The following is a 110,643-nucleotide window of genomic DNA, read 5'->3' on the forward strand; positions in this document are numbered from 1 at the left end:
AAATGTTATTTGGTTTTTATACAACAATTATTTAATCAAGTAATTCATCGAGTAACTTACGTTTAGTAAAAAACAGGTCAGTATTTGTTCGTATTTCTTCGTAGTTCGTTTCTTAGTCAGGCGAAGCCAAAATATCAAGCTTTGCTTGTTAACTAGCAATACACAGACTGAAATCCGGTCTGGATCAGCGTGGATGAGTGGAGCGGATCGACAGAGATTTAAGCGTTCTAATCACTCGATCCGCTCCAGCTCGACTCCGGGTTTTACATTTCCCCGTGTGAGAAATATCCATTCTTGTTTGAAAACAACTAACGGTTAGATTCTAACGGTTAAAGAAACTGCTCATCGCCTCAGGCAAAATCACACAACTATTCAACTTCATTTGACAGGTGAAAACACCAACCAGCTACTGTAGAATAGAAATATTGAATTCTATATTATGTCGCCTGGCGTTCGTAATGCCTACTACTTAAAAGTAGTAAAAATAATTTATTCTGATTGCTGCTATAGCATTTATATATTTCTTTAATTTTTCTTTCAAAACAGTAGGATAACAGATTGGCTTGTGGTGTTCTTGGTAATCTGCCAAATTAGCATTATTACTTTTTAAGTCGGAAAACATTCATCATCTCCTTGCATTATCTATTCTAGAAACGAAAAACATCGCAGATCCCCAGAGATATTAGAGACAGGTGCGTCACTGGAAACCGGTTTGGTGAGCTCGTCCACAGCGCCATTCGCCCCCAGACCGCGAGGAGGCGCTATTATGCGCCAAAGTGACATAAGGAAGCTAATAACTCCACTCCACAATAATATTACCAAAGTACAGGGAAACTGTATAGGAGGTCTCCCTGTTCAGATGGGATGGCAGCTCTAACCAGCGAAAGGAGGGCTTTTGCGCACAAGATTAACAGGTATGTGAACTTCACCGTCTGCTGAACAGTGGAGGTGTTGTGCGTTAGTCGTCCCGCGCATCGGGATTCACGAGAATGGGAGAGATAAAGAGATCCGCCACGAGTTACACAGGGATGAACCTTTTGTTTAGTTCAACTCGCCGCACTTCGCAACAGTGTGACACAGCAACCAACTTCTGTCTTACTCTCAAGTGCTTTGCGATGAATACATGGTGTTTTAAAATCTTAAATGATTAACGTTAGACTCCGTGTGGGAGAAAAGATGATGCATTGAGCACCATGAACTGTAATGTGATGACACAGTGAAATCGGAACTACACTTTTATCTATTCAAATTGATATATCACTTGGCGTTTCGGGAAAGCGCTTAAGGCTGTCTCTTTTACAACATTAAAGTCAGCGCGTGTAATTTACACCTCGGACAGCGCAATGAAACTTGAATGAAAGTTTTTTTTATTATTATTTAAAGTTATTGAAACCAGTGGGAAACTGAGCTGTTGCTCAATAAGACACAATACAAAGTTGCTAATGCTAACAATTTTTGTTTGTTTTTGTTTTTTTGTAATAAGGAGGGGACGATAATCCAGAAATATTTGTTTTTGTTATTTAATTTAGGATTAATGTAAAACTTAAAAATCTACTGAAAAGTATATGTAATATTATAAATTGTATAATTAATATATAACAGTTTATAATGTAAATCAATCAAAAAAGGGCGTTGTGTTGGTACTACTGACATTTATTATCATAATTTATATGAGACTAGGGCAATGTAATATATTAATATTAAACCTTTCTAACATTATATGTTAAATATGGTAGTTGTATATTATGATAGGTTTTATTGAGCTTTGACAAGACTTCATCTGTCAGAGGGGCAAACCTAAATTAAACAGCTCTGATCATGTGACTGTTCACACCAGCCATGTGAAATGTTCACATTATTGATTGTCAGTTTTAGAAGAACAGGAGCAAAATTGTTTTTCACGTTTATATCACGTTTCACGTTAGTCTTTATTCCTGCTTATTATGATTTGATGGGAATCAACTTTGTGCTGAGGAAGCATCTCTGGAACTTGCTGGATGGGTTCATAAAAACAGTGAACCTGAGCAGTATATTTGTGATGGATTCATGCACTTGTTTATTGTTGGTTTATTTGTTGAGAGTCATTGATATGGTGGTTTTCATTCATTCTCGTAGACTAGAGCAACACTGATAATTTCATAAGGAAATAAAAAATCACTCCCAATCAATAAACATGTTCAAAAAGCATATGGGAATTAAGTGAAATCTTGCAGTGCGGATGGAAGTAGACAAGCCTGCAGAGAAAGTGTCCTTACAAAAAGCACTGTACTGAGATGGTAATACCATGGTACTTTCATGTAAACCGCAGTTCTTATTATATTCATATTGTGAATATCATATGGCACAATCTCAGCCTTAAAGGATTAGTCCACTTTTAAATAAAATTTTTCCTGATAATTTACTCACCCCCATGTCATCCAAACATTCCAGGGTTATTCTCCTTATAATGGACTTCAATGGCCTCCAAATGGTTGAAGGTCAAATTGACAGTTTCAGTGCAGCTTCAAAGGGCTTTAAACGATACCAGACGAGGAATAAGGGTCTTATCTAGAGAAACGATCTGCCATTTTCTACAAAAATACAACTGTATATGCTTTATAAACACAAATGATCGCCTTGCACGTGCTTCCGCTTTCCGTATTCTCCAAAATGCTTACGCCTTCCGTATTCCACTTATGGAACCAACGCAGCACCAGTTAAATTTTTTCCGTAAGTTGAAGAGGGAAGGCGTAAGACATACAGCGTAAACTTTTTAGAGAATACGGAAATGCGGTTTTGGCGGAAGCATGTGCAAGGCGATCATTTTTTTTTACATAAAGCATTTACATTTAAATTTTTTTTTTTCAAAAATAACCAATCGTTTCTCTAGATAAGACCCTTATTCCTCGTCTGGTATCGTTTAAAGCCCTTTGAAGCTGCACTGAAACTGTCATTTTGACCTTCAACTGTTTGGTGTCCATTGAAGTCCACTATAAGGAGAAAAATCCTGGAATGTTTTCATCAAAAACTTTAATTTCTTTTCGACTGAAGAAAGAAAGACATGAACATCTTGGATGACATGGGGGTGAGTAAATTATCAGGAAAATTTTATTTGAAAGTGGACTAATCCTTTAATAGGTCTTAATATGTCTTTTCTACCCAAAGGCATGAAACCTGTGCTTATGTTTCATGTCGTTATCATCTTTCTCTGTCTTCACCTCTGTGAGAGTGGACCCATTGTTTCCCTGCAGGATGTAGGAAAGGGTGGTGCACTCCATTCCACTCATTGCTTTTAGAGCAGACTAGTTTTCCTCTTTCCTTTAGAAGCAGGAAATAGGAAGCCACGGTGCGAGGCTCTGATTTTTGTCGTAAAGAAGTGTGCAACACCTAAAGGTCACACATTAGAAATAGCATGCATTTGTGAACGCTCTTAATTCTCATCGCAGTACACTGTAAAACAAACGGCATGTTATTATTACTTCAGCTGGCTTGTCAGGCGTAGAGTTTGCCTTTTCCTTCACAGTCACAGCTGTATAATCTCAGGAAATGGATAGTCAGTGCAGTGGCTTGACCCCTGGGAGGAGGCCATATCCGCTCTTTGCACCACATTGGGTTGGTTGAATGACAGGGCCTGATGCTGTAGTCGGCTGGGTTTTGTTAGCAGTGCAAAGTCTGGGTTCCTGCTTAGAGAATGAAAGCGGTGGTTAAGGTTAGAAAATGTGAAATTGTTTGCCCATGCAGTTCTCGCCACCACATTGTGGTTTTTAAACCACAGTTATTACACAGTTCCTATTACAGTCACTGAACCGAAATGAATCAACACTGAACTGATTTCAAATGAATAATGACTGTTTACTATTGTCTTTTCAGCTGCTTTACAGTAGAACTGAATTCTGTTTGCATCATTGAATCATTATTTTCCTTTTTAGCTTATAAATGAACGTGTAAATGGGTCATTGACGAATAAGCTTTTTAAACGTTTAAAAAAACATAATGGAGAAATAATTAATGTTGAAGTTTTATTAAGAGTTAACAATGAGATTATGTGGTTTTTATAATCAATTAACACTGTCTGCTTTTGTCATTTTTTTTTTACAAGATGGACAAAATTTGTCACCAAAAAAGTCATTCAGTTTAACCAAAATTTCGGTTTTACCGAATGACGATATTGGTTATACTGAATGACGATATTTTTAAACAGTGTTAACAGGCTGATATCTAGCTAGCTAGCAAAAGGACAATCAAACATTTAATATTTAGTACAAGTTTATAAAATATTACAACATTTTCCATGTTTTATAGGGGTTGTACTGAATGACCTGATGTTTTAAGGACATGCGCATGAGCAAGTGAAAACATGAATTTTTGATTCATTTTTGATTCACTTTGCTTCATGACCATGTGATCCTGTGCAGGTGTCTTAATGATGTCACATGATATTGACCGCATGACTTGATCCAAAATAGTCCCTTTATATTGGTTACTCTGAATGACATCAATGAAATTCATTTTTCCGGACATTCTTTCTAATAACAAAACAATGCTTCTACACATAATTTTAATACCATTTTGCACTATGTTGATATATGATGTTATAAAATCATGCCAGAATAAAAAAAAAATATATACATTTATTATATTTTAACATATTTTAATCACAAATGAAATGGCTGTATTGGTCTTTGGACGGTTAAACCGAATGACCTTTTGACACTTCAAAACCTTTTAAAATACCTTTTTATATGTAGCAAAATATAGTTAAAACCTTTTGGATTAAATAAAAGAGATTAAATTATACATACTTTGGATGTCATATCTTTGTTTTTTATTATTATTAAGGGCTTTGGACCAAAAAATGTCCCGTCACATCATTGACCCAAATGCTGACTTTATGACGTTGTGCTGTGTGCCATCTTTGTTATCATTCTTTTGTGCATGCGGACCAGTTCAGGACCTTAACCGACCTGATCTGAAATTGGCCACATTTAAAGTCCCAGTGAACCGGAAGTAGCAGCTGATTTTTCTTCAGTGTTGTGACGTGTTTTCAAGTGAAACAGAATATTGAATAGAGGGCAGGGTTTTATTTTAGCGCACCTCCTCTCCATATCTCGCTCATAGCAGACTAACAGTTGGAGGAGAGTAGTAACGTTAAGTTTTCAACCCAAGCTATCAAACTGACGTCATCTGCAAATGAACGTTGTTCTGGACTGGAAGTCACTTTTCAGATTTTGATTAAAGATTACCACGACAAACATTTTTTTTTCTGTGTATTAATGGATTGATTGTTCTCCCTAAGACCAGTAATGTGTGCTAACAAAGTAAATAGGGTCAATTTTGATTTCATGAGGACTTTAAAAGAAAATGTGAAGAGCCAAACAAAACAATCAAAAAAATCTGATCTGAGCGTTAATGGGATAGTTCACCCAAAATTTCTGTCATTTACTCACTCTTATGTTGTTCCAAACCTGTATAGTTTCTTTCTTCTGTTTAAAGGAAATAGTCTGTTTTTGAAAATAGTCTCATTTTCCAACTCCCCTAGAGTTAAACAGTTGAGTTTTACCATTTTCGAATCCATTCATCCGATCTCTGGGTCTGGCAGTACCACTTTTAACATAGCTTAGCATAGTTCATTGAATCTGATTAGACCATTAGCATCTCGCTTAAGCAGCAGGCGCAATGATATTACACACCGCCTGTGACCCCCTGTTTGCACAGGGAGCGTGCCTTGCAACCATGGAGACGTTTGTGAGAGACGGTGCGTCATTGCGCCTGTTGCACTCATGGTACGGCAGCAAAGTTCCTTGATTATTATGCCGGAATGAGAGTATAGTTCCAAGCCATATCGCCCTAGAAAATCGCAACTTTTCATTTTCCGCAGGTTTTAGTACACGATGTAACTACAGAAGAGTCAAGTTTTAAATAGGAAAAATATCGAAACTCTTTGGTCATTTTTGAGTGAGATGCTAACGGTCTAATCAGATTCAATGAACTATGCTAAGCTATGCTAAAAGTGGTACTGCCAGACCCGGAGATCGGCTGAATGGATTCGAAACCGGTAAAACTCAATTGTTTAACTCTAGGGGAGTTGGAAAATTAGCCTATTTTCAAAAAAAGTGGAGTGTTGATGGGAGCCATTGACTACCATAGTAGGAAAACATTCTTCAAAATATCTTCTTTTGTGTTCAACAGAAGAAACTCATACAGGTTTTGGACAACTTGAGGGTGAGCAAATTATGACATAATTTTAATTTTGGGGTGAACTATCCCTTTAATTCTCAATTCTGATTTATTGCTCAGATCAGATTTTTTGTTTGTTTGTTTGTTTTGTTTGTTTGTTTGCTTAAACAAAAAGTAGGCAAAAAGCTTCCAGATGACCTACCTCCTGCGGCTGGATTCTGAAGTGTGCATCCAATTGACATTTTACTATCCCATGAGGCCATGAGAGAAGATTTATAAATGGCAGTGAAGCGAAACAACTGACGCTGTAGGTCTCATGAAAATGACAACAGATTTACTACATCCAGATAACATTCATAGTACTATATAGAACACATATTTTTAACGATCGCAAAGCAATTACTCAGAAGCATCTACTCAGAGAGTACAAGATTTCAGATGCAGCCACTGCATTATCATGATCATTTGCAGATTATATACAGTATCTGGATTATATACAGTATTATCATATGTGTAGTAGTCTTAATGTAATATCAATATTTCATTTTCATCAATACTGGTATATTGCAACACTCACATTCATGCTAGGGATACTTGCCTTAGCAAGCTTCACTAATGATGGGGCGTGTGTGTTTTGAAGGGAACTGGAGCATCTGCAGCTGTGTGTGTGTATATTTGTCTGTGAGAGCGGTGCAGTTTGAGTTTGTTAGGGAGCAGCTGCAGGCTATCTCTGAGTGGATGAGGGGTTACTGGGTTATTGGGCTTTGTTGGGCACTAAAGCCTCTCATTTGCTTTTAGTTCTCAAATTGGCAGAGCTGTGGCGTCCTGCCTGCTCTCTGCCAGCGGCTCAGCATCTCTTCAGACATTCTGTGTTTGACCGTCGCCATCTAAGCAGCTGCTGGCTCTGGCCGTTATATCATCTGATATGAGCTTGTCTCGCTGTCTGTGTCTGATTTGTTGTGATCTTCTTGATGATCTATGTGGTATTTTGTCATTGCATATGAGCTCCTGATGTGATTATAAAATCTTGCAAATATAATAAATGTCCTTCTGTCTTGTTTTGTGTATCTCATAGGACTGTAGCGTCTGAGGTCAGGAAGCAAGTTTCCCGGGAATATGGCTCTCCACAGCTGTCCAAAAAACGCGCTGGAGCTCATCAACCGGTTAGTGTGTATTTGTGTTTATGTATATTTCTGCTTGTCTGCACATAGTACTGCAGGCTCCAGGTAGTCTTGAGTAAGACTGAGGGCATCATTTTGCAGAATATTTGCTTTGAAAACAAAGCCAGTGTGAAAGACTTTAATCACGTGATATTGGGTACACTTGTTCTTCTGGAATTCAGCCTGACTAAGTATAATATATAAATATTTGAATGTGTAAATATTTACAATGTCATACATCCACTAAAAATCACCTTGACACCAGTTGATCAAAAGTCATTGGCTGCATCCAAAAGCTTAAAAATGCTGCCTTCAGAGATAGGAATCAATCCAATGTTAGCTTCACTTCCTTTCTCCTGAGATGCCTTCATCTGATCGATTATTGAAAGCAGCATAGATGTATCCTTTGATACTTTTATTTTCCTACAATCCTGTGGGTTCCTGTTCCATTCTGTGACAATTAAAGGGATAGTTCACTCAAACATGAAATTTATCCCATCATTTGCTCACCACCAAGCCATCATAGGTGTTAATATAGGTGTGACTTTCTTCTTTCAGATGAACACAATTGGAGATATATTTAAAAATATCCTGGCTCTTCCAAGCTTTATAATGGTAGTTAACGGGGGACTTGTTTTGAAGCCCCAAAAAATGCATCCATCCATCATAAAAGTAATCCATATGGCTCCAGGGGGTTAATAAAGACCTTCTGAAACCAAGCGATGGGTTTTTCATATCCATAACTAAAACTTTATGAACTAAAATAAATGCCCAGAAATGGGCATTCACAAGTGAAGTCTTCATGAGTAAGTCATTGAATTAGTAGACTCAAGGATGATCCAAGGCACTCGAAATAGGCAAAAGGTAATGTTAAAAAGCTTGTGTGTATCACCTGTTTTTAAATAATAGCCAAGATGAAATAAAGGCTTTTTAACATTACCTTTTGCCTATTTCGAGTGCCTTGGATCATCCTTGAGTCTACAAGTTCAATATTTTTTCCCTTGTATCCAAAGAGCACCGAGACGGACTTTACACCCCGTGCAGCACTTCTTATGCATTGATTTTCTTTTTTAAGTCATTGAATTATTCACTCAGATTTCAAGCAGATTTTAAATGAATTCTAATTAAATATTTTACAATCTACTCCAGCAACATTTTGTCAGAACCTCTAGTAAATTATGTATTATTCAGTACTGTGGGAGAATTGTGATTTTTTTCTTTCTTTTTTTTTTTCCATTCCATTATGCACAAAAGTCTGTGAAGTCATTGCCTGGTAGGGAAGCGAGGCAACGTCATCTGCCTAAGCTTTTGGGCGGTGCCTTTGAGTCAAAAATGGCTCTGAAACAATAGTTCTGAGAAAATGGTTTGCATAATTTGTTGAAACGCAGATGAAACGCGGTTCAGTATTTTGTATCTAATGCAATGCCATTCAGGCATTCTAAGTGCAATTTTTTTTGGGACCTCTGTATAGATGTGATTGTATATGTAGGGGATATAAAAGGGAAGTGGATTTTACCACAAACCACAATTACTTCCCCCTGTTTTCCCCCAACACAAGGTTATTTTGGAGTTTTCTCTGTACTTTTTTTATTGCAGTGTTGGTAACACTGAAACTGTACCTTGGTAAGCTATAAGCATCTCATTATGTATAGTAGTTACAATCAAGCCTCCATTTTATAAAATCAATAACTAGCTGCTACACTACATTTTACAACAGTAAGTAGATATCTGCGCTGAATCTATTTGAATGGGTCATTTTAAACTTACAACTTCTGCCCTATTAAAAAGAAGTTGAAAATAAGCTGCAAAAACTTTTTTTTTTACCTTAGATTAATAGTTTAACACTTAAACAAGCTAAATAAATAAATAAACTGGCAAGGTTTTTTTTTTTTTTTTTTTTTTTTTTTTCAGTCAGTGAGATGAATGAAAACAAAAAAATATATATATTTATTTATATATTTGGGGCACCAAAACTTTAAGTGGACATAAGTGGTCACTGTAAGTGGACATAAAATAAAAAAATCTATAATATTTTTTAATCTGAAATAATTGAATACTTTTATTGTGCAAGGATGCATTAAAGTAGATTTGTATTTAAAAAATAAATAGTTTTTTGTTGTTGTTGTTGTTGTTGTTGTTTTACTTTCTAGTCATCAAATAATCCTGAAAAAAATGTGTCACGGTTTCCACAAACTTAAGCAGAAAATCCAGCTTTGACATCACAGAAATAAATTACAGTTTTATATTGTGTTTATTAATTTTATAATATAACATTTTTTATTATATTTTTGATTGAATAAATGCAGCCTTGATTAACATAAGAGACTTCATTTAAAAACGTTTATACATACATATGTATAGATATACATGCATAAAGAAAATACAGTGGCCCCATAAAGTATTTGGACAGTTAGGCAACACTTGTATGTGATTGAATTAGATCAAAATGTTATTCAGTCATTTTGCTGGAGTGTTCAGAGTGAGTCAGGTCCAGGGGTGACGCTTGTAACCTTCTAGGTGCCTCTGACGGAGGTGGTGGAGCCAGTGGACTATGAGGAGTATGTTAGCAGCCATCCACCAGGAGCAGAGGCCGGACCCCTCAGACAGCTGCTGGAGTTCCCCAGTGATGACCTGGAGCTGCTGCTACAGGAGAGAGAGTGTGCTACCATAGAGCCGCCAGTCCCTGAGGAGGAGTGAGTCGCCCATCACACACACAAACACACACACGCCACACTATAATGAACCTTGCCCTTCCTCACGCCCTCACTGCTAATCAGGTAATCTCATCATCTTGGATAAGCTTTGCTGTGCTGCCTGTGAGTGCACTAATATCCCTTTTCCAGGGGTACGGTTCCAATACTGGTCCAGGCCTGTGTCCGGTTGAGGGGGGATGGTGGAGAAATGCTGTTACTGTTTATGGCTCGTTGAGCAATATAATAATGTTACACTACATTGATCTTTATATCTAAATATATAAAATTGTGCACATGAGAGAGACTCGGCGTGCGAGAGAGCAAGTGAATCAACGGTTTCAGTTTCAATATATCTCCAAAAAGGACAGATGAGACTACCGGGAGTTGCTGGTATGCTTGAATTACTCCCAGTACTGTGAACAGCAAAACAGAAGTGACGTACTGCCTACACAAAGCACTTGAGTTTTAGACTGATTATAGTGAGATGAGCTTCACGTAGCATCATTGCATCACCATTTGTTCCTCAAGTCGGTGGAAACAGGCTCCAGTTCGCCTGGCCAAGAACAGGCTGTGGCTCCAGAACGTGAGCTATTCTGGTGGAAAAGGGGTATGAGGGTATCAGGAGGTTTGATGCTATCTCTTTTTGCACTCTCTCTTGATAGCTCGCTGGACCCCAGAGTGAGGGATGCTTTGGGGGTCTACACCGACGACTGGCTCATCATCCAGAGGAAGTGAGTATTCTTCCTCGTATATGAGCTTGGACTGTGAAATACACACACAGTACTGTGTCAAAAGTTTAGACATAACCACTTTTTCAAAAGTATAGCGACCAAAATACATTCAACAAATCAAAACTTTTTATCAATCAACTTCATGTGGTGCATGAAGCAGTATTAAAGGAGTTTCTATGTACTCTAATGTTCTAGACTGGGTAAACCCAGCCTGATCTGCCGGCGATTTGAACTCCGTCTGGAAACCCGTACATTCATTTCTGTTGCATGTGTTACACTTTTGCAGGAACCAATCACAGACTGGCTTATCCACCTTGCTCGCTATTGGCGGGTACAGAGCTCTTTCTATGGCTCTGGGCGGATATAACACGATGACGTCTCTCGCACGGCCGTCAATCCAATTCCTTTTAACCTCTCAACGATGCTAAATGACTTCTTTAGTTTAGCAAACAAATCACTCGAGTGGGTGTAAATACCACTCACTTTCATGTTTTTTTGCACAGCCTGCAAAAATCGCTCGATTCTATTGCTGCTTCTGCAAACCGCTGATCAATGCTACAAACCAATACAAACTAAACCTGTCTGGAGTTTTCGCATCGCTCTGCATAAGTACGTCACCCGGATCGTTGATCTGATTGGTTGAAGGACTATCCAATTGTGTGAATAATGCTTGTTGATCACGCCTCTTGTGCAGTAGAAAATACATACAGTCTCCCCAGACCAATGTTCAATTTTAAATTGAGCTTGGTCTGGTGATAGCCAGATAACTAATGTTCAAAAATTGAGGGTTTTTTGGCATTTATTTAGGCAAAAATTCAGTAAAAACAGTAACATTGTGAAATATTAGTGCAATTTCTTTAATAATACTTGTGAAATATTTATTACAGATTCTTTGATTAATAGAAAAACAGCATTTATTTTAAATATAAATCTTTTGTAACATTATAAATGTCTTTGCTGTTGCTTTTGATCATTTTAATGCATCCTTTCTGAAGAAAAGCATTAGTTTCTTTCAAAAAGTAAACCTTACTGACCCCAAACTTTTGAACGGTAGTGTATGCTGGGCAAGTCTTGTTGAATTTCTTTTCTTCATCAGTCCAGCTCAAAATTTAGTTTTTAAAGAAGTTCACGCATACAGTAGGTAGGTACAGTTTATGTTGTAAAGGCCTTTAAACCAAAAGGTTTCAAGATCATGAAAAACATCGAGTTTGTTTATATGACATGGCTGCTTACTGGAGGACAAGTTGTTTAGAAAGTAGAAACTTTGTGGTCTCTCAGGTATCAACGATACAGCACCACACAGACGCCTCATAACTCTGAGCGGCAGCGGGAAAAGCAGAAAGGACTCATCAAACAGACCTTTGAGCTGGATGAGGCAACCGTTGATCGTCAGGATGAGCAGGTAACTGTCTGACTAATTAATTTCATACACTACTTAGACTCACACCAGTGGTGAGAGCCGTGGCCTAATGTTGAGTGCACGTGCTCCGATACATGAGGTTGACAAAGACTTGTGAGATTTTCCAGTCCTGTTCCCCTTTCTTCTACAAATCTTTTACTGTCAAATCAAGTTTACATTTAGAAGGTACAAAAAGGCCAGAAATAATCATAATAATAAAAAATTTACAAGTTAAACAGAAATTGCCTAGATAAATGATTATCTTCGTAATTAATGGTTTTATATTGTTTTAAAATATTATATTATCTAAAATCATAGTTTGCAAAAAGTTATCAAAAATAATTAAAAAAATACTTGAGTGAGAGAACCAATTTTTTTATTTTTTTTATTTTATATTTTATTTTATTTGTTTTTATCATTGTATTTTTGTTAGATTTTATTTATTATTAAATTAAGGAATGTTATTAGTGAAACTGAAAAAGTCCCTGCATAATGATCATTATGGACTTTGTAATTAACAAGTGGTTTTAAATTGTTTTATTATTCTAAATTAAATTAACAAGTTAAACTAAGAAATTGCCTGGATAAACTGTTATTGATGATATAGTGATTATAAATGGTTAATGTTTTAACTTTAGACGGGTTTTTGTCTGTGTCAGGATGACTCCAAGAGGCACTCGGCATCGCTGGATGAGACGCCGCGTGGGAGCTGGGCTTCCAGTATATTTGACCTGAAAAACTCCACACCTGATGCGCTGCTGCCTTCTGTGCTGGAGCGCACGGCTGCGGAGGACATGGACCGCCGCAACGCTGAGAACCGCCAGCAGTGCCGCCACACTGATCTGCTGGGACTGTACCCTGCACCGGATGAGGTCTGAAATCATTAAAGTCAGTGTGAGACTATGTGTGAAAGAAAGTAGCAAAGGAAAGTAGAGTCTTCTGTGTCGGAGACGATGAGTAACACTCAATACTTTTATGTAGGAGAGCTGTCAAACACTGAAGTTCAAAAGCAGAGACGTCTCTCTGATGATCCATCTGTGATTTTGTTTGATCTTGTTGAACATATTCTTTGTCTTTCCTCCGTCTCTTGCTCCTCCGCACTGTCGCTGCTTTGTCTGTGTACACATTGTTTCTGATGACTGAGCAAACGTTACCATGGTGCTGACTGAGCCGTAGTCATGATGACGGCTCTCTGTGTTTGACAGGACGAGGCCGTCGAGAGGTGTGCTGTCCCAGAGGTGCCCAAAGAGCACACCGGCCAGAAGATTATGGTCAAGTGTTTGTCGCTCAAGTAAGGCTCTCAACCACCCCATCCAATCATCCAGTCATTTTATTGCTGAAGTCAACAAGTGCCTGTATTGTTGATCACTTTACAATAACAATGAAAATGAAAAATAGCAGATGAAAATAAAAATGAGTGTTTCCAGAACAACAAAAAACTATAATTGTACACAGAAAAATATTCATCTCCTCACCCTGACTAGATTACTCTGTCAAAATCGCATTGCCACTACAAATCGTGGTCATTGTAAACGGCCCTTTATTCTTCATTTGGTAACTGTTTTCATTGTGATTTAACACACCTCCTGATTACACATCCACCCTGAATAGTTAAGCCAACTGCAGTGTGATCTCGCTCTTGTTGTTCTTCCAGATTTGAGATTGAAATCGAGCCAATATTTGGATCCCTGGCTCTGTATGACGTCAGAGAAAAGAAAAAGGTATGACTATATATTCTCAACCATTTAAATGTTTGGGATAGTTACTGAAAAGGTTCAAATCCTGTGATAGGTGATCATTTATATGCTGCATCCCTTTCATCCATGCCCCTTTCCTCTCTCAGATTTCAGAGGATTTTCACTTTGACTTGAATGCGGATCAGATAAAGGGCTTGCTCCGACCCCACAACCCCCACGTAGCCATCTCCACCCTGGCCCGGTCTGCTATCTTCTCCATCACATACCCGTCTCCTGACATCTTCTTAGTCATTAAGGTATGACCAGCAGGGGGCACAGTGCCACATGTGCTATAGAGGGTACAGGAGGTCAGAGTACAGGAGGAACTCTAGGGCAGGGGTCGGCAACCCATGGCACGTGTAGCTAAAAAGGTGTATTTAATTTAAGTAAAGTCCCTCAAACTTGCATACAGATATATGTTATGTTTTATTTAATTAGAGGCTATAAATACTAAAAAAATTTCACTGGCGCTACTGCAAATAAATATGCATTTTATTTTAAATATCCATTTTCTATTATTTCTATATATTATTTCTATATACACCTACTTATGATTCAGTGTGTTAGTTGTTTAGTCAGATTGTGTTTACATAGAATCTTGAGTTAAAGATCAGACCATATTATATAGAAATAGTGTTAATTTTTGTTAATGAAAACTATGATGAACTATAATGTTCATTGAAAACATTTTTTTCATTACTAAGACGAGATGACACCAAGGTCATTAAATGATAACTGTGACCCTATCAACATGCAAAAAACAAGATTAAGATGTAGTAAAAAAAATATATAAACTTTACCAGTCTCTTTTTATTTTTGTCGAAAAGAGAGGAGACAAAATATTACAGATTCTGTTACAAGCTTTCATGCTTGCGGTTGCCAGATGTCAAGAGCTTAAATCCCCCAATCAGAACTTTTCTGTTCAAAGTATACATTTTCTGCCCGGTGTTTTACTTAATTTTTGTGATCTGGCTGGAGTTCAGCGATCTCCATTGAGAGTCACTTGTGCTGTTTGCTGTGACTAAATCTGCCATCTAACATTCTCAGTGATAAACTGTAATAAATCCAAACATGGATCTCGACTAGAGTTGTCAAAAGTACCGACTTCAGTACCAAGTCGTGGCGATACCAGCATTTCCCCCTAGCATTTTGAGCTCTGTTGAGCGGATTCTGACTAACTTAAACACCTCTGATTGGCCATTGTGTTCACACGCTCAACAGATATGTCTGTGATTGGCTACAATGATCAACGCTTCAAAAGCATGTTGTAAATAGACATTTTTGACGCTCTTCATCAAGTGCTTACACAGATAGACACCTGCTTTCACAAGGTCCCGTGTGTATCAGGGATCCCTTATATATACGCTGGTAGACGCCTGCTTTCAAACGCTCTCGTGTGCTCTCAAAATGCTAGAGGGAAATGCTGGTATCGTCACATTTTTTTAAATTTCAGTCAGTACTTTTGACAACCCTAATCTCGACTATATTGTTTGCAATTGTGGTTGCTGAATAAATGAACTTATACGCAACCTCTGTGTGACAGTCTTTTTTACTGTTTAATAGAAAAACATGTAATTTGGGATTATTGGAATTACTATTAGGAATTTCACTGTTTTCATTTTTGTGAGAAGCTTCTTGTTTTACCAGTTTTCTTAATGTAGAGAGTGTTAATTTATATGATAAATAGCCTATAATAAATCAGGCAACTAGATGAGGTCAGGTAAACCATGCATATGAGTCTACATTCTCTTGTCTTGTGCTTATAGGTGAAAGTGCAATAATTCTGATGAATTGTAAAAATAAATGTATCCAATGACAGCAGTCATTGCGATTATACTTTTGAGCAAAATAATTGTTTATCAATTTAACCATTATGCAGAATCAGGAAAATGTGACTTAAGTTTTCACTGACTAGCTGAAAAGTACATTTGACACAGGATTTAATACAAAGACTAAATCAAAAATAGCTGACAAAATTAACAAAATTATATATGCATGAAGGTTTCGTGATCGAGACATCCTTATTGTTGAGCACTGCTGTGTTTGTGTTTCAGCTGGAAAAAGTCCTTCAACAGGGAGATATCGGCGAATGCTGTGAGCCGTACATGGTCATGAAGGAATCTGACTCCACTAAGGTACGAGTGTACCATGGGTTTTTGCATGAGTATTTCATCAGACACATCTGGCATGATTTATGGTATCCTCTGAGCATTTCTCAACTTGATCTGGACTGCCGCAATATTTGCCATTCATCTTCAATATGAGCAAGGTTCAGTAGATGCTGGAGCCTGTGACTGTCACTGTATAATTCTGCTGCCAAGTTGCTTTTTTTGGTTGTTTGAAATGGCATGATAAATGCTGCTCACCCATTACCTTTACACAGGGGTTGTGTAACCCAGATGGTTGTTCTGAATTGATTCACTGGTTTTCACCTGTGTGTGTGTCTGTATTTGCAGCATAAGGAAAAGCTGGAGAAGTTGAGGGCTCAGGCCGAGCAGATGTGCTCTAGGCTGGGCCGTTTCCGGATGCCCTTTGCCTGGACTGCAATTCATCTGCTGAACATTGTCAGCAGCGTTGGAGGGATGGACCGCTCAGATTCAGACTCAGACACGGGTATAAACCAGAGTCACTTTTTGTTTTAGAGTTGACTTTTTATTGATTTTCTTAGAAACAGTCACCTTGAAGATGTCCCTGAAATGAGCACACACAAGGGGTGGGCATTATCCTTATAACCAGGGCCTAAAACTAACTTTTTGCCTCACCTGCCGATGGCCAGTGACTTAAGAAAATTTACCAGCCATAAATATTTTTTACCAGCCAGTCTTTATTAAAAACACTGACAGCAGCTGGAATATTAGGCTGCTGTCACTTTAAGAGCTAATGCATAGATCCAATATACTGTTACATTTTATTTCTCAACTGTTTACTTTCAGTTAAGACATAACTGACTATGTTATGTTTACAAGGATACTTGCCAAGACTGGCATTTTAACATAATTTTGTTTTAATATGTCTAAGCGCAAGAAGATGTGAAATAACTCAATTCAGTGTCAGATGTTTGTGCACAGAAAAGTTCCCACACAGCGCAAGAGTAACGAATTGAGTTCCCTTTCGTGTCTTTTTATGCTTGAATATTTAAATCGGCAAGGCTTAAACTTTTGTGATGATGCAGCACTGCCCCTTCAGCTGTCCTGAGCGTCATTCACGTTTGTGAATGTCATGTTCTCACAATTTTGCATTGTTAGAATTGATTAAAAAAATGTTACCAGCCAACTGCTGATAGACGTTGTACTCGCCAACACAGATTTTTACTCGAAATTTGGTGCTTGGTCAGTGTTAATTTCAGGCCCTTTTTATTTCTGTGTATTAGTGTAACTACAGACTACAGTTAAACGGTGTGAAAACATTTTTATAATTTGTAAATTAACAACAATTAGCATAATTTGAAAGCTGAGCCTGTTTTTTGTTGTTGTTGTTTCTTTTTACTAAACACTAATTGATAAATGATAGAGTTTGCCACATATCTTAATATTTATGCAATTGCTGGGACCAAACAGCAGTTGTTGCCAAGTAAATTCAACCTGTTTAATCTAAGAACTTAAAGGTGCAGTAAGTGATTTCTGGGAAACACTGTTCATATTTGAAATCAACCCAAACAAACACACCCCTCCCTTTATTGCTCCGTCCCCAAAATGCATGAACACACAATGCAAGAGTGGATGTCTCTTTACCATAGCTGAAGCAAAGCAAAACAATGCTTTGTGAAAAAAGATGAACAAATGTCAAGGAAGGACAAAAAATGAATGCACAGTACACAAGAGTAAACAAGCAAGAGTTCGTTGGTAGTCGCCAGCAGCACACCAGTTCAAGATAAACAATGACATTCAAAACTGTCCTGTTACTAAAGCTAACATTTCAACAACAGCATATCTTGGTTCTGTGAAACCGCAAAACCAGTGTTGCTCATGTTTGGAGCAGAAACAATGCAACCTGAGAGTCTGTTTTGAGGCTTTATTGCTCAGGTCTCTCCAGCAGTGGAAAGCTTTTCTAATATTAACGCGGGTCTTAAAGCTCTTGCCTGATCATAACTCTGCTTTTTCCAGTGATATTCCTCTGACCTTTTCTCTTTTGTAATGTCTCTCAGCCATCTCTCTTTCTACAGTCAATCTCCCTCTTGCTCACTCTCTCTCCTCCATTATGAGTGGACACACCCCCTACTGCTGATTGGCTACAAGTTTGTTGCAGAGCTCAATCTGATCCACTTTCAACAGCGTTTCTCAGAAATCATTTACTGCACCTTTAAATCTAGTTCAAAATAAAGCTTGTTTCAGGTTTAATTAGAGACTATAAAAATATTGTAGTGTTTTTAGCATTGATATTGTAGAAGTTGCAAAACTGATCTAATAAATCTTTAGGCATTTTAATATATTAATCAACATATTCACAATATTGGTTAATTTTGCTTGGCTGACAAAGTAATATTGGTCCAACTTTATATTAAGGTCATTAACTAAATGCACTAACATTTAAATTAATCATTTGATACAGTGCACTTATGATGTACATATATGTTTTTCATTGAGCTTATATTTAAAAACAGCTGCATTTATTACAGCTGTAATTAATTTCTGTAATTACGTCTATAATTACACTGTTGATGTTTCTCTTATTCCTTTAATCCACCCTTAAAGTCTGTGGTGAAAAATCAAGTTTTTAATGTTGTTTATATGACTATGTGGTGTTTTTAATATGCTTTTTTTTCTGACTCACGAACATGAACATGGTTTGTGTAACATTAGCAACACATTATTAGCTGTTTGATAACATAGTCAAGCAAAAGGCTAATCATATTAATTACGTTATGTGTCTGACGTTGTAAATAGCGATACCATTGTGCAGCGTTTACCTCAGCAAGTTGACCGAGTGGATCTCTGAACTCGTGCGAGTGAGTGGAGGCGGGGCTAATTAGCATATTCATATATCTGTGTATACTAAATGAAGCAAGACTCCTAATATAAAGTGTGACTGTAATATTGAATATAAATATTTAATAACATATATATGTCACCCAGCCCTAGTAGCATAACTCAGTTATATAGCAAAAAGCATGATGTCATTCCTTACAGAGCGTAAGGGGACGTGGAATGAGAGGAAGAAGAAAGGATTTGAGAGGATGAGTGTAGGAGAGGACATGTGCAACTTCACTAACTTCCGCCCAGCCACTCTCACGGTCACCAATTTCTTCAAACAGGTCAGTTATCAATTTTTGTGTCTGTGTTTTGCTGATGGTAGAACATGATGTATTGTTTCCCCTCACTAAATGAATGATGGGTGTTTCTGTGCCGCTCCAGGAGGGGGACAGACTGAGTGATGAAGACTTATATAAGTACTTGGCAGACATGAGGAGGCCGTCATCTGTCCTCCGTCGACTCAGACCTGTGACTGGTACCTGTCTGCTCTTATTTTTACCTCAGTTCTATTATTTAAGCATTTTATCACACCCTGTCGGTCTCTTTCTCAATCTAGCTCAGTTGAAGATAGACATCTCCCCGGCTCCAGAGGCCCCTCACTACTGTCTGTCTCCAGAGCTGCTTCATGTGAAGCCTTATCCTGACCCACGTGTGCGACCCACCAAAGAAGTGCTGGAGTTTCCCGCTCGCTACGTTTACACCCCTCACACTACCTACAGGTCAGTCCACATACATTGATGTCTAAGAACAGATAATAAAGTCCCATAAAAGTGTAATAATGTATCATAAAACTATATTCTGTGTAGGGCTGCTACTAACGATTTTTTTGATAATCGATTAGTTGGCTGATTATTTCTTCGATTACTTGGATAAAAAGACCAATTTTCTTTTTTCTTTTATTTTATTGACACGACACACTATTCCACATCCTTCCCAATGCTGTCCTTCAAACAAACATGCCAACTGAATGCTATGAAAACATATATAGTGAATATATCTGTATCTATGCTATATGCAAAAGAGCTATAAAGCAAAGAGACAGTTTAAATCCCTACATTAAAATAGAAGATGATAATAAAGAAAAAGAAAAACACAAACTCAGTGTCAACAGATAAGAGAAATGTTCTGCAGGAACACACACATTCACTCTGGACACAGTCGCCTGTTACTGTCATTTCTTTGTCCTGTATACGTAAGAACCTTCTTACATTTATATTCAATTACACGCTGTTATCCCTTTACAGTTACCACTCTAATAAAATACTTGAATTACCTGTTCCCCCAGTTTCACAGACAAGGCTAAAGCTAGTACTAAAATGCATGTTTGAGCTGTTTTAAATCAAAGCAACTTGCACTGAAATATCTTAAAATATGTCACTGCCATTGTTTTGTCTCAAGATGCACACCAGTAATGGGTTATTCTAGGGCACGTTTATAAAAGCTACTTAAATATCATAATTGAAATATAGCCTAATCCTGGCTTAGCCTAAGCCCTGTCTGTGAAACTGGGCCATTAATTTTTAAACATAAATTTATCGTCAGAAAACAGATATTTCAGCGAAATGAATATTTTTGCGCTGAATTTTAATTGTCTTCCTCTCTAATGCGTCCTGTCTGTCTAATGCGTCACCTGTGCTCGTTCGGTAAAAAGTTTGAAGTTTTGCGGAGACTGTCAGGATGAGCCTTCATGCAAAATTGAAATGGAGATAAGGATATAACCGTAAAATGAAAGTTGTCACACATATCGCACAATAAACCGCACAGGCATCTCTCAAAGAGCCCAACAGGGCAAGCCATGTTAAACATTAGGCTAATGCATTAGCTTGACGCTTATAATAAAACATTCTCATGTTTTGGGCATCTTGGTTCTCATCTATTGGATCTTGGTTCTCATCATCTTGGTTCTCATCTATCCATAGAAATTCGTTATTCAGTGCTGTAATTCGACGCAGCTAGCGGAAGTTTTCCATGCACGGTGCGCAGATGATGACATCGGTAATGTAATTCGTTTCGTTATCGATTTTATCGATTAATTGTTGCAGCCCTAATTCTGAGTCTGGACTTACATGATAGGTGAGAACCAAAGGCAAGTCAGTTTGCTCGGCAGCCATCTTTGAAATGCCTCTCGGGCAGATATTTCAATCATGCAAGTACAGCTCCTATCTCTTTGAATGGGGAAACATCAAATTCCCCAAAACTGTTCACCAAGCTTATGATTAAATTTCATATTTGAAATAACAACTGAAATCTGACAACTGTCTCATAAATTTTTGTTGCAAACGGAGCTTCTAACAGCACCTGCAGTGACACGATGAATTTGTCAACTGGTGATTGGCTCTTTTATTTAGAAGGCGGGACTTATTCCGCCATATTGCACTTTGCACTTTCTCCCATTCATAGTAATATGAGTGCACCGTCTTTGTATATCTAAAGTCTTTGGTGAGAACCCTATGTGTGAGGAACAGACAAACATTTAAGTTATTGTCCATTTATCATCCTCCCCTCTGCCAGAGTTCACAAATCTCATTCATGTTTGTGTTTAAAAAATGGTGTAATTTTTCATCTCACTGACACCAAATCACTCATCACACTTTTATTAAAAAAAGTTTTATTTTTACTTTTGAAAGAAATATATAAGTTAGAAACCACAAATAGATACATATATTATGATAATTATGTTTTGTGCTATTATAAACATATTATCCACTACAAAAAAATAAAAAATAAAGTAGCTAAATATTTGTGTCTGTGGTTAAGAATTGCATTCACACAGTTTTTACAAATATTTAACAGAGAAATTCGCTCTGCTCGTGTTTCACGAGGCCCAAAGTGCGTATAAAGTGATTGGCAAAGTGGACATCGGTGTCATATTAATGAACATGTAATAGGTGAGATCCATTAGCCGTGCCATGAATGGAGTGTTGATGAGGATTGCAGTTCCTTCTCGTAGGTAATATTAGTGGTTACACCATATTCTGAAATGAGAAGCAAGTACTGACATGAGCTGATGATCTACGGGTGATCACATGTTTACTAGTAAGTCTGCTCTCAGGCTTACTTGTTTCTGTAAATCAGCCAGCTGCTGGTTTTGATTCTCCAATTTCAGTTTCTGTTCTTGTGTCCACTTCATCAGATCCTTCAAGATAGAGGTGCTTTTAAGTGTTGTGCCCTGTCAGAAGGAGATAATTAGTTATTTAAAGATAAAACTGTAAGTGCGTTAATTAAAATGGCAGTTCTGCATCTTGGTTACCTTGATCGTGTCTGGGACGGAGTTTTTTAGGTTTTCCTCCAGGCTGGTTAGTTTCTTCTTTAGCTCTGCCTCCTCCAGCTCCACCCTGGTGACTGTTCCTCTGTTCTCTTGGACCTGAATCTGCAGTGCTTTCATCTGAGCCTGCAAACAGACCAGCTGTTGAGCACACCGACCCAAGTCCATTTGAATCTATCTATCTAATCGCTTATCCCTAATATGGGGAAAGTTGTCACTAGACTTTTTTTTTTTTTTTTATATATTTCCATAAGAGAAACTTAAAATATAATTAAATACTTATACTATTAGGTGTATATAATTGGGCAAATTAGTTTTACCCCTTCTCTTTGCCTAGATGATAACTTAAGTGAAAAGTGGCACAGCTTACCCCACTCTCCGCTGTGCTTATTATTCATAGACAACACTGTCGGTACATTTTGAAACTGAGACTAATGGGAACTAGCACTTCTGTTAATCGGGGCATGCCAGATTGACAAGCCTGGCTAGTATTTCAGTCTGTCGTGAATGCATGTCATTGACCAAGTGACTCATTTAGGCTTACCTGAATGAGTTGAAGTTTCTCTTTGATCTGTCGCTCGGTTTGTGCAGCCTCCTCTGTGTCGTGCCCCAGTCTCTTCACCTCGCTCTCGGTTCGGCTGATGGCGTTCATGACGCGGGCCAGCCTGGCCTCTGTGCTCTGGTATATGTGGTGTAGGGACTCGCTGAACTGCACCACGCCATACATCAGGATATTCACTTCATCCACAGAGACCGGTTTTCTCCCTGCTTGGACAGACTTCAGCGGAGATGTGGAGACTCCGTTCACACACAGAGTCACAAAGAGCACGCATAAAACTGCCTGCATCCTGTTCTCTCCTTAAAAAACAAACTGTGACGGCCACAGGTGCTAGGAAACGGGCTGTTTTAATGTACATGCTGTGCAACATGGTGCTGCTTTTATAAGCTGTGCCTGTGTATGTTGGACATTGGGAAATCAGCTGAGGCACGGTCCTATCAGAGCTGCGCTTACAGTTGTGTGTGTGTGTGTGAGAGAGAGAGACCTTGACTTGTGTTGGCCAGAGAGATGTTTAGTGGTATTGAACCAGAGACGTGCTTAGCAGCCTGTCTGCCAATGCACTCTTCTCCTTTAACCTCAGGGGTGCTCAGAGCATCCAGTGAACCTTCTGCCACACACTATAAAATGGACACTGTGCCATTTTAGAGCTATAAAAAAAAGAGACTGTAAACAATTGTTGCATTATTTATGTAAAGATCATATTTAGAATCACAGAAGGTCTGAGAGATTGAGGCCTATATGTTCATGCTGCTGCCACATGTTCAGTGTTTGATTTGGGGTAAAGTCAAGTGATTTGTAGTGCCTTTCATGTCTATTTCTGTCCCTGTTCCTCAAACATGCTGATGAAAGAGTAGATGTGTGTTACGGTGCTCCTTTTGTTTAGAATAGTGTTCATAGAATAAATTGCATGATATGCTGAAGAATTAATAAAATTAATCTCATATATAATATTTGCTGAGAAAAGCCTCCAAACGAAGATAATTCAAAGACATGATTGTGACAGATGGAAGCATTGATCTTTCTCTCTCTATATTTTTCTGTTTACATAAGTAGTTGTATACATGACCGTTTACAATAGGAATTGAAAAAACATTTATATTAGTAATTGTACACATGGCCGTTTACATTGGGAATTGAAGTTTAACCTTTTATATTAACATTTAAAACTTAACCGTTTATAAAAGTAGTTGTTAACTTGACTGTTTACAAACCCGATTCCAAAAAAGTTGGGACACTGTACAGATTGTGAATAAAAAAGGAATGCAATAATTTACAAATCTCATAAACTTATATTTTATTCACAATAGAATATAGATAACATATCAGATGTTGAAAGTGAGACATTTTGAAATGTCATGCCAAATATTGGCTCATTTTGGATTTCATGAGAGCTACACATTCCAAAAAAGTTGGGACAGGTAGCAATAAGAGGCTGGAAAAGTTAAATCTACATATAAGGAACAGCTGGAGGACCAATATGCAACTTATTAGGTCACTTGGCAACATGATTGGGTATAAAAAGAGCCTCTCAGAGTGGCAGTGTCTCTCAGAAGTCAAGATGGGCAGAGGATCACCAATTCCCCCAATGCTGCGGCGAAAAATAGTGGAGCAATATCAGAAAGGAGTTTCTCAGAGAAAAATTGCAAAGAGTTTGAAGTTATCATCATCTACAGTGCATAATATCATCCAAAGATTCAGAGAATCTGGAACAATCTCTGTGCGTAAGGGTCAAGGTTGGAAAACCATACTGGATGCCCGTGATCTTCGGGCCCTTAGACGGCACTGCATCACATACAGGAATGCTACTGTAATGGAAATCACAACATGGGCTCAGGAATACTTCCAGAAAACATTGTCGGTGAACACAATCCACCTATGGCTAAAACTCTATATGTCAAAAAAGAAGCCATATCTAAACATGATCCAGAAGCGCAGGCGTTTTCTCTGGGCCAAGGCTCATTTAAAATGGACTGTGGCAAAGTGGAAAACTGTTCTGTGGTCAGACGAATCAAAATTTGAAGTTCTTTTTGGAAAACTGGGACGCCATGTCATCTGGACTAAAGAGGACAAGGACAACCCAAGTTGTTATCAGCGCTCAGTTCAGAAGCCTGCATCTCTGATGGTATGGGGTTGCATGAGTGCGTGTGGCATGGCCAGCTTACACATCTGGAAAGGCACCATCAATGCTGAAAGGTATATCCAAGTTCTAGAACAACATATGCTTACATCTAGACGTCGTCTCTTTCTTTCAGGGAAGACCTTGCATTTTCCAACATGACAATGCCAGACCACATACTGCATCAATTACAACATCATGGCTGTGTAGAAGAAGGGTCCGGGTACTGAAATGGCCAGCCTGCAGTCCAGATCTTTCACCCATAGAAAACATTTGGCGCATCGTAAAGAGGAAGATGCGACAAAGAAGACCTAAGACAGTTGAGCAACTAGAAGCCTGTATTAGACAAGAATGGGACAACATTCCTATTCCTAAACTTGAGCAACTTGTCTCCTCAGTCCCCAGACGTTTGCAGACTGTTATAAAAAGAAGAGGGAATGCCGCACAGTGGTAAACTCCCAATTTTTTTGAGATGTGTTGATGCCATGAAATTTAAAATCAACTTATTTTTCCCTTAAAATGATACATTTTCTCAGTTTAAACATTTGATATGTCATCTATGTTGTATTCTGAATAAAATATTGAAATTTGAAACTTCCACATCATTGCATTCTGTTTTTATTCACAATTTGTACAGTGTCCCAACTTTTTTGGAATCGGGTTTGTACATTAGGAATTTAAGTTCAACAGTTTACGTAAGTGGTAAGCTTGACCGTTTAAATTAGGAATGGAAGTTTAACCCCTTACATTGACTTTAAACTTCAACTTGTTCTCCACCCGTAAGACCTTCGTTCATCTTCAGAACACAAATGAAGATATTTTTGACGCTCAGCGAGGCCTGCATAGACAGCAATGGTACTTCCTCTCTCAAGATCCATAAACGTACTAAAAACATATTTAAATCAGTTCATGTGAGTACAGTGATTCAACCTTAATATTATAAAGTGACAAGAATATTTTTTGTGCGCCAAAAAAACCCCAAAATAACGACTTTTTAACGATATCTAGTGATGGCCGATTTCATAACGTTCTTACGGGTGTGGAACGGCATGAGGGTGAGTAATAGATGACAGAATTTTCATTTTTGGGTGATCTAACCCTTTAAGATGAGTTGTAACCATCTATTTTAGTAGTTGTAAACTTAACAACTACAAGCTACAGTCAAAAGTAGCTGTAAACGTGACCATTTACGCTGCCATTCAAAAGTTTGAAATCACTAAGGCATGTTAATGATTTTGAAAGAAATTGATTAATTTCTTCACACAGGTAGAATTAAATTGATCAAAAATCTTCACGAACATTATTAATGTTGAAAATAGTCATTGCTGTTTGAATGACTGTTTTATAAATAAGATTTACATTGATTTGATTGTAAAGCCTCATTTTCAGTCTCTAAATCATTCTAATCTCCTTATGGTACTCAAGAAACCTTTCTCATTATCTCAGTATAGTTGGTTGTGCTGCTCAAGGAAGTGTGGCAGTCACAATGCAGTGTCTTTTTCAGTTGCTAAATTGAGGAGTCTTGCATTGCTGAAGTCCAAATTTGGCTTTCTCGAGAAACTTGTTTTAGTGACTCAGTAGACTCAATCTATTGTCCTTAAATGAAGGCCATGCTTGAGAGTGCACCGACTGTGTTGAAAGAAGGAAGCAAACTGTGTCTAACTATTAAAATGAGACAAGTGGACTGAAAATAAAAGTATGAGTTCCATAGTCTTTGCAAAGTTTAAATGGGAATATGCATAATAGTTCTGAACTTCGAAGTTTACATCATCTACAGGCCTCTCATACAGCATTGCTGGTCTGATTGAAAAGGGGTCATTATTTAATCTATTTCTTTCTCTCTCTCTCCCCCTCAGGAACCTGTTGTACATTTACCCTCAAACTGTCAACTTCAGTAGCCGTCAGGGTTCGGTGAGGAACATTGCAGTGAAGGTGCAGTTCATGGCAGGAGAGGATCCCAGCCAGGCCATGCCTGTGAGTCACCAATCACACCCGCGCCCTGTACTCGCTCACGGCTCTAGTCAATCTGTCAAAGCATATTCTCATGAAAAGACAAAAGACAAAAAACAAAACAAAAATACATTTGGGATTATGTAAGTACATCTGATACGATGATCTCATCGCTTAGATAAACCTAATTGCGCACAATAAAGCACTCTGTGATCTGTGCCAAGAATATGACAGCGCCTCCCTAAAACACATCGATCCACATCACACATCAGTGTTTTAGCACTAACTAAACACACAGGTTACATTAGTCACTTGAACCAATCTCAGTCTCCAGATATATTAAGGAGCGCTCTGGGAAATTTTGGAAATTTCAGTGAACTCACAGAACCTTTTACATTTTGTTAATCTAATCACAGATTTTAGAAACTCCCTAATAGAGTTAGTGTTGCATTCGCACACCAGTTGCTTACTCTGAAACATCCATAATTTATTTAAGGCTCGTGTGAGGCCATATGCAGTGCAGGTACATTAGAGGCTAAATTCATTTTGTGATGATTAGAAAATCCATCCACGGCCTTATGATTCATGAGGGCAACATCATGGCTGAAACATAACTCCCCAGCGACATCTAGTGGAGCCGTTGAGCTGTTATTCACCACTGCAATGTGATTTCCACCCCCAGGTCATCTTTGGAAAGTCAAGCTGTGCGGAGTTTTACAAGGAGGCGTACACCCCAGTGATCTACCATAACAAGTACAAACCCTTGTCTCATTCACTATTCATTACAGAAACAACACTTTCCAGAATTGCATTACATTTTCTTTTTACCTACAACAGTGATTCATTTTGATTCAAAGCCTCCAACAACATAATATATATATATATATATATATATATATATATATATATATATATATATATATATATATATATTGTGTTTGGAATAATCACAATTTTCACCAAGCTCACCAAGGCTGCATTTATTTGATCAAAAATATATAAAAAAAAAAAAGTGAAGTATTATAATTTAAAATAACTGTTTTCTATTTGAATATATTTTAAAATGTAATTTATTCCTGTGATCAAAGCATCATTACTCCAGTCTTTAGTGTCACATGATCCTTCAGAAATCATTCTAATATGATGATTTGCTGCTCAAAAATATTCTTGTTATTATCAATGTTGAAAACAGTTGTGTTGCTTCATATTTTTGTGGAAACCATGACTCATTTTTCCTCAGGATTCTCTGATGAATATAAAATAACAGCATTTCTTTGAAATAGAAGTGTTGTAAAATTATAAATGTCTTTACTGTCACTTTTGATCATTTTAATGCATTCATTTTGTGAGTCTAGAATTTTCAAAAAATGTATGTTCTTCAATAAAAAAGAGTTTTAATATATTAATAATGTCAACATAAATTATACTAAATATATGAATATTAATAATATATTATTTTAAATCATTTTAAGTTATTATTTTGAAGTTTGCTGAGACCCCTAGCACTACTACTACAGTTTCCTCTCTTTATTTCTGCAGGTCCCCAGAGTTCTACGAGGAGGTAAAGATGAAGATTCCCGCCAACCTCACCGACAACCACCACCTGCTCTTCACCTTCTATCACATCAGCTGCCAGCCCAAGCAGAATACCCCCTTGGAGACGCCCGTGGGCTACACGGTGAGAAAAGGACCCCCCTCTCTTCTCCTCTTCCTCTCTTTCCTCTCCTGACTGTCATGCTCCCGCAGCGCTGAAGAAGCACTCCAGGCTACCTGATGAAACGCTCACCTCTTTGTGACCCTGTCCCCCTCAGAGACACCTGAAGCGTCCTTAAACGTCACCACAGATTCTCCTTATGACACTTGAAGTTGAAACGTCATGTGATTATAGGCCACCTATATCATGCTAATGCTTTAGAGCTGCACGTAGGCTGTGTAAATAAATTGGGGTTAATCAGAGTTTATGTTGCTCTCCACAGTGGATCCCCCTCATGCAGCATGGCCGCCTGCGTACCGGCTCCTTCAGTCTGCCCGTCTCTGTGGAAAAACCTCCACCCAGCTACTCGGTCCTCACTCCTGATGTAAGACATTTATCCTGCACTGGACGTTTGTGTTTGTTTGTGCATGAGGAAGTGAAGAATGCAACTTTTTTTTTTTCCTTCATAATTCACAGACTACTACTACCGGCCTTCTTTTTGTATAATAGACCCTTAGTCATATTTGGCACAGTTAAATATTTATATCACTTAAAATAATAATTGAAATTATCGTGATTATTGGGCTATTATTTTACATAATATCAAATTTAATACAAGAAGTCATTGTTACAATCACCCCTGTAATCATATGTCCAACAACCAAGATAAAATATGTATTTATTTATTTCAAAGGCATCAATAATTTAGACAGCTGAAGAAAAATATTGGCCATCAAAATAATCATATTTCTCAAAATAAGTAAAATGTGCCATTAAAGGGATAGTTCACCCAAAAAAATTAAAATTCTGTCATAATTTACTTACCCTCAAGTTGTTCCAAACCCCCTGTATGAATTTCTTTGTTCTGCTGAACCCAAAGGAATATATTTGGAAGAATGTCAGTAACCAAACAGATCTTGCACCCCATTGACTGCCATAGTATTTACTTTTCCCTACTATGGTAGTAAATGGGGGGCGAGATCTGTTTGGTTACAAACATTCTTTCAAATATCTTCCTTTATGTTCAGAAGAACAAAAAAGTTCATACAGGTTTGGAACAAGTTGAGGGTGAGTAAATGATAACAGAATTTTGATTTTTGTGTGTACTATTCTTTTAAATTGGCTTATTTGTTACTGAAGAAATTTAGCCCATGGCCTGTCCTACACCAAGTCCATCTTAATAATAATAATAATAATAATAATAATAATAATGCCTTTTTTTCCTTTTTCTTTTTTTGTAATATTGCAAGTAACAACTCTTATTTTCTCATGTTGATTCTTCCAGTCACATGTCCTAATTAATATTCATGAGTCTGCCTTTTAGCAATTTAGTTAAGCCTTCTGGGCAAGCTTCACATTATGTAATTAATAATATTCATGAGCCAAGTATAAGCCTTGGTAGATTCCAAAGTAGCCTTTGTAGATTCATGCTGTGGCACAATCTGACTGAGCTTGGGAACACCCATGGGCACAACAGAAAAATGCTGAGCAGTAGATCCGCTTCTTGTTAGTCTTAAGCTATTGTTTTGATACAACATGAAAGGAAACCCAGGTTCAAATCCCAACCTAATATATATATATATATATATATAATATAATAAATTGAGCAAAAACTTAGTTAACTTGATAGTAACTTAACTTGACAGTTGGTGATGACTGTTTTCATTGTATGGAAAAGAGTGGCTCTGACATTTTTAATAATCACTCCTTTTGTGTTCCACGAGACATAAGGCAACAGTTTGGAGCCACATAAAAAGTGAAAGATAATAACAGAATTTTTGGTTTAAAACAAATTATCTGCAGAAGGTGTGACCAAATTCATGGAAAACCTTAAAATGTGAGAGAATTTTATAATTATTTCCAGGCCTGAAAAAAATCATGTTATTCAAAAATTATGAAAGGCTAGAAAAGTCATGCTAACAAGATAGAGAAGTCATGGAAGTTTCTTGACCGAAAGGATTGAGCAATTGACCCTATGGATTGAGCAAATTTAAGTGTGAATGCATAATTCATGGTATAGTGTTTTAGACAAACAAAGTTTTACCAACAATAATAATCATGCAAAATGATTATGCAAGTTACAGATAATTATAGAGCAAGCTGCAACATCTGCTTGGCTGTAAAATCTGAGGAGGAATGTGTGCTGAGGATTTGTTGTGGCCTGTGTGTGTTTCAGGTGCAGCTACCTGGAATGAAATGGGTGGACAACCACAAAGGAGTCTTTAATGTAGAAGTGACAGCAGCCTCCTCAGTTCACACGCAGGTAATGATATAAAAAATTGGAAAAAATCAGGAAAAAAAAAACTGCACACATATCTATGTAAGTGCATTTACATGTTTTTTCACCTGCTGTATGTAGGATCCACACCTGGATAAGTTCTTCACACTTGTGTATGTTCTGGAGGAATACTCGTTCCCTTTTCGGCTGAAGGATGTTATAATCACAGAGTCAAACGTGGAGGCGGAGCTGAAGGCCAGCATGGCTGCTCTTAAGGGGGCGCTGCTGGACACTTGTGTGCGTTTCCTGCATCAACTGATGAGCAAGCTGATACTGCTAATTGTACATCCTCCTGTTATAGCAGGACAGATCGGTTAGTAACACTGGATCTGGTCACTAATATTACCTTTTTTTTATTTGCAAGTATTTTGGTGTTTCCTTGTGTAATCCATTTCCTCTCTTTCCTCCAAATGCAGTAAATCTTGGCCGAGCTGCCTTTGAAGCCATGGCCCTGCTGGTAAACCAGATCCATAAGAACTTGGAGGGAAACCAGGACCATCATGGTCGTAACAATCTGCTGTCCTCCTACATTCACTACTGCTTCCATCTGCCCACAACTGAGCCTGTATCTCCCCCTGCTGGTGAGTGAGAAATACAGCTCACAAACCACAAAAACAGTGCCACGTCTTGTTTACATATGAGATTTGAGAGATGTATTATGCAAAACATCTTTCATGGAAGGAAAAAAAAAGTGTGGATTTGAAACAACTGTTCATTTTGGGTGAACTTTTAAGTCTTAAATGCCCTGAGTTATTGAACCGTTGCTAAAACTGTAAACGTTATTTAACCTTTAAGCCATGCTGATGCATTTCTCTAGGGCTCAGTGTTTATGTATTGTAAATAACCGACCTGCCAGCATTTATACTCTCTCTCCTTTGACCTCAAGAGCAGGATGCTTATGTAAGTTCATTCATTGAGAGCGTCCCTCTTCTCTTTCAGTGGGAGCTGCGTCATATGAGCTCCCCATCCAGTATGCCACGCTCTCTAGGGCGATGGCAAGACCCAGTAGCTTGCTCCTGTCCCGCTCCAAGAGCATTAGTAACTCAAACCCTGACCTGGCCTCTACACCAGCCACCCCTGATGAGGAGGTGCAGAGAATCATCGGCAGCAAGGTGAGCGGCTCTTCCTTTGGTTTCTAATTGGTTGTTCAAGTTACTACAGTTTGACCTCTCTTTCCTGTGTTGTTTCTGCCTTGAATTTTAAGTGATTTTTGTTATCTTTTTCTAAAATGCTGAAATGAGCATTTTTTAATTTGATTGATTGAGAAAATAACTGATTATTTGATTCATCAAGATTAGTAAATATTTTCAGACCTACTCTCATTGTCGTGTGCTGGAGCTGGATGCTTAGAGATTGATTGTGAGATGATTACTGTGGCATCTGTTGATCGCTCTGCTAATAATTGTGCTATGTTTTTTGCTGTGGTACCTTCCTTCACTGTGCCCTTGGCTTTTTCCCACCCTCCTCTAAATTAATTCTGGTCCTGCACTTCGTCCCCTCCCTGTGACGCCTGTATTTGGCTGTTCTGCCCCTGTGTGGCACTGGTTTGTGATTGTGTCGTCGGTGGATAAGCAGGGAATAGACCGCTCACATTCCTGGGTAAACTCTGCTTACGCTCCAGGGGGCTCAAGGGCTGTGCTCCGTCGGAACCCCAACTCCAGCTGTGAGCTCAAGCAGGTGCCAATCAGACCCTATACCCTAATGTCCTTCCCTACTGCCTCTACCCATACACCCTATTATATAACCTGTTACAGCCTCAAACCCTTTGACCCCACATAAAACCATCACCATAACATTATTCATTACCATCTCAAACTCTACAACCTAATATGACCTTTTACACTCTGAAAACATACAACCTAACTTGATCTATTACCATCTCAGTCTCAGAACAGCTTTTTACTATCTCAAACCCTTAACCTAACATTAATTGTTACTGTCCAAAACTGTAAACCATATCATTACTTTCACACCCTACCATTACTTGTTATTTTATCAAACTCTTAACCCTAAAATTACTTGTTATTGTCTCAAACATTTAACCTTAACATTACTTACTGCTGTTTCAAACCCTTAAAGGGTTAGTTCACCCAAAAATGAATAATTCTGTCATTAATTACCCTCATGTCGTTCCACACCCGTAAGACATTAATTCATCTTTAGAACACAAATTAAGATATTTTTGATGAAATCCGACAGCTCAGTGAGGCCTCCATTGACAGCAAGGTAATTAACACTTTCAGATGCCCAGAAAGCTACTAAAGACATATTTAATACAGTTCATGTGACTACAGTGGTTCAACCTTAATGTTATGAATCAAGAAGAATAATGACTTTATTCAACAATATCTAGTGATGGGCGATTTCAAAACACTGCTTCATGAAGCTTTACGAATCTTTTGTTTCGATTCAGTGGTTCAGAGCGTGTCATGCCAAAGTCATGTGATTTCAGTAAAGGAGGCTTCCTTATGTCATAAGCGTTTCGAAATTTCAATGGTTCACCACTGGGGGGCGTGACTTTGCCAGTTTGATACACGCTCCAAACCACTGATTCGAAACAAAAGATTCGCAAAGCTTCAAAACTTCATGAAGCAGTGTTTTGAAATCGTCCATCACTAGATATTGTTAAATAAAGTCGTTATATTGTTTTTTTGGTGCACAAAAAGTATTCTTGTCACTTTATAACATTAAGATTGAACCACTGTAGTCACATGAACTGTTTTAAATATAACTTTAGTAGCTTTCTGGGCATTGAAAGTGTTAATTATCTTGCTGGCAATGGAGGCCTCACTGAGCCATCAGATTTCATCAAAAATATCTTATTTTGTGTTCTGAAGATGAACGAAGGTCTTATGGGTGTGGAATGACATGAGGTTGAGTAATAAATGACAGAATTTTCATTTTTGGGTGAACTAACCCTTTAACCCTTAAATTATTTGTTACGGTCTCAAACATTTAACCCTAATATTTAGGGGTGTAACGATACGCTCAGGTCATGATACGGTACATATCTCGATACGGAGTTCACGATACGATACGTATCACGATATTTTGAACAAAATGAAACTGAAATTCAAACAAAATTTATTCAAAAAACATGAACAAATTTCAATAATGTTCCTTGTTGTACATACAAGATCACATTTCAAGGTTTAATAAAAACCTTCTGTATTCAATTGAATAGGGTTGTCTGTCACTGAAAAAAAATGTTAAATTTAACATGAACTTAGAATTATGAATAGGGGCCGTTCACATATCCCATCTAAAAACGCGTGGAAGGCGCGGCCGCACCGCTTCTCCTTCTTTCCAAAGCGCTTGCGCTCCTGTGGCGTCGGTCGTTGCTATGCAACCATGAACTGAGCTCTCCAAGAGGATCAGGATGTTTCTGCAAAGGATAAATGATTTCTAGCCCTTGCATTAGTTTTACTACGAGATATATTGATGGAGATAAGATATAAAAACCACCATGTACAGCTATGATCAGCTGTTCGGCTGAGCTTTTGATGTTTTGTTACGGAAAGGCCATAGCTGATCGGTTGATTCTTGTCACACGACCTGCGGTGCGCTTGCGGCATTCTGAAAAGTTGAGAATTGCATGCGCGTCGCGACCGCGTTGATCCCATTATGAGCGCGCCTGCCGCGCAGGTTCATTTGAAAAAAATAACTGACTTGCACGCGGAAAAGACGCAATATGTGAACGGCCCCACAGAACTTCTTAAAGCAAAGCATCGCAAGCGTCTTTTGCTTTTCTGTGAGCACAGCTGTTGCTGTGGCACTGCGGTGAAAGAAAGCCACGACTTTTCTCACGCGACCATGCAAGAGACTGACATGAGAAACGTTTAAACCTGCTTGCAAGATTCAATGTGTGCCCGAAACACTTACTGAACTAGAGAGCTGATTGAGACACACCATTTATATGCGGTGACAACCGGCTTCTCTCACTGCCACCTTGCAGAGTAGGTCACGTCGACAGCTCAACCAATAAGATTAAACTCCCGTCATATCGTAAAAGTATTGCCATCACTCTACGATGCATATCGTAACATGTTTGCATCGCGATATATCGTACTACGATAAATTGTTACACCCCTACTAATATTACATGTTGCTGTCTCAAATCCTTAACCCTAACATTACTTCTTACTGTCTCAGTCTCTTAACATAATATTACTTGTTGTTACTATCAGTCTTTTAACCCAAATTTATTTTAGGGTCTCAAATCCTACACCGTAATTTCCCTCATTCTCAACTTTTACATGCAAACAAGCCCCAACCTTCCAGCCCTACACCAGATCATCCTGTACTCTCTCATTGCCTTCACTGTGGTATAACTTCTCTAATCGTACTCCATAATCTTGCGTCAGCTCCTCTGCTGCTGTCCATTTGGTTCTGTCTTTGTAAATGTGTGTCTATATCTGAGGGTGTGTGAGCATTTGTCATGAAGGTTGTGTGTTCATGCCTTCTCCTCTTCTTCAGTCATCTCATTTCTCTCTCTCTTGTCTGCTGTGCTTCTCCTGCCTTGGTAAAAGTCTAGTTACCAGCGATACCAAAATATATATTTAGTGTAACCCAATGCAGTTAACTACTACAGTGTCACATCTAGATGCTCATATCCACACTTACATTATTTATGCCTTTTTTTTTTTTTTAAGAGTTATTATTATAGTGCTTGACTCTGATTGTTCATTTGTTGCATTCTTTGGTTAAATTTTTTTTTTATAACCATGTAAAATTGACAACTAGCTTTCTACATAGATAATGATGGTTTCATGTCTCTTGTAGCACTCTGCCATCATTTTTTATCTTCTCGCGTATTATATCATTTCAAATTAGCAACCAATATTTACATTTTTATTTAATTAACTGGTGCATAGCTGTGTATTAAGCTGGAAAGTGTACAGTCTACTTGTCATTTTACCATAAAATAAAACCCTTCAGGATTATTCAAAACCTCAATCACCCTGTCATTGTTTATTTTGCATTAATGACCAGCTGACTGTACATTATCCCTAACATAGCATGGATTAAGTTTAATTATTTTGAGTTTGTAAAAGGATCTAGGTTGGTGTATCCAGCAGGCATTCTTATCCCTCTTCCCTCCTTGTCTCTTATCTTTCTGTCTTCCATCCTTCATCATCATCTTCATTGTTATCATCATCACCACCACCACCATTCTTCTTTGTTCACCCACTGGTCTGCAGGCCAGTGAGCGTGCCTGTAATCGCATGTCTGCCTTCATCGAGACTTCCTCCATTCTCTCTCCTCCCTCCAGGCAGATCGCCAAGAAGGTAGAGCATATATTCATTTACTCACCCGTGCACTTTCCTGTTTATTCATTCCTTCATTTGTTCATTTATGTACTCACCCATTCATTCAACTTCTTTATCTTGTACTATTGTATCTTGTACTACATATTACTACTAGGGATGCACTGATATGAACATTTTGTCCGATAACCGATAATTCATCATATTTGAAAGCCGATAACCGATAAATTGGCAGATCTAAATCCAATTTTTTGGTATAATTTTTGAGAGCCTGATTATAAAAAACAAAAGTCTCGCCATTAAAAGCCATGTCCCAAACACACAATTATAATGACATTATATTATATCATTATAATTTTATGTATTGTAATTTTATGTAGCCTATATGTCCTGCATATGTTGCACTTATGTGTATTTTCTGTATGACTCGAATCATATTTCATGCAATTCAAAACCATCGTGGCGAACAGTGCGCATCTGAAGTATCTCCACTGAAAGAAATCCATTATTTATCGTCTTTAATTTATTGGCCAAATTTTCTTATCGGGCCGATAACGATAACATTAAAAATGAACATATATCGTCCGATACCAATATGGTGGCCGATATATCGTGCACTCCTAATTTTTACTACTTTACTGCCTTTATTGTGTGTGGTTTAGAAAATCTTCATGGGGTTATGTTTTGTAATAATGCTCTCTGCGTTCAGTTACTTCATGAAGAGTTGGCTCTACAGTGGGTGGTGAGCACCAGTACCGTGAGAGAGGCGTCTCTGCAGCAGGCCTGGTTTTTCTTCCAGCTCATGGTCAGTTGACCTCCAACCTTGCACATTTTTTACATCAATAACTAAAGTCAAGTAAAGTTATGTTTATTTATATAGCTCTTTATACAATACAGATTGTTTTAAAGTAGCTTCACAGTAATAAACAGGAAAATTACAGTTAATGTTGCAAAATTCATCAATTATAAAACAAATGTCTACAGAAGTTAATAGTAGCTGTGTCTCATTTCGAAGGCTGCGTCCTTAGTAGGTCACATTTGTCAGCTGCATACATCATTGAAGCTGACTCATTTTAGGAAAGTAATGATTATATTCCAAGGTCATAAAGCAAATACAACAGTTTACGCTTCACAAGGAATAATGGTCAATTTTATAATGGTTACTTTTCTGAAATAGGACATCATCAATGACGTAGCCTTCAAAACATTGTTCAGCTAATTTAGTTCAATGTTTTTCCATTTCATGTCAGTGTTGTTCAATGTGGCTAAGTTCATCAGTTATGAAACTAATTCACGTAAGCTCTATATTTGAATTCAGTTTTCATTGTCTTGCTCAGTTCATTCATATTTTGTTCTCATCCGATATGTTCTCATCCGTGGGTAAATCGATAATGAATATTTACTTTTAATTGTCTTTTAACCCTTGTGCGGTCTTCGTTTGGGAAGTACACTCAGGGTCTTTGGGGTCTCCACAGAGGCAACAAAATGTAATTTTGTAACAAAAAAAATAAATAAATATATATATATATAATTTATTTATTTTTATTTTTTGTCTGTTTATTAATGTTTTTACTCATTTTTGCAGTTTTTGGAGGATTTAACATTTTTTAAATTTATATAAATAAATTAAACAATATTTTTTTAAATAGGTTTTTATACAAAAACAGCTTTTTATGTAAAATTCACTTTATAAAAGACCCACATTTCTAAATTTCATTCATGGGGAAAACATGGATAATTTGACAAGGTTCAGTGTGAGATTTTTGCCCATCTTTTGGAAAATGCAGTTTTAAAAGTAAAAAAACTATCACTTTTACCAGTAAATGGCTGCAGAGCTCCAGTAATTGCTATGTGCTATTTGAAGTTTTTTTTCAGTTGGATTCATATCTAAATATTATGAAATCAAAATTATAACAATAAAAGCTACTTTTTGTCAAAGTTTCGTATTTTTTGTAATAAAAAAAAAAAAATGGACAATTTCCCACTTAGAAAATGGACAAAATTCATCCTCAAAATTAACATTTTTGGAAAAACTTATTTTTTTTTGTAAAAAAAAAAAAAGCTAAACTTTTATTACTTAGCTTTAAAACTTAGCTTTTATTTTTATAATTGTGATTTCATAATATTTAGATATGAATCCAACTGAAAAAAACTTGTGAAAAGATGTCTTTCAGTTAGTCAAATAGCACATAGCAATTACTGGAGCTCTGCAGCCATTTACTGGTAAAACCAAAAGATGGTCAAAAATCTTACACTAAACCATGTCAAATTATCCATGTTATCCCCATGAATGAAAGTTAGAAATGTGGATCTTTTATATAAAAATTTTACATAAAAAGCTGTTTTTGTATAAAAACTTACTCAACAAAATATTAATTAATTAATTACTTTATTTATTTATATAAATTTAAAAGATCTGATTAATTTTCCAAAAACTGCACAAATATGAAGTAAAAAAATTAATAGAGTAAAATTACATTTGTTTTTTAAAAAACAATTATTTTGTTACAAAATTACATTTTGTTGCCTGGGGTTTCTGGAGACCCCAAAGATCCTGAGTGTGTCTTTTTTTCGACACTAACATAAAAGCAAGATATCACTCTAATTATTTTTTTTAATTTGTAGATCTAGAAAGTGTTAACAACTGTACAAAGTTTCATGTCATTTGGACAAAGAGAACATTTTTTTTTTTTATTTTAGCAAACATCGTTTGGGGTCTAAAAAGAGCCAAAGACCGTATAAGGGTTAAATGTAGTTCAACCAAAAATAAAAATGCAGTCATTTACTCACCATCATGTTATTAAAAAATTAATGAAACAAAATTTTTATTTTTGGGTGAACTATCCCTTTTATAGTTCGAGTGAATTATTTCAGTGGGTTTTGAAGAAACAAGGGTTTGGTTTATAAGGCAGAATCAAAGTTTAAGATGGCATCACTCATTCTTCTATGTGTGATAACAGGTGAAGAGCATGTCCCATCATCTGTTCCTGTCCTCACGCCTGGACATGCCCCGACGCCAGCGCTTCCCAGACCGTTTTGTGGATGACATTGCTGCCTTAGTATGTGCCATCAGCGCAGACATAGCCAGCAGATATCAGAAGGTAAAAGAGCAGCAGATCTCATTTTACTGCTGGAGGAACACAGACCTTATGTAGATAAGAGGAGGTTTGAGACTTGATGGTTTCTACTCTGTTTTATGACTGTTTACCTTTGTTATGAATCAACAGGAAGCATGCTTATCTCTCTCTGAGCCTTTATCTGTGTGTGTTTCAGGATGTCGAGCTTGTGGAGAGGTTAAACAGCAGCTTGGCCTTTTTCCTCAATGACCTGCTGTCTCTCATGGACAGAGGCTTTGTTTTTAACCTCATCCGCTCATATTATAAACAGGTACGTGCACGAACACACAAGCATGGGTTCACTGGGACAAATATCGCTGAATTTTATGAACAAGTGTCATCTATAAAAAAGCCTTATTTACATAAAAATGTGTATTTGCACTGAAAATAATGAATTTAAATACTTGTACTAGCACACATAATGCCTGGTTTAAATGTATTGCTGGCGGTTTAGTGAACAAGACATAAAACACTACATGCGAATGTGGCGCAGCTGTTCATGAATTTGCCCCAGAACTCTTTCAGATGACAGTTTGGTGCATTTGTCTCTGCAGATTAATAATAAGCTCCACACAGCTCAGAACCCTAGCTCTCTGACAGCGCTGAGGATGGACTTCATTCGGATCGTCTGCAGTCATGAACACTATGTCACCTTGAACCTACCCTGTGCCACCCTCAGTCCCCCCGCGTCCCCCTCACCCTCCACGTCCTCCACCACCTCTCAGGTACACGCACACTGTAACGCAGTTTTGAGGGCGCTCTTTCACACTAGCTCAGTGTTCACTTTCTGTTACTCTTAAATGAATGTTCTAGGTACAAGTCAAGCTGTCAGTTACCACAGAAAATAGCTTGACTCGTCACTTTGCTTTTTGGAGGAAAAAAAAAAAAAGAACAGAAATTGCTGTTATCGTAATTGTGCAGATTCTATGTAGATGTTTTTATATGCAGTCTTTCATGTCCTGACCACAGAACTCATTCGCACAATACACGGAAGTGTATCAGACAGGGAAATTATATAACTATCTATAAAGCAGTGGGGGGTTTTTTCCACTTTTTTTCCAGAGTTATACTCTACCATTCAAATATTATTACAATTTAAAATAACAGTTTTCTAATGTAATATATTTTAAAATGATGTGATCATAGCTGAATTTTCAGCATCATTACTCCAGTAATGATCACATGATCCTTCAGAAATCATTATAATAAGCTGATTTGATGCTGAAGCAACATTTCTTATTATTATCAATGTTGAAAACAGTTGTGATGCTTTATATTATTGTGAAACTGTGATAATTTTGTTCATGATTCAAGATTTTGTTACAAAGATTTTGTAACACTATAAATGTCTGTACTGTCACTTTTGTTCAATTTAATATGCCCTTGTTGGATAAAAGTATAAAAAAGTCTTGTTGACCCCAAACTTTTGAACGGTAGTGTACGTTTTAGTACTTTAACAAAAATATGGGCTACACATTTCTGTTTTTAACATTTGTGCCATGTTTACTTAAATCTTAAGTGCATTACTGTAATCACAATTTAGATTTTTTAATAAACAAAATTATGAAGATAGATGGGCTGCAATAATTTTCCAGTGGTAAATGAGATTATACCACAAATGCTGTTGATTTTTTTTTTTTTTTTTTTTTCCCAGAGCATTCATTTAATTCTTCATCTCTGACTGATTATAAGAGATGATGAAGTGTGATGGATGTTATTATACTCTGCAGGCAGATTTGCTTCATTCCTTAAGCTTGACAAGTTCAGTTTTGTGGGATCTGGCTGTAATTAAATTTTTGTTTAGTTCCTTTCTCGAGAGCTGGGTGTTTATATTATTTTGTGTGGATTAGGGAGAATACTTCTCTACAAATGTTTATATAAACTGACCACATTCACATAATCCTCAAAAATGTAGTGTCAGTGCTGTAGAGATTCCTGATTTGTTTGTAATTGTGTGGTTGAGTGTTTCTCACTGTGGAGTATAAATCTTGTCATGATGATGTAATGTTGCTGTCTGCCACATTATATCAAGCTGGACACAGTCAAATGAGTTCCCTTAGGAAATAAACTGCACTTCACTATAGTATGGCAGTACTGAAGCAGACATTTTCTGTCTTCTCTTGCAGAGCTCAGCGTTCTCCTGTCATGTTCAGGATCAGGGTGTGGTCAGCATGTTCGAACTGTCGGTGCCGTTCCGCCAGCAGCATTTTTTATCTGGCCTTCTGTTGGCTGAACTGTCACTCATCCTTGAGCCAGACGGAGAGGGGTGAGAAATGTTCCTTCACAAGTATTTTACTAGAGATACACATTTAGACATTTTCATGCCAATAACTGATTTCTTTCAACTTATGGTCAATAAAAATAGGCTAAAACTGTTTGATTTATAATATGCACAATTAAACTAAATTTTATTGCAACAATACCACAATTTAAAAAAAAAAAGATCTTTACAAGTACTGGTGAAATTGGCAGTTTCGATACCGTAGCTAAATGTTGGAATACACTACATGACTTTTACCCCATTTTACAGACCGGAGGAGTCAATGCTAGTATTCGAAAGTCATAGGCTGTATCTGAAATCACCCCCTATACCCTCATTCACTATCAGTTCACTTGAGGGAGTGAATGAAAATGAGTGAGTGAATTCAGACACTGAGGGTGCTTTCACATTAGCACTTTTGGTGCACACCCGGGTTCAATTGACGTCAGAGTTCGGTACGTTTGGATGATGTGAACACTGTCTTCTGAACTCATGTGTGCATCCACAAACCGTACCGGTGTGCGCTTAAAGGGATAGTTCACCCAAAAATGAAATTTTGATGTTTATCTGCTTACCCCCAGGGCATCCAAGATGTAGGTGATTTTGTTTCTTCAGTTGAACACAAATGATGGTTTTTAACTCCAACCGTTGCCGTCTGTCAGTCTAATAATGCGAGTGAATGGTAACACAATTTATAAGAGTCAAAAAACATGCACAGACAAATCCAAATTAAACCCTGCGGCTCATGGCGGCACATTGATGTCCTAAGACACGAAACGATCGGTTTGTACGAGAAACCGAACAGTATTTATATCATTTTTTACCTCTAATACACCACTATGTCCAACTGCGTTCAGCACTCGCTTAGTGAGGTCTGATCGCGCTCTAACAACTGAAGTAATGTCTAGCACTCATTGAAGTATACGCGCGATCATGAGCCGCAGGGTTTAATTTGGATTTGTCTGTGCATATTTTTTAACTCTTATAAATTGTTACCATTCACTCGCATTATAAGACTGTCAGACGGCAATGGTTGTAGTTAAAAATCATCATTTGTTGTTCTACTGAATAAACAAAGTCACTTACATCTTGGATGCCCTGGGGGTAAGCAGATAAACATCAAATTTTCATTTTTGGGTGAACTATCCCTTTAAACAGTACCCCATGTTCAAGTGAACTCCAGTACGGTTTGCTGCTGATATGAATGCAAATGTACCAAATTGCGGAAGTGAACCGCTATTAATGCCGTATTATTTGGAAAAAAATGTGTTTGTGTGTGTGTTTCACTCACTTTCCCGATGAGCGTGACTTACGTGCTGCAAGCAGAGAGCTGCAGAGATCTCATTTCTGCTCGCCTTCAGCGTTTTACATTTGCGGCAGATAGAGGCAAGTGTCGTTATGAGTAAAACCAACGGTTCAAAAACAAAAATATAAAAGTGAGGAGAGCAACGTTATGCATTTTGCCGCCTCCTTCTGCGCCGTCGTTACTAGGCAATGGAGTAAACGGCTGCTGGTTTGATGATGCAAATGACTCAAATTATATAATGTGAACACAGTCCAGTGGGGGCGGGGGAGGGGAAGCAATCGAACTCAGGTTTGGTCCAGGCAATTGAACCAAGTGTGAAAGCACCCTGAGTGCACTGGAAGGGCCACTGCTTTTGCATAGTTTGTGCTTGCTGATTAATAATCACTTGTAGCTTAGCAAACTGGCCTCTCCAGTAGTAATGAATAGATTTATCTTGAACTCTGTCATAAAAACTAGCATGCATACCCATAATTAAACAATTTAATAATCAAATAAAAAGAATTTACACCTGTATGACATTACACTGTAGCCACACTGGACCAGTGGTTTGAAAAATGGATGATGGATATGATGGTATTCTCTAGCTGTTGAGTGGACATCGGTTGTACACTCATTATTGTGTTGCATTGTGAGATTAAATGAGTGCACTTGATAACATGCACCACTACAAATGGCTGTCCCCTCAAATAGTGCTCTTTTTAAGGGTAATAGGGGGCGATTTTGGACACGGCCATAGTCAATCTGCAGTCCGAGTTGACCAATATCACAGAAAGTCACGTAGTGTATGATCACGTTTGTACTATGGTTCCATCTAGCCAGAGGAGATCAAACATGTTTGATAATTTGGGCCAATTTTAGAAAACATATTCGCTGCTTCTGTAATCGAATACTTCCCTACTATATAGTATATGAAAAACAGAGTAGTATGTCCGAATACATAGTATTCGAAAAACAGTAGGAGAGAAGTACCCGGATGATGTACTACTACTTCAGAGAATCTGAAGTGTGCATTCGACGGACACTTTACTATCCCAAGAGGCCACTGGAGAGGATTTATTAATGGCAGTGAAGCGACGCAACTGATGCTTGTAGGTCACATGACAGTAACAACATATTGGATGTAATATGTCTCTTCTTACTATGTAGGATGTCACAAAGTTCAAATTCAAATGTAGTACCAACTCAGACAGTATGCGACGCAGCAATTGTTTTCATTTGTCACACATCTCCTAGCAGCAAGCCGCATGTTTTTGCAGTTTGTAGTATTCAGAACGACTTGAAAGTGTGGTTGTGTGTGATCCTCAGTTTAGTCCTCTTTAGTGATGCCTAAAATCTGTTCGTAGTGTATTCCAGCCTGAAAAGAAATACACTGATGACTTTTAATTGCGTCAGTTTTGTCAAAGTCAATGATTCAAGTAAACAGTCAAGCATACATTAAAAAAGAAACAAAGTTCAAACTATGGAACAAGTGTTTTTTTACAAGTATTAGCATGTTTTACCATGTTTGAATTCATTTAGTTTCATATTTCGCCCTTAAATTAGCACAGAAAAAAAAAAAAAACCTGTTTTTGACTTGTTTTCAAGACACTTATAAATAAGCCTCTAACACCTGTAATCACACAGCTCATGCCTCTCTCTCGTTCTCAGTGTGTTCTTCCTTCACAAGAAGGCCATTAGTGCGCTGCATTCTCTGCTGTGCAGTCATGACGCGGACCCCCGCTACACAGACCCCCAGGTCCGCTCACACATCGCCCAGCTCTACCTGCCACTCATCCCAGTCGTCATGGAGACGCTGCCCCTTCTCCACGACTTCACCGGTTAGTGAAGCCCTTTGGGCCGAGCTCCAACAATAGACCAGACTGCTTATCTCTTCGGTTATTTATATGAACACTTTGTTTATGACTTGAATAGTTTTTCAAAGGTCAGAGCTCTGTGGAGTTATTAAAAACTGAACAAAAGTCCCATTTCAGCCAAGATCTGTATCTCTCCACCTTTGTGTGTCCCAGACATGTCCCCACAGCGTGTACGTCACGCCTCGGCGCTCGTTGACGATAACGACCCAGACAACGGCACCATCAGCCAGTCTGTTGCCATGGCGATAGCTGGCTCACCACTCCCCCATTCCAAAGCCAATCCTTTCACTCTGCCGTCAGTGGTGAGTACCTGCTCTCTATTAATCTTGTTATGAATTAATAAATCATATTATGAATATGAATGAAGGTTGAGAACATACTCTACTGTTCAGAATTTTGCAGTTTTTGAAATAAGTCTTTTATGCTCACAAAAGGCTGCATTTATTTGATCAAAAATACAGTAAGACATAAGAAATATTGTGAAATATTATTACAATAAAAAAACTGTTTTCTATTTTATATATATTAAAATGTTATTTATTCTTGTGATGTCAAAGCAGCATCATTACTCCTGTCTTTAGTGTCACATGGTCCTTCAGACATCATTCTAATATGATGATTTGATGCTCAATAAACATTTCTTGTTATTATCAATGTTGAAAACAGTTGTGCTGATTCATATTTTTGTGGAATTTTTATTTTATTTATTTTTTTATTCTTTGATGAAAGTTCAAAAGAACAGTGTCTATTTAAAATAGAAATGTTTTGTGACATAATAATGTCACTTTTGATCAATTTAATGTTTCCTTGCTGAATAAAAGTATTAATTTCTTTCAAAAAATGTTACTGACCCCAAACATTTTGAACAGTTATGTATTTTTCAGTTCACCTGGTTCTGACTTACAGCATGTCCCAGACATATTTCCCAATTTCACATCACTCACCTCTTTTTTTTTTTTTTTCTTTTTTTTGATCAAAACACTTCACTTTTCAGAAATAAGCTATATTTATGCACAGACAGTTTATTTTTTGTGTTTTTCCCATGCTGCTGCTCTAGTGGAATAAATAGAAAAGACACAGCAGAAATAGAATTACTTGTGATAGTTCCATGGTCTTCTGGAATTTTCCCTCACACTCAACCCAATGAGGTCACAGCTGCAGTGTCTTAATTTCACCACTAGAGGAGCCCTTCACATACTCTCCTGCTCATTCTGTCTGCTGCAGTACTGCTCTCCTCCACGAGAGGGGGAACTATTATGTACCTTTTCATCTTACATGGTTTCCTGTCCATTAGTGAATATTAATGGATAGCATATGGCTGAGGAAATGAGCATCATGGGTGTCTGAGTGTTTATTATACATTTGGGTGTGTAAGGACATCCTCTGTATATGCCTGTCCCAAACAGGCTGCCGGATGTGATGTCTAATCAGGCCGGGATTTGTTGTGTTTTTCTCTGTGTAGTGTAAATGTGTTTTTGTTTGTTTCCTCATCAGGCGGGCCGTCAGTGTAGCGCCCTTTCTGCAGAGTGCAGCAGGACGCTGCTGGTTTGTTTCCTATGGGTGTTGAAAAATGCAGATGCAGGACTATTGGAGCGATGGGTGTCAGACCTGTCTGTGCCACAAATCAACCGCTTGCTTGATCTTCTTCATCTCTGTCTGTCCTGTTTCGAATACAAGGTACATCCACATTCCCCTCTCATCTTTTTAAATTAAGCGGATCAATATGGATTTGTCAATGTCAGTGTATATAAATATATTTATTATATTTATTGAAGCTAAATGAGACGTACAATGTCGTACAACATAATTTTACATAATATTTTACATTTTACTTCTTCTTTTAAGTTCGGAGTTCATTGAACTAAGGTGATGCTGCATATTTCAGAACTCAGAATGTCCTCTCTTTTCCAAAAAGATAGTTTATTCAAACTAGTACTGACCGCACATTTTACAAGATATTTGTCAGTGACACTTTATGGTCTGTTGCGCACCAAAATTCAGAGTCGGTCATATCTCCTTATTCTCATCACATAAGTGAAATCTGACTCCTGTTGCGACTCTGCAGCTCGTGCTGTATGGAGAAGAGCAGACGCTTTCAGTTTATAATTGTAGCGTGTATTGTCCAACTAAACCTAAATGATTTTTATTTCTATAAAATAGCAAAACCAACAGTGGGGGCTAGGGCTGGGACAATACATCGATTCTTGGTCCGTGATACACTGATTCTGGATATTTTCCGAATGTATCACGATTCTCTCTCGAATCGATTCTGAGCTTAGTTTTTAACAGCAAATGGCACTACGTGATATAGAAACACCCGTACTCTGCTTGCTTTCAGTTTCTTTACACATACCACTTAAAGCTGCTGTCCGCAACGTTTTTTGTGTTCAAAATTTACAAAAATGATATAATGAGAATGTACAACATGAATCCATTTTCCAAACCGTGTTTTTGTCTTACCCTGAATCATTATGGTACACTTATAATAAGTGTTTATATTCGGATATATTATATTCGTTTATATTTTATATTCAGTATATTTCAGACCGGACTGGTGGGACTCGCCGCAGAGTATCACAGTAACTGCGTGACTCGCCATAGATAGACATGGAGAAAAGTAGCTCCGGCTACAATGTTCCTCCACAAGACGCGTGCAGTTCTGTTTATTAACCACTAGAGGGCCAAAAATTGCGGACTGCAGCTTTAAACCTAAAATAGTCATTCAAAAAGTTGGAAAAGGTTGAAACGAATTACAAGGATGTTCACAGTGGGCTGTGTTTACATTAATCTCATGACATAAAAGCATTACGAGCGCTCTCCAGCACTCTTCTTCATGAGCATTTGAGTGTGCAGTTAAAAACTAGCCTAGAGCTCCATCTACTGTTAAAGCTAAGCTCAGAATTGATTCGAGATGCATTTGAAAAATATCAGAATCGAGCCAGAATCATTGTATCGTGAATCGAGAATCGATGTATTGTCCCAGCTCTAGTGGGGGCGGTGCCACGGTGGCAAGCAATGTAATGTAACCAACAACGGCAGAAAGCCTAACCATGTCCCTTTAGGGGCTCCGTAGAATGCGTTATCCGTTTTCCATGCCTTTCTGAATAAGGTATTCGGATTCGGGCACATCCCAAGTCTCAATAATGACTATTTGGTGTTTAGAAACATGGCCTGTCCAGTCAAAGTGTGGTAATGAGGAGGAAGTAGGATTGTTACTGTTATATCTTAAATACCAAATAAACAATAGGAGTAAAATGTGAGAAAGTCAAACAAACATTGTGCAGTTTCTGGCTACCTGCCACTTTGCATATCTTCCATGACATTTTTTTTTTTTTTTAAATCATTTGTTTTTTTTCTTGGTCCGGGGAGTAGTTGTTTGAGTGGCACCTTTCTGCATGGATTTTTTTTTTTTTTTTTTGATTCTGCCACAGTGTATGAATTTACAAAGATGCTGTTATTGAGAATGGGCTAGTTTAAAAAAAAAAATGTCTAAACATCCTGTTTAGGTGGAAAATGATCAGGAAAAACTATTTGTGGTCCAAAAACTTACTATTATTGTAAGTCGACCACAGAGGGAACAATAATAAGTTACAAAAATGACATGGTCCTTTTCACAAAAATAACTTTGTTTTGGAAAGTTGTTTTCTGTTCAACCACAGGAATATTGACTTTATACTGTAAACTTTCGTTTTTTGATGTTAACATGTTTTGATCATCTGGTTCATTGTGCCTCTTCTCAGGGGAAGAAGACCCTGGAGAGGATCAACAGTCTGACCTTTAAAAAGTCTCAGGACATGAAGGCCCGTCTGGAGGAGGCCATACTCGGGACCATCGGAGCAAGACAGGAGATGGTCCGCCGCTGCAGAGGTACGACAGATGCTCTGTTGGTATTTGTGCCGAAGTAAATGTTGAAGCATTGAATTTGTCATTCATCACTGATCCTGTGCGTTCCACAGAACGGAGTCCTTACGGAGGTCAGGAGAATGTCCGCTGGAGGAAAAACGTCACTCACTGGAGACAGAATGCAGACAGAGTGGACAAGTGTGTCTTTTTTCCCCTTCTCTCGCTATTTGAATATCTTTCCATTGCTGTTTAGTTTCATTGGACATCTGAATGGCGTTGCTCTAACTGTCCGTCGACTTAATGAAGCACATAATCACAGGGTACACGTACAGTTGTGTGTGTGTGTCAGATGGGCACTATGAATAGCTTACTGTAAACACTGTCTCTGCGCAGAACCAAGGCAGAGGTGGAGCAGGAGTCGGTAGTGGATGGAAACTTGGCAACAGAAGCTGCTCTCATATCCCTGGACACACTGGAGATCATCGTCAAAGTAAAGGAGACATTGTTGCTCGCATTTGAGTGGAGTTACTACAAATATCATGTGTTGCGACATATGTGTCTTTTTCTTATACAGTAATTTTAAAGTGCTTGTGTGTGTGTTTGCATCAGACGGTGGTGATGTCAGAGCTGAAGGAGAGTGTGTTGGGTGGTGTGCTGAGAGTCCTTCTCCACAGTATGGCAGGAAACCAGAGCGCCCTCTTCCTGCAGCACTGCTTCAGCACACAGAGAGCTTTGGTCTATAAGGTTTGTGTCTGTTGTTAGTGGTGCTGGCTAACCCTAAATCCTGAGTATTGAACATTCGTGCAAAACCCATCCTGCACCAGGGGAATTGACCATATGCACGGAACGTTCTTAAGATCTTTCCGCAATAATATAAACTAGCTGGAAATCTTCTGGTGAAATGTCACTTGTTGGTGTGTCGGTATCTTCAAAATGTCCTGAGGTAGCTTTAACAGCATCAAAACTGTAATACTTAGTTTATAATCAGAATATAGTCACTTAAATAGTCAGGCCTGGTGTTAAATTAGTTTTTCAAATGTAAGACGACATTAAAAAAAAAGACGTGTCTCAGTCTTCCTCCTTGGCAAAATTCAATTCGACCTTAAGTTTTTACACTTTCGTGTGAAAAGAAGAGTCAACACACTGTAAATTAAAGATTTATTGTGCACGTTAGTTAGATTCATTGAATAAAATGATGTACAGAATGACAGCTAACAGTTCACCGGAAATGCCCGAGCTGGCTTAACGAAAACCAGGAAGTAACAGTGCATATGGCCAATTAGACAAAATACTATAGAATTTGAATTTCAGCCATTTATTGGTTATTGGTCATTTAATGAATATTTATCAGCCAGAACTTTCAGTTTAAATCTCTAGTTATTAATGCTGTTTATCTGTGTCGTGAATATCATTGTCATGAAATAAGACTAACTTAAGACTTTGAGACTTTTCTTAGTCGTTCAGGTCAGCTCTGTGAACATATGACCTGTTATTTTACATAGATCACAAAGGAAATTGTGGAAGAAGCTAAGCTTTGCTTGTGTTTCTGTAGTTCCCAGAGATGTTGTTTGAGGAGGACACTGAGCTGTGTGCAGATCTGTGTTTGCGGTTACTGCGTCACTGCAGCAGCAGCGTGAGCTCCGTACGCAGCCACGCCAGCGCCTCCCTCTATCTGCTCATGAGACAGAACTTTGAGATCGGCAACGTAAGGCACAATGTCACATTAAACTCTTATGCTTGATTCAGCTTTTCCTAGATAAAAAGGAGAAACATGATAAACCAACTCCCGTGTCTTTCCTCCCGATCTGTAGAATTTTGCCCGTGTGAAGATGCAGGTCACCATGTCTCTGTCTTCACTCGTGGGAACCTCTCAGACCTTCAACGAAGAGCATTTGCGGCGCTCTTTGAAAACTATTCTCACGTATGCCGAGGATGACCTGGAGCTCAGAGATTCCCCCTTCCCTGAGCAGGTATTAAACTCTTGGATCTGGGCTGGTAGCTAAAAGGTTGTTGGTTTGAATCCCACAGGGGATGTCAACCCAAAAGCCACCACTACTGTGCCCTTTAAGTTGTGAATTATAAAAATGACATGATCTAGGACCATTATACAGTGCGTGCCATTGTTAAGACTGTAAGATTATCCCTCACAGCTTCGTTTTCATCTGTGTTAAATTCGATATGGCATCTAACCTGACTAAGGTCTATACTGTATCATATTTAATACATGAACTTCTAAGGCCTCTAAATTATAAACATGATCTTAATTTTGCTGAAAAACCTGTTGCATGCAATCTACTAGATGTCTTCTGATTGATTTTTGACATTTGATTTTTCTTTAGTAAGTAAAAGTTTCGTTTTAGTATAAATCTAAAAAATAAATATTTTTTAAATTTTGTTTAAAGGTTGGATAAACTATTTGTCTGATGATGATTATTTTAAGCGTCTGGCTTTAATTATACACTATTTAGGTGAGTCGCTAATGTTCTGCTGTCATCTCTGTAGGTACAGGATCTCGTCTTCAACCTCCACATGATTCTCACTGACACTGTGAAGATGAAGGAGCACCAGCAGGACCCGGAGATGCTCTTAGACCTCATGTACAGGTCAGTGCTCTCTCTTCATAAAGCCCAAAGGATGTCTAATGTGGCTCTTGTGCTGTATGTGAAAGTGGCTCTTCTCTTTATGTAGGATTGCTAAGGGCTATCAGAACTCTCCAGACCTGAGACTCACCTGGCTGCAGAACATGGCAGGGAAACACTCAGAGAGAGGGAACCACGCGGAGGCAGCACACTGCCTGGTGCATAGTGCCGCCCTGGTGGCAGAGTACCTCAACATGCTTGAAGATTGCCGCTACCTCCCCATCGGTTGTGTGTCCTTCCAGGTAAATGGTGTGTGTGTGTATTAATTAGGCTTGTTAAAAAAAAAAAGCATCAAATGCTTAAAGAAAAATGTTAAAATTAAATTGTTAAAATACTAAAATATTTTGTCTGGGCCAGTGTTGTATTGTTAACTATTATTAAAATAGTTTTTGATAATTAAAATAAAACTTTACATTACAAATGTTGCATTTTCAACAAACCAAAATTTAAAAATGAAGCTGTATACAGGGTTCCCATGGGTCATGGAATTTCTGGAATATCATGGAATTTTAAAAGGTCTATTCCAGACATTGAAAGTCAGGGAATTCTATTTTTTTTTTTTTTTTTTTTTGTCCAAGTCATGGAATATCAGGGATTTTTGTTTTTTGTTTGTCTCTTTAAATTTTAGTTTCCATTTATCAAAATGTAATTTTTCTATAGCGCATTTTTTAATTGCTTTGTTTCACGTGTTTTTTGCGTATTGTTATGATTAGGCTATTTTTCAGCAGCATTTTATTCCCTTCCCGCTCGTCAACTTAAGTCAAATGCAGTCACCTGTACCTGTTAACTAAGGCAAACATGCCAGGAAAATGTAAATTTTAAGAGCTTTGGCTACAAAATGACCAATTCAAAGACTGTCCTAACCAGCCGCGACACGACAAAGGTTTTTATTTTTGAAATGGTCTCTATATTTCTGGGATTTTGCAGCTAATAGTTCAGGTCATAGAGAGGGAACAAGGACATAAATGCACAAAGAAATGTATTTATTACTTTATTACAGTTTGAACATTCTTGTTTCCTTTTATTTCTTTTCAAAATCTGAGGTAAATTATCCATTGTTGCTCTCATAGTGGCTATTAAAGTCATGCAAAATGATATTCAAGCTCAAACCATTTTAATATTAAGCAAAGCTCAAATAAGTGTATTTCATGACAGATTGTATCAGTCACTGAATATGTATTTTGAATAATGTTTTATGGTTGAATTTTGTTTAATTTCGTTTGGTTTTCGTGTTTAGCTGCGAACAGAGCATGCCCACATGCTGTTATGATTGGCTGTGATTTATGATTGATTTTGTCATCTTGTAGCTTTGTAAGCCGCCTTTTCACTGCACGATTGTCGCATTTCGCCCCCTATTGGCAGTCGCACAGAATTTTCAAATTGGTTGTGCGTGGACGTTACCTTCGTTTATTCACCAACGGTAGAATGAATAAATATAAATAAATTAATAAATGCACATTGGATGAACTACCAACATTACTTCTGAAGGAAAAATATTATGGGACTTAATTATTTAATAATTATTAATTATTTATTTCAGACTTAAATAATCATAACCATTTACAGAAATAGCCTAGTGTCAAACAATCTAAGACAGTCTGCAAAAACTAAATGTGAAGAAATCAAAAGACTGAATGATGAACTTGATACACTTGAGACACAGAAAATCCTCTAAAGCGTTCAACCCCTGAAAGCATAAAAAACTATAAATTCATTTCTGTAGAAAGAGCACAGAAAAATATCAAAGTGCATTTAACAAGCACATTTAAAAAGCACAAAAGAAAAGTAATGTGTATGAGTGTTTAATTTAGTTTTGTACTAAAAATGTCTTTGAACAAGCAAATAAAGCTTGCAAATGGATGGATTTAAAATGCTGTCTGTGGCTGATTTTTGTCTGCTCAGTGCTCAGCACAACAGAGGCCTGTTTTTCCGTTCATTATGGGTCATGGAAATTCAGCTTTTTAGTCTGTGAAAGTCAGGGAATTTGACATTTGGCTTAGAATGGGAACCCTGTGTATAGAAATATAAAAAAAACTAATAAAAATAACAAAAGCACATACAATTTCTAAAACAAACTAAAATATGAAAAAAATAAATTTAAAATAATAAAAAAATATTACAATAGTGTATATATTAATAATACTAAAATCTGAAATAACACTGGTTTGTCATGAAAAATGTGGAAAAATCAGGGAATTTTATTTTATTTATTTTTTTTTTTTTTCAGGTCTGGAAATGTCGTCATAAAAAATTTACGAAATCTGGTCATTGAAAAATCTAATTTCTTTAGCAAATATACATTTTTATAGTTACGGTTTGCTCTAAAATGTTTAATTTGGTAGAACTTTTCATTAATTAACAACTGAAAAAGTCATGGAAATTAACTGGTGAGAGGGGAACTAATTGGGATGCTAATTACTGCATTTACATTTTACAGTAAAATGTTTTGTTTACACACACAAAAAAAATATATATATGAATAAAATTTTACTTTAATGACAATGTATAATTTCTGTCATAATATCACAGCAGTATTTTTACTAATAATAACAAATTTATTTTTATATATATTTTTTTAAATAATCATTATATAAAAATGTTTCATATATTGAGAGGAATAAATTTGAAGAAAAAAAATTTTTTTTGCATCTTTGACATTTTAATTGAATTTCACAGAGTATTTCATCCAATGTGCTGGAGGAGTCGGCAGTGTCTGATGATATCCTGTCCCCAGAAGAGGAGGGCATCTGTTCAGGGAAGTACTTCAGTGAGTCTGGGCTCGTGGGACTTCTGGAGCAAGCAGCTGCCTCTTTCAACATGGTGAGAGCTCACATCACTCCCCCCATAGTCATGGAAACTGAGTGAATCCAAGGGAATCAAAGGGATTTAGACTTGTATCTAAGTCAGCACCACACATTTTTTGTGGGATTATTAACTATTAGTGCAGTGAAGGCTGACTGTAGTTTCTGTCTCTCCTCTAGGCTGCCATGTACGAGGCCATAAATGAGGTTTATAAGATCCTCTGTCCTATTCATGAGGCCAACAGAGACTTTAAGAAGCTCGCCTCTGTCCACGGCAAACTGCAGGACGCCTTCAACAAAGTATACAATCAGGTTTGTTGACACAGGAAGTCATGTCTATAACAAGTTCCAAACAATCTTACACTGTTTCAAGAGGCAATTTATTGAATGGCTATTTCAGTAATATTCATTGTACATTCATAAATAGGCCGCTGTTATTTCTTGTAAATAAATATAAGTCCTTTATAGTTAAATTATCTGCTGCTTTGTCCAGTATAGAACCACAGTAGTAAATAATAATGAGTTGAGTTTTTTGACACAAAAAGTAGCAATACACTACGTTACAACTTTCATGTCAAGGATAACAAAATAAAAGTTGCATTAACTTATGTATTTTGTTGTCCTTGATTTAAAAATGTCATACTTGTGATCATACTTGGCTTGCATCTCCTCCCTAATTACATACAAACAAATATCCACTTATATAAAAAGTAACATAAAAAGAGAAAGAAAAGAAAATCCATATACATTCTAATGGCGCTTTTCCACTGCTTGGTGCGCCATGGCGCGACTCACTTGAAACCTCAACCGAGGTGGTACTATTTAAGCGAGCCGTACCATGCAGTGGTACCGATACTAAAATGTGATGTGTAAACACTGCAGATCACTGTGTGGTCAGAGAGAATCGTCACTTCCAGCGTCACTGGATTTGAAACATCAGACGCAAAAACCCGCTAGATTTGAATAGTCAATAACAGCCAGCGCAGTATCATTTTTTTTGACTTTTTTTAAACAATTTGCTGTAAACGACCATCTCACGCAACATGAAAAAATAAATGGCTGTATTGTGGTCAGTAGACGAGGTGCTGACGTTTCTCTTGTTGGTAGACGAAGAGTGGATCCAGCTATAACGATCAGTCTATAATCCCACCCTCTTTAAAACCGTACTAAACTGCAGTGGAAAAGCAAACCGAAAGTAAAGCGAGCCATGCTGAGCCGAGTTGTACCACACAGTGGAAAAGCGCCATTAGACATCCTATATAAAAAGAGTCTCTTCACTCTTATACTGAAACCATCACAGTCTGTTAGTACCTTGATATCCAAAGGCAGCTTATTCCACTCCTTTACACCAGAATATTTAAAGGACGTTTGACCATACAATGTCTTACACCTACATAGATTAACATCCATAATACTCTGTTTGGTAAAATGCCCGTGTCGAGAAAAATATTCTGGAGCTCTATTAATCATTTTATGTACCATTTTTAATTTACTAATCACTTTAAAATACTAATCTTCTTAAAATTGGTAACCAACCAAGCTGCTGAAAGTTTACCATCCACATACTGGATAAATCAGTCATCCATGAACAACACGCATACTCAGAATAACATTGAACTAGGCCTGAGTAATCACAGAGTCATCATTGAGCTGATGCATTATGTAATTTTAATTCAATTAATCAAATTATCCACATGATATCCTGATCTTATCAGAAACTTGAATTGCTCAGATGGTGGGAAAATTCTGTATTCCAGATTTTACATATGGGATCATATATTTTAATTAGATTATTAAAGGGTTAGTTGACCCAAAAATGAAAATTCTGTCATTAATTACTCACGCTCAAGTCATCTTCAGAACACAAATTAAGATATTTTTGATGAAGTCCAAGAGGTTTTGTATCCCCCGACGCACATGCAAATACTAAGTGTTGCTTTCATTGGGGGATAAAAAAACCTCTTGGATTTCATCAAAAATATCTTAATTTGTGTTCCGTCCCATTTGGGATTGGAACGACATGAGGGTGAGTAATTAATGACAGAAATTTAATTTTTGGGTGAACTAACCCTTTAATTCAATCATATCTGCAGAAACTTCATTTTTGACAAAAATCACTATTCTGATATTGAATTTGGCTATTCATGTGATTCAAATCCGGGGCTGTATTTCTGCTTTTTCATAAGCACTGCCTACCTAATTTGCATGAATCAGCATCTGCTGTGTTTGTTCAGACTAATTACATAAAGCATACATAATCATTTATTAGGCTAAAATGTGAGTTTTATCATTTTATACATCTTATTTTTATACAATTATTTATTATCTGAACTGTAAACTAGTAGTTTTTAAGGTCATTTTACAGTTTCGAATGTTATGCAGGTATGTTTAAATTTTTCATTTTAATAATTAATAGTAATTTATCATACTTTATCATTATATCAAACTAACAATTGTAAGTGACAGCTTTTAAGTCTTTGGGCCAAGATCTGGACCACAAACATTGATCGCTGAGCTCTTGTGTAAAGCTCTCTGTTATTGTAATGTGTGTGGTTTAGCTGTTTGATTGATGTCTTCTCTGTCTTGTCGGTGATGATGTGTCTCCTGCTGTGTCCGCACACAGAGCTCAGGATGGGAGGTAAGGCTGATCGATCACACTGTGCTCCTGTATTTGTCAGTACCATATGTTGCAGTTTATGTTTGAAGGAATTTTCTCCTCCACAGAAACTAACTGTCTCTGGTCTTTATCTCTTTTTATTTCTCCATCCGTCTCCCCCTGTGTGGTCTGGATGTTTTCCTGGTGAGTGAACATGAACTTGGTTACCCAACATAAAACTCAAGCCATTCCATCCCACTCTTAGGTTCACCATCTCTGACACACTTATGTAAGGCCATTTCACAAGAATGGCACAAGTCAGCACTGTCCTAGGGCACAAGTGTACGCTTTCAGATCCAGACTCCATGCCATCAGTGTTGTGTCCTTAGGCATGATGTGTCTGAAGCAAATTATGTTATTTAGGCTTTTATGTGACACGCAATGCTCTTCTCTCTCTCTATTGTTCCTGTCCTCAATGTTCAGGTCATAGAGGATGTTTGGCACCTACTTCCGTGTGGGCTTCTACGGGTGCCGCTTTGGAGATCTGGATGAGCAGGAGTTTGTCTATAAAGAGCCTTCTATCACCAAATTGGCTGAGATCTCACATAGACTGGAGGTTTGTGTCTGGTCTAGAGGAATGATAATAGCTGTTGTTTACTTTGTTGATGATAATAATAACAATATTTTTATTTTATTATTTGTAATAATCAATTATTAATATTTACTAATATTAGTAGTAATGTAAGTAAGGGGTAATCACAGGCTAGCTGTACATTAAAAGATTTTAATGCACGACATGGAGGCAGATGGAGAAGATGGAGAAGCTTTTAATACTGATCACAGAGCCGTACAGCTCCGACAAGCTGCGCATAAAATAACCGCAGCCTTTGCCAAATCGCGTGAAATAAAATAAATCATTCAGCCCTAAATTTCGTCATATATGACTCATTAGGTCTAGCACACAGAGATAAAGTAGTGCGGTGAGATTGCATTCATTTGAATGAATTAATTATGGCATTTATTTAAATTAATTATCGAGAGAGAAATGACAGATGCGTATCTGCGTCCGTTCAGCATCTCTCTCTACTAACGAAGCTGTGAGTTTAATTACTTCAAAAACAGCGATGTTACCCGCGGTGTTATGTTTATGTGTGTGCTTCAATGAAAACAGCACATTAATATAGTACGGTGATTAAACTGACTTAGAACTCCCTTTGCATTAAACTGTTATATTACTGGAAGCCAATCAGAATCGAGTATTCAGACAGACCATGGTGTAATAATTTATTAATTTTTAATTATAATATTTCATAATAAATTATAATTATAAACATTTTTTTTTTACATGGAAAAAGTTGAGCTGTTTTATTTTGTTTGTTTTATATCATTTCTAAAAATGATAAAGAAAAAAACACACTCTTTACAATTTATATTAATTTTATGAATTATGAATAAATTATTTGTAGTCCGAGGGGGCAAATCTTAGGTCAGGAGCAGGGCTGTGGTCCACCAATTAGTTTACCTTGTTGTCCTGGGGTGTATTCAAGAATGGAGGTTCAGCAAACTCTGAGTTAAAACTTGAACTCTGAGTTGACTCACTCTGAAATGGGAAACTGAGTTTTCAGTTTCAGAACAAATCGGAATTGAAAAGCTCAAATTCCATGTGGTTTTTACTGTTCACACTGTCATGGGGAAAACTGATATGAGTCACATGTGGGCAAAAAAAGATCAGATTTGAGCCACATTTACTTGCAGTGTGAACATAGCCTTGTATCATTTTCTTATATAGAAAATGCATCTTGATTTAAAGGGTTGGTTCACCCAAAAATGAAAATAATTATTTAATCACCCTCATGTCGTTCCATACCCGTAAGACCTTCGTTCATTTTCGGAACACAAATTAAGATATTTTAGTTGAAATCCGATGGCTCTGTGAGGCCTCCATAGGGAGCAATGACATTTCCTCTCTCAAGATCCATAAAGGTACTAAAAACATATTTAAATCAGTTCATGTGAGTACAGTGGTTCAATATTAATATTATAAAGCTACGAGAATATTTTTGGTGTGTCAAATAAAACAAAATAATGACTTATATAGTGATGGCCGATTTCAAAATACTGCTTAAGGAAGCGTCAGAGCACAGATGAATCAGTGTGTTGAATCATGATTCGGATTGCTTGTCAAACCGGCAAAACTTCTGAAATCACGTGACTTTTGGCGCTTCAAACAGCAGATTCGATACGCTGATTCATTATGCTCCGAAGCTTCCTGAAGCAGTGTTTTGAAATCGGCCATCGCTATATAAGTCGTTATTTAGTTTTTTTTGGCGCACCAAAATATTCTCGTCGCTTTATAATATTAATATTGAACCACTGTACTCACATGAACTGATTTAAATATGTTTTTAGTACATTAATGGATCTTGAGAGAGGAAATGTCATTGCTGTCAATGCAGGCCTCACTGAGCCATCGGATTTCAACAAAAATATCTTAATTTGTGTTCCGAAGATGAACGAAGGTCTTACTGGTGTGGAACGACATGAGGGTGAGTAATAAATGACAGAAAGTAACCCTGGGTTTACCAAAGAAAACCTGCTCCTGACCAGGTTAGGTTCTTAAATGATTACCCAGAGGTTTAGTTTTGTCTTTTATTGGAACCGAAAATCTTGAGTTTCCCTTTTCTGGGGTTAACAAACTCTGAGTTTCCAACAAACCTGCTTTCTGGAATACACCCCTGTGCATCTTAAATGATGCTTTTAATATGATTATTTGTAAGGAAAATATTGATTTTCTTTGTAGGAATTTTACTCTGAGCGATTTGGTGATGACGTGGTGGCGATCATCAAAGACTCCAACCCTGTTGACAAGACCAAACTGGACCCCAATAAGGTTAGAAATGAACGCTAGTCCAGGACTGAATGCCTTTTTCATACATATATATATATATATTATAGAAAGAGAGAGAGAGGTCTTTTTGACCACTATAACTGCAGTTTTGTACATATGGTCTCCATATTGAACAGTGCTGTTTATGTTACCCAGGCATTCCTTCAGATCACATATGTGGAGCCTTTCTTTGACACTTACGAGCTGAAGGAGCGCATCACATACTTTGACAAGAACTATAACCTGCGCACATTCATGTACTGTACACCGTTCACGCTGGACGGTCGGGCCCACGGCGACCTGCATGAGCAGTACAAACGCAAGACCATCCTCACTACCTCCCACGCCTTCCCCTACATCAAGACCCGCATCAATGTCATCCACAAAGAGGAGGTGTGGGACGCTTTTCTTTTAGAGATTTGTAAACTGCTACAAGACAGACTTTTTAACTACATTTCCTTCTTGCTATAGATCATTCTGATGCCGATGGAGGTGGCAATTGAGGATATGCAGAAGAAAACACAGGAACTGGCCTTCGCCACCCATCAGGACCCTGCAGACCCAAAGATGCTCCAGATGGTGCTTCAGGGCAGTGTTGGCACCACTGTTAATCAGGTAACCTTTAGAATAGATAGACTTTGTTGTTGTTTTCCAGTATGTCATCTTGTTTGTGGATGTGAACCTGTACATGTTGTCACACAGGGTCCACTGGAGGTGGCTCAGGTCTTCCTGTCTGAAATTCCTGAGGACCCCAAACTCTTCCGCCATCACAATAAACTGCGCCTCTGCTTCAAAGACTTCACTAAAAGGTGGAGTGACACTTATGACACTTTCTTGCACACAAACATGCTCACTTTTTTTGCAATATTGGAAACCTTTAGATAGCGATTAGTTTCTTAATGCGTCAATTAAAAATCCTGCCAATGCAAAAGTAATTTGAAGGAGAGTACAATATTTTAAAAAATATGTACACATTTAAATAAATTAGTTTACAACCAACTTGTGACATAAGGCAGGAAGTTTTTTTTTTTTCACTCTTTTTTTTTTTTGTCTCTTCAAGAATTTTTTTTTTTTTTTCATGATATAAACTTCTTTTTCCTGATTAAGATACATCTTAAGGAGACGTATTTTGAGATTTGTCTAAAAGAATGTAAAGATGTTACTGAAGCGAATTTCTTTTCAGTGGATCAAATCTAACAGAATCTTTCTTTTGAATCAAATTAAAAAAAAGCAGTGAATCCAAAATTGATATGCTGTCAACTCAAAGTTTTACACTTCTAGTCATATTTAGCCTTAGACTGTGGCCGAGTCTAAGACCATAAACTATTTCCAACATGGTAAAGCTGAAAATTACCATCCTAAACCACAAATCACATGGTATCTTCCCAAGGCTTTGAATGAATACTGTACACAATCATTCAGTGTTTGAAATTAATACTAAAATATACTTTTCTGAATTTCATTTAATTAAAATGGACAGCCTGGTTCTTGGACTGACAGGTCTTGTTTAACCAACTAACTTGCAGTATTTTTGACTCAGGTGTGAGGATGCTCTGAGGAAGAACAAGTCTCTGATCGGTCCAGATCAGAAGGAATACCACAGAGAGATGGAGCGGAACTACACTAAACTGAGAGAAGCTCTGTTTCCCCTTATCAACCGGAAAATCCCTCAGCTCTATAGACCACTGCCTCTGCCGACCACACCAACACAGAGGTAACGCCACACTCCTCACTCACCCAAACACCAGCCCCTCGAGTGTGTACACTCATTTGTGACATTTTGTGGTTTTATCTGAAATCGATGATAGAAGAAGAAGAAGAATAACCTGTTCTATCATCGCAGCCTGGTTGCTTGTAAACCAAACCCATCAAACTAATTAAAAATCTGTGCACCCTGTCTCAGTATAGCATACTATAATGTGTACATTATGAGACTGTCTTAGCCATAAACAGCATTCAATAAATACTAATAATATTAATAACATTTTTAATAAATTACATGTATCATAATTATTAATATTTGTAGTTGAATAGTAGTTAAAATAACAAAAATAATGTTAAATTCAGTTGTGATAGTATTTTCTTCCCTATTGTGATGTATATCCGAGTGAAACGGTTTCAGGACTTTATTTTGTCCATAATTGGATCGTAGGAAATTGGGCACTGCTAACTATATGGAAGCAGATCTGAATGTCAATTTGCAGTCAGTTGTGGAGGATATTTATTTTCACCCTCAAATTATGTAATGACAATAATGTAAATATGAACATAAATAATAATAGTATTAACATAATGAAATTAAAATAACATAATACAAATATTGTATAATAATATCAAATAAAACAAAAGCACTTTTGTGCTTGTTCACCTTTTGTTGAGATCGTACTAACATACAGTTGTATCTACATTCGTTAAATTAATATTAATGTGTATAATAAGTAAAAAAATAATAATAAATATAGCTGCGATCAGCAATTATCGGGGTTCAAGTACTTTGGGGCCTATAAGCAAATGCGTAAAGAGGTAAAAAGGACCAGTTACTGCCAATACAGGCAATTTACCATAGGAAATTTATGGTTTATAAAGCTATTTAACGGTTATCGAAGTTGAGCCAAAAACCTTGGACTAGTTCACCAGAGTTGGTTTTTGAAATAATCTCCAATATTTAACAAACAATTGGATGGACAGCAGGAGTCCTAGAGGCAAAGTTGCTCAGATTGAGGAGTTCTACCTTGTGGTACGATGATGTGCGAATACACAATCCTTTATGCACGTGAAAATGCAAAGATGCCCCCCCGGTGACCGATTTCTTTTGCATTTCTCACTGGCTGTGAGTCAAACAGCCCCAGCGAGTTTCGTTCCGATTGGCCTCTGTTAACCTTGTCTGATAGCTTCCCAAACTTCAGTGGCTGATGGCGGACATGTTTTTTGAGATAAGTCAATGTCCTCATAGAGAGTCATGGACGAAGACACTGCATGCCAATTTTCAAGTCAAGTCAGTGCAGTAGTTATAGCCATTTTCATGTTTTTTTCCTGTTAAAGTGCCACCAAGTGGCCAGTCACCGCTTCCTTTTTCACGCAACCACAGAATGAGCTCTTGCATAGGTGTGCTGAGTTCGGTGAAAATATCTCCTTCTGTTCATGAGTTATAGCCATTTTTTGGACAATTATTGACAAACAGACTCCAGAGAATCTTGCTGCACTGGTTTGGTTCTGATTAGGCCAAAAACCCAGGACTAATTCACAAAAATAGATTTTTCAAAAAATCTAATGATTCCAACGATATAAGACACTTGAGCCTAGGCCGTAACAATTTAGGAGTTATCCATTTTGCACTTTCGACTGCTGTAGCGCCCCCATCAGGCCGATCGGGGTGTAGCTCCAACTAGCCTCAAAATACCTATCTGAAAGTTTTTAGTATGCCTAATTAGACTATGATTAGCTGGTTCAGGTGTGTTTAATTGGGGTTGGAGTTAAGCTCTGCAGGACACTGGCCCTCCAGGACACCCCTTTTGTAGAAAGTGTGAGTACTACCAGCCCTCAAACTTTCAAGTCTCTACGGCTACGTCTACTCTAATCCGGGATATATTTGAAAACGGAGTTTTTGTCTAAAAACGCTCCGTCCGCACTATCATTTTCAAACGTTTTCCAAAAGTTGCTCATCCACACTGAAACGTATGAAAACGCTTACATCCCCCTACTGCGCATGAGTAAAGCTTCGACCTGCGTCATTTCCGCTAGCCGTTTATTTACATTCCGGCTCTTTGAAACTTTGCGGCAATGTCGAGGAAAGGCACTGAGTTTTTTAAATGGACCGACAGTGAGGTGGAGTTGTTGCTGCGAGTAACACAGGAGTATAAAGTGGCCAAAGCAAGCGAGAATGTAGACTGGGAGACGTGTCTTGGCTGAATTGGTCATATGACTGCATCACATGACTAAAAATGCATCATCGTATTCAAAAGCCTCCGTTTTCACAGTCCACACTACGACGCGAAGACGGCGTTTTCAAATTTATCCGCTTTGGAGAGCGTTTTCCAAAACCTACATTTTCGTTGACTTAAAGGTGCCCTAGATTCAAAAATTGAATTTACCTTGGCATAGTTGAATAACAAGAGTTCAGTACATGGAAAAGACATACAGTGAGTCTCAAACCCCATTGTTTCCTCCTTCTTATATTAATCTCATTTGTTTAACCCTTTGACGCGTACGATCACACCGGTGTGATTAGAACGTTCAGTGCATTACGTGATCAACTGCCAAATTCAAATGTGCGCGCACGCTTTAACTGGCGCTAAACCAGAGACGGACGCGCGCAGCGCTTTTCATATATCACATATATGCAGTGTTTTCAACCAAATAATGTTAATTTCAGGTTTCAGAAATTTAAATACACGAGTACTAACAAAACAATATATTTAGAGTTTGTAAAATACCCAGTGATGTCTATAGAAGCGGAAATAACAACCCTTTCCATTATAACTTGACAACACGTTTAATTCATATCAGATACACATTGTGAAAGTAACTTAAAAGCTTACTCTATTCTTCCCCAGTTCACCGGCACACTTACTTTCATGTATTTTGGGAGAAGTGGATAAATTCACGGGTTGTAAATCCAACAGATCCAATTCTCTGCGCGGTGCAAACTAACATGGCGGCGCCCATCGCTCATATGGCTCAACTAACGCGATCGTTATAAAGGTGTTTAAACAGCAAAACATCCACTTGCACATATTTGGCAATCGGAATATTAGATATTTCATGCTATAGTTAACAAATTTGTGAATATTTTGAATAAAAAAGGAATAATTAAATGAAAGCAGATCATCATTCATACAGTGCTGCGGTGTGTCACGTAACAAGCAATGACGCGTCACCATGGAAACCATAAAGTGATACGTTCTAAATAACGGTCGCCTTAAACTCACGCTGGGGGGTCAGCCAGAATATTTGAAACTTGCGTGTGAAAGGGTTAAACGACCTCCAAAGAACAGGCGAATCTCAACATAACACCGACTGTTACGTAACAGTCGGGGTGTACGCCCCCAATATTTGCATAATGCCAGCCCATGTTCAAGGGATTACACAAGCCAGTATTAACGTCTGGAGCTGCACACAGCCGAATCATCAGACTAGGTAAGCAAGAATAACTGCGAAAAATGGCAGATGGAGCAATAATAACTGACATGATCCATGATATCATGATATTTTTAATGATATTTGTAAATTGTCTTTCTAAATGTTTCGTTAGCATGTTTCTAATGTACTGTTAAATGAGGTTAAAGTTACCATCGTTTCTTACTGTATTCACGGAGACAAGAGAGCCGTCACTATTTTCATTATTAAACACTTGCAGTCTGTATCATTCATAAACACAACTTCATTCTTTATAAATCTCTCCAACAGTGTAACATTAGCCGTTAGCCACGGAGGACAGCCTCAAATTCACTCAGAATAAAACGTTAACATCCAAATAAATACTTTACTCACATAATTCGAAGCATGCATACAGTATGCATGACGAACATCTTGTAAAGATCCATTTGAGGGTTATATTAGCTGTGTGAACTTTGTAAATGCGCTGTAATATAATCGAGAGCTCGTGTGGCAGGGAGCACGCGATTTAAGGGGGCGGCGCAGAGTGTAAATCAGTGCATTGTTAATGATGCCCCAAAATAGGCAGTTAAAAAAAATCTATGGGGTATTTTGAGCTGAAACTTCACAGACACATTCAGGAGACACCTTAGACTTATATTACATCTTGTGAAAAAGCATTCTTGGGCACCTTTAAAACACTATCTCAGTGTGGACGGAAGGCCAAAACGGAGAGAAAAATATACTTTTTCAAACGAAAACGTATTAGTGTGGACATGGCCTACGACTTATGGTTTGGTCTGCCTGATCACTTTTAGTGGAGAATCCTCATCCTTGGAAATTTTAACAATTACAATAGAGTTTCAGTGCTACATGCTTGAACCCCTAATAAAATAACAGTAAATAATATATAGTATAATAAATTAAAATAAAAGCAGTTCTGTTAAGTGTCTTTTGGTTGTCCTCGTCCAAACCACATTTCCAGTAGTGAATGTTCACTATCAGCTTCATGACCCTGAGTCACCAGATGGGATTTGTTCAAATCATGGATCTGTTCTTGCTCATCTTTACAGGAATTCTCTCAGTCGGTCCAGTTTTCGGCGGGTGGAGTGCTGAGGTGTGGCGGAGCTGAGCGCGGGTGGATGTAAAGCCAGACATGAACTGCCGCTCCATCATTTAACCCCCCCCAACCACACACTAACACACACTGCACATTCCTCTCTCAGGCACAAGCCCTCCTGAGCCAGCCTCTCTCTTCTGTTTACTCTGAGAGGTTATCTGATGTAAACAGAGTCATTATGATCTTCATGGGCACCGCAGCATAACTGCTCAAAGTAGCCATCAGTAGAGAAAAATTAGCTTCTTGCTCAACTTTGGCAGTAATTTTAGGTTCCAGCCAGCACACGGCATTCAGATGCTCCTCTGCACTTCCTCCTTTTGTTTGTTTGTGCTGTCTTTCTTGTCTCGTGCGCTTGTGTGAGTGTGAGCAAGAGGGCAATAATACAAGCTACAGTCCTTCCAGGCATTTGTGAGTGTGTGTGTCTGTGTGTGTGTGAATGTGTTGCCACATAAAACCTTGTAGTGCTGTCTGATTTATCTGCTTGCACTCAGTGGATTAAAGCGTTTGTGAAAGCTGTCTTTTCTAAGACTAACCACTGACAGGCTGAGCCCAGAGACTAGCTCACTCAGAGAAGACGCATTCAATCCGTCACAACATTTGCGCAAACTGTTTTTAAAACTAATTCTGCTGTTGGCTCAAGCACTGATGTTGATAAGCAAAGAAAAGCTGGATTTGTTTCAAGACTGTATAGTGGAGATCCCTGGATGCGTGTCCCTTTAGGTAACTGAAGAAGAGGAGGGAAGCATAAGACATTAATATAGTCATTAACTGTGGAAAAGTTCCACAGCGCACTAACAAAAGAGCACACTAACGTTCTGCACTGACTGCTATGAATTTTGACTGCCACTGCTGCACCGAATCCTACTTTCAGACACGAAGGCGTTTCAATGTTCATGTTATTGTAAATGCACATTAATGTAATGTATACTGACCACGTTATGCACAAGTATGTAAACTGGAAAAAGGAGAATGATTTAGATGTTTCCATTTTGCGAAGATACTTGATGAAATGGTTTTTGAATGTAGATATTGTTCTGAACTAGCAATACTTTCACTTTTCTACTATAGTTGGACTGCTGTAATATCTATCTTGCACTATTTTAATGTTTGTGTGACCTCTACTGCCTGTCTCGACACTATACTGTGCAAATTGCTGATCTAAATACTGTATTTTTAATTACCAAAATGTTTTTTTATTTATTTGTATGCTTGCCTTTTTTTCTTTTCCAATTTTACTTTTTATATTAAAAGAAATTTCTCCTAATTTTTATAGCAGCTTTTTTATATTTTAGACACACACTAACACAGATATAGAGACACACATTAAATGTAAATAATAAATCAGGGGCGTTTCCTCTGAGGAGGCAAGGGAGGCAGTGCTTCCTCAAAAAATAAGGATGAGAAAATAATCCATATTACAAAAATAAAACCATGCAAATATTAAAAAAATGTGACAATAAAAAGTGTACAAGTCACTCGTTTTTCTAAAGGAACCCTGTCCAACAGCGACACCTGCAGGTGAAGTTACAGCGGGAGTCCGCATCTCTTGTGCCTCCCTTGAGCTCCATAGAAATAAAGCAGAACCCCTAAAGCGTGCGGTGGGTTTTGTGGAGGGTAATGGAGAATTAATGGGGGAAAGTCACGTGAGAGGAGGCAGTGCCTCCATCGTGCTATGATTGGATATGATTGATTTGTGCGATAAATCCCGCCTCTTGATAAATCTGACTCCGAATGAACAAAATGATGCCGTCAATGGGAAGACTAATTAAAAAGTCAATAAACAACTCGCCCACTTAGATATCACCATTTTATGTCACGTCAAAATCAAACATGAAAAGACCTGAAAACATGATGACTGCAGGGGTTTTAGTGAGCAATCAGCTTGGTAAAATTAAAGATACATCTTCGCATCTGTGACAGAGTATTTACTGAGCATTAGTCTCGTGTAGCCACTAGCCAGAGCTTCAGACTGACGGCAGAAGGTCCTGACTCTGTCACAGCTTTCATTGGCCAAGGACCACCCTAGAGGACGTTTGACTGACATGTAACACAACCAATCACAGTTTGTTTTGTTCCGCATCATGTTTAGGGGCGTGAAGATGTAAAGTTGATGTCCCTGCAATAACTGTTCGGCGTGGAAGCATCGGAGCGTTATGAATCAGCGTATCGAATCATGATTCAGATCGCGTGTCAAACAGCCAACGGCTGAAATCATGTGACTTTGGCGCTCCGCACAGCAGATTCGACACACTGATTCATTTGTGCTCCGATGCTTCCTGAAGCAGTGTTTTAAAATCGGTCATCATATTATAAGTTGCTATTTTGTTTTTTTTTTGGCGCACCAAAAATATTCTCGTCACTTTATAATATTAATATTGAACCACTGTACTCACATGAACTGATTTAAATATGTTTTTAGTACATTAATGGATCTTGAGAGAGGAAATGTCATTGCTCCCTATGGAGGCCTCACTGAGCCATCGGATTTCAACAAAAATATCTTAATTTGTGTTCTGAAGATGAACGAAGGTCTTACGGGTGTGGAACGGCATGAGGGTGAGTAATAAATGACATTTTTTATTTTTGGGTGAACTAACCCTTTAACTTAATGAGATTGGTTTGGTTTTAATAAACAGAACATTAATTACATTGTTAACGTAAAAATACAAAATACAATTATATTTGGTTTCTTTTTCCTTTATTGATGTAATGTAATGTACATATAACAAGGAAAATGTGACAACGTTAAAAGTAACGGACATGAATTTACATTTGATTTATAAAAAATTCAAAATAAAAACTGAGGTCATTGTTTGCCTCCTCAGAACACCACTGTATGTGTATTATAAATAAATATGAATCATATTATTTACAATATATTTATTATCTATATATAGTAAATATATTCTAAATAATATAAAAATATCAGTTCACATATTAAAATAGATAGCTGAAGATCGTTTTTGATGCTTGAATGTTCGAAGCCTCTTTTCTTTTCACGCGCAGCTCTTAATCTCATCACAGCTTGATTGTCTGCTGCTCAAAATGCCCTCCATATGTTCAGAGTGTGTCTTTGACATGTAACGAGACAAGGAAAAAACGCGCCTGTCCATCTGCGACCTAATAACAAATTAATATTGCCTTGATGTCGCTTCACAGCCCATATGGACGACGAATGTCCTCGTCATGTCTGTAGCGGCACATATGACGTAAGGTCATTATGACGTCATGCCACCATCAGATCGGTATACCGTTATCAAATTACAAACTGCAATATACTGCGATTCGGTATAACCACACTAATCATGAATTCAATACTGGACAATGATTTTCAATATGTTTTCGTAAGTCTATTGTATTTGATAATTATGAGCAGTCCTGTTGTTTTTAGTGGTACTGACCCAATGCTCTATATTGCGAGGATTTATTTAAGTGAAAAATAAAAAGAGCAAATATTTGAGGAAGATAATGCGATTAAAGGAGAGTGGATGCATGTGTTGGCTCTTTAAGAGCAGAGGGAGGGGTTCGCTTCATGATTTGGCTGCGGTGTTTTTGTCTCTGTCAGTGAGACTGCTGGCCTTATCGACTGAGGGGACTGGAAGGGGGTAGGTGATAATACACACATGCTGTCTGTTCAACCTTGTGCTTTTTATGGGGAAAAAAATCATATGCACTTATGCGGTATACGTGTACATTGTCATTTTCCATTTGCTTTCATGGTTGTGATGCTTGAGTCTTTGTTCTGCTCGATTTTACTTTGAGTTTCAAAGTAACGATGCGTGATGGGGATTCACATTCACCTTTTAAAACGGACTTATTGCTATTATATGAATTATTAATGATGCGTTCATTAAAAAAAGCAATGCTCTTTTTTTTTACTGGTTGATTATTATTAGGCTATTATTATAGGCACATGGAAATTAGAGGGCATCTATAGAAGCGCGCACAATGCCTTTAATAGTGTGATCCGAGACTTCAGATACACGCATGTAGAATTATATTCAATTCATTATGGATATAATAAACAGTGATTATAGTGTTTAAGAAAGCATTTGTTTTAATGAGAAGCAGAGTTGGTTTGCGGGCGCGCGCTCTTTTTGTTAGTCAAATGTGAACACTTTTTTATGCGTTTTATCTGAATATTGCTCTTGTAATGATATCATTTAAATGGGCTCGACGAGGATGATGGATAAATGAGTGCTGATGGCGGTTTGGGGTAAGTTCTTCATTAAATAAAAGCCCCGTGACTGCTGTGACTCTGGGGAGAGGGTGGGACTGCTGGAGTTTTTCATGACTTCCAGATGTTCATCACTTTGCTGCAGTGAGTGGCTTTGAATTCATGGGCCTTGATTTGTTTGACCAGAAACTGTTGGGTTTAACACGTGCGTTTTAATGATTGTACAACAAGTCTGATTTAAATTAGCATCCCATTGATTGTGAAACACCTCTTGGAATGGAGAACGTGTGAAAAAGTAGGGAATGACAAACTCAGTTTAAGTTTTAGTGGGAATTATTACGCAAAATTATGTTTTAGTTGTAGTTTACAGTGGAATTGCTTTAGTCCTCAGGTAATGTATTTGTACCATTGAAAGTTTTTTTTAGCGCGTTGTTTCAGTCACGCCACGCGATTTTTGTTTTTGTTTTGGGGGTTAGCCTACTTTCTTTCTCGCCAGTCGTATGTTTAGTTAACACCTCACATAGGTTGTAAAGTGATCACAACACGCGCTCGTTGTCGTATCGTACTGCTTAGTCTCCAGAGCTCCTGAGACGCGCGCGACGCGGCAGTGGAATTCCACGACTTCACCCCTCGCGCAGGAATGCGCGGTCATAAACCCCATTTGTACGGTGGACCACACGCTGGGCGTCTAAATGTTGTTTGCAAGGCTAATGAAATTAAGCCACGGGACTACGTGAAACTGTCTGGAGCGCTTTTAATTTCCTTTAATTGTTGATGTTTCTCAGCGTGCCACTCAATGATTGACATCCTCACAGGACACCGCCTACTCATTAGGAAAGTAAAAATCACAAATGGGATCTCAATGGTTTATCTTTGACTGTGTTGAGACCTCTTTTTTTCCTGAGGTAAAGACTACAGTAATTTCACTCAAATCTCTAGAGTTTCCCAAGTGCTCAGAGATGTGTCTATGCTCTCCACATTCACTTTATAGTCTTTATATCTCACTATATGACAGCAATTGTCTTCTCATTTGTGTCTATTTGTAGTTTTCCTACAATTCCTACAGGTATTTTAGGAAATGCTTCCGATACTTTGAAGCGTAACTCATTTCTATATATGGATCTATGCAAGAACGGGCAGCCTTTTGTCTCTAGAAAATGATCCTCAGCAATTTTATGGCTTGTCATGTTCACTTTAACACCCTCAGCAAGCATTATTCTGCTTGATAGGTGTGTAAATCTGTCTGTCACTTTAAATGTGATGTTAAATTCATTGTTGTCAATGATAACAATAGCCAAGCATGCAAACAGTCACCATCTTTCTATTCATTCTGCAGTAACTTTTTTTTTAGCTCAATACCCCATTAGTTCCCATTGAAGCGGCACATCACACAAGTATATAAGACAGTGAAGCCTCATTGCTGTTGAAAATTATGAGTGCTTACCATTACCACATGCTTGTATGTTGTTTATTTTTATTTTATTTCTTTATTTGACAGGGACAGCATGCATTAATCAACAGAAACATAACAGTAAATGAGCTAGAGGTAACCCTATTGGCAAATTTTTATCTTTTTTCCAGTTTCTAAAATTAGAATAAAACAGTTTATCAAAAATATCTCATTCAAACCAATACCAAAATCAGTGCAGTGCATACACAAACAAACAATGTGTCAAGGCTTACAGAATATCTAATAAGTCTAAAATGATTTAAATTAAACCTGCTTGTTGACATATGAAATGAATATCCATTGGATATATTTCTGTATGGGTCTGTTTTTTTTTTTTTTTTTAAATAAAAAGGTCTATTTGACCTTTCAGTGAAATGACATTTCTCTCTGGCAATGTATGCCAGACTTCTCCAATCATTTTGTCCTCATAAACTCCACCCTTTTCCTAAAATCTGATGCAAGCTAGCAGTCAGATCTGCCTCCATCCAATCAACAACCACTGGATTTTTTTCTTTCTTTCAATCAATCCATTTCACTCAGATCAATGTCACAATAGTGAAGAAATGATCTGTCACAACGTCCGTTACATTGTGACTTTAAACTTTAAACTGTTACAATTTTGCAACTTTGCCCAGATATCACTGTCTGGATGTGAAGAAATTCATGGCCATTTAAAAAAAAATGCCACAGTTTTGGTTAAATTTAGCTTAAAGTCACCATGAAATCAAAAGTTTTTTTTTGTTTATTATAAAAAATTTTTTCTTGGACATCATATTTTTTTATAGGATTAGTTCACTTTCAAATGAAAATTAGCCCAAGCTTTACTCACCCTCAAGCCATCCTAGGTGTATATGACTTTCTTCTTTCTGATGAACACAATCTGAGATATATTAATAAATATCCTGACGTATCCGAGCTTTATAATGGCAGTGAGTAATATCAACGAGTATGAACTGAAGAAAGTGTCTCCATCCACATCCATCCATCATAACCATACTCCACATGGCTCCGGGGGGTTAATAAAGGCCTTCTGAAGTGAAGTGATGTGTTTGTGTAAAAAAAAATCCATATTTAAAAAGTCACAAATATCTAGCTTCCTTTTTTAAATGCTGGAGTTTTACACTTTCTATGTACGTTGAATATGGAAGGTGGTCTGGCAGAAAAGGAAGCTAGATATTTTACCTCATGACTTTTTAAATATGGATATTTTTTTAAACAAATGCATCGCTTCGCTTCAGAAGGCCTTTATTAACCCCCAGAGCTGTGTGAAGTACACGTTTATGATGGATGTGGATGGAGACACTTTCTTCAGCTCATCCTCGTGACCCCTGTTCACTACCTTTAGGATATTTATTAATATTTCTCCGATTGTGTTCATCAGAAAGAAGAAAGTCATATACACCTAAGATGGCTTGAGGGTGAGTAACGCTTCGGCTAATTTTCATTTGAAAGTGAACTAATCCTTTAATCTGCATTTGCCCTCACAATGTTCAAAAATAACTTCAAAATAACTTCTCCCCCCTCTTGCAGCTCATCTCTTCTCTTCTTTGATGATGTACTGGTATGTGGGTGGGGCAACCTGTCAATCACATGACATCACAGCAATAGCAAATTACAACCATCCAATCAATTCCTTCATTAACAAAATCAAGTCCTGCCCACATTTTGTATTGTTCAAAAAGCCATTTCACACATCACAACAGAGAAGAAAAGACAATCGCAGCTTTCCATTTTCCAACTTTAAGACGTAATTGATTTAGAACATGGCTCATTGCACAAGTAATTTTGGAAGCCACATGCTCCTTTATGCAATATGTGCCTCATTTTTTGCCCACCAGAAAGTAAAGAGCCATTCTAATCCAGAGAAGACGTTAATCTGAAGGGGAGGATGGAAATTTTAGAACAGACTTGAGTCCCTAGAGTGAAGGTGTGTCTCAGTGTTTGTCTGCTGCATGTGTGGGACATGTGTTCTGGGGTGTGCGCTGCTGCCTGCCGTGCTCGTCTAACCTAGAAAAGCTCAATGAACTCTCTGCACAAACTTCAACACACTTTCAATGTACACTTATCGTTTCATAGTAACGTTATATTCAGCTCTGTCAGGGTGTATTCCACACAGCTGCACTCTGGAAAAGTTTTGGTTTCCAGAAGGCTTGATCCTGGAAATGGCAGAGGCTGTGAATGTTCCCCATGAAATCTGCTTCCCTTACTCTTTGTTTACATTAGCGAGCAGAGTCTGACTAACTCCTAAAGTTTCCCCACCACAGCTGTCCCGACCACAGAGATGAATCGGCACCCCTTACATACTCGTGACCTTATTGCTGCTGCATGACACTACACTTACAACGTGTCTCTTTTGTTTCTTTCTTTCTTCTTTTAAGCATTCATATTCCCCCCCAACTTCTCCGTATAACCCGTAATCCTGGTTCTCACAGGAATTTGTTAATTCTTATTTGGAGGAGTAAATTTGGATGTCTGTGGTGATTCCTGTTGCCCAGCTCCACCCCACAGGCCGTTTCCTGTCGAAGGTCAGCACAATGACCAATGGCATTGCGGCGTGTTTGTTCTGCTCCGGCAGTAACGTGAGCAGGGAGAGGCCCCTCCCTGGGCCTTGAGCTTTGGCTTCAGGCCTTGGTGTTTCTGTTGATGCCGTCGTTTTCTCCATATACCACTCCCTAATGTAAAAAACAGCCCTGTATGTGGAGGGCATGCGGACGCTTTCCAGCATTGGTCATAATTCTTCATAACGTCCTGGTTGGGATATTGCAGCAGCTCATGTATACAAAGATAGCAGCAGGTCCGTTACATGACACCTAACCCAGTGAAAATGTCTCCAAAAGCTCCACACAGAGTTATTTATGTTGTTCTTCCATGCTTGGATATCAACAAGATCTGTTCGAATCTGGACCACCAATAGAGAAGTATTCCAAAATGTACAAAAATGCCTCCCAAATTCAAGATATGGAGTCAGAAAATGCCCCTGCACAATTAAAACTAAATCTGTTATGGCTGTCGCGATTCATGTGAAATGCGATTAAATTTAGATCTTCTCAAGTTGCATCAGATTTCTTTTTTTCGTGTTATTTCGCAATGTTTCTGCTGAGCTTATGAATGCAATGGCCAGTCAGATGCGTTCAGATTTCATCATAAGTAAAGGTCCGTTCACGTCCGATAACTGTAACTAAAGTTTTAATAATCATTCTAATTTTCTGATAATAGTGAAATACTCACCAAAACCATATTGATAACGAAACAGAGAAACAATATTATTGGAATCACTTTCAGAAAGTTTTTGATTTTCTAGTTGATGAACCATTAAAACATTGACAGCCAATCAGAATCCACTCAAGCTCAAGCATTTGAAGCAGCAGACGACAAAATTTATAATATAACATAACGTTATCATCATTTGATGTGGACGGTAATATACACTGCCCGGCCAAAAAAAAAAGTCGCTGTTTGGATTTTAATAGGCAAATACTTAAGAATCTATGAATGGATCATTATTACAGTGATTATTATGTTTCTAGCATGTTATATGTTTGGCAACGGTTCTTTTAACCCTTAAAGATGGAGTGTGTAGCATTTCATTTCTTAAACAACCATGTAGGAAGAAATATCATAGCCATATTCCAGGATGACAATGTCAAGATTAGAATTGAAAAAGAATGGTTCAGAGAGCATGAAGAATCATTTTCACAAATGAATTGGCACCTCTGAGGATGTGGGATGTGCTGGAGGAGACTTTACAGAGTGCTCATCTCAAGATCTTGACCAAAAATTGATGCACCTCTCGATGGAAATAAATGTTGTGATGTTATTTCCATCGAGAGATGCATCATTTTTTGGTCAAGATCTTGTATTGACAATGCAAGAGGTGAGCACTCTGTAAAGTCTCCTCCAGCACATCCCAAAAACTTACACTAAACTTACACAGGTTAAACTCAGTGCCAATTCATGTCTGAAAATCCAAACAATTCTTTCACAATTTGAACCTGATGAATCTTGACATTGTCATCCTGGAATATGGTCATGATGTGTCTTCCTACATGGTTGTTTAACAAATGAAAAGCTACACACTCCATCTTTTAGGGTTGAAAGAACCGTTGCCAAACATATAACATGCTAGAAACATAATAATCACTATAATAATGATCCATCCATAGGTATTTGCCTAATAAAATCCTTTTTTTTTTTTTTTGGCCGGGCAGTGTAGTTATCTTTATAGTTATCATTCTTGGACTAAATCGGCCTTAAGTGTTGTTGAACTTCTGTAGTTCAAAGACATGGCACAGTTCCCTCTTTGTCTTGTGTGTTTTCTTGAGTGGTCAGAGGAATGTACTGAGTACAATCGCAATTGGGACTCATTGGGTTCATTTTTCACCCTGTAGTCCTGAGACTTAGTTAACTTTTCCTTAAGCCTCGTCTTGTCCTGCTGTGCTTTTTTGCAGCATATGGTCAGCAAAGAGCTCAAAACGTAAAGCCAATGGTATTTGAAATGACTCACGCTGGGTTTCTTAGTCTGAGAGCTGCCTTTGCTGCTAAAGTATTTTTGCTCTAGACGTTTCCATTTAAATATCACCCTCTCCTGGTGTCCGTCGTGGACCTACACCCTTTTGGTCTTTCTGCTCTCCTTCTTGTTAAATTTACTGTTTTTTTTTCTGTACTCTGTTACTGTTTAAATCTTTTCTGTTTTTCTCTCCCTCCCTAATTTTTAAGCCTCCCCTTCTCCTCGGCTAAGAGGAAGTGACCGACTAGTTTCTGGGTCTTTGGGGAACTGCAGCTCCCTTTCCTGTAACTCTTTCTGAACCTGAACTCATGCTGTTCGTACACATGTACAACGGTTCTCAATGGACCGTTACCCTTATAATTACACTCCAGTAGTTCTGGGCACAGTATCTTCCTCATCTATCTAAATGTTGTGAACTTTTGTTGAGTACGTGCTTGACATTGCATGCCTTCATGTGTGGTTGAAAGCAGACATTTCTATTTTTGGCCCTAAGACATAATTGTGTAGTTTTTAGGTGTCAATCTTTTGAGCGTCACTACAAAGTTTGCTATTGTTGTATGTGCAGGATTAGCATATCCGAAAACAATCACTATTCACATGATTTTTTTAAAAATGACTTTACAGTATACTAAACTTCATGTTACAGTATGTTATGTGAGGCCACTAGTAAAAAATTGTGAATCTTTTGAATTTTTACAATACCATTCAAACGTTTGTGGCCAGTAAGATTTTTTTTAATGAAAGAAATTAAAAACTTTTATTCAGCAAGGATGCGTTAAACTGATCAAAAGTGAAAGTAAAGACATTTATAATGTTACAAAAGATTCCTATTCAAATAAATGCTGTTTAATTGAAAATTAACAATAATGTCATAGTATTTGGTTTCTCCCCTGTTTAAGCTGCATCAACTCCATAGGTTTGTGTAAAATCTAATGTTTTTTGGCTTTAAATTTTGATGTTTCTTTGCTTTACATTTTTATGTCCTACAACTTCAGATTTAAATTAGATTTTGAATTTCAATTTTCTGAACTCTTTTATGTGTTGGTTACTTTTTTGTTTTGCTTTTGTTTTTTTATGGTCAAAACAAAATGTCAGTGTCCATATTATGTCCATAACTTCACCATATTTACTCGTAAACCAGTAGTGAGAACATCCAGAAAAAGAAACCGCATACTAGACCAGTTTATGGTTACAGTAAGATCTTTTTGTTTTCCAGAAAGAATGGCACTTTCTCAGCAGTGGGCAAATGAGAAGCATTACGTGTGTTTTAAAGGCAGTTTCTCTCTCTCTCTCTCTCTCTCTCTCTCTCTCTCCCTGTGCTCCTCCCATTTCTATATTAGAACCAGCTGTGGAGTTTGAGGCTGAATGAATGGCTCTTTGTGATTTGGCTGTCACTTCTGTATAAAGCTCTGTTTCTTTCTCTCTCTAGATACTGGCATGACAAAAGTGTTGGAACAATGTAACCTAATGTTCCCACTTTGACATTGTTACTCCATAAAAAAACATATGAATTCACCACTAAGACTGCAGAAATGCATTTTTGATGTTGTGCTTTAGAAGAGCATGCACTTGACACTATATGACCAGAAATGAAATGTCTGCATGAAATTTTGAGGATAATTTTCCAGTCATGTAGATCTTTAACCACAAAGTCTTTGAGCCCTGCTGTTGAGGAAGTCTTTGAGGGGTAGGAGTGTTTGTGAAGGTCCACAAAGTTCTGGAATGTTTCTGGGTGCCGTCTGGTGTCCGGCAGGGGTGTGTCTGTCTCTCTGGGTTTGACTCAATAGAACTCTGGACCAAAAACATCACTTACAGTGCAGAGCTTTCCCAGACGATTTGCCAAGTAACATGTTGTTGTGGTTGAGGGAGACGAAGGGTGTGTTGTGGTGGTAAGCAAAGATGATACAGAGCCAAGACGAATTAGTCTCTAACAGAAGAGGCTTTTTTGGATCAACAGTCTTAAGGAGTGGCTTCTCTTGTGCTCGGGATGACATCGAGTGTCTAAAATGAAGGGTGGGACTGAAATCATACAAAGTATCTGCCAATGGTAGTCACAATTTGAGCCATTCTTTAAATAAATCTTTTTTTCCCCCTTCAGGATTTTTGGTGGCACCCACAAGAGAGTCGCAGGAATCGAAAGAGGAGAGCGAGGAGGTCGGGGAAGAGAGACCATCATTGCAGCACAGTGAGTTAGAGGTCCTGTGTTCTTTCATTCATGTTTTTTGGTTGAATGCGAGAGTAAGGGAAAATACCTTCCTTTTACCTGTTGCGACAAATGTAAAAATCGTCCTGTTTACACCTATATTAAAAGTGTTTTGGTCGATCGGATCACAAGTAGACGAGGGAGACACATACCCATTTACACCTGGTGTTTTAATCTTTCTCTTTTTTCCACTTTCAACCACTTGATTTCTTTGAGGGGAGGGGAGGTAAATATATGGGCTTTTTCAGATCTTTCGATCAAATGGACAAAACAAGCGTGCGCAATTTATATATGAACATTACCAGAGACATTGCAAAAACATACGGCAAGCTTCAGCTTTCGTTTCTGCTCTGACGGCCGCAAGACCGGCTGAACTCAGTGAGTGTGTCTTAGAAATTGGTGAGAGAACATTGTGCTTGGTACATTTATTGTCTTCAAACCAAATTTGGGTCTTCAGCCGACAAAGTTTAAATCCTGTCTGTCTAGCGCGCTTCCCATAATGTTTATGCATTAAGTCAGTAGGTGGAGAGTAGTTGTATTTTGTGTCTGTTCAAAAACATGTGACTACGAGCGTCTACTCTACTAAAACAATCCAGTCGAATGCGTTCTACCTTTGGAAGTGGTCGAAAGCAGACAAACTGAAAAGACATTTTAGACTCCATTCACATCTGCGACTTAGCGTCGCCCACTTGTGATCCGATCAACCAAAACGCATCTTAATATAAGGCAGAAACAGGACAAAGGTGAGGTCAGAAGTGTTGTGTGTTTAAAAAAAAACTTATGACACTAAAGAAAGACACCCTCAACCTGACAAGTCAGTTTAAATACATGTGTGTATTGCCACAATTGGTCAAATAATTAGTCAAGTCACCTTTATTTATATAGCGCTTTTTACAATGCAGATTGTGTCAAAGCAGCTTTACAGTGATAATTGGTATATAATTTGGCTGCACAGCAACTCTTAAAGAACAGTGCCAATGCAGGCAGATCAAAGCACTGTTGAATAAATGTCAAGAATACTGCTGAATATCAAATGTCAAGTCAAATGTCAAGTTAGCCAATTTCATTCATCATTACTGCAAATAGGTCCTTCTGATACATTCAATGACTATCCACTATGGCATGTCTGACATGACATTTTTATCTTTATGTACACAATAATAATCTTTGACATTGTAATCCTTTTATTTTTAATATTTTTCATGTTTGGCATATTCCTGGTTTGTAGATAAGGATCCCAAATTCCACGTGTGTAACCTGCCTGTATGTAACAAGCAGCGTGTATGCACATTGTGCACCCGACTATAGGCGCATATTACTAACGCATACTTCAAATAACAAAGTACTGCGCCATTGACTTTAGACCAGGTTTCAGTTGGTGAGTGGCACAGTAATTTTCAGTTGCCTCAAAATAGCAATACGCCAACAATGTGCCTGAACACACCTCGTTTTCAGACCAGCACGCCCATGGGTAAACAGATAGGCGTGAATGCATTTGCTATTTAAAAAATGTGGGCGCTGGACGTAAAAATGATAACTGAAACTGGCAAAAAGCACTTGCATCGTGCCTGGCGTCGCATTGTGCCAGGTGTATGATAGGGCCCCCATAAAGTGGGACTGAAAAATCACTGTATAGATCTCTACCTGTGGGATTTTACAGGCAGGATCGGGACGAAATGCAAAAGTTGCGGGCAAGAAGTAATTAAAACTTGGGGTGCGGAACAAAATCTCGCACTGACTTCAACAGTGAGTTATTTAACTCTAACTGCTATCTTTAGACAAGATACAAATTACTCAAGCATCGCCCTTGAATTTAAGGAGTCAATTTATTCCTGGATTGTAGATAAGGATCCCAAATTCCACGTCATAGCCAAGAAAAATGAAGCAGCTTGTTGCGAACGGACCTTGAAATTCACACAGTGATAAAGGGACCTTTGAAGCATCAAAACCAAACACCCCTTAATGTTTATCAGTTCCTCAGAAAGCTTGCTTGAGAGAAACTAATGACCAGACATTCTATTTGACGTTTTCATAATATGAAACAAACTTTGAGGAATTCTGTTTTCCTGACTCCACGAACATGGTAAAATTACTCCTACTAGCCACCAAATGTATGCCGTTATAAGATTTCCCTACATCCTCTTTCCCTTGATTGCTAATCTTAATAATGTGGCGGTGGGTGGGGGAGACCCTGGTGGCAGGAGATGTCAACTTCCGCTGTTCTGGAATGTAAAGCGAGGGAAGTTGGGAGAGAGGTATGGAGAGAGGGGCATGGGTTTGGGGCAACACATTCCTTCTGGAGGAGGGTAGAGATCAGCATGCCACTGAGAAATGGCAGGGCGCTGCCGGGGAGGGGGGCACACTGTGCACTGTTCACCGTCATGTCAATGGGACACTGTTTATGAGCAGACAAAGAGGGAGGAAGGTCACCGGCACACATGCACGCATGCCTCTCTGCAGTAGTAGCCGGTGCAGCAGGCAGGAGAGGGTGAACATGGTGGGCTGGAGAAGGGGATTGTTTGGGAGCATAAGGCAATGCATTGAAACAACAAGAGTCAGGAAACTAGGTTTCGACATTAACTGACTTAATGCAATGTGAATGGCCCTACGCAAAATTTGCCCTCACAATAGCTGCGTTTACTCGGACCCTTATAATCCGATTGTAATCAGACTATTAGTAAAGTCGGAATAAAAAAGTCACATGTAACCACGCCAATGAATTGGCCAGATCCAATTAAAATTTCATTTGGATTGTAAGGGATGGTTTAAAACTTTTCTAATCTGATTGAGAGGACATGTAAACACTTGATTGGATTGAAAACCGAAACTGGAAAGTTCTGCGCATGTGCAATGATGAAAATGATGTATAACGTGTGGAACGAGCTGTTGTTGTTGTTGTTGTTGAATGAAGTGACATAAATGACTTTCGTGTCATTTTAAAATTCTTCTTCCACTCATCGTCTGTGAAGTGGAGCAGGACAACGTCCCACCAGTTGTTGCTTCAGACTCATCCTCAGACGACTTGTTTTTTGGGTGCGGGAATGTGCGTTTTTACTGCTGGATAAATATAAGCAGCACATCACAATGGTCCATATGGTCATTGTCTCCTAATTAGAACCCGAGATAGATAAATATTAAAGGGGTGCTTGATTATGATTTCTTTTTTTTTTTACTTTAGTTATGTTGTAATGTTGCTGTTTGAGCATAAACAACATCTGAAAAGTTACGACGCTCAAAGTTCAGTGCAAAGGTAGATCTTTTCTTTTAAAGACATCACTTTTTAAGGACTACAACAAACGGCTGGTAGGGACTACAACGAGCTTCTTCCCAGGTTGGTGACATCACTAACCCTAAAATTTACATAAACCCTTCCCCCAAGAACATACAACAAAGGGGTGAGGCCATGTTGTTGCAATACAGCATGTTAGACAAATGCAATAGCATGTCATAAAAGCAAGATGACAATATAAGTTATAATCGTAATTAAACTAAACTATACCTGTTCTATCGTCATGTAGCATATATTCTTTGGCTCTGTAGGATCTTACAACAGTTTCCACACGAGCGATTTAGAGATTATCATGACAGAATATGCAATTAATGACTTTAAGATAGTTAACTCCACATCAGCTACATAAATTCATCAACTAACCGTTCAGAAACATCCTGTTGCATTCTACATGTTGTCACTTCTTCTTGAGTCTCTCCATCATTGTCCAACTCTGGTTTGAACATAAAAGGCTGAACAGTTTCTGACATTTTCAGTGAGTCTGCGTGAGCTGTTGCTAACACAAGCTCTTGAAACTTCGCCCTCTTCTTGGAGTAGAAGCTCATTTGCATTTAAAGCAGGGGTCGGCAATTAAGTTAAAAAAAAAATTTCACCACTTGATGGCAGGACAGAACATAGTCAAAGGATCATTTAAGAAATTAATTAATAAAAAATGCAACTAGAATTGCCTGTGACAGACTGTTACAGTGTCTTTTGTAACTGGTAGTGAGCTGTTATTCTGTGTTAAATCCTGTAGGACAGTCATTAACAAAAAGCCACATTTGTGTGGCGGTGTCCAGGTTTTACACTGGATAAATTAATAAAGCAGAGTAGTGACACGTAACCTGGCAAGTATCTTCGTTCACCAACTTGCAACACAGGCCGCCTTGCTAAAACACACATATGTGGGAGATGCGGAATGGATAAAAATAACTCAAAAAACAAAAGAGGACTTGAATAAGCCCATTAATGGCATGTTTGAGTCATGCTCTCAACAAACTATGTTTTTTTTCCTCTTTCCATATTGTGAATAATAAATGTGTATCATTTTAATTTGCTTGCTACACAATGGAGCCTAACTTATTGTAATAATCATTTGATGTAGCCTACTTTTACACTCCTTGGAATTATTCCTTGGCATCCTCATGTACTAAACTGCATTTTTTTTTTTTTTTATTGTTTGCATGCTGGAGGTACGCTGTTACATCCTGTGCAGAGTGATGTTAACATTTAAGTTAACATTCTCTCACTTGCTGGTGAGAGAAAATGGTACTATCAAAGAGTCTAAAGAGGAAAGTTGACAGCGAAAATAGGGCATACAAAGAAGAATAGAAAGACAACTATGCGTTCTTACCTAGTTTTGTGAATGCAAAGCCGGTGTGTCTTATCTGCAACGAAGTTGTCACTGTTTGCAAAGAATATAACACCGTGTCTACAGCGAACACGAGCGGCGCTATGTTACACACAACACGAGAGGTAATTTTCAAAAATCCATAATTGGGGCTCTTTAATAATAATAATAATAATAATAATAATAATAATAATATATATATATATATATATATATATATATATATATATATATATATATATATATATATATATATATATATATTTTTTTTTTTTTTTTTTTTTTAAATTATGATTATTATTAAACAATTATACTGATATGTAATCAGAAAATTTTAGCCAAATTGTGCAGCCCTACAAGTGCCAGTGCCAGCACAGATGCTTTTACTGTCATTGTGATGCTATATATATATATATATATATATATATATATATATATATATATATATATATATATATATATATATATATATATATATATATATATATATATATATATATATATCTCCCTTGTAAAGTATTTCCTTTGTAATGTCTCTTTTTTTAAATGTTAAAATAAATCATAAATGTAAATTTTTAAATCACACTAGCAATTTTTATCAGAAAAATCGCAATTCAATTTTTGTCCCCAAATCGTGCATCCTTAATGCTAGAACATTCTGAATGGTTGCTATCACTTTGCTATGCAGTTGTGCAAGTGTTTGAAGTGGTTTTTACCATGTTGCTTGGGTATTCTGAATGGTTGCTAGGTGGATGAAGGTCAAAAGAGCCCATCCCTTTGCCTCTATGATAATTTGTTCTTTAGATATTGAGGGCTTTTTTTGCCCATTTTATCAATTTCCAGGTGAAAGTCAGAAGTAGGTTATGTCTGCTTAGAAAAGTAACTCTTCAGAAAGCTGCTTGATTTGACATAATACAAACAATGCAGTACAAATAAGTTTATTACATCAGAGTTTGTTCAAATCTTAATTCTAAATATGAACAATAATAATAGAAATGTTAGAATAATAGTAGAGCAGAGAAATAAGAGTGAGAGACAGAGAGATGGGTTGGAGGAGAGCAAGGGTGTTTATGACATAGCGAAAGAGACAGAGAAGTTTGTACGTTATTGCTGAGGGCTGGATATTTGTCATGCTGTGTGCCTTTACTGAAGTCTCTAATTATGGCTCATCAACCGCCCCCCTGTCAGCACTCACCACAGCACTGTCGCTCACTTTTCACACGTACACACACAAATCTGTGTTAGCGTGTTCACACACACACTAACATTTTCTCAAGCGTACTCAACATTCATCTGTGGCTGTGGCAGGGGAATAAAAAGATCCACTAATTAAGATGCTATTGACTTAAATGTCTCTGCATGTTTTAATAAAATCTAAATTTACTGGTTTTATTCAATTCAGAAATATTATTTAACATCACTGAATCAACCTAAATACATACATTTATACCACAAACCATAAAATTAATTTGTTTGTGTGTTAAATCAGGTGGATAGTATCTTTGAGGTGTTCATTAACCGTTAAAGTGCTGTTTTTTTACATTCTGCATTGACCCCTGACATTTACATTAACATAAGGGAACTTTCCCCCCAAAATCTCTCTTTTAATGAAAGTGTGTGACTTGTGAAAACTAGTATATCTGTTATTCTTAACTTATTACCCCTATTTGGTAAAGATACCTCAATCAGAGAGCCCATTTTGTCGACTTAAGGTCTTCAAAATACCAAATCAGTTCAGTCAGTGTTTCCGTATGCCCTACTTTTCCCCAGAAACAGGCAAGAACATAAACAGACTGAGAGGGTCATGAGATTAGAGAGAGGGGAAAGATTTGTGTGAGGCAGCAAGGAAGAAGCAATTTCCCATTATGAACCGAAATGACTGGAGCGGTCAGCAGTTCTCTTTGAGATGTCTGTGTAGCCCAAATCTGTGGTCTAATATGTTGTTAATGTTGGGAACAGAGATAGCCCATGGCACTGCCAGTGTTAGAGATTGCTAAAGCATACAGTACCACCTTCCCCCCACCCCACTAACTAATGACCTAGAAAGTTAATCTTTGGCAAAAAGGCACATTAGCTGAGAAAGATGCAATGCTGAGCAGTCTGAAAGCACAATACATAAAAAAACAGATGAATAAGTGATAATATGTTTATAGAAAGGCATATACATGTAATGCACCGGTTTCGTTTTAACTAATTGATTTAAGGTTGACTTCCTTTCTTCAGTTAAGACAACTGAGAGAGCAGAAGAAGAAAGAGCTGGTCAGCTGCTATCTCCTGATTATCAGCTGACAGAGTGAGGAAAAATAAAGGAGATAGAAATCATGGAAAAAGTGTGGGAGAGAAAGGCAGAGCAATAGTGCCTGAGTGTGTTTTTTACAGTACCTCAATTCTGAGAATCACAGAGAGCGTATTCAGATGATTCCTAATAAGGCTGTAACTAGACGCTCTTTCTCCTGTTGTCGCCTGCCAGAAAACGTTCCCCTCTCTTTCCCCTCTCCTTCAAACAAGAGAACTAGAAACAAACAGAAACTGAACAGTCTAAAGCCCAAAGTATACTTGTTTTTTTTATGCGTACGCTAGCGTATACGTACAGTCGAACACATAGCCTTTCAAAGTATACTCCATTTGATAGTGTGCGCAAATGTAGGTGGTCGACACATGCACTCTAGAAAGTTTCATCTTTGTCCAGTGCCTGCGCTATTTTTCTCCAGAAGTTATGAGCGACAGTGCTTGAAATGGGCCGGTACGCGCCAGTACAATGCAGGCTTGTCAATGCAGGGATCTGTTGTTGTTGCAGTATTTTGTTGTTGTTATTGTTGTTGTTGTTCTGTCTCTTTAGTTTCGTTTCTACATTGTGGAACAACTGATCAGTGCAAAACAAATTCACTGTGCATGGTTACAAAAAATCGGGCTGCGCACGTTCTATTCTGGTGACGAATGCGTAAAAATCGAAGTATACTTAAATTTGTTAGAGGATAAAGCAGGGGATGAATTACAGGGAGTTCGACCCGCCACACTCCGCCCAAATTAAGGCCTGAACCCCCAAAGGAAGTCAAAACAAAAGCTTTATGTGAGATCTTAATTCTAGAATTTAGATATTTCAGTATTTCAACTATTCTCAAATGTCAAAATTTTTCAGTTTCTAACCCAACATAGGTTACAAAGGTTACTAAATAAACTTTAAAGTGCCATTTTCTTGCTGTGAACCCAATGCCAGTACTGTGGATTTCGATCTTATCCCCTGCTGGATTATGGATTATATTTGTACGCAGCTGCTTAATTTCTGATTTAAAGTTGGCATGAAACTGAAGTTGTGATAGTCTTTTTTTTTCCCTATTGTGAAATATATCTAAGGGAAACGACTTCTTGAAGAAGAAAAAATGTAGGGTGGGACTTGATTTTGTCCATCAATAATCAATTGAATTGTCACTGTTTGGTATCGCTTATGTAAGTGACAGGTTGCTGGAGGATAGACAACCTGTCACGCACATGAGCAATACCAAACTGTCCTGCCCTTGTGCCAGTGCACACGTAATTATCAAGTTAACGAGGGCACTTTAATTAAAAAAAAATTATAATGTGCATGGATAAATCATTTACAATAAATACTGCAATATTCCATTGAAAAAAGGGTCAATTTTGAACAAAATTGTGAGTGAAGTCTGGAAGCTGGCCATAAATCTCATGAGTTCAAAGGGAAAATACTTACATTATCTCTCTTATCCAGGAGAGATTGGCTGGTGAATGACAATCATGGCTCAGGTGCTTCATATGGACTCCAGTTTTCCTGGTAAGGTCCTATTTTTAAATTGGGTACTGCACATAATATAATGTTTATATATATTATCCTTTCCCCAGTTCATCTGCACTTAAGAGACTATCTAGTAAAGTAAAGCCTTGATTCGATCATAGCCTAAAGTTTATTCTTTTTCCTGTTGTCTGATTCTAAGATTAGACCAAGATTTCCTGCAGTTTGAAGTTGTTTCCTCTGTCCTTAGGGAAGATTAACCCCCCGGCGCCCCCCTCCTTGCATGGAAAGGACCAAGAGGCTCCCTACTCAGTAGAGACCCCCTACGGCTACCGTCTGGACTTGGACTTCCTCAAGTATGTCAATGATATTGAGAAAGGCAACACTATTAAGAAAGTTCCAGTGCAGAGGCGCCCACGTTACGGCTCACTCCCACGTGGTTACGGCTACACGGGCTCCTGGTGGACCTCCACTGAGTCGCTGTGCTCCAATGCCAGTATGGACAGCCGCCACTCGTCATACTCCTACTGTGCGCCGGGCTTCCACAGCTCACAGAGGCCTAACTTCAGTACGGCACGTGTGGAGAAGACCTTGTTGGATGCTCGCCGCAAGCTGGAGGAGGAGAAGGATGGCCGTCGTTTCTCGAACCTGGGCAGCATGCACAGCAGTGTTGCCGGCTCCAACACCTCCCTGTCCAGTGCACACAGCTTCAATCGTGCCCAGGGAGGTGGATCCTATACTCCAATCAGCTCCGGCTTGTCCACACCTGTCTCACCTACGCCCGCCCATCTGCAGCATGTACGGGAGCAGATGGCCGTCGCCCTGCGGAAGATCCGGGAGCTGGAGGAGCAGGTAAAGACCATCCCGGTGCTGCAAGTGAAGATCTCTGTGCTTCAGGAAGAGAAGAGGCAGCTCAGTGTGCAACTCAAGAGCCAAAAGTTCCTAGGCCACACGCTGGGGTTCAGTCGGAGCCGTCCTCGAGGAGAGCTTTACATCGACATACCCGAGGAGGAGGCAGGAAATGGAGCTGGAGCCACAAACAGAGCCACAGGGAGTCTTTCACCTACCACTCCAGTCTCCCTGCAGGACTCAGGATGTGAAATCGAGGAGACTGTAATTGTTGGTGGAGCTCGTCCAGGTGCAAAGCGGGAGGTGCGAACCGTCGGTGTGGGGCCTGAGGCGGAAGAAAGGGGTTATCGTCAAGTGGGAGTAGGGGTGCGAGAGGAGGACTTGGGGCTTCTGCCTGAAACCGAAGCCCTCAAGACTAAGGTGGGGCTTTTAGAAGTTCAGCTGAGGAAAACGATGCAGGAGCTACAGAGTGCTCAGCAGCAAGTCGAAGTGGCTCAGAGAGAGAGGCAGGCTCTTTCCCCTCAGGTAGACCATGCGGTGAGAGCGACCAGTCTCGGCTGGCAGGAGCAGCAGGGTCAGGCTGGTGCCGGCCTGCACACTGTTGTCAGTTTTACCCAGCAACCTCATCAGCAGAGGACCGTGGGAATCCAAGTGTACACGTTGGAGCAGCCCACAGTGGTGGGTGTGGGGAAGCTGCTAAGAGCCCAGAGTTGCAGTTCTCCTGCTCAGCCTGTGTCTGCACAGGAGGGGCCCCACAGAAGACATGCAGAGTCCCCAGCAGCAGAGGGTGTGTATGAAATGGCATCCAAATACACATTCACATACTGAAAACAACATAAACACAACAAATGTAATTAGAGACTTCCGGATGCCCTTTCAGCTATTAAAGAGATAGTTCACCATTTACTCACCTTCATGTGTTTCCAAACACAAAGGAACAGGAAAGGAAGCAGAATATTTTTGTTGCTCTTTCCTGTACAATGAAAGTAAACTGGGACAGATACTATTCAGCTCATAAAAGCACCATGAAAGTGGTCAATACTACTTATGTCCTATTATTCCTATACTATATACCATATGTTAGCTTTGTTAGTTATTATTCACCCCAAAATCTTCCTCTGTACTATATTTGCTACCTACAGTACAGTATATTCAGATATGAAAAGACAGTGTGAATGTGCAATGGTTGATGCATGTTGTAACTATTCTCCATGCCAGTTTGAATATGCGAAAGAATTTGGTCTGTTCCTTTCTTAAAGCTGTTGTATGGATTTAGAAGCCTTGGAATAGCGCATAAAAGGGCGGTCACACTACACTTTTCATTCCATTGACTTCCATCCATCCACAAGTGAATTTGGGACAGCGGAACCACAAGCTCATGCAAATTTCATTGCATTGCAAACTCTTACCTGCAAATTCAAATCATGTGAAGATATGTAACCAATAGAAGATTGATACTTCACAGTGTGACCTCTTAGCTGAAGTAAAAGAACACAAAATTTACTGCAGGTTTGCAGTAAAGTGGAGCAGGTTGTGTATTTTTACATTTTGGATTGAATATTGTTTGTTATATGTTGAATTTGTTTTTAAAAAGGCACCACAGAGCATGAAATTTATATCACATCTGTTGCAGTGTCCAAAGAAATTTGCATGCTCAAAAACTAGTGTGGCTGCCCCTTAAGTCATTTGGACTACTTTTATAGTGGCTTTTTGTCATTTTTGGAGTTAGACCATGTTCCTTTTCACGTTCACTCTATTGAAAATAGAAGCATGAGTATTCTGCCTTCTTTTCTTCTTTTGTGTTCCACAGATCAAACAAATCATCCCTTAAATCCCTTGAATTATTTTAGCAGTTGTGCTAATTTAGACTGTTTCTGTTTTGTCCTCAGAATTACCACGTGAGTTTCCCATTGCAATAAGCTCTAAGCAGGTGCGGGAGGTCTTGAGAAGCGAAGTGTCCAAATCGGTGCCAGTGATCAACCAGGCAACCGCTATGGAGACAAAGTGCAGCCAAGTGGCTGCTGTCTGCCAACGGCTAAAAGAGGGAGAGATTAACCAGCAACCAGCAGAAGAAGCCATCCAAATCGATCCATCAAAACCAGGTTCGCTTTGAATAACTGGTAATAACAATGAATCAGATGTCTTCCATATGTTTAAACTAGTGATTCTCACGCTGTCCACTTTGTCTGTATTGTCCAGCCTCTCCTCAGTCCACACTGAGGTCAATAATGAAGAGAAAGGCTGATGGGGAACCTGGCTCTCCGTCCACTAAAAAGAACCTGCAGTTCATAGGAGTCAATGGAGGGTAAATACAGAATTATGTTTATTAAGTAAACCATAAGATATGTTGTGTTTTAACAGTATTAGCATCCTAACGTTTCATGTATCTCACATTTTGTAATGTTTGTACAACTTTGCTTTCTAAACTGGAAGGACAAATGGTTCTGAAAAACGAAAAGAATAAACATAATGTGTGCTATCATTGTTTTCATTGATGTGCATCTCTATTAACATCTCAAAAAACACGTTTTAGGGTTTCATGACCCTTTAAGGATAATTGATATTTCTCAAACATTTTGGTTAAGGTATTTTTTTCTTAACATATGGATTCCATTCAGACTTTTTGGAGATCATTTCATTTGGATGTGCTATTGACTCATGATTTTTTGAAACTTTATAATTTTTAGTGAACTGACTATATCTTACAAATGATACTGTTTTCTATAGAGCTGCTGTATGGCCAAAATGAGCTCTGTCTGCATCATTGAATCATTGAATCACAGATTTGAAACAATCTGTATTGTATAAAGCACTATATAAATAAAGGTGTCTGACTTGACTTTATGAAATCTTAGATTAAACTACAAACAAAATGCATGCTGAATATCATTTGCCCTGTTATTTTGCTGCCTTGCAGCACTTTTGTTTCCACCTGGAACTATACATCTAGTTAAGATTATCCATTTGGTATCCATTTCATAAGTTCAGAGGGTTTTATGTGTGAGTATTTTGCCACAATCTAGTTAAAACAGGACTGTTGTGCTCTGCAGGTACGAGTCGACGTCCTCTGAAGAGAGCAGCTCGGACAGTTCAGAAGATGAGAGCGATGCAAGCGAATACCACGAGGCTACAGAGAAACTGCCGGAATCTGCTGCACAGCCGTCTCAGGTGACCTCATGCAGCCTGCAGCCCATTTCTCAGACAGCAGCTGCCCAAACACCCCAGCACAGCACTGCCCAGCCACCAGCCAATCACACTGCAGCACAGCAAAGCACCAGCCAATCACATGCCAGGGATGCAGCTACCCAGCAACAGGTCACCCAGTCACCCGAAGCAGAGGAAGACATAGAGCACCATGTAAGCCAATCGCCAGTGACCTCCACGGCTCATCCGGAGGGTGTCGTTCAGTCTACAGAGGCCAAATGCGCTTTCCAAGGGCATACCTCTGAAAGCACTGCCGTTTCTCTTGAACAAAACTCTGTCCAGTTATCATCCACCAGCATTACAGTGCAGCAATCCAAAGCCACTGATTCAAATGTCCAGCCAGAGGAGTCAGACTTCGCTGCTCAACAGACGACCACTCAGTCACAATCCACCGGTGCCAAACCTCAGCAAGATGTTAGCCAATCAAAAACCGCTGACCTCACCTCCCAACAAGGAGCGACACATTCACAATCTACTGATGCCTCAGCGAAACAGGACATAGCCATATCCTCTGCTACGGATACAGCAGCAGATATCCCCAGTAATAAACAAACAAGCAGGTAGTTTGACTCAAATCAGTGACACAAGCTATTATGAGAATCTCTGTTGATTATATAAGTTGGCAAGCATTTTCTCTTTCTTTTCAGACTGGAATTGAGTGGCAGTCTCATGACAGCTCTCCACACCTTGCAGAAGGCCCTCAGAGAACCAAATGCATTTAGCCATCAAGACGCGGTATGTTCATCAGTTGTATTTTCATGATTATAAATGATAGATGCCATAGTTCATATCTTCAAGACATCTTTAAGGTTGTTTTAAAAGTTTGATAGTGAATTATATAATTATTTTGCTTAGAAACTTTCCGATTTCCACAATGTGGAAAACGCAGACGGAATTGCAGAATCCAGTCATAAAAATGGAATTTACAGTATAAGGGCCCGTTCACACAGAACACGTTTTTATATTTCAATGCGCTACTTTTCCATTGTTTTTCTATGTAAATGCGCTAGAAGGACGCGGATGACCGTTAGGCACATGTCTCGCATTTTTTGCAGCGCCTCGCACGTGTTTTTAACACGCCGTGTCAAATTAAAAGAATTTCAACTTTTACACATGGCGCCACTCATCAATGTCAGTTCCAAAACAGTGGACCAATCAGATGAACTTAGAGGCGGGGCAAGCATTGTGAGCTTCTGTTTACAGTAGCAAGTTGGCATGACAACTGTTTTATTTGATGGCAACATAGCCAGTGCGATTTTTTTTTTTTTTTCTTCTGTCAAAAATAGCACCTATCTATTCTGCTGTTTGCCTATTTCTATTATTTCCGTTATTGCATCACATCTCAAAAGCTTGTCTCAAGACCTCACGTTCTGCGCTGCACTTTTTTAAAACCATCCGTAAATCAAAAGTAAGGCTGTACACTTAATTAAATCAAGATACAGACGTATTGTATCGTACATCGTATTGTATCATCATTTCATATACAGACAAAAACTCAAAGGTCTTCACAACAACCCCCTCAAAATAAAAGTTGGGTTTAACTTGAAGAAATTGTGACAGAAATGCATAATAATAATAATAAAATTAAAAAATGTTATTTTAAGGACTATCACAATTTTCTTCCAAGTTATCATTTTAATTTCAGAGCTCTGTTGTGCAACATTTTTTTTGCCAAAAAGGAATTAAATTTTCATTTTTTTTGTTCACATTTTAAAAGATTAATTAAATTATGCCTTCAATTGATTACCGACCTTTTCTGATAATAAATTAGTATTAAATATAAATCCAGAAAGATTAAAGCAGACAACACAGAATTTCTGGAAAAAAAAAAAGTTTATCAATTAAATTGATTAGACATGCTATTTGTTGGTTTTTAAAATTTAATGAAACCAGAAAAATATAGAAACATTAAAATAGAAAAAAAGAATTTGGGAAAAATTAAACTGAATTTGGGAAAAAATAAAGGGTCCCTAGTATTTGAAGTACCTTCAACTGCATCATTCATTTACACTGTGCCCTAAAACTGTGCCATTGACCTCGTCACACACTCTTTGTGCTACAGGCATGAATAATACCTCAAAAACTGAGGTAATTAATGAGGATAGATGTGCTATAATATTTCTAATCATTCGGATTTACAGTTTTCATATAGCAGACCAAAAAAATGTATGGCAGACTGAAAACTCCATTAAACGTACATTGAAAAAATGTAAACATAAATTAATTTTCAGGGATCAGAATATCATACAGTGTTGAGTTGAGCTTCTTATGACCATAGCAACACCCTAGCAACCACACAGAACAGCCTAGCAACACCACAGTAACCACACATAGCACCATAGCAAGTACTTGGGCAGTTGTCGTTCTGGCTCCAACATTGTGGTGGCAAATTGTGCACCACCACATTTTCTAAAAAAAAAAAAAAAAAAAAAAAAGTTATTTTTGCAATTCCACTTGTTGCTGCCGAAATGACACACTTCACCTTTTTCACTTCCATTGATTGAACACGACATGGCCGTTTCTGTCTTCTCTTGTGTTGACAGAGGACGGCCTACACCAGCGTGCTGCAGGAGTGGCTCAGAGTCTCCTGTCATAAGGCTGCTGACACTGCAGTAGTCAAGGCATACATGGACACCTTTGCCTCCATTTCCCCGCAGCTACTGGAGTTTGTGATCAACATGGCTGACGGCAATGGAAACACAGCTCTGCACTACACTGTCTCTCACTCCAACTTCCCTGTAGTCAAACTACTGCTGGATACTGGTGAGTGACGCTCTTCACATCACTGAGCAATGCCCCTGCTGACATTGTTTTCGTAGGTACCTGTCAAGCATCCTGGCGGGCAGCGCACATGCTTTGACACATTACACTGAGTCTTTTCTCTCCTTAGGCAGTGGATCTGTAGTTTCCAGCATGCTTTGCAAGGGACTGCATTGGGAGAGTAAATTTAGGGATAAAGTGTTATTTTATGTGTTTTTCAGTGAAGGGAAAGACATGTTAGTGTTTAACGTCAGTTATGTTGAATAGTTTTTGAATTTTTTGGATACCATTGTGCTTGTGTTTAGACTGTGGGCAGCTTTATGGGCTGAGCTTAATTACTTTCTCAATGAGTGATATTTATACTAATGTCAGTACTGACACCAGTCTTTAAATTGATTAAACCTCACTAAATTAGGAAAAAGAATTAAGTTGGATCAACAAAAAAAAAATCAGTTTGAAAAATGTTAATTTTACTTAATAAAGTTAAGTTAAACAGGCCTACTACAGTAAATTAATTGGTAAAACTCATTTGTTAACATTAGTTAATGTATTAACTAACATTAACATTTGTATTTATTAATCTTTGTTAATGCTAGTTCAGCTGTTCATTGTTTGTTCATGTTAGTTCACAGCAACTCTTGATTTTAATAATGTATTAGTAAATGTTGAAATTAACATCAACTCATCAAAGTATTGTTAATTATTAGTTAACTACTAATGTTGTTAACTAATGAAACCTTATTGTAAAGTGTTAACTAAACTAAATTGTGTTGACCCAACTAAACTGATTTACTTTTAATTAAATTGGGTGTACAAACTTTCTTCAGTTAATTTTTTCAGTGCAATATTTAATAAACTACATAAAAAGTAACAATATGTCATTATTAATATTTAATGTACACTGCTTTAAATATATTATAGCCTACATTTCTTTTAGTGTTCATTTCTTTCACTTCAATAGTTCAAAAGTTTGGGGTGGGTAAGATTTTTTTAAATGTTTTTAAAAGAAGTCTTTTCTGCTCATCAAGGCTGCATTTATTTGATCACATGCAACTACTGTAATATTGTGAGATATTATTACAATTTTAAAGAACTGTTTTCTTTTTTTAATGTATTTTAAAATATAATTTATTCCTGTGATGGCAAAGCATAATTTCTCCAGTCTTCAGTGTCACATGATCCTTCAGAAATCATTCTAATATGATGATTTACTGCACAAGAAACATTTCTGATTAAGTTCAAAAGAACAGCATTTATTTGAAACAGAAAACATTATGAATGTCTTAACTGTACTTTTGATCAATTTAATGCATCCTTGCAGAATGAAAGCATTCATTTCTTTTTAAAAGTCTTACTGACTCTAAACATTTGAACAGTGTATTTGTGGCCAGAAATATGTCCGTACCTTTTATTTAGCATGTGACAGAGCTATATCTGTAACTCTCATTTATCAGCTGTCCTTGTTTTGCAGGCCTCTGTAATGCTGACAAGCAGAACAAGGCTGGTTACACAGCTATCATGTTGACAGCTCTGGCTGCCTTCAACTCTGACAGTGACCTTCAAACCGTCCTGCAGCTGCTCCGCACAGGCGACGTTAATGCCAAAGCCAGCCAGGTGCGCCCTCTTCTGGTCAATCAGCATTACTTCATTATGTGTCAGTCACTGTCTGATCTGTATTGTAATGATGCATGTGTGTGTGGTAGGCAGGGCAGACGGCACTGATGCTGGCGGTCAGTCACGGCAGAGGGGACATGGTGAAAGCTCTGCTGTCCTGTGGGGCTCAGGTGAACCTGCGTGATGATGACGGCTCCACAGCGCTCATGTGTGCCTGTGAACACGGTCACGTGGATATTGTGCGGCAGCTGCTGTCTGTGCCAGGCTGTGATGCCACGCTCACTGATAATGTGATTATTTCTTTGTTTATCCAGCATAATGCCATCATTTTTATTACCATTTTCATCCATTAAATTCTGTCTTCCTTCTTTATCTCTTATCATTATATGTTTTTGCGCTTATAGTGTGGTATGCTGTCAAGCATAATCCTTTATTACTTCTTAGAAAAAAATAAACAATGAAGCAGTTTTAATACATTTTATATTATTATTATTATTATTATATATTATAAATTAGTGTCAAGGTTTCAAGTTTCTTAACTCTTTCCCCACCCCAAGTTAAGAAAATCACATTTTTGTCAAGGATCAGATCCAGAATGATGATCAAAAACATAGATGGACTAGATTGAGTCCATCAACACCCCCAAAGCTTTCACAGTCGTTACCTCTTCATGGGTTTGACATTTCATTCACTTTTGATTTATATGCTGTTTAATGTTTGATGATCGGGTTAGCTTACATGTGCGTAAGCCAACACTTGTTTTTGCTGCTGCTTCACTTGTTTTTTGATCTGGAGATTCTGTATTCTTTCAGAAGATGCGTAACAGCGCCCCCTACTGCATATCAGTGAAAACATGGATTGCTGGAAAATTCAGTCAATGGTGTAGAAAGAGTTAAAATATCAGTATCAGATAATTACATTTTTTATGACAAGGCAAGGTTTCTTCCAGTTGTAAAATGTCACATGTACAACCCCTCAAAAACCTAATGATATTTATGAATTAATAATTCATGGTATTTGAAAAAAAGCTTATACTTTTTTTAGTACTAAAATAAATCCTAAAATATATTTTAAAACTCTTACTCACTTGGAAGGAAAATGTTATTTCTTTTTACTTGATGGTATAAAAGTTTTTTTAAAAACCAAATGAAACCAACATGAATACAAAAAATAAATTTCTAAGAACTTGCCACATATGTTTTAAACAAGATTTTTAAAAGATTTTTACTCAATTTTTCGGTAACACTACAATAAGGTTCATTAGTTAATAACTGCATTAGTTAACATAAACTAATAATGACAAATACTTCTAAGACAGTTATTAATCTTTGTTCATTTTAATTTCAACATTTACTAATACATTATTTAAATGAGTGGCAGCTAGTGGGCTTTTAAAATAGAGGAGGCACACTAAATTGTAGCTGTCTGGAGATCCTCTCCCGAGGATTTTTTTTTTTTTTTTTTTTTTTTAGCTTATCCGCTTTAAAATGGCTTTTTTGGTCACTTTTAGTGAAATGACACATAAGCAGCAAGACCTATCCTATCACTTGAAGCAAAAATCCATCCTTTTGTCCCTTTAAATGCTGTTTAGTGAAGCTGATTGCTGTAGCCTGAACTTAGGCATGGGGCCTTCTTTCATTTTTCATTTGTAGCTGCTAGTAAAATGGTAGCTTGGTAAATTTGTTGGCAATCAAATATTCATTATCTATATTCTCCATAATTAAGGTTTTTGTATGTCTCTATGATGATCGTTTAATATATCAAGGGAAGGCTAGCCTCTTCTGTGATGTTTTTTTTTTCTCAGCACACTAATCAATGAAAGTGAAATACTCTATGGTGATTGGCCCTTTTTTTTTTTTTACTGGCTTTGGATTTGCCTCCCCTCCTCTTCTCTATACCCTCAGACTTGCCTTAGCACAGTTTTCTGAACGATTGTAATGATATCAGCAGATTCGGCACATTTGGGGTTGAGCAGCAGTGGTTCTGACCGAGCCGCCACTGATTAAAATCAAAAATTGTATCTGTTAAAGGGTTGGTTCACCCAAAAATGACATTTCTGTCATTAAATACTCACCCTCATGATACCCCAAACCCGTAAGACCTCTGTTCGTCTTCAGAACACAAATTAAGATATTTTTGATGAAATCCGAGGGTATCTGATCCACACATAAGCAGCAATGACACTGCACCTTTTGAGGTCAAAGTGACTACAGTGGTTCAACCTTAATGTTATGAAGCGACGAGAATACTTTTTGTGCGCAAAAACAAAACAAAATAACGACTTTTTCAACAATATTTAGTGATCGGTGATTTCAAAACACTGCTTCATGAAGCTTCGAAGCTTTACGAATCTTTTTTTCGATTCAGTAGTTCAGAGCACCAAAGTCACGTGATTTCAGTAAACGAGGCTTCGTTATGTCACAAGTCTTTTGAAATTTCAGTGGTTCATGTGACTTTGGCCGTTTGATACACGCTCCGAACCACTGAATTGAAACAAAAGATTTGTAAAGCTTCGAAGCTTCATAAAGCAGTGTTTTGAAATCACCCATCACTAGATATTGTTGAATAAAGTCATTATTTTGGGTGGGGGTTTTGCGCACAAAAAGTATTCTCGTCGCTTCATAACATTAAGGTTGAACCACTGTAGTCACGTTGACCGTTTTATCAATGTCTTTTAATACCCTTCTGAACCTCAAAAGATGCAGTGTCATTGCTGCTTATGTGGATCAGATAACATCGGATTTCATCAAAAATATCTTGTGTTCGAAGATCTTACGGGTTTGGGGCATGAGGGTGAGTAATTAATGACAGAATTTTCATTTTTTAGTGAATTAACCCTTTAATATTATTTAATGAATTTGAACTATGAACTAACAAAGATTTTGCTGTATTTTTTATTCATTTATTTTTAACAAAGATAAATAAATACTGTAAGAAATGCTAACCATTAGTTAATTTTAGGACTTTAGTGTAAAGTGTTAAACATTTACTTTATTGTAGTCAGTCATATTTGTCATTAACCTTTATATTTAGCTTTTACTAAATGTTTATTATGGCTTGTGACGTTGTTTATGTTCTGTTGCTGTCTTACAGGATGGCAGCACGGCTCTCTCCATCGCACTGGAGGCCAGTCAGAATGACATTGCCGTGCTTTTGTATGCGCACCTCAATTTTGCTAAGCCGCCTTCCCCTGTAAGTGTGCTTGTTCTGTTTTCACCTAATAACCAAAGTAAACAAATGTCAAAATAACAGATATTACACCCAGCATTAAATTCATCTGCCCTGTGAGTTGAGTCACAAAGTTTGTCCTTTTCAACAGGTGTCGCCAAAGTCTCCTATTCTGGGATCTTCTCCTCCCTCCTCTGAACTGAAGTAAATGCCATGAATTTGACGTCTCCTCTTCCAGCAAAAGTTCCTCGTCCATTCCACTGTCTGTGTCTGTGTGTGTGTTTGTGTACAGTATGTGTACAATTTAGTATGTACAACTTTTATAGATATAAAAATTGTGCACTCTTAAAAAGGAAATTAGCACTTGACACCATCAGCCCTTATCTGTTGTTTTCTGTTCCTTTTGTAGCAGTTTCCATTTTAAGTATTTAAATGGATGAGATTCTCAAATAAGAATAACAACTAGCGTGTAATAGCAATATTATTTATCTAGCTGTCCGTTTGTTGACATGAAACAAGTGTTACCGTATACAGTCCAATTATATAAGTGCATTTACTTTTAACTACCCAGCAATATCATCCAGTCATAGTCATACAGCAACTGGTTACATTTATAAGAGCATTGTGTAAACAACTAAAACATGTTTATCTTGATCAAGTGTCCTTTCACTGTTTTTACTATTCTCAGTAAATGCGAAAAACACATTCTGAGTTTCCACACCAGCTGTTTTCAGCACAATGTTTGATAGCTTTTACATGGTGATTTTCAACATGTGATTATACAGTGCAGTTGTCTCACCCTACAACGGGAAACATAGCGCTCCACTTACTTCTCTAGGAGATTTTTAATACTCTCTTTTACAGGTAATTCACTTGTGATGATATTTTACATTTTTTACTGAAGGAATTCACATTGTGAGATGTCATGCTGTTTTAGATATTGTTTATATTCAATTTGTGGGCTTAGGTAAATCATCTGACTGTACATGATATCATTAGGTGAACGTGATTTCAACATCTTTGTTGATCCTGGAACAACATTCCAATCAACCAATCAGATTTGAGGGACAATATTACAGTTTATGTCAAGTTTAGGCTTACAACAAGGGTTAGGTGCTTTGACACCATTCTTATTCGCCTACCATTTCCCTCTGATTTTAGGGATAAGTTATGGGTAGGGTTAGGACTATGTTTTTGGACAGGAATGTTGTTCCAGGATCAACAAAAGATGTTGATCCAGGAACATGTCCATGCTGGCAAAATCACATTACCACCCTAGATTTGTTCACAGCTGATGCTGCAGTATTATGGTCTATTGAGGTTGTACTTTGTTTACTCTGATTTGTGGAGGACTGCATGGTTTTGCCATTTTGTTCATGTAAAAATTTGTATTGAAGGTTTATTGAACAAGGGCTTTCCAAAAACAATATAGATGAACATAAAATCATGTTTTCCAGAGCTAATACCTTTTTTAAGTTTTCTTGCAAATGACCAGTTGCAATGATACATAGCCAGTGATGGAAATATGAAGGTACGCAAGTTTAGTGGATGAGACCAGATGTTGTGCACATATATGCACATATATTGGTTCTGGCACGTGTTCACTGAGCACAGATTGATTTTGTTTCCTTTTGCTCAGTCACTGATGCTTTTAGGGTCCAGAATGTTGGAGGGAGGCTCAGTATTGTCTACAACGAATGTAAGATGTTTTCCAAAATGAAAATAATATATATTGTCTCCAAAGTTTTAGTGCAAAGACTATAGAATTAAGCTTTTTTAACCATACAAGTTGTTGGATTTTAAATGGAAGAGCTTTGTTTAATTTGAAAGATAGATTGAACCTTTAGGTTTACCCACACGTGCTTTCTTATAACTAGTTTAGTACCTAATTAGTTTTATACTCTTTTGTATTTGTTTTATTTAACACTCTTTGAATATCTTTAAAATTTTGTAATATCTGTTCACAGCTTTGTATATCTTTTGGCACATTTGCCGGCCATGTACCTTTATGTAAAGTGCTCACATTTAAATTTGTTTGTTTGTTTCCCTAGTTTTTGGAAAAAATAAATTTAGATAGAAGGAGGTGGTGTCGCTTGTAACGGACTATTTATTTCATGTATTAGAGTTATGGAGCTACAGGAAAATGCTGCCATTTTAAAAAAAAAAAAAGAAAGAAAGAAAAGACTTTCTTTTTTGCACGCCAGAGGGCGCACTAATACAGCGATGGTCAAAACGGCTCGGTCCATCTAAGAAGCGCAGGCATGTTTTAGCATGTTCTATGTTTGTCAATATAAGATTTATTTATCGGAATTAACACCTTTTATTAACATGGTAACCGTTTCATTATGTTCTGGCATCTGCACATTCAATAGATTTTGATTTAACTTTCTTGCTAGTTGTAGGGGGTCATTGTCGTCGACGGATTAGTAATTGGTAACTGTTTTGCGAACTTCAGAATACTTAAATGTTTTTAAAGAGAATATACTCGTTAGTGTAGTAGACTTAACGTTAACTTTTACATGACATAACCGAACAAAATTGTCTTGTCCCTATGTTTAGACTATACCAACACTAAATAATGGATGGTATAGCTACAAAAAACATCCCAATAGAAAACAACATAGACCTACATGACTGAATAGCCAGTTTATACCTGTTTTTACATTTTATTTTCTATGTCAGAATATTATAATTAGCCTAGTTAATTATCCGTCGACGACAATGAATCCTTAAAGCTATTAGCCTGTGTATAGTAATATGTGTCCTAATGTGTTTTTGGTAAAGATGTTCCATAATGCAGCTAGAAGAAAGGTAAATCAAACTGTGTTAAAAAATAATGTGTGTATAGGCCTACTTGATTCTGACTGGCGGCTTTCTGGGATGAAATATTTTTGTATAGGATAATGAAAATTATATGCACTACACAAAAGGAGTTTCATGCCTCTCGTATTACTCCGCCTTTTTTACCCGCATACATGCATGAAAAATAAATATTGTTTATTAACTGCAGACTCGAAAAGAATTTAAGCCTTTTTTTTTTTTTTGTAAGATTTAGGCTACGCATTTCAATTAGGCTAATAGTAAAATTCCAACAAATTGAATTGAATACTGCTTTAATTTAATAGGCATAGCCTAATTAAATAGTCCTTAATCAATTTTTCAGTTAAACTATGTAAGGGATTATTCAATTCAATCTGATTGAATTTTACTATTAAATGAAATGCATAAATCTTTAAAAAGGCTTAGATTTTTTATTTATTTATTTATTTATTTATTTTTGAGTGATAATGACTATGTAGGCCTGCATTCAGTGCATTTTGTTATCGGCAGACAGCAGTCTTTTGCACACCTTCAGCACATGCCCCTGAGTTACACCAGAAACATCTAGCTTTCCCAGAAGTACCATTTGCAGCATGCTTCAGCAGAAAGCGGGAAGATCTCTCTACGCCTGAACAAATTCGTCGTAATCGAGATCAGAGCCAACCATGGGTGGACCTCCTGCTGAACCTAAGCTACTGATAAAATATGTATGTTTCTAGAAGATAAGACTTGAAATCCAGCCTTACCCTTTCTCTACAGCAATAGACAAATATTTGTTTGGACAAACATTAATGCCAGTAGTTTTATCACTCCCAGACAGTCTCAGAAATCTTTAATTAAATGCCACTATTGGCAACATGAACACAAATCAATGCGTCATTCTTGTAATTAGTAATTTATCGCCCATGTACAAATCAGCACTCTTAACCTAAAAGACCACAAACCCTTATAGTGGCTCAAAACATATATAGGGAATAATGTGCACTTCAAATTCTGAAAGTAGAAAACTGTACTTGCAGATAATATAATACTAATTAAATTTAAATGTATTTAAATAGAGTACACTTTAATGACTCTTTCTTAAACACACTTAAAAAAAAAAATCCACTGTAGTTGTCAAAATAAAAATTAACTCTTTTAATTCATTTAAACACTTTGAAAGTGTTTCATGATGTCCACTTCCAGTTGAGTTTTAACACTTTTGAAAGTGTTGGCACATTCTAATCGAGTTCAAATTAAACTATACTCAACAAACTCTAACCAGTGTAGAATAGATAGTTATAAGTCAACTCACTTAGTGTAATTTCTTAACTCTATAGTGTTCTTTGTTTCAGGGTGTAAATATGGTAAATAGACAACTACATATGAGTTGGCGGAGGGGGCTTCCAGGCACAATGTTTTATTCAAGGGTTTTAAAATATACCAGCTGATCAATGCATAAATGACAGAAAATTTGTCAATGCGTCCATTTTGTTTGTCAATTTTCATTAATGTAGCTAAATGTATCAACATAACAGGCAAAAAAAAGCACACTTTTATGTTCATTTTTAATGTATAACTCATATTTTGTCATGCTTTAAAGAAGTCTTTTGATAACATACTAAAGCACATGTAAAGATCTTGATTATAATTTTAACTTAAGCAGTGTTGTTTGATATTAACTATATTTAAAGTTGACATATTTAAAATGTACTAAATTGCAACTTTATCATTACAAATATATATTAATACTTTTTTAAAATACATGACATACAAGTTTCAATAAAATGTTAATAAAGTAGGTTCAATTTAAGTTTACCCTAAATCCAGTATAATACCATATTTCAAAGACAATATAATTTTGTAATTAGACCTCTAAAAATGTGCTTAAATCCAACTTAAGTGGGTCAAAAAAGCACTCTTGAAAAGCAACTCTTAAAACAGCTGTGGCTTATCAAGATTCAAGATATTTTCCCACTGGTCTGCTTGGGAGGTGGAGTCAAAAAATGCGTATCAAAACAATGTCCGTCTCTGCTTTAAAAAGCCCTGCCAACAACCACAAATTACTTGAGTTTTTTTGGCAGCCTGTCAGAGCTAATCGAGTAACCATGAGTCTGTCTGCAAAGGACAAATTGGCGATCAAGACCTTCTTTGAGAAGGTTGCCCCTAAAGCTGAGGAAATTGGCAACGAGACTCTGTCCAGGTAATGTGAAATGTCTGTGCGTAAATGAGCGGATATTTATAGTATAAACTGCTATTGTGGCCTATCTAATTTTTTGAATCCTTTCAGGACTCTGTTCGTTTACCCTCAGACGAAGACTTACTTCTCCCATTGGGCAGACCTGAGCCCTGGCTCTCCTCAGGTGAAGAAACATGGAACGACAGTAGTGAAGGGAGTCCTCAGCGCTGTGGAGATGATGGATGATCTCAAGGGTGGCCTGCTCACCCTCAGCGAGCTTCATGCCTTCATGCTTCGCATAGACCCCGCTAACTTCAAGGTTCGTTTTGCTGAAAACATTCGTCTGAGAGTCTTATTTAATTTAGGCTACCATTTCAATAAAATACAGTATATATTAACCGAAATATTGTTGTTTTTCCCCTCCAGATCATCAATCAAAATCTCCTTGTGTCGCTCGCGCTGATGTTTCCTGATGACTTCACTCCTGAGGTGCATGTTTCTGTGGACAAGTTCCTCGCCCAGGTCAGCCTGGCTCTGGCCGAGAAGTACCGCTAAAGTCGACCCATAGCTGCATTCATCTCTGACGCGACACTGTATTCGCCTTAATGAGAATGAAAATAATAAAATGAAATGTATGAAATCGAGCTTTTTCTTCTCTCTCTTTTTTTCTACACAAAAAAAAAAAACATACCACTGATCTGATATGCAGGCCTACTGGTTCATTTAAAATAAAAAAATAATTAACTTGACTAGGCTACTTTGTAGGCAAACATTTTTAAAATAAGAAATCTACTTATGTGTTAGTTTATATCTGCAGTCAATTTCTATTCGCAAATAAAACCAGTAGGATAGGCTATTTCATGAAGTTAGGCTATATTATAGGCATATATTATTTATGACAAAACATTGATAATCATATGCACCAGCATTCTCAACCCAAAAGACCTTTCAGCAGTTCAAAACGTTGAGACCATTTTTTTTTTCATGTTTTATTTTATTTTTCAAAAACTACATGCATTTTGTTTATTAGAGAACTTAATAAAACTCACATAGTTTAGACATGAAACTCTTACCAAGCTGGGGTGCTTTTCCAAAATCCAACTAACATCGCAAGTTCTGTCGTTACTAACATAGTTCAGCGATTGGGTTTTAGAAACCATAGTTCAAACAAACATTCGCAAACTGCATCCGCAAACTTGTGTGGGTGAAACGACAGCTCTCGAGCTGTGATTAGAAGAACAGTTTCTTGTTTTATGACGTGGACTTACTAAATCGTTATATTGAGCAAAATAAGCAAGCTGTTAAAAAGTACAATGTATATCTTTTATTTCTTTTATGTCATTTACATATTTTAGTTTGTCAAGAGATTTTAAGCACCGTTTTTGAAGAGTGTGCATGTGCGTACAGCCACAGGTTTTATTTTACTATGCAAAATAAAAAGTAAATACATAATAATAAAAAAATGCACAGAAAAACACTTTATTTTACAGTGTCATTGTTACACGTTACATGTACTGTAACTATAAAATATGCATAATTACATGCAATTAACCTGGGAGGTTCTGTCTAGTTTCTTGTATCTAGAACTTAAAGTAAATATAGGCCTGCCTGTACATGAATAGTGTGTTTTTGGGTCTCATTATTCCGTTTTAATTGTCGATCAAGTAATTCTAATGAAAAACGTACCCCATTAACTTTCACAGAACTAATTTCGATCTAAAGAACTGATTTGTCCTTAAAATCGAAAATGAACTGTTGATAGTTATTTATTGTGAGGCATTTTAATGAAACGTTTTGTGAACATTGGACATATTATTATGGCGTCTTGTTGCCTTTTTAGTGTGTTGTGGGAAGGGCGGGGAAACGGTTTCATTGCTAAAGTAAACGCACAGGCTACTGTGCCAAGACTGTAAGAGATTCAAGCCTTCTTATCTGATTAACCATTCCTGACACTGCAACTCTCTGCATCAGCCGTGCTGAGAACAGAAAAGAAAGAAGAAAAAAATTGTTTTAACTGGAACCGAATTTCTAGAACCGACCTTCTGTCTGCTTGTTTCGTACAAACAACAGGTAATAATAACTTTCTCTCTCACACACACTCTCTCGCTCTTTGTTATTTTTATTAATTAATCTATTTATTTAGCCTACTTATTGTTTGTTTGTTTGTTTGTTTGTTTTTTATTATTATTTATTAATTTTTTTTGAACGGGATGCTACATGTGATTAGGCTATAACTATGTTGGCTAAATTTTTGATTCCATTCTAGCAAATATGGTCAAGACTGTTAAGGTGAATTGTAGGCTATTTAAACTGTTTAATGACGCTTTGCCAAGACAAAATCCTTCAATATATTTTTTCCATTTCGTAAAATTAGGTATTAGACGTTTTTAATGATTGTGTCTGATCATGGCCAATCTGTTAGGAGCTTAATAAAATTAAGCTATTAACAGTCTCGGCCGTAGGCCTGCTGAATTTTCTGGCTTTGTTTATTATTATGGCAACAGCTGAGAGTGCCTGACAGGATCAGACAGGGTGCGTTTCCATAAAGCATCGTTAGCCAACTATGGTTGCCAGTTCCATCCTTAAATTAGTTCAAGGATTTGGTGTTTCCCGAAACCACAGTTCCAACAAACATTTGCAAACTTGTGTGGCTGGACAGACAGATCTCGAGCTGTGGTTAGAAGAAGTTTCTTGTTTTTATGACATGTGGACTGTCCAGGGAGAGGGCTCCGAGCTCGGAATTTTGGCCTGAACCCAGAGTACTCCCCCGGTGTTGTAAAAGTAGATAGAACTATAAGTGAGGAGATGGGGTGATGAACAGGGGTGAGTCTGCTGAATTTATACCTCTTGACATTGGTTGAGTTGATTAACTGAATGCTCTCCACCTGTGCTAATTAGGTTAATTATCTGAACTTGCTCCTCCCGAACTTTGTTAATAAAACATCATTTAGCAAAAAATGTAGCAGTAATTCGATATCAATCAGATTAATTAAAAGAAGTTATTACTCCACCACCTGCTGACATCATTACCCAACATGGTTGAAAGACAAATTTGCGACAATACGGTTTTGGGATGTCTTCAATGATGCATCATATGCATGAGTTTTGTCATTGTATGGGAAACGCACCCCAGGTTTGTTTGTGGCGCTGTCCAGTGCTGAAACCAGCAGGTCGGAGATAAATGGAAGTCAATCACCTTCTGTGAGATAGGCTTACAAACAAATGCTTAAAATCAACAATATAAAAACACATAACTAAGAATAAGGACAATAAAATTGTGTGCATATTTAGTTGTTTTAATTAAGCATAAACACCAATCAGAACACCAGTGATCAAAGTTGTTTTTCTCTTTAGCTTTTGTGAACCAGATGTTAATGTCAATTAATGGTACTGTTTTCCAAGTGCAGAGATTACGACTGCCAGAAACTTCTGCCATGCTGCTTGAATGTCCGGCGTGAAGGCATGGCCGAGCTGGGAAGCCACAACAATGGTCAGGCAGTCACCGAGGAGCTTTGCAGAGAAAATTGCAAGGTGATCAGAATGGTTCATACCAACAATAATTACTTTTTAAAAGGAATGTACATTAATTTAGAACTGTTGCATGTATAATTCATTAGTGCAGGGAGTTCTAATTCCAAACACACACCTGGGGGAATGTTCAAATTTCGAAAGAAAGGCCATGAGAGTTATTTAGCCCTGCCTCGACCCTTACCAAGTTTCAAATTCAAAAGCATAGACCCACCCTGAAGTTGTCCGGATCCACGTGAAGCTTCTCGGAGTGCAGCACGCTCAGCGGGGCATAGGTGTTCTTGATATCGTCCATGTTCTGGACCGCTAGCCTGAGTCCGTTGAGCACAACTTTGCCGTGAGCTGCCACTTTTTTGTTACCCATAATGGATGCGACATCACTCAAGGACCCGAAGGAGCCAAAGTAGCGTTGAGTCCAAGGGTACACGATGAGACATCTGATGAGGAACACGTGTAAATGTAGAAGCAGGCAAACATTGCATTCAGATCAACAGATTGGGCACACTCACCTTGCCAAAACCTTGGGTCCAATCACATCCACATTAATTTTTCCCCACACGGACTTTATGGCCTGGCGCTCAGCGTCTGCCCACTCCACCATGATCAGTTAGATACTTTAATGCTGCTATACCGCTGATTACTTAGGTTGTGTTTATTTATATAAGTCACCCGCCCATCTATCATGTAATCCTGCAAAACATATGTCAGCAATTCTGCTCAAATGACGTTAATCCAATCTGAAAATTAGCTTTTCACTTAGTACTTATCAGCGCCACAACACGAGCAGCTTTAATGAGACAAAATTAACTTGACTGATATCTTGATATCTGTGCCCCATAAACAGTTCAATAGCGCAATGCGAGGCAGCAATAGAGGTCTGCCTTCCAGAGATTAATCCTAAAAACACTCCTGCCTGTTATTTACAAAAGTGCCTTGAATGCTTGTTTCAGTTGTGTTGATTAGTGTAGTTGATTGGGGGGAGGGGTGGCAATACCAGAAATCTTTGGGGACATTGATGGGCCCCCTGATGAAAACAGCTTCTAAATCATACTGAATTATGTTTTTTTGGAAATGTAAAAATGCAGAAAGTTTTCTGTGAGGGTTGTGTTTATGGGTAGGGTTAGGGGATATAATATACAGTATAAAAATCATTATGTCTATGGATAAAACTTAAAAAACCAACGTGTGTGCTTGATAATATATGATTTATGAGGACAAACATTTGCGTAACTGGGTATTATTACAATGTAAACGTGGTTTATGAGGACATTTCCTGAGTCATTAAAGAGTTAGTTCACCCAAAAATGACATTTCTGTCATTAATTACTCACCCTCACGTCGTTCTACACCTGTAAGACGTCACTGTAGTAACATGAATTGTTTTAAATATGTTTTTAGTAGCTTTCTGGGCATCTTGCTGTCAATAGAGGCCTCACTGAGCCATCAGATCTGATCAAAAAAAAAAAAAAAAGTGTTCCAAAGATGAATGAAGGTCTTACGGGGGTAGAACGACATGAGGGTAAGTAATTAATGACAGAATTTCAATTTTTGGGTGAACTAACCCTATAAAATGGCTTAAAAACATACTAAACAATGTGTTATTAAGAATATAAAAATGCAAAAAGTTTTCTGTTTAGGGATAGTCTTATTATAAGGGGATAGAATATACAGTTTGTACAGTATAAAAATCATCATGCGTATGGAATATCCTCATAACGATTGGTGCACCAACTTTTGATACGTAAGATTTTAAGGATAGTATGGCACGCGTCCCACTGATCATTTAAGGTAATTTGGATAGTTCAAATCATCATTTGATGGATCCAAACATTTGTTTGTTTATTTTTTTGGTTGATGAATTTACAGAATAAAATATACAAGCATATTGTAGACTACAGTTAAACATGTCAAGTGTAATTCGTGTTTCATTCAACTTCTTACTTTCATATATTGTTTCCAAAGTCCAGTTGCAAGTCTTAAAACGCTGTTGAACTGAGCTCCATAATTATCTGCACATAAGTGAGACGCCCACAGACAAGAACTTCTTTTGATAACAGGCCATTTCAAAGATAGCACACACTTTCTCAGGCGTGGTAGGAATTATACAATGTTTAATTGACAAACAACAAAGTAAATTTGGAATCATTTGATAAAATCAATCGATTTTATAATTATATATCGTATACACAAAATACAAGAAAAGAAAGAAAGAAAAGAAAAATGACAGAACAAGCATGCTAATACACGCTTAAACGATGTTAAATAAAATGTAAAACGAAAAAAAAAAAAAAAAAAACTTTTATAGGAGTATCGCCTTGTGTTATTCATTAAAATAACAGATTGATAATTATTCAATGAATTAACTTCAATTTAACGAATTGCTATGTAATTCAATAAAAGTGAAAAAAGAGACGACTTTACCAAGTATATCATGAAAATGACGTCGAGCATTTTGGCAGTCTTCCAAAGTTTGATAAGTCATCTTTGGGGTGTGAGGATGGTTTTGGGTGTTTCTTCCTGGTGGCAGTATAAAACAGCCAGTTCTCTTGCCAGCAGTCTACAGAAGTTTTCTGCAAATTCATCCTTCCACGATGAGTCTCACCGCCAAAGACAAAGCTACCGTCAAAGCCCTTTGGGCCAAGATCGCAGGAAAAGCTGACGACATTGGTCATGATGCTCTTTCTAGGTAAGGATCATTATGGTGTGTTTTAATATGCTAAGTCGTAATCTAATGTTTTCTTCGGACGTGTATCTGGAGCTCAATACAATGTGTTTGTCTACAGGATGTTGGCGGTCTACCCACAGACCAAAACCTATTTCTCTCACTGGAAAGACCTGAGCCCCGGCTCTGCCCCAGTGAGGAAGCACGGGAAAACTGTGATGACTGGCGTTGGTGAGGCTGTCAGCAAAATCGACGACCTTACTAATGGTCTTCTGAGCCTCAGCGAGCTTCATGCTTTCCAGCTGAGAGTTGACCCCGCCAATTTCAAGGTGAACGCAATGAAATTAACCAACACGATCACATGAAAATGCGTTTAAATAGTACGAGTGTGTAATCTCGTAGAATATATACGCCAAAATGAGTTTTGGCGTGCTTATGTTACGCAGTTTTTCGCGTGCATATGATACGCACATTATGGCTTGTATATGACACGCTCTTGGGTAGGATGGGGGGGGGGGGGTCGTACGTATAATACGCCATAAAGTGCGTATCATATGGCGTATACGCATTTTCGTGTGATCTGGCTCAATTAATGTGATGCTGTCATACTCTCGTAGTCGCGGTATAACCTGAATTCGTTTCCTCTGTTTCCCATAGATTCTGTCCCACAACATACTCGTGGTTCTGGCCACCTTGTTCCCCACCGATTTCACTCCTGAGGCCCATGTTGCTATGGACAAGTTCCTCTCTGCTTTGTCTCTGGCTCTGTCCGAGAAGTACAGATGAGCGCGCATTGTTGTTGTTCGAGACCAGACGGATGCCTGTGTAAACATTCTGTCTTATTATGATGCAATAAATGAGTCTGAAAAACTTTAACTAAACGTCTTTGCTGCATATGTCTTCAAGTTATTAACCACTTGTCATTAAAATAGGTTTTAAAAGATCGCTTTACTGTCATAACGTGAAGACAATTAGCGAATGGAGAGAGATAGGATATACTGCACAATCTCACATCAGAACACAAATATTATTTATAACTGTTTAATACTTTCTAAAGAACTACCATCCAATGAACATGAAAGTATTTGTTGTTTTATCTAGCATGGATACACGTTTTACTACAACAGTTTTACTACAAGTCTGGCGTTTGAAATAAAATATGAATCAACCACAAAGACAATCAATTACATTTAAACAACTTTAAACTTTAAAACCTTTAAATAATGATATAATTTCTTAACCCTTAAGCATAGCTTGAGTAACATAACTAGTTCTGTGGGCTTGTACGATTGTTACAATTTAATTTAGTCCTTCAAAGTGCAAAGTTCATATTTCACTGATCATTATAACATAAATCTCCTCTTATTAAAAATGTATAATTTTGCCTGTTCCGAGCTCCTGTCGTTAAATAATCCTTATTAAAAATAAACTATGAAATCAATTTCAATGTAACATCACAGATATTGACCTCTCGTGCAATGTATTTTAATTTTATTTTTGAACTTATAACCATCATGAAAACTAATGTAGCTAATTTTAATTTAAATGTGAACACGCGATTAGTATTTACAACAGTAATATTAGCTGTTGCTGAATTGAATGCACATATAGCAAAAGCTTACTCATAAATTTATTTACTATACATTTTAGCATTTCTGTATTTAGTTTCATAGGCTTCAGTTTAATGT

The 110,643-nt window shown here is 37.7% G+C and overlaps 6 protein-coding genes across 9 annotated transcripts; 4 read left to right on the plus strand and 2 right to left on the minus strand.

Annotated features, from left to right (window-relative positions):
- The first annotated feature begins 262 nt into the window (after positions 1–262).
- Positions 263–66,752, plus strand: LOC125268715 (dedicator of cytokinesis protein 7-like). 3 transcript variants are annotated; one of them, XM_048191123.1, is made up of 51 exons: positions 263–389; positions 652–914; positions 7,232–7,319; positions 9,834–10,009; positions 10,672–10,740; positions 12,019–12,142; positions 12,799–13,011; positions 13,345–13,430; positions 13,794–13,860; positions 13,983–14,132; positions 15,930–16,010; positions 16,332–16,488; positions 19,002–19,126; positions 19,227–19,320; positions 19,402–19,564; positions 26,642–26,759; positions 27,418–27,488; positions 28,275–28,413; positions 28,712–28,813; positions 30,605–30,691; positions 30,788–31,019; positions 31,123–31,287; positions 31,646–31,818; positions 32,282–32,383; positions 35,908–35,994; positions 36,683–36,778; positions 38,934–39,074; positions 39,247–39,360; positions 39,644–39,814; positions 41,216–41,355; positions 44,303–44,472; positions 44,662–44,810; positions 46,003–46,185; positions 48,249–48,375; positions 48,465–48,549; positions 48,745–48,841; positions 48,961–49,095; positions 49,904–50,056; positions 50,163–50,321; positions 50,854–50,954; positions 51,040–51,232; positions 53,667–53,810; positions 53,972–54,103; positions 56,415–56,429; positions 56,878–57,003; positions 59,188–59,277; positions 59,431–59,667; positions 59,746–59,889; positions 59,977–60,083; positions 60,815–60,988; positions 65,442–66,752. In XM_048191123.1, the coding sequence occupies exons 2-51, from the start codon at positions 865–867 to the stop codon at positions 65,482–65,484; spliced, it is 6,345 nt and encodes a 2,114-aa protein (XP_048047080.1). In that variant the 5' UTR covers positions 263–389; positions 652–864; the 3' UTR covers positions 65,485–66,752. The 3 variants fall into 3 exon arrangements, with proteins under 3 accessions (XP_048047080.1, XP_048047087.1, XP_048047097.1); XM_048191130.1 differs by lacking the exon at positions 35,908–35,994; XM_048191140.1 differs by lacking the exon at positions 32,282–32,383.
- Positions 21,468–23,038, minus strand: angptl8 (angiopoietin like 8). The gene is made up of 4 exons (XM_048191657.1): positions 22,655–23,038; positions 22,096–22,236; positions 21,904–22,014; positions 21,468–21,820 (listed from the first exon to the last, which is right to left on the minus strand). Exons 1-4 carry the CDS (start codon positions 22,955–22,957, stop codon positions 21,809–21,811), a joined length of 567 nt encoding a protein of 188 aa, XP_048047614.1. The 5' UTR covers positions 22,958–23,038; the 3' UTR covers positions 21,468–21,808.
- A 2,234-nt stretch (positions 66,753–68,986) lies between the features above and the next one.
- On the plus strand, positions 68,987–99,870 carry kank2 (KN motif and ankyrin repeat domains 2). Of its 2 annotated transcripts, none has more exons than XM_048191224.1 (13): positions 68,987–69,093; positions 77,721–77,807; positions 86,172–86,234; positions 86,443–87,828; positions 88,931–89,143; positions 89,241–89,346; positions 90,092–90,805; positions 90,893–90,980; positions 92,789–93,008; positions 94,477–94,619; positions 94,709–94,909; positions 97,713–97,811; positions 97,939–99,870. In XM_048191224.1, exons 3-13 carry the CDS (start codon positions 86,189–86,191, stop codon positions 97,993–97,995), a joined length of 3,273 nt encoding a protein of 1,090 aa, XP_048047181.1. In that variant the 5' UTR covers positions 68,987–69,093; positions 77,721–77,807; positions 86,172–86,188; the 3' UTR covers positions 97,996–99,870. The 2 variants fall into 2 exon arrangements, with proteins under 2 accessions (XP_048047181.1, XP_048047191.1); XM_048191234.1 differs by lacking the exon at positions 68,987–69,093 and adding an exon at positions 77,011–77,635.
- Positions 99,871–102,628: 2,758 nt separating this feature from the next.
- hbae3 (hemoglobin alpha embryonic-3) lies at positions 102,629–103,409 on the plus strand. The gene is made up of 3 exons (XM_048191670.1): positions 102,629–102,789; positions 102,877–103,084; positions 103,192–103,409. Exons 1-3 carry the CDS (start codon positions 102,695–102,697, stop codon positions 103,318–103,320), a joined length of 432 nt encoding a protein of 143 aa, XP_048047627.1. The 5' UTR covers positions 102,629–102,694; the 3' UTR covers positions 103,321–103,409.
- Positions 103,410–106,040: 2,631 nt separating this feature from the next.
- Positions 106,041–106,960, minus strand: LOC125269044 (hemoglobin subunit beta-1-like). The gene is made up of 3 exons (XM_048191767.1): positions 106,803–106,960; positions 106,508–106,730; positions 106,041–106,275 (listed from the first exon to the last, which is right to left on the minus strand). The coding sequence occupies exons 1-3, from the start codon at positions 106,892–106,894 to the stop codon at positions 106,147–106,149; spliced, it is 444 nt and encodes a 147-aa protein (XP_048047724.1). The 5' UTR covers positions 106,895–106,960; the 3' UTR covers positions 106,041–106,146.
- Positions 106,961–108,846: 1,886 nt separating this feature from the next.
- Positions 108,847–109,831, plus strand: LOC125269074 (hemoglobin embryonic subunit alpha-like). The gene is made up of 3 exons (XM_048191809.1): positions 108,847–108,979; positions 109,077–109,284; positions 109,613–109,831. The coding sequence occupies exons 1-3, from the start codon at positions 108,885–108,887 to the stop codon at positions 109,739–109,741; spliced, it is 432 nt and encodes a 143-aa protein (XP_048047766.1). The 5' UTR covers positions 108,847–108,884; the 3' UTR covers positions 109,742–109,831.
- Positions 109,832–110,643: the final 812 nt, after the last annotated feature.

This window comes from Megalobrama amblycephala, linkage group LG1 (assembly GCF_018812025.1).
Source record: "Megalobrama amblycephala isolate DHTTF-2021 linkage group LG1, ASM1881202v1, whole genome shotgun sequence".
Classification (NCBI taxonomy): Eukaryota; Metazoa; Chordata; class Actinopteri; order Cypriniformes; family Xenocyprididae; genus Megalobrama; species Megalobrama amblycephala.

Coding starts and splice junctions, on each gene's coding strand:
- LOC125268715 (XM_048191123.1), top strand. CDS start 865: ATGGCAGCTCTAACCAGCGAAAGGAGGGCTTTTGCGCACAAGATTAAC. Junction 28,814..30,604: donor ACTCGGTCCTCACTCCTGAT/GTAAGACATTTA, acceptor TGTGTGTTTCAG/GTGCAGCTACCTGGAATGAA. Junction 57,004..59,187: donor AGATCTCACATAGACTGGAG/GTTTGTGTCTGG, acceptor TTTTCTTTGTAG/GAATTTTACTCTGAGCGATT.
- angptl8 (XM_048191657.1), bottom strand. CDS start 22,957: ATGCAGGCAGTTTTATGCGTGCTCTTTGTGACTCTGTGTGTGAACGGA. Junction 22,237..22,654: donor AGAAACTTCAACTCATTCAG/GTAAGCCTAAAT, acceptor GTCTGTTTGCAG/GCTCAGATGAAAGCACTGCA. Junction 22,015..22,095: donor CCGTCCCAGACACGATCAAG/GTAACCAAGATG, acceptor TCCTTCTGACAG/GGCACAACACTTAAAAGCAC.
- kank2 (XM_048191224.1), top strand. CDS start 86,189: ATGACAATCATGGCTCAGGTGCTTCATATGGACTCCAGTTTTCCTG. Junction 89,144..89,240: donor AATCGATCCATCAAAACCAG/GTTCGCTTTGAA, acceptor TGTATTGTCCAG/CCTCTCCTCAGTCCACACTG. Junction 97,812..97,938: donor TTGCTAAGCCGCCTTCCCCT/GTAAGTGTGCTT, acceptor CCTTTTCAACAG/GTGTCGCCAAAGTCTCCTAT.
- hbae3 (XM_048191670.1), top strand. CDS start 102,695: ATGAGTCTGTCTGCAAAGGACAAATTGGCGATCAAGACCTTCTTTGAG. Junction 102,790..102,876: donor GGCAACGAGACTCTGTCCAG/GTAATGTGAAAT, acceptor GAATCCTTTCAG/GACTCTGTTCGTTTACCCTC. Junction 103,085..103,191: donor TAGACCCCGCTAACTTCAAG/GTTCGTTTTGCT, acceptor TTTCCCCTCCAG/ATCATCAATCAAAATCTCCT.
- LOC125269044 (XM_048191767.1), bottom strand. CDS start 106,894: ATGGTGGAGTGGGCAGACGCTGAGCGCCAGGCCATAAAGTCCGTGTGG. Junction 106,731..106,802: donor GGACCCAAGGTTTTGGCAAG/GTGAGTGTGCCC, acceptor GTTCCTCATCAG/ATGTCTCATCGTGTACCCTT. Junction 106,276..106,507: donor TGGATCCGGACAACTTCAGG/GTGGGTCTATGC, acceptor TTCTCTGCAAAG/CTCCTCGGTGACTGCCTGAC.
- LOC125269074 (XM_048191809.1), top strand. CDS start 108,885: ATGAGTCTCACCGCCAAAGACAAAGCTACCGTCAAAGCCCTTTGGGCC. Junction 108,980..109,076: donor GGTCATGATGCTCTTTCTAG/GTAAGGATCATT, acceptor GTTTGTCTACAG/GATGTTGGCGGTCTACCCAC. Junction 109,285..109,612: donor TTGACCCCGCCAATTTCAAG/GTGAACGCAATG, acceptor TGTTTCCCATAG/ATTCTGTCCCACAACATACT.